The 142,587-nt window shown below is 38.9% G+C and overlaps 1 protein-coding gene across 3 annotated transcripts; it reads left to right on the plus strand.

Annotated features, from left to right (window-relative positions):
- Positions 1–49,386: 49,386 nt before the first annotated feature.
- Positions 49,387–121,419, plus strand: LOC106082655 (uncharacterized). Of its 3 annotated transcripts, none has more exons than XM_013245301.2 (16): positions 49,387–50,842; positions 68,618–69,868; positions 77,074–77,432; positions 80,698–81,279; positions 87,093–87,230; positions 93,254–93,391; positions 93,601–93,729; positions 93,814–93,988; positions 94,114–94,229; positions 96,930–97,038; positions 102,307–102,398; positions 104,465–104,685; positions 104,785–104,884; positions 105,004–105,146; positions 114,548–114,784; positions 120,831–121,419. In XM_013245301.2, the coding sequence occupies exons 2-16, from the start codon at positions 68,823–68,825 to the stop codon at positions 120,912–120,914; spliced, it is 3,669 nt and encodes a 1,222-aa protein (XP_013100755.2). In that variant the 5' UTR covers positions 49,387–50,842; positions 68,618–68,822; the 3' UTR covers positions 120,915–121,419. The 3 variants fall into 3 exon arrangements, with proteins under 3 accessions (XP_013100755.2, XP_013100758.2, XP_013100754.2); XM_013245304.2 differs by having other exon boundaries at positions 49,396–49,441; XM_013245300.2 differs by lacking the exon at positions 49,387–50,842 and having other exon boundaries at positions 68,589–69,868.
- Positions 121,420–142,587: the final 21,168 nt, after the last annotated feature.

Consider the following 142,587-nt stretch of genomic DNA (forward strand, 5'->3'; position numbering starts at 1 on the left):
GACAAGCACTTTAAGCTTAGGGCCAAAATCCTTACAACATTTTTATAAAATAAATTTAATTGGACAGCATAACAAATATATAAGCGATATATTTTTTTAAGGATTTTTATAGGATTTTTTTCTTTATTATGGCGAGTTGAGAAAAAGAAAGTGGTTTCGAGCTGGTATTCAGAGTGCGACCGGAGCGAGTTCGAAGCTAAAGCGAAGCGGCCCAGGTTTTGCCGTAGAAGGAGTGAATGTTTTTTTAATGCTAGGCGGAATGGCTTGCAATGTCAATCCCCCTCCGGCCACTCCGCGCCCCATCACGCTCCAGCCATGCTTCGCTCCGGGCCGCTTTAAATCCCTGCTTTCTCATCCCATGAGTATACATTGATCGCAGGTGAGCCAGTAGGTTCTGTCCTTTCCCTTTCCCCCCTTCCATTTTTCTTATTTTCATTGACGATCTATTGGGTTAGACTTCGAATCCAGTCTACTCATTTGCCGATGACAATAGTCTGTGTCATTCATATTCATTCGACCATAGGTCCAGTCCAAGAAATTGTGGGCAGGATGTGAGTATGGATGAGACGCTCTACCAGGATTTGTTGGCCATTTCCGAGTGGGCTAAAATGAACAGAATAGACTTTAAGGCACAGAAGACGCAGTGATGTTTCTTGTCTCACAAGCGATTCACTGACTCACTACAATCGTCGATATCTATCGACGGTATAGATATTGAGCAGTCAGATGCTCTTGATGTTCTGGGCCGGAAGATACAATGTGATGTCTGTTGGTCAAAACACATATTCGAAGTGTCGAAAGAAGCATTCAAGTGTTTGGACTTTCTTAAGCGGTGCAGGAAATATCTTCTCAATATCTATTCTACCTTCATTAGGCCGAGGCTGGAATATAACTCTCTTATATGGGCTGGAGCTCCAATATCATCCTTGGAGCTACTTGATCGGGTTCAACGGAGAGTGATGGTGTTAACTGGGGACAGTATTGTATCCAACTCTATTGCTTCTCTTGAATATCGTCGGAATGTGGTTAGCATTGTATTGCTCTATCGTTATTTTCACGACGTGTGTTCCGGGGATATTCGTCTTCTTATCCCTGACGTCAGGATGTTCACGAGGAATACAAGACCTGCCAGTAACTCACACCCGTTTGTTATTGATTGACCAGTCGACCGAGTCATGCATTACCGAGAAAAGCAATTTTTCGCCCGAACCATTCGTATGTGGAATCGACTAAACACTACTCCATCTGTCCCCTCCATCCCTTAACCTTCGTACTTGCTAACGCAAAAACACTGCATATATAGGGAACATCCCCCTGGGTGTAAGTTACGTGAAAAAAAGTAAAAAGGCGTTAAGTTTGGCTGGACCGAACTTTGGATACCCACCACCTCGGGTATATATGTAAACCACATTTCGTCAAAATCCGGTGAAAAATGGACATCGGACAATAAATGCGCCTTTTATGGGCCTAAGACCCTAAATCGGCAGATCGGTCTATATGGCAGCTATAACCAAATCTGGGCCGATCTGCCTCATATTGAAGAAGGATGTTAAAGGGCCTAACGCAACTCACTGTGCCAAATTTCAGTAAAATCGGATAATAAATGTGACTTTTATGGGCACAAAACCTTAAATCCAGCGATCGGTCTATATGGCAGCTATATCCAAATTTGGACCGATCTGATCCAAATTAACGAAGGATATCGAAGGGCCTAAAACAACTCACTGTTCAAAATTTCAGCAAAATCGAATAATAAATGTGGCTTTTATGGGCCTAAGACCCTGAATCGGAGGATCGGTCTATATGGCCGCTATATCTAAATCTATACCGATCTGGGCCAAATTGTAGGAGGATTTCGAAATGCCCAAAACAATTTACAGTCCCAAATTTCGGCGCCATCGGACAATAAATGCGCCTTTTATGAACACAAAACCTTAAATCCAGGGATCGGTATATATGGCAGCTATATCCAAATTTAGACCAATCTGACCCAAATTGGCGAAGGATGTCGAAGGGCCGAACACAACTCACTGTCCCAAATTTCAGCAAAATCGGATAATAAATGTGGCTTTTATGGGCCTAAGACCCAACATCGAGAGATCGGTCTATATGGCAGCTATATCCAAATCTGGACCGATCAGGGCCCTATTGACGAGGGATGTCGAAGGGTCCAACACAACTCACTGTCCCAAATTTCAGCAAAATCGGATATTAAATGTGACTTTTATGGGCCTAAGACCCTGAATCGGAGGACCGGTCTATATGGCAGCTATAACCAAATCTAGACCGATCTTGGCCAAATTGAACAAGGGTGTCGAAGGGCCTAACACAACTCACTGTCCCACATTTCAGCGACATCGGACAATAAATGTGACTTTTATGGGCCCAAAACCTTAAATCCAGGGATCGGTAAATATGGCAGCTATATCCAAATTTGGACCAATCTGACCCAAATTGGCAAAGGATGTCGAAGGGCCGAACACAACTCACTGTCCCAAATTTCAACAAAATCGGGTAATAAATGTGACTTTTATTGGCCTAAGATCCTAAATCGGCGGATCGGTCTATATGGCAGCTGTATCCAAATCTGAACCGATTTGAGCCAAATTGACGAAGGATATCGCAGGGCCTAGGACAACTTACTGTCCCAAATTTAGGTGCCATCGAATAATAAATGTGACTTTTATGGGCCTAAGACCCTAAATCGGCGGATCGGTCTATATGGCAGCTATATCCGAATCTGGACCAATCTGGGGCAAATTGACGAAGGATGTCGAAGGGCCTAAAACAACTCACTGTCCCTAATTTCAGCAAAATCGGATATTAAATGTGGCTTTTATGGGTCTAAGACCCTAAATGGGAAGATCGGTCTATATGGCAGCTATATCCAAATCTTGACCGTTCTGATCCAAATTAACGAAGGATATCGAAGGGTCTAAAGCAACTCACTTTCCCAAATTTCGGCAAAATCGGACAATAAATGTGGCTTTTATGGGCCTAAGACCCTAAATCGGGGGATCGGTCTATATGGCAGCTATATCCAAATCTAGACCAATCTGGGCCAAATTGACGAAGGATGTCGAAGGACCTAACACAACTCCCTGTCCCATATTTAAGCTAAATCGGATAGTAAATGTGGCTTTTATGAGCCTAAGACCCTAAATCGGGGGATCTGTCTATATGGCAGCTATATCCGAATCTGAACCGATTTGAGCCAAATTGACGAAGGATGTCGAAGGGCCTAACACAACTTACTGTACCATATTTCAGTAAAATCGGATAATAAATGGGGTTTTCATGGGCCTAAGACCCTAAATCGGCGGATCGGTCTATATGGTAGCTATATCCAAATCTAGACCGATCTGGGCCAAAATGAAGAAGGATGTCGAAGGGCCTAACACAACTCACCGACTAAAATTTCAGCAAAATACGATAATAAATGGGGGTTTTTTGGGCCTAAGACCCCAAATCCGCGGATCGGTATATATGGGGGCTATATCAAGATATAGTCCGATATAGCCCATCTTCGAACCTAGCCTGCTTATGGACAAAAAAAGAATGTGCGCAAAATTTTAGTTCAATATCTCTATTTTTAATGAATGTAGCGGGATTTTAACAAACAGACTGGCGTTTTTGGCTATATAGGCTTAGATTTTTATGCTGATCAAGAATCTATATACTTTATAGGGTCGGAAATGGATATTTCGATGTGTTGCAAACGGAGTGACAAAATGAATATACCCCCATCCTTCGGTGGTGGGCATAAAAAGTTAAGTTGATTTTATTTTGATTTTTTTTTCTCCATGGTTATTTTACTTTGAAGCCCTTTTTATACCCACCACCGAAGGATGGGGGTATATTCATTTTGTCATTCCGTTTGCAACACATCGAAATATCCATTTCCGACCCTATAAAGTATATATATTCTTGATCAGCGTAAAAATCTAAGACGATCTAGCTATGTCCGTCCGTCTGTCCGTCTGTCTGTTGAAATCACGCTACAGTCTTTAAAAATTGAGATATTGAGCTGAAATTTTGCACAGATTCTTTTTTTGTCTATAAGCAGGTTAAGTTCGAAGATGGGCTATATCGGACTATATCTTGATATAGCCCCCATATAGACCGATCCGCCGATTTAGGGTCTTAGGCCCATAAAAGCCACATTTATTATCCGATTTTGTTGAAATTTGGGACAGTGAGTTGTGTTAGGCCCTTCGACATCCTTTGTCAATTTGGCTCAGATCGGTCCAGATTTGGATATAGCTGCCATATAGACCGATCCTCCGGTTTACGGTCTTAGGCCCACAAAAGCCACATTTATTATCCGATTTTGATGAAATTCGGGGCAGTGAATTGTGTAAGGCCTATCGACATCCTTCGTTAATTTGGCTCAGATCGGTCCAGACTTGGATATAGCTGCCATATAGATCGATCCTCCGATTTATGGTGTAAGGCCCATAATAGCCACATTCATTATCCGATATTGCTGAAATTTGGGACAGTGAGATGTGTTAAGCCCTTTGACATATTTCTTCAATTTGGTCCAGATCGGTTTAAATTTGGATATAGCTGCCATATAGACCGATTTCTTGATTTATGGTTTTGGGCCCATAAAATGCTCATTTATTGCCCGATGTCCCCGAAATTTGGAACAGTGAGTTAAGTTAAGCTCCTTGACATAATTTTGCAATATCGCACAGATCGGTCCAGATTTGGATATAGCTGCCATATAGACCGATATCTAGGTTTTAGTTTTTATGGCTATAAAAGACGCATTTATTGTCCGATGTCGCTGAAATTTGAGACAGAGAGTTTGGTTAGGCTCTTCGACGTCCTTCTTCAATTTTGCCCAGATCGGTCCAGATTTGAATATAGCATATAGACCGATCTCTGGATTTAAGGTTTAGGGCCCATAAAAGAGGCATTTATTGTCCGATTTCGCCGAAATTTGGGACAGTGCTTAGTGTTAGGCTCTTCGACATGTTTATGCAACTTGGCCCAAATCGGTCCAGATTTGGATATAGCTGCCATGTAGACCGATATCTCGATTTAAAGTCTTGGCCCCATAAAAGGCGCATTTATAATCCGATTTCACTGAAATTTGACACAGTGACTTATGTTCGGCTTTTCGACATCCGTGTCGTATATAGTTCAGATCGGTATGAGGTATATGAGTATAAGGTATGAAATTTTCACCGAATTTTGATGAAAGGTGGTTTACATATATACCCGAGGTGGTGGGTATCCAAAGTTCGGCCCGGCCGAACTTAACGCCTTTTTACTTGTTTCTTAGCAATTTTTTCATTAAATGTGGTATCCAGATGATTGACATAACCATTTTGCCAAAGTGAGTACTACCACTTATGCTTTTTCTTTCATTGAAGCTGGTTGACAGTTTTCATATTGCAGGTGTTGACTAAGCTTCAGTCTTTGCTGAATGACCACTCAGCAAATGATTGGCTGGGCTTTGAAAACTCGAACAGCATAGATGGTGTGACTATGAATGGCATTCACGTCCATTTTGGGGTACCTGCACTTGTCCCATAATCAGATTTTAGAGTTCGCTTCAGTTATCATCAATAGCAAAGTTTTGCAGCATTAGCATTGGGGACATGTATTGACATTGCATTAGCCATCACCGTTTGTTTGCTGCATTTTGGGGGAACCGTATTTCCACTTCCTCCATGTTGTGTACTCATCTTTGGTCACCAATCGTTTCCGTTTTGCCGGATGCGCAAAATTGACACCATTCGAATGAATGAATTTATGATTGCTTTGACGACATCCGTTGTTGAATGAAGTCGAGCAGTTGCACCAACTGAGGAGAGGTCAGGAAAGCAGATCCCCTTCAAAAATCAAGCAGACCACAACTCATTCGCTTCCCCTTCCCCTAGATCAACACCAAAAGTCATTGTACAAACACATGTGCATCAATTTTCCCCAGTCATAACATTTGCATAAATGTTTGCCGGATGTGGGAGGAGCATAGTTGAGAATGCACATGAAAAAGGCGATGAAAAATATCCGCATGACGGTGGCGCAGCAGGGCTATTGGCCTATTGAATGTGTCCGCATGGTTGTGTGAGTATTGCACCGGATAGCAATGCAGCCGGAAGAGAGTATCTGTGTTAAATTGCTAAGTATGACAATGATTGACATTGAATATTTATCCAACCCCAACACCCTGAAAGAAGGTGCCAACCAAGATTTAGATTTTTTCTTGATTTTTTCCCCCTTTTTTCCTTAGTATGAGACATAAATGCCAGTTACTAACTGCATTACCAATGCCAAGGGATTTGACTTTTGTCTGTGTGTCACTTGAGGGCTGACTGGCTGCCTGCTGAGTGTAGAACTTAACTCAAGTGCACTTTTTGTGTCATTTCCTCTTAGTCTTGATAAGGCGAAAGCCCACACACACACAGGCAATTACATACTTTAGTTGTCAGTAATACGGCAAATTGGGTTTTAAGTTGGGTGTGTGTGTGTGGGGGTGTTTTTGTTTTCTTTCAACTTTTAAATGATTTTTAGTTTAAAGGTGACATAAGTCAATTTGAAATGTAAGTTTATGTGTGTGACACATAACAAGATAGTTGGAGTGTTTAAAGAGAAAAAGTCATTGAACTAAAGAGTTTGGAAATTTTCATGCTATCCTTGCTTCCATCCAACCGTTCATCCGTATCCTGACTATTTGCCTAATGCCCAACGCTTATAGGGCTCAACTATGGAGAGTATGATTATGTAAAATGCGAACATGAATTATTAAAACTAGAAATGGCCCCAAGGCCCAATAGAAATTCTGACCCATTTGAAACGGCACTTATTGCTATTGGGGATTATGAAGTTCCAATGATTGCTTTTATGCGTATTTTGGTTCGATGTTCATTACTTTTCGGTCGTTTCATCCTACATTTCATCAACTTTTTTTTCCAAGAAACCATATATTTTAGCATTTGTCTTTACTTCATTAAAACCTACCGTATTTCCCAAAATTTTTCTTGATGTTCATAAAATTGAGGCCTTTTTATACCCACCACCGAAGGATGGGGGTATATTCATTTTGTCACTCCGTTTGCAACACATCGAAATATCCATTTCCGACCTTATAAAGTATATATATTCTTGATCAGCGTAAAAATCTAAGACGATCTAGACATGTCCGTCCGTCTGTCCGACTGTCTGTTGAAATCACGCTACAGTCTTTAAAAATAGAGATATTGAGTTGAAATTTTGCACTGATTCTTTTTTTTGTCCATAAGCAGGTTAAGTTCGAAGATGGGCTATATCGGACTATATCTTGATATAGCCCCCATATAGACCGATCCTCCGATTAAGGGTCTTAGGCCCACAAAAGCCACATTTATTATCCGATTTTGATGAAATTTGGGGCAGTGAGTTGTGTTAGGCCCTTCGACATCCTTCGTCAATTTGGCTCAGATCGGTCCAGATTTGGATATAGCTGCCATATAGACCGATCCGCCGATTCAGGGTCTTAGGCCCATAAAAGCCACATTTATTATCCGATTTCGCTGAAATTTGGGACAGTGAGTTGTCTTAGGCCCTTCGACTTTCTTCGTTAAATTGGCCCAGATCGGTTCAGATTTGGATATAGCTGTCATATAGACCGATCCTACGATTAATGGTCTTAGGCCCACAAAAGCCACATTTATTATCCGATTTTGATGAAATTCGGGACAGTGAATTGTGTAAGGCCCATCGACATCCTTCGTTAATTTGGCTCAGATCGGTCCAGATTTGGATATAGATGCCATATAGATTGAACCTCCGATTTATGGTGTAAGGCCCATAAAAGCCACATTCATTATACGATTTTGCTGATATTTGGGACAGTGAGTTGTGTTAGGCCCTTTGACATATTTCTTCAATTTGGTCCAGATCGGTTCAGATGTGGATATAGCTGCCATATAGACCGATTTCTTGATTTATGGTTTTGGGCCCATAAAATGCTCATTCATTGTCCGATGTCGCCGAAATTTGGGACAGTGAGTTAAGTTAAGCCCCTTGACATACTTCTGAAATATCGCACAGATCGGTCCAGATTTGGAAATAGCTGCCATATAGACCGATATCTAGGTTTTAGGTTTTGGGGCCATAAAAGACGGATTTATTGTCCGATGTCGCTGAAATTTGAGACAGGGAGTTTGGTTAGGCTCTTCGACGTCCTTCTTCAATTTTGCCCAGATCGGTCCAGATTTGAATATTGCTGCCATATAGACCGATCTCACGATTTAAGGTTTAGGGCCCATAAAAGAGGCATTTATTGTCCGATTTCGCCGAAATTTGGGACAGTGCCCTCCTTCCCGCCCTCCTTACTGTTTGTTCTTCCATCCGACTTTCTCTTTGTCCGGAAAAGTTGTTGATAACCCGTCTTACAGTTTGATAATCGTTTCGTCTTTATACCCACCACCATAGGATGGGGTATACTAATGTAGTCATTCCGTTTGTAACACCTCGAAATATTGATTTAGGACCCCATAAAGAATATACATTCTTGATCGGATGACCTGGAATTGTTCCGTTATGACTTCCGGCAAATGTGCCAAGTACGGCTCAAATCGGTTAAGAACCTGCTATAGGTCCAATATAAACCGATCTCCTGTTTTGTCTTCTTGAGTCCCTAGAAGCCTCAATTTTCATTTGATTTCGCTGCAATTTTGCCCATAATGTTCTGCATATAAACCAATATCCAAATATGACTTTTTGAGCCCCTGAAGCCTAAATTTTTGTCGATTTGACTGAAATTTTGCACGTAGTGTTCTGTTATAACTTCCTTTAACCGTGCTAAGTATCGTTAAAATCGGTCATGAACCTGATAGATTTCACATATAAACCGATCTACGGAGTTGGCTTCTTGAGCTCCTGGAAACCACAAATGTTGTCCGATTGGGCTGACGTTCCGTCTTTGCGAAGTTCCGTCTTTGCGACGTTCCGTCTTTGCGACGTTCCGTCTTTGCGACGTTCCGTGTTTGCGACGTTCCGTCTTTGCGACGTTCCGTCTTTGCGACGTTCCGTCTTTGCGAGGTTCCGTCTTTGCGAGGTTCCGTCTTTGCGACGTTACGTTTTTTATAGTTTTAGAGCGCACAACAAGCCGATTACTGGCTTAGGTGTATGTCCATAGTGGGATGGGTTGGATTAATATCTGTACCCTATTTTCAACCTTACCCATTATTGTTAATTATTTCAGAAAAAAATAAAATTACCTCCCGATTTCATTGAAATTTTACAGGGTGACCCTAAACATCCGTGCTAAATATGATATGAATCGGTTCATATTTTGATATATTATTTATATGTGTGCTTGAGCCTTTAGAGGGCGTAATTTTTAACCGACTTGGATGAAATTTTTCACAGTAAGTGTCTCTATAATCTCTTACATACGTGCTTAATAAGGTTTGTATAAGACTTTACAAATACAATTCATGGTGGAGGGTATATAAGATTAAGCCCGGCCGAACGTAGCACGCTTTTACTTGCTATGAGCTTTTTTCTCAATTTTTTAATAATTTTATTTAAATTTAAAATTTCTTTGCTATTGATTAAAACAAATGACATTTAACTAAATACGTTGAGGTGTATTAAATTGAATTCTTAATTAAGTTAGCAGTGGTTTTTCTTTTATCCATCCGTCGGCCACATCATCGCTATCATCGATACAATAACATCACATTGCCACATTTTACACACTTTTAAACTGGCAATCTGTGAAAAGAGGAAAGTAGAGAGAGAGAGAGAGAGGTAGCGGCTGAATAGGACAGGTATACCGAAGCAATGGGATATGAAGAGTTTCACGCAGGCAAAATCATTAAGGATTATCGTGTTAAAACGATACATTAAAGCCAAATTAAGTTATTAAAGTGGTCCTTGTGAATGGCTAACCAGAGCTGCCATTCAATTTGAACTTCAGCGCTTTTGCAGTCGCTCATCTCAGGATATCACTGCTGTGGCTTGTACGGTCTCGTTTATGTGTTTGTGGCCATGGTCGTGGCTATGGTTATATATGCTTGGCTTTCTTTAATTGATTTTCATGTGTGTGAGAGAATTTTTCATGTTTTCCTGTGTTCTTTTATCTGTCGATGTTTTCACAATAATTACCATAAACAACATAAAAAAACCTTGAGCTCACACTTGCTGGTATTCGGCAATGTAAAGTGTTGATTTCTTTGCTTTTGCATGACATTGAGGTTGCCTTTTTGGTCATAATTATAATAAATTGTGTTTGTATACAGTTATTTAAATGAATTGTTTTTCAGTTATATCAAGGGAGCACAGAGTGCAAAGAATTTTAAGGATTTGTTTTTGCTTTAAACAAAGGATGAATGGGAAACTTTAAAATAAGTATACGCTGATCCAATATCAATAAACTTATCATGGTCAAGTCAAAATTTTTTCTAAAAGTAGCACTACTGTTGTGCAGCCTACTGCTGCACATCGACGCATTTGTCAAGGAACAAATTGAAGATCAAGCGCTTTGGTTGATGGTTTGGGAAGAACTCCTCTTATTTCTAATTTCATCTTAACTCTAAACTTTAATTTATGTGTACAAATAAATTAAACACGCACACAGGCAGCGAGAACGCAATATTCAATAATTTTTCGACGTTACGTCTTTTCGACGTTACGACTTTTCGACTTTACGTCTTTTCAACGTTACGTTTTTTCGACGTTACGTTTTTCGACGTTACGTCTTTTCGAAGTTACGTCTTTTCGAAGTTACGTCTTTTCGACATTACGTCCTTTCGACGTTACGTCCTTTCGACGTACCGTCCTTTCGACGGTACGTCTTTTCGACGTTATGTCTTTTCAGCGTTACGTCTTTTCGAAGTTACGTCTTTTCGAAGTTACGTCTTTTCGACGTTACGTCTTTTCGACGTTATGTCTTTTCGACGTTACGTCTTTTCGACGTTACGTCTTTTCAACGTTACGTCTTTTCGACGTTACGTTTTTTCGACGCTACGTCTTTTTGACGTTACGTCTTTTCGACGTTACCACTTTTCGACGTTACGTCTTTTCGACGTTACGTCTTTTCGACGTTACGTCTTTTCGACGTTACTTCTTTTCGACGTTACGTCTTTTCGACGTTACGTCTTTTCGACGTTACGTCTTTTCGACGTTACGTCTTTTCGTCGTTACGTCTTTTCGTCGTTACGTTTGCCCCAGTTCCTTAGTGGAATGTTCATGGGCAAAATTTGCAAAAGAGCGTTCTAAGTACGGCCGGGCCGAATCTTATATACCTTCTACCATGGATCGCATTTGTCGAGTTCTTTGCGCGGTATCTCTGTTTTTAGGCAAACAAAGAATAATGGATAAATATAAATTGTTATGCTATTCGATTCGAACCATAAGTGAATTGAATGTTGAAGACCATAGCAGAAGTCATTGGGTATTATTTCGGTCCATTCGATTAAGAATTGCGCCTTGTAGGGGCTCAAAAAGCATAATGGAGAGATCAGTTTATATGGGAGCAGTATCAGGCTATAGATCGATTAAGACCATATCGGACACGTATGTTGAGGGACATGGGAGAAGCCGTTGTACAAAATGTCAGCAAAATCGGATAAAGATTGCGCCCTCTAGAGGCTTAAGAAGTCAAGATCCCAGATCGGAATATGTGGCAGCTATATCAGGTTATGAACCGATTTAAGTCATATGTAGCACAGTCATTGAGAGTCATAACAAAACTCTTTATGAAAAATTTCAGCCAAATCGGATAAGAATTGCGCCCTCTAGAGGCTCACGAAGTCAAGATCGAAAATTGGTATATGTGGCAGCTATATCAGGTTATGGACAGATTTGCACTATATTCGGCACAGTTGTTGGGAGTCATAACAAAACTCTTCGTGATAAATTTCATGCAAATCGGATGAGAATTGTGTCCTCTATAGGCTCACGAAGTCATGATCCAAGATCGGTATATGTGGCAGCTATATCAGGTTATGAACCGATTTAAGCCATATTTAGAACAGTTATTGCCAAATCGGATACGATTTGCGCCCTCTAGTGGCTCAATAAGTTAAGACCCAAGATCGGTTTATATGGCAGCTATATCAGGTTAAGGACCGATTTGAACCATACTGAGAACAGTTATTGGAAGTCATAACAAACAACTTCCTGCAAAATTTCAGCCAAATGGGATTACAATTGCGCCCTCTGGTGATTCGATAAGGCAACACTCAAGATCGGTTTATATGTCAGCTATATCAGGTTATGAACCCATTTAAACCATACATAGCACGGTTGTTGGAAGTGATACCAAAACACTGTATGCAAAATTTCAGCCGAATGGGATAAGAGTTGCGACTTCTACATGCTCAAGAAGTCAAGACCCAAGATCGGTTTATGAGGCAGCTATATCAAAACATGGGCCGATAAGGCCCATTTACAATCCCAACCGACCTACACTAATAAAAAGAATTTGTTCAAAATTTCGAAACTTTGCTTGCTTTCGACAAACGGACGGGCGGACAGACGTAAGGACGGACAGATTGACGGACGGACATGGATGGATGAACTTAAAATGTCATGACATTTAAGAATATATATACTTTACGTGGTCTTCGATGCATATTTCGAGGTGTTACAAACGGAATGACGAAATTATTATACCTCCCCTCCTATGGTGGAGGGTATAAAAAAAAAATAAAATTTTTGAATTTTTTTTTTTTTTTATTTTTATACCCACCACCGAAGGATGGGGGTATATTTATTTTGTCATTCCATTTGCAACACATCGAGATTTACATTTACGACCCTACAAAGTATATATGTTCTTGATCAGCGTAAAAATTTTAAGACGATCTAGACATGTCCGTCCGTCTGTCCGTCTGTCTGTTGAAATCACGCTACAGTCTTCAAAAATAGAGATATTGAGCTGAAACTTCGCACAGATTCTTTTTTTGTTCATAAGCAGGTTAAGTTCGAAGATGGGCCATATCGGACTATATCTTGATATAGCCCCCATATAGACCGATCCGCCGATGTAGGGTCGTATGCATATAAAAGCCACATTTATCATCCGATTTTGCTAAAATTTGGGACAGAGAGTTGTGTTAGGCTCTTTAATATCCTTCTTCAATTTGGCCCAGACTAGTCCAGATTTGGATATATATAGATCGGTCTAGATTTGGATATAGCTGCCATATAGGCCGATCTATCGATTTAGGATCTTAGGCCTACAAAAGCCACATTTATTGTTCGCTGAAATTGTAAACAGTGAGTTGTTTTAGGCCCTTCGATATATTTCTGTAATTTGGCCCAGATCGGTCCAGATTTGGTAATAGCTGCCATATAGACTGATCTCTTGATTTAAGGTTTTGGGGCCATAAAAGGCGCATTTATTGTCTTATGTCGCTGAAATTAGGGACTGTGAGTTGTGGTGGGTCCTTTGATATCCTACGTCAATTTGGCTCAGATCGGTCCATATTTGGATATAGCTGCCATACGGACCGATGTATCGATTTAAGGTTTTGTACCCATAAAACTCGCATTTATTGTCCGATGTCGCCAAAATTTGGGACAGTGAGTTAAGTCACTTTTTTGGATTTTGACGAAAGGTGGTTTAGATATATACTCGAGGTGGTGGGTATTCAAAGTTCCGCCCGGCCGAACTTAACGCCTTTTTACTTGTTTGGGTGTTTCTGTTCCCATTCGACGTTAATGGGTTAATTTGTATTGGTCTTGAAAGACTTTTGTTTTGCTGCCCAGTAGAATATTCGAAAATTCGTAGCATCTTTACATTATTGACTCATAGCGTAATACAATATAGGCCTTTGTTGAACTTTTCCCTTATTAAAAATTCATTTCACAACGGTCATAGTGAATTTTTTCGACCTTGGATTTCTTTTATGAACAACTTTAAGAATTTTTAATTACAATTTTTAACTTTATGAATTAATAAAATAATTTTCGATTTTCATTGCCTTTAAAGATCAAACTTTATCTCATTCTACTCTTTTTTGTGGCAAAAAAATGCATATAAATTTTTTGCCAATGGCGTATAAACACATTTTTTATCCACTATCTCATTTCAGATATATTTTTTACCATGAATGCTTTGATGCAAAATATAAATAACTAATTAAATCCATTTATAATATTCACTTGAAAAAAAAAATGTTTTAAACCTTTCCTATGTACATAAAAGCATAATTGCTTTCATGCTCAATGTAGACAGTAATAAATGAATGGCAAAAAAGGCTATCTGTTTACAAACAACTTTTGCTGCCATTGGAAAAAAAAACAAAACACCAGACTGCAAAATCACATCATTTGAGTGCATTTTATTTATTTACTCCATTTATGATGAAAAAAAGGCATTCAGGTAGCTGGAGCTTTTTTTCTTACTGTCATGAAAAGTTTAAAAAATAAAACGAAGTGAAATTTCCGCTCTGATATATGAAACAAAAAGCCTTTTTTTAGTTGCTTGAAAATATGTACAATGCCACGACTCCATAAAAAATAATGGTGCATAGCTGCAAAATAAAAGTCTATTTAAAAATTTATGAACAAAAAACAAATTTCCGGACGAAGGAGTTTCTGGCAATTTCAATTAAAGTTGAAAATTTAAAGGATTTAAGCATTTGCATTTCAGACCAAGAGAGAACTTGTTGTGAAGTTATCAAAAAACATGTAAAAGCGTGGTAAGTTCGGCCGGGCCGAATCTTGGCCATGAATTCTGCTAAAAATTTATACTAAATAAATTTAGTTGATTTCAGATTTTCAGATGTTCGCGCCGGGAGTTGAACCCAGGCGCTTGGTTCAAACTGCAAGTTTAAATTCTCCCAAAATCGTAAATTTAAAATTCGATATCTCATATCTCCGTGTGAAATACCCCAGCTCCGCCTTCCTTTGTACTTATTGCACTTTTCGGAATTTTTTTTTAGTGATCGAAAAATTTTTGCTCCCAAGATCTGTCTATATGGCAGCTTTATCCAGATATGAACCAATGGAGAACACACTCGCAATCATGTTTAGAGGTCTTATATAAGTCCCATGATGGCCATTGAAGCATTTTACCAACCGCAGCTAAGTTTCTTGTGACAACGATGAACACCACACATTTCGTAGCTCCAAGTTCCAGCCTGTGTGATGCTCATAGTTATCCCATGCCGTGTTATTCCTGTTGCAAATTCCAGCGAAATCAGATAATGAGCACACCTTTTATGGGTTAAAGAAATATAATCAGTAGATATTGGATCGATTTTTGTTGCATGCTTGTTTTGAATATTCAAAGTAAACCTTTGCACCACAACCATCAGAGCGTATGAGTATTATGTTAACATCACATTATATTCATCATACGCTCCATTGGCATATGTTTTTTATGCCCACCACCAAAGGATGGGGGTATATTCATTTTGTCATTCCGCTTGCAACACATCGAAATATCCATTTCAGACCCCATGAAGTATATATATTCTTGATCAGCGTAAAAATCTAAGACGATCTAGACATGTCCGTAAGTCTGTCTGTTGAAATCACGCTACAGTCTTCAAAAATAGAGATATAAAGCTGAAACTTTGCACAGATTCTTTTTTTGTCCATAAGCAGGTTAGGTTCGAAGATGGGCCATATCGGACTATATCTTGATATAGCCCCCATATAGACCGATCCGCCGATTTAAGGTCTTAGGCCCATAAAAGCCACATTTATTATCCGATTTTGCTAAAATTTGGGACAGTGAGTCGTGTTAGGCCCTTTAATATCATTCTTCAATTTGGCCAAGACCGGTCCAGATTTGGACCGATTTTTCGATTTAAGGTTTTGGGTCCATTAAAGAAGCATTTATTGTCCGATGTCGCCGAAATTTGGGACATTGAGTTGTGTTAGGCTCTTCGACATCCTTCTTCAATTGGGCTCCGATCGGTCCAGATTTGGATATAGCCCCCATATAGAATCATCCGCCGATTTAGGGTCTTAGGCTCATAAAAGCCACATTTATTATCCGATTTTGCTGAAATTTGGGACAGTGAGTTATATTAGGCCCTTCGATATCCTTCGTCAATTTGGCTCAGATCAGTTCAGATTTGGATATAGCTGCCATATAGACCGATCCTCCGATTTAGGGTCTTAAGCCCGTAAAAGGCGCATTTATTGTCCAATGTTGCCGAAATTTGGGACAGTTAGTTGTGTTAAGCCCTTCAACTTCCCTCGACAATTTGGCTCAGGTCGGTTCAGATTTGGATATAGCTGTCATATAGACTGATCCTCCGATTTATTTTCTTAGGCCCATAAAAGCCACATTTATTATTTGATTTTGCTGAAATTTGGGACAGGTAGATAAGTGAAGCCTTTCGACATCCTTCGTCAATTTGGCTCAGATCGGTTCAGATTTGGATATAGCTGCCATATAGACCGATCTTTTGATTTAAGGTTTTGTGCCCATAAAAGGCGCATATATTGTCTGATGTCGCCGAAATTTGGGACAGTGAGTTAAATTAAGCCCCTTAACATACTTCTGCAATATCGCACAAATCAATCCAGATTTGGATATAACTGCCATATAGACCGATCTCTCGGTTTTAGGTTTTGGGGCCATAAAAGGCGCTTTTATGAAATTTGGGACAGTGAGTTGTGTTAGGCCCTTCGACATCCTTGTGCAATTTGGCTCAGTTCGGTCCAGATTTGAATATAGCTGCCATATAGACCGATCTCTCGATTTAAGGTTTTGGCCCTTAAAAAGCGCATTTCTACTCCGATGTCACCTAAATTTGGGACAGTGAGTTAAATTAAGCCCCTCGATATACTTCTGTAGTATGGCACAGATCGGTCCAGATTTGGATATGGCTGCCATATAGACCGATCCTCCGATTTAGGGTCTTAGGCCCATAAAAGCCACATTTATTATCCGATTTTGCTGAAATTTGGTACAGTGAGTTGTCGTAGGACGTTCGACATTTTTCTTCAATTTGGCCCAGATCGATTAAGATTTGGATATAGCTGCCATATAGACCGATCTTCCAATTTAGGGTCTTAGGCCCATAAAAGGCGCTTTTATTGTCCGATTCTGCTGAAATTTAGGTCAGTGAGTTGTGATAGGCCCTTCGACATCCTACCTTAATTTGGCCCAAATCGGTCCAAATTTGGTTATAGCTGCCATATAGACCGATCTCTCGATTTAAGGTTTTGTGGCCATAAAAAGCGCATTTATTGTCCGATGCCGCCGAAATTTGGGACAGTGTGTTGTGATAGGTCCTTCGACATACTTCTTCAATTTGGTCCAGATCGATCAAGATTGGGATATAGCTGCCATATAGACCGATATCTCTATTTAAAGTCTTGGCCCCATAAAAGGCGCATTTAGAATCCGTTTTAACTGAAATTTAACACATTGACTTATGTTAGGCTTTTCGACATCCCTATTGTATATGGTTCAGATCGTACACCACTACTGTGGTACAGGGTATTATGACTTAGTGAATTAGTTTGTAACACTCAAAAAGGGAGAGAGATAGACCCATTGATAAGTATACCGATCGATTCAGAATCACTTTCTGATTCGATTTAGCTATGGTTGTCTGTCTGTCTGTCCGTCCGTCTGTCTGTCCGTCTGTCCATGTTAATTTGTGTACAAACTACAGGTCGCAATTTTCATCCGATCGTCTTCAAATTTGGTACAGGCATGTTTTTCGAGCTAGAGACGAAACCTATTGAAATTGGAAAAAATCGGAAAGCTGGAAAAAATTGGAAAGCTCAGATTTGGATATAGCTCCCATATATATGTTCGACCGATTTGCAAAAATAATGCAATAAAAAGGTCATTTGTTAACCGATTTTCTCGAAATTTGGTAGGATAGATTTTTTTATGACTCTCGACATTATGTTTGAATTTAATTGAAATCGGTTCAGATTTCGATATAGCTCTCACATATATATAGCCCGATTTTCACTTCTAGAGCCATTGCAATCTCATTTATTGACCAATCTTCCCAAAATTTTGTAAAACACCTTCTTCGACGACTACCACAATATCTGAGAAGTTTGCTTGAAATCGGTTCAGATTTGGATATAGCTCCCATATATATGTTCGTCCGATTTGCAGAAATAATGCAATAAATTGGTCTCTGGTTAACCCATTCCCTCGAAATTTGGTAGGATAGATTTTTTTATGACTCTCGACATTATGGTTGAATTTAATTGAAATCGGTTCAGATTTAGATATAGCTCTTGTATATATATATAGCCAGATTTTCACTCAAAGAGCCATTGCAAGCGCATTTATTGACCAGTTTTCCCAAAAATTTTTACAACGCTTTACCCAACGACTACCACAATATATAAGAAGTTTGCTTGAAATCGGTTCAGATTTGGACATATTTCCCATATATATGTTCATCCGATTTGCAGAAATAATGCAATGAAATGGTCGCTTGTTAACCTATTCCCTTGAAATTTGGTAGGACGGATTTTCTTGTGATTCTCGACATTGCTGGTGAATTTCATAGAAATCGGTTCAGATTTCGATATAGCTCTCACATATATATATAGCCCGATTTTCAATTCTAGAGCCATTGCAATCTCATTTATTGACCAATCTTCCCAAAATTTTGTAAAACACCTTCTTCGACGACTACCACAATATCTGAGAAGTTTGCTTGAAATCGGTTCAGATTTGGATATAGCTCCCATATATATGTTCGTCCGATTTGCAGAAATAATGCAATAAATTGGTCTCTGGTTAATCCATTCCCTCGAAATTTGGCGTACGGATTTTCTTATGACTCTCGACATTACTGGTGAATTTCATAGAAATCGGCTCAGATTTAGATATAGCTCTTGTATATATATATCTCCCGATTTTCACTCAAAGAGCCATTGCAAGCGCATTTATTGACCAGTTTTCCCAAAAATTTTTACAACGCTTTACCCAACGACTACCACAATATATAAGAAGTTTGCTTGAAATCGGTTCAGATTTGGACATATTTCCCATATATATGTTCGTCCGATTTGCAGAAATAATGCAATTAAATGTTCCTTTGTTAACCCATTCTCTCGAAATTTGGCAGGAAGGATTTTTTTATGACTCTCGACATTACTGGTGAATTTCATAGAAATCGTTTCAGATTTAGATATAGCTCTTGTATATATATATCGTCCGATTTTCACTCCTAGAACCATTGCAATCGCCTTGATTAACCAATTTTCCAAAACTTTGTACAACGCCTTGCTCGACGACTTCCACATTATCTAAGAAGTTTGCTCGAAATCGGTTCAGAATTAGATATAGCTTCTATATATGTGTTGGTAAAATTTTGGACAATTTCCTATAATGTTGTCATTTGTCAACCGTAGTTATTACGGTTTGAACTTATTTGCTCGCCGAGATCGATCAAAATTGGTTCAGAATCGGATATACAATAGTTCCCACATTGTACTTATAGGGAAGGTTTAGGGTATTATACAGTCGGCACCGCCCGACTTTAGCCCTTACTTACTTGTTTTAAGATATAGCTACTAAAAAGACCAATACTTTGTTATACACAATTGAACAATGACTTGTGCTTATCAGTATTTGGTCGAAATCGTATCATATTTCGATATATTGGGTTGCCCAAAAAGTAATTGCGGATTTTTTAAAAGAAAGTAAATGCATTTTTAATAAAACTTAGAATGAACTTTAATCAAATATACTTTTTTACACTTTTTTTACACTTTTTTTCTAAAGCAAGCTAAAAGTAACAGCTGATAACTGACAGAAGAAAGAATGCAATTACAGAGTCACAAGCTGTGAAAAAATTTGTCAACGCCGACTATATGAAAAATCCGCAATTACTTTTTGGGCAACCCAATAGTTCCCACATTGTACTTATAGGGAAGGTTTAGGGTATTATACAGTCAGCACCGCCCAATGTTAGCCCTTCCTTACTGGTTTTTAGATATAGCTACTAAAAAGGCCAATACTTTGTTATACTCAATTGAACAATGTTTTGTACTTGTTAGTATTTGGGAAAAAAAGGTATGCACTTTTCACCGGATTTTTGATGAAAGATGGCTTACATATATACCCTAGGAGGTGGGTATCCAAAGTTCGGCCCGGCCGAACTTAACGCCATATTAAAGTTTTCAACTTTCAATTTTTAAGTAAGCAGCAAAAGAAAAAATCCTTTCCTTGCCTTAAATCTCATAATTATTTATGGATTTTCCACCAGTTAACTAACCACACTCCCCATGGTTGATTGCGATTAAGCTTTTGCCTCTTCAAAGAGAAGCTTTTAATTTGCATGCCACACTTTAACACCTTAACATTCCTTTAAGCTGAAAAATAACCTGCCGACATTGTTGGCATGCCTTTGTGAAGAATTCCTTTTGGTGCAGTTATCCCATCAGTGTTAATAACCTCAGACCTTTGCTTTTAACGACGTGCATATTTTACCGCTCCTTCTCTTCCTTTGCTATCTTTGCGCCCCTTTATTTGGAAGGAAAAATGCACGTCTTTCTCACACGTTTACATTCAAATTGGCATGTATAAACTGAGCAGAGCCAACAAGTTGCTGACTACCACATTATGATGTGCTTTGCTGGTGCATACTTTCTCCCTGTAGAAATATTTTCTCCCTTATGGCGGATCATGCAAAATTTTTTTTTTTTGCTTTTGGTTTTGTTTTTACGGGTTATTACTCTGCGTGACACCGCTAACCACAGTAGAAATACCTGCTATGGCATAAACTTTGTTGAAAGATTTTCAAAATAGAAGATCTAAAAGAAAGAAGAAACTCTGAGGGCAAACTCACATGCAAACAGTCACAATAAACTAAACACCAATTTTTCAAATAATTTTTTTGTTGATTGAAAGTATGGATCCCCTCTTTACTATGAGATTGCAGATTGGATAGGATAACCCTATTATTGTAGTTTCAGTTAGTCCAGGTATACGCTTAGGCAACCAAAATGCCGTTTTAGTTGCCTAAAAATGAGGACGTCGAGTATGAAGGTCTTTACGGACAGTAAACTTGCCATCAAGGCTATAACAACCAGGACTGTAAGGTCTTGGTGGTGTAAAAAGGAGATCAACGCCTTCTGTGAGGATGGCACGATCCTCATCGTTTGGTTGCCGGGCTATAGCGGAGAAAGGGAGAATGAAAGAGCAGATGCATTTGACAGTGAAAGACAGAGGACTTAGCAGTCAATAAAATTAGCTCACCCGAAGTCTTTCGGGGCGACGCAGTCCGAGTTAAGGGCGTGGGCGACGATCGTGCATGTAACACTGTGGAGGCAAGTAATAGCATGTGTTGGGCATGTGGAGAAGATAATGAGACGTTGGAGCATTTCCTAAGTCATTGTCCGGTTTTCGGGGCCAACAGACACCGGCATTTAGACGGGGACACAATACCGAACATGAAACAATTATGGATTTTGTAAGTAACACGGAATTCTTGACTTAGATTTTCTTTTTGGTGTTTAGAGTTCACAACAAGCCATAGCGGGATGGGATGGATTTACATCCGTTTCCTCTTTTCAACCTAACCCCACCTAAGCTACTCAAAATGATTTGGCCCAGAAGACAATTTACTGCCACCTTGAGGCCATTGCTGATATGGGGTGATTTTTTATGCCCACCACCTTAGGATGGGGGCATATTAATCTAATCATGCCGTTTCTAACACCTTGAAATATTGATCTGCGGCCCCATCTTATATATAAAATTGAATTTGTGTTTGTTTGTCGGTTTGCTTGTTTGTTCCGTATAGACTCAAAAACGGCTGAACCGATTACCTGGAAATTTTCACAGATTGTGTAGATTGGTCTGGAAGGAAACATAGCCAGTATAATTTTTTGATATCTAAAGGGGGAGGGCGGACCCTCCCCTTACCCCAAAAGTACTACCCAAAATAAAAGTGGAGCGATCGGGACAATATGGGACTCAAATGAATGGTATTCAGGAGTAGAGTACGAATTCCATATTAAAAATTGGGTCCAAGTACTTTGGAGACCACCCCGAACCCATAAAGCCCCTAAAATAGGTTTTTTGGGCGATTATGACAAAATGGGAATTGAATGAAAGGTATTCGGGAGTAGATTACGAATATGGTCCAGAAGGAGCAATAGGCTATATAAGTTTTTGATATCGCCAGGGGGGCGGACCCCCCCCTTTACCCCAAAAGTACTACCCAAAAATAAAAGTGGAGCGATCGGGACAATATGGGACTCAAATGAATGGTATTCAGGAGAAGATAATGAATTTCATATTAAAAATTGGGTCCAAGTAACTGGGGGTCCGCCCCAACCCAAAAACCCCCTAAAATGGGTTTTTTTGGACGATCATGACAAAATGGGAATCGAATGAAAGGTATTCGGAAGTAGATTGCGAATATGGTCAGGAAGGAGAAATAGGCTTTATAGTTGGTTGATTTGGGAAGGGGGACGGACCCTCCCCTTTACCCCAAAAGTACTACCCAAAAATAAAAATGGACCGATCGGGACAATATGGGACTCAAATGAATAGTATTCAGGAGAAGATAATGAATTTCATATTAAAAATTGGGTCCAAGTAATTGGGGGCCGCCCCAACCCAAAAACCCCCTAAAATAGATTTTTTTGGACGATCATGACAATATGGGACTCAAATTAAAGGTTTTCGGGAGTAGATTACAAATATGGTCAGGAAGGAGAAATAGGCTTTATAGTTTGTTGATTTGGGAAGGGGGACGGATCCTCCCCTTTACCCCAAAAGTACTACCCAAAAATAAAAGTGGAGCGATCGGGACAATATGGGAGTCCAATGAATGGTATTCAGGAGTAGAGAACGAATTTCATATTAAAATTGGGTCCAAGTAACTGGGGGCCCGCCCCAACCCCAAAACCCCCTAGAATAGGGTTTTTGGACGATCATGACAATATAGGACTCAAATTAAAGGTTTTCGGGAGTAGATTGCGAATATGGTCAAGAAGGGGAAATAGGCTTTATAGTTTGTTGATTTCAGAAGGGGGACGGACCCTCCCCTTTACCCCAAAAGTACTACCCAAACATAAAAGTGGAGCGATCGGGACAATATGGGAGTCCAATGAATGGTATTCAGGAGAAGATAATGAATTTCATATTAAAAATTGGGTCCAAGTAATTGGGGGCCCACCCCAACCCAAAAACCCCCTAAAATAGGTTTATTGGACGATTATGACAATATGGGACTCAAATTAAAGGTTTTCGGGAGTAGATTACGAATATGGTCAGGAAAGAGAAATAGGCTTTATAGTTTGTTGATTTCGGAAGGGGAACGGACCCTCCCCCTTTACCCAAAAACACCAGCCAAAATCAAATCGGGACAATATGGGTATCAAATGAAAGGTATTGGAAAGTAGAATACGAATAAGGTATTAAAATTTGAATCTAAGTACCCATCGGGATTCAAGCCCCAACCCTAAAATTCGCCCATACATACATATTGGGCTTTCATGTCAATATGGGTCTCAAATGAAAGGTATTCGGGAGTAGATTACGAATCTGCCATACAAAATCAAATCGAAGTATAGCGGGTACGCCTTCCTTCCAAAACCTCTTTAAATGGGCATATGACCCATCATGACCATATGGGATTCGGTTTTTTTTTGTTTGTTCCGTAGAATTAAAAACGGCTGAACCGATTTTCTTCAAATCTTCACAGATTGTGTAAGTTTGTCTGAAAGGAAACATTGGCTATATAATTTTAAGATATCGGATGGAGGCGGTCCCTCCCCCTTACCCCAAACAATGCCATCCAAAACCAAAAAGTAGACCGATAGGCACAATATGGGTATCATATGAAAGGTATTGGAGACTAGAAAGCGAATATCCTACCCAGCGGGCCTTCCCAATCCAAAAATTCCTCTAAACTGATATATTCGTCGTTCTTGTCAATATGGGCCTCAAATGAGAGGTATTTGACAGTAGATTACGAATAGGGCATAAAAAATTAGGTCCAAGCCCTTAACTTTCATCCGATTTGGATAAAATTTGGAATGAGAACTTGAGTTATGACTTTCAACATCGACGCCTAGTATGATTTCAATCGGTCCATAAGCGAGTATAGCCCCCATATGAACCGATCCCCGGACTTGACTTCTTGAGCCCTTAGAAGCCTCAATTTTCATCGTATGTGGCTGAAATTTGGAACAGTTATAGCTCCCATTTAAATGAATATCTGGATTTGACTTCTTGAGCCCTTAGAAGACTTTATTTTCATCAGGTTTGGCTGAAATTTGAAACAAAGACATAATTTATGACTTCCAACATCCACGCCTGGGTATAATTCCAACCATTCCAAGCAGATATAACTCTCATATAAACCGCTCCCACGATTTGACTTCTTGAGCCATAGGAAGCCTCAATTTTCATGCGACTTCGCTGAAATTTGGAACAGAGACTTGTGTTATGATTTATAACATCCATGTCGAGTATAAACTGTATCGGTCTATAAACAGATATAGCCCCCATATAAACCGATTCATGGATTTGACTTCTTGAGCTCTTAGAAGCCTCAATTTTTAATCGATTTAGCTAAAATTTAGCATAAAAACTTGAGTTATGACATCCAACACCCATGCCAAGTATGATGTGAATCGGTCTATAAACAGATATAGCCCCATATAAACCGATCCACGGATTTTACTTCTTCGAACTTTAGAAGCCTAAATTTTCAGCTGATTCGGCTGAAATTTGGTCCAAAAACCGATATAGCCCCCATATAAACCGATTCACGAATTTGACTTCTTCAGACTTTAGAAGCCTAAATTTTCAGCGGATTCGGCTGAAATTTGGCCCAAAACCCCATTGTATTATTTACAACATCTGTGCCAAGTTTTATCCAAATCGGTCGGCATGGTGCTATAGGCCCCCCCTAGGACCGATATCCCGATATGACTTCTTGAGACCAAAATAATTCCAATACAAAGCGTAAATTTTTAGCAGAATCCTTGGTTGTGGGCACCCAAGATTCGGCCCGGCCGATTATAGCGCGTTTACTTGTTCTCCCTAAAAGATTACTTTTTCCATAGCGATTTTCTGCCAACATGTAAACATTTCCGTCATTTTATTCCCTTGCAACTTTCACATGAATTTCTGAAAACGTCAATAAATAAACCCCCAGGGGAATTAAAAGTACTTTTCGTTTTAATAACAGCAACACCGATGCACTTATAATTCAGAAATTGTCAATGTGGCAGCTTAAATGCCCTCGAAGCATAGCGTGTGGGACTCTTTTTTTATGGAAACACATACGAATGACAATTGAAGTGCCACTTATAATGTTCATATTTACAATTTTAATATAGTTTCCCCGTTCTTTGTGGAAAAAATATCATGAAAATTCATTCATTTCAAGTAGGCTTTGTGAATTTTGCTGTCTGCTGGCGTTTTACTGTACCATTTGCATTTGGCAATAAAATGCCTCTACAGTAAAAATGTCATATTTATGCTTTGATTTCCAATGCACAGAAATGAAGTAAGGGGGTGACACTCTATTAAATTCGGATAGGGTTAGTGAGAGATTTTTATACTCATCACCACCATAGGATGGGGGTATACTCATCTAGTCATTGTGTTTGTAACACCTCAAATCGATCATGCGATTTAGGTTTTTGTTTTTGTAGCCATATTTTCATGTCGAGGAGGCGATCGTCGTCTAGCTTGTTCCGATCTAAGCTCGTTCCGGTTCAAAGGACCGATCGCCGAGGGAAAAGGATTTCCATTGGTTATTTAAAATCATCAATAACTCGCCTTGTCATATCGAGCATCATAGGCACTCAGTATTGGGGCAAGAGCGCGGTGCCGCCGGACCTCTCACGGAGACTCTCCACTTGATTCCGCTGATTGTCCGCGAATGCTGATGCAGCTACTGCGTATGGAGCATTTCACTTTGAGCTACTGTGCACGCGCACGGTAGCTCAAAGCTTAGCTTCTCGTGACAGTAATGAACCCCACACATATCGGATCTCAATGTTCCAGCCTGTGTGGTGCTCACGGGTATCCTCTGCCGGGAGATTATTAAATGAGTCTTGAATAAAATATATTGCCAGATATTTTACAGACAAATCTGAACATAGAAACACATAATCGAGTGGCGATGATTTTTCCTACATAAGAACAAACGGTGTGATGTGAATGGTAGGCGAGTCAGATGGACGGATATGATCCACTAAGGTATTGAAGATGATTAACTAACCAATAATCGAAACGCGTCTACCAGTGGTGTTGGTTTTTTCAGACAAATCAGGACATAGATTCACATAATCGTATGACAATAATCTTACCTACATAACAACAAACGATGTGATGTGAACGGTCGGCGAGTCAGATGGACGGATATGATTCACGATGGTATTGAAAATGATTATCTAACCAATAATCGAAACGCGTTCACCTGTGATTTTGGTATCTATGCCCTGATTTCTGTCTCGGGCCCAGTTTCCAAACCGAAATATATGTCAGGTTTCCTATTATCGCCTCGCTGCCATCCTCTATCCATTTTCCCATCGCCTAGGGTCGCTTAACTGCAGTGGCCGCCTCACACTTAATCGGTGTGTCTATGAGTCAGATATTTAGAATAGTCTCCAGTGCCCTCATCGAACCGCCTATGACCAGGCTAACTGTTGTATTAACCATATCCTTACGTTGCACCTTTTCTCCATCGCAGTCCACCAGACTACTGAGACGTAAGTAGGTATTGGTAAAATCACGCTCCTATAGAGCCAGTGGATTATCCTCTTCTACATAGTGCCCAACATCTATAAGCATTCTCGGCACCCTACTAAATGTCACATTTCCAGTTCAGTTTCATATTCAAGATCACTCCTAAGTATAATCGAATAACATATCTGTCTTTTTTCTTATTTTTATACCCACCACCGAAGGATGGGGGTGTATTCATTTTGTCATTCCGTTTGCAACACATCGAGATATCCATTTCCGACCCTATAAAGAATATATATTCTTGATCAGCGTAACATTATAAGATGATCTAGCCATGTGCGTCCGTCCGACTGCCCGTCTGTCCGTCCGTCTGCCCGTCTGTCCATCCGTCCATCTGTCCGTCTGTCCATCTGTCTGTCCATCCGTCTGTCCATCCGTCTGTCCGTCCGTCTGTCCGTTCGTCTGTCCGTCTGTCCGTCCGTCCGTCTGTTCGTCCGTCTGTCCGTCCGTCCATCTGTTCGTCCGTCCGCCCGTCCCTCTGTCCCACCATCTGTCCGTCTGTCCGATTGAGCTGAAACTTTGCACAAATTCTTTTTTTTCCATAAGCCGGTTAAGTTCGAAGATGAACTATATCGGACAATATCTTGATATCCGTTTGTCCATAAGCAGGTTAAGTTCGAAGATGGACTATATCGGACAATATCTTGATATAGCACCCCATGCACATCGAGATATTTTCGACCCTATAAGGCATATATATTCTTGATCAGCGTAAAAATATAAGATGATTTAGCCATGTCCGCCCGTCTGTCCTTCCGTTTGTCCGTCCGTCCGTCTGTCCGTCTGTCCGTCCGTCCGTCTGTCCGTCCGTCCATCCGTCTGTCCATCCGTCTGTCCATCCGTCCGGCCGTCTGTCTGTCCATCCGTCTGTCCATCCGTCTGTCCGTCCGTTTGTCTGACCGTTCGTCTGTCCGTCCGTTTGTCCGTCCGTCTGCCCGTCCGTCTGTCCATCCGTCCGGCCGTCTGTCTGTCCATCCGTCTGTCCGTCCGTTTGTCTGTCCGTTCGTCTGTCCGTTCGTCCGTCTGTTCATCCGTCCGTCAGTCCGTCCATCCGTCTGTCTGTTGAAAACACGCTACAGTCTTTTAAAATAGAGATATTGAGCTGAAACTTTTCACAATTTTTTTTTTTGTCCATAAGCAGGTTAAGTTCGAAGATGGGCTATATCGGACAATATCTTGATATAGCACCCCATATAGAGCGATTCGCCACATGTATTATCCGATTTTGCTGAAATGTGTTTGCCCAATGAGTTGTATTTTGCCCTTCAACTTCCTTCTTCAATTGGGCCCAGATCGGTCCAGATTTGGATATAGCTGTCATATAGACCGATCCGCCCATAAAACCCACATTTATTATCCGATTTTGCTGAATAATGGGACAGTGAGTTGTGATAGACATGATTCTTCAATTTTGCCTAGATCGGTCTAGATTTGGATATAGCTGTCATATAGACCGATCCGCCGATGTAGGGTCTTAGTCTCATAAAAGCCATATTTATTATCCGATTTTGCTGAATAATAGGACAGTGAGTTGTGTTAGACCCCCTTCGACATCCTTCTTCAATTTGGTCCAGATCGGCCCAGATTTGGATATAGCTGCCATATAGACCGATCTCTCGATTTATGGCTTTAGGCCCATAAAAGGTGCATTTATTGACCGATGACGCCGAAATTTGGGACAGTGAGTTAAGTTAATCTCCTCGATATATTTCTGCAAGATTTGCATATAGCTGCCATATAGACCGATCTCTTGATTTAATGTTTTGGGCCAATAAAATGCGCAAATGTTGTCCGATGGCTGAAATTTGGGACAGTGAGTTGTGTTGGGCCCTTCGACGTCCTTCTTTAATTTGGCCCAAATCGATCCAGATTTTTATATAGCTGCCATATAGACCAATCTCTTGATTTAAAGTCTTGGCCCCATAAAAGGCGCATTTTTAATCCGATTTCACTGAAATTTGACACAGTGACCTATGTTAGGCTTTTCGACATCCGTTTCGTATGTGGCTCAGATCGGTTTATTTTTAGATATAGCCAAAAAGTCCAATATTTTGTTGTACACAATTGAACAATGACTTGTTTTTATCAGTATTTGGTCCAGATCGGAACATATTTCGATACAGCTGCTATGGGGCATAAGGTATGCATTTTTCACTGGATTTTGACGAAAGGTGGTTTACATATATAACCGATGTGGTGGGTATTCAAAGTTCGGCCCGACCGAACTATCGTATCTAACTTTTTAAAATTTTCAAGTTTGCTTATAGGCAAACTCTACCAATCTGCACTAGCTTAATAAATATGTCCACACTTGTGTCACAACTAACATTTAACTCAAAATGATGCCCACAGCTGCTTGCTGGTTAGAATACAGGATTCTTCCATTTGCAATTTGTTTGTTCTTTGAACTACACAGCACTGCATGAGGTTTCTTTTGTCTTTGGCAATGCATTGTAGTCAGCTCGTAACTTTTCTAATAACTAGCAGTATACTGTGAATTGCACCATTGCGTGAAGTAGGTACCCGGGCAAAGGGGGGAAGTGCTATGAACTACAAATTGAACATGCACCATACAACATAAATATTCACAAGTGCATTCGTTTTAATTACAGCGAATAAGCGAGGCCATAACCGAGCTCTGGAGACTGTACAAATGAACACAACACCTGTGCAAGGGTAATGTCGCTGTTGGTTCTCAGTATGTGGCGACATTTTTGTGACTGTGTGTGTGTGTGTGTATGAAGCCAAGTGTGGTGGGTTAGATTGCAATGGGTGTGAGCATTGTTTAGACTTTATGCACTGCATATTTTCTGTGCCATAAAAATGTGCGTGGCAAAACTTCCAACGCACATAAACACACACATACACACACAATCATTCAGTTACATTACTTCACACCAACATAAATGTAATCTCTCTCTCTCTCTCTCTCTCCTGCTCTCCCTATCCACTTCTCATATGACCAAATGAACAATACAGGGCTATGTTGTTGTATAAAACCATTGCTTCACTTGAGTACTTCGCGAATATTTGCCAACAAACACTTACACACCAAGAGTTGAGCACATGTGTTAACGACACGTGTATATTACTAGTTCTAAAATAGAAACAGGGACGGTTCATGTATATGAGAAAAAAAAGTGCATAAATCATTTTGGCTAAACTAGTTGAAACAGTTGGCCAAGAACTCTGGAAGAGATTTTTTTTTGTGATAACTTCTTAATGACTGGCAATTTTAGTTTAATGTTGCACATATTTAATGGTGGGCTTAAAGCGAAGTTGCATAAATTGAAATGAAAGGAAATAAATTGCAATGTGGCATATGAGTACAGTGGGAATTGTGCCGAGCAGAGAGCCAAGAATTAACTCAAGTGGGGAACACGCTATTTAGGTGATATTGGGGAAGACCCTACGTCGTCTCGACGTTCTGAGTCGATCTGTCCGATGTCCGTCTGTCCGTCCGTCTGTCGAAATCACGATAGAGGTCGAACGCGTAAAGCTAGCCGCTTGAAAATTTCTACAGATACTAAATATTGATGTAGATCATTGGGAATTGCAAATGGGCTATATCGGTTAAAATTTCGATATGCCTCCCATATAAAACCGCCACCCGATTTGACTTTTTGAGCCCCTAGAAGCCGCAATTTTGGTCCGATTTGGCTGAAAATTTGAACGTAAAGTTTCGTAGCGACTTCCAACAACTCTGTTGAATACAGTTCAAATCGCTCTATAACCTGATATAGCGCCCATTTAAACCGATCTCCCGATTTGACTTCTTGAGCCCCTAGAAGCCGCAATTTTTGTCCGACTTGGCAAAAATTTTGCCTGTGGTGTTCAGTTATGATTTCCACCAACTGTGTCTAGTACGGTCTAATTCGGTCTATAACCTGCTGTAGCACCCATATAAATCTATCTCCCGATTTGACTTCTTGAGTGGTTGCAATCCGCAATTTTTGTCTGATTTGGCCAAAAATTTGTGCAAGTGCCGTTTTGTTATGACTTTCAACAACTGTGCCAAGTACGGTCCACATCGGTCTATAACCTGGTGTATCTCCCTTATAATCCGATCTCCCGATTTAACTTCTTAATCCCTTACAAGCCGCAATTTTTGTCCGATTTCGCTGAAATTTTGCATGTGGTGTTGAGTTATGGCTTCCAGCAACCTGCCAAATACTGTTTAACCCGTTCTATAACCTGATATAGCTCCCATTTAAACCGGACTCCCGATTTGACTTCTTGAGTCCGATTTGGCTGAAATTTTGCATGTGGTGTTCTCTTACAACATCCAACAACTGTGTTAATTACGGTTCAAATCGGTCAAGAACCTCATATAGCTCCCATATAAACCGATCTCCCGATATGAATTCTTGAGCCCGCGAAATCAGGCAAGAAATCCGCTTTTTATGGGATTAAGACCCAAAATTAAAGAAGACCAGTCTATATGACATCTATATCTGCATAGTTCGATCCGATTCATATTTGGGTCAGATGTCGGGAGGCATAAAACCACGCACTGTTCAAATTACAGTGAAATCGGGTTATAAACAAAGCTTTAATGGCCTTCAGGTGCTTTATCGGCAGATCGGTCTATATGACAGTTATATACAAATCTGGACCGATCTGGACCATATTGACGAGGGATGTCGAAGGGCTCAACACAACTCACTGTGCCACTGTGTTCAACGAAATCGGATAACAAATGTGCCTTTTATGGGCCTAAGACCCTAAATCGACGGATCGGTCTATATGGCAGCTATACCCAAATCTGGACCGATATGGGCCATTTGAACCCTATTTGAGTCGGTTATCGGGAGGTTTTAATTAACTCACTGTTTCAATTCCGAAATATATAGACCTTGTAGGGTCGCAAATGGAAATTTCGATGTATTGCGAACGGAATGACTAAATTCTAGTCCGATTTTATTGAAATTTTACAGGTAGTGTTTTGGTATTACTTCCAACAACTGCTTTAAGTATGGCTCAAATCGGTCCATGTTTTGATATAGCTGCCATATAAGCCGATCTTAGGTCTTGACTTCTTGAACCTCTAGAGGGCGCAATTCTTATCCGATTTTATTGAAATTTTGCACGTGGTGTTTTGGTATAACTTCCAACAACTACGCTAAGCATGGTTTAAATCGGTCCATGTTTTGATATAGCTGCCATATAAACCGATCTTGGGTCTTGACTTCTTCAGCCTCTAGAGGGCGCAATTCTCATCCGTTTTTATTGAAATTTTGCAGGTAGAGTTTTTCTATCGCTTCCAACAACTGTGCTAAGTATGGTTTAAATCGGTCCATGTTTTGATATAGCTGCCATCTAAACCGATCTTGGGTCTTGACTTCTTCAGCCTCTAGAGGGCGCAATTCTCATCCGATTTTATTGAAATTTTGCAGGTAGAGTTTTGCTATCACTTCCAACAACTGTGCTAAGTATGGTTTAAATCGGTACATCTTTTGATATAGCTGCTATATAAACCGATCTTGGGTCTTGACTTTTTGGGCCAATAGAGCTCGCAATTCTCATCCGATTTTATTGAAATTTTGCACGAGGTATTTTGGTAGAACTTCCAACAACTACGCTAAGTATGGTTTAAATCGGTCCATGTTTTGATATAGCTGCAATATAAACCGATCATGGGTCTTGACTTCTTGAGCCTCTAGAGGGCGCAAATCTTAACCGATTTTATTAAAATTTTGCACGTAGTGTTTTGGTATCACTTCCAACAACTACGCTAAGTATGGTTTAAATCGGTCTATGTTTTTATATAGCTGCCATACAAACCGATCTTGGGTCTTGACTTCTTGAGCCTCTAGAGGGCGCAATTCTCATCCGATTTTATTGAAATTTTGCACGAGGTGTTTTGGTAGAATTTCCAACAACTACGCTAAGTATGGTTTAAATCGGTCTATGTTTTGATATAGCTGTCATATAAACCAATCTTGGGTCTTGACTTCCTGAGCCTCTAGAGGGCGCAATTCTCGTCCGATTTGGCTGAAATTTTGCATGAGGTGTTTTGTTATGACTTCCAATAACTGTGCTAAGTATGGTGTAAATCGGTTCAGAACCTGAAATAGCTGCCATATAAACCGATCTGGGATCTTGACTTCCTGAGCCTCTAGAGGGCGCAATTCTTATCCGATTTGGCTGAAATTTTGTACAACGGCTTCTCTCATGACCTTCAACATACATGTCTAATATGGTCTAAATCGATCAATAGCTTCATACAGCTCCCATATAAACCTATCTCCCGATTTTGCTTCTTGTTCCTATTTAAGATTTTCACAGAAAACTTCATGGCAACGGCAACCTTAGCAAAAGAGAGCATTAAATGTTCGGAAACCCCTTACATTTTAGCTGGCAGCGTTTTGCAAACACCAAAACCATAGAAAGTGTTGTTAAAGTTCCCTAGTTTTGCCAACTTAATGGCAAAATTAATGTCATTTGCATGGCATGTCTGATGTCAAAGAGATTGCACATGCAAAAACTTTGTTCATATTCACTGTGTGAGTTATGAATTAAAACATACTTGAGACATTCTCGAGTGTGCATAAAATTTAAAAGCAAAAGAAAAGGAAGGACGTGACAAATGTGACTGCTGTGATTTTTTTTAACTTTTAATGCCAGTTACATGTTGGCAACTTTATATATTTTGTACGCCCTAATGGAAGTTATATTGGTTTCGTCATTTTGTTTGTAACAAAAAAATTTTTTTTTTTAATTGGCTATTCTACACAATAGTTGTGTTAGATTCGGCGTATTTTTTTTTTTTTTTTTTTTTTTTTTTTTTTTTTTTTTTTATTTTATTTATTCATTTATTAATTCATTATAACTGACGCCTCAGCGCCTAATTGGCATTATTGAGGCAATTGGCAACATTTTTAACTCATACAATACTATATATGAACATAGCGATATAAATTAGAAATTTTAATGTATACAGTTATATAACAATTGTTTTTGGAAAAACTGAGATTACAATAATAGCTAAGCATTTATATCAAAAGTGTCTCCTTAATAGAATATAAATATTTTTTGCAAGCACGTTTGAAATTTGAAATTGTCTGTTGAGATTTAAGTTCAATCGGCAATTCATTAAATTGCTTAGTGCCATTATAATCAATTCTCTGTTTAGTTTTTTCAAGCCTACATCTTGCCACTCTAAGATTGGCCTGATTTCTAGTACAAATAGTGTTCTGATTCTGAGATATAGCTATTGTCTGATGACCAATATTTCTGATATTCTTAAAAACGTAAATAAGAGCTTGATATATATGTTGTCCGTGAATTGGTAGTACTGTTGTCGCATAATCATTAAACAGTGACACAGTGGGGTATCTTAGTGGCAAATTGTAAATAATTTTCAAGGCCTTATTCTGCATGCATTGCAGAGATTTTAAAGAACTATTGTGCTTGTTGTACGCATATGTAACTGCCATGTAATTCAAATGAGACTGAATAAGTGACTCAAAAATTAAGAGTTTAGTTCTTAAGTTCAACTTCTTATGTATTTTATACAAAATACCAATCGCAGGAGATATTTTACTCCTAACCTGTTCGATATGCATATCCCAGCATAGATTACTTTGTAGTGTAACCCCCAAGTACTTCGCAGATAGTGCCTCTGAAACTAGCTCTCCATTTACATTGATGCTAAACGGATTAATTTCAGATGCAGACAACCGAGGACGAAATCGGACTATTTTTGTTTTATTAGGATTAATTAGTAATCTATTTAAACGTGCAAATTCTACAATTAACGCTGCATCATGTTCCATACGAACTTTTAACTCTATATCATACTTATATGGATAAAGTAAACATATATCGTCAGCAAACATTACTAATTTACCGAAAAGATTCAAGTGCTCTATATCATTCAAATAAATTGAAAATAATTTCTCTATTCATTCCCAGTATTTATTTAATTGGCGCAAATATTTTCCACAACAGTTATTAATCAACAGTCAGGCATTGATTTTCTAAATAAAAATATCACTCGAACTCATAGTTCAAGCAATTGAATAGTCAAATACACTACAAACCACAAAAAGTGTCCTTGTTATTTTCCTCCCATTGAGGAAAAACGATTTCGAGGAAAATATTGGTTGCAGTTTATTTTCAGCATTCTATATGTCACACACATTGGGTGCATGTGTTTGCATCAATACCACGTCGTGTATGAGTGTATGTGTGCAGTCATACAACCATGGTGGCGGTGCAAATACTGCATTCAGTGACTTTAGACGCTTGAGTGGCATTATCGAATATTTGGCACTATCCGAGATATCTTTTGAAAAAGTTCTAATGATGATGATGATGGTGGAGGTGGTGGTATTGACACGAGCTTTGGTGCGTGCTACTATTGCATGGCAAGGCATGACTTGAAATGGCATTGTTAAATTTGCTAGAAACATGAGGTTTTTTTGAGAATATGCTCTAGAGAGTGAACGAGAAGATTAGAAATAACAAGTAAAAGTGTGCTAAGTTCGGCCGGGTCGAATCTTATATACCCTCCACCTTGGATCGCATTTGTGGAGTTCTTTGAGGGGCAAACAAAAAAACAATGAAAAAGATTTTTAATGCTATTGGAGATATATCAAGTTATAGTCCGATTCGGACCATAAGTAAAATGAATGCTGAAGACCATAGTAGAGGTCATTGGCAAATATTTCAGTGCATTCGAATAAGAATTGCGTTTTGTAGGGGCTCAAGAAAAATATTCGGGAGATCGGTTTATATGGGAGCTGCATCAGGCTATAGATTGATTAAGACCATATTGGACACGTATGTTGAAGGCCGGATAAGAATTGCGCCATCAAGATCCCAGAACGGTTTATATGGCAGCAATATCGGGTTATGTGTCGATTCGAACCATTTTCATCGCAGTTGTTGGAAGTCGTAACGAACCACTTCATGCTAAATTTCAGCCAAATCGGATGAGAATTGCGTCCTCTATTGGCTCAAGAAGTCAAGATCCATGATCGGTATATATGGCAGCTATATCAAGATGTGAACAGAATTTCAACCATACTTGGCACAGTTGTTAGAAGTCATAACAAAACATTTTGTGCCAAATTTCAGCCAAATCGGATGAGAGTTACGCCCTCTATAGGCTCAAGAAGTCAAGATCCAAGATCGGTATACATGGCCGCTGTATCAAGTTTTGGACCGATTTCAACCATACTCAGTACAGTTGTTAGAAGTCATAACAAAACACTTCATGCAAAATTTCGGCCAAATCGGATGAGAATTGCCCCCCCTATTTCAGCCAAATCGGATGAGAGTTGCGCCCTCGGTATATATGGCAGCTGTATGAAGTTATGAACCGCTTTCAACCATACTTGGCACAGTTGTTAGAAGTCATAACAAAACATTTTGTGCCATATTTCAGCCAAATTGGATGAGCATTGCGCCCTCTATAGGCTCAAGAGGTCAAGATCCAAGATCGGTATATATGGCCGCTGTATCAAGTTTTGAACCGATTTCAACCATACTCAGCACAGTTGTTAGAAGTCATAACAAAACACTTCATGTAAAATTTCGGCCAAATCGGATAAGAATTGCTCCCCCTATTTCAGCCAAATCGGATGAGAGTTACGCCCTCTATCGGCTCAGGAAGTCAAGACCCAAGATCGGTATATATGGCAGCTGTATAAAGTTATGAACCGATTTTAACCATACTTAGCACAGATATTAGAAATCTTAACAAAATACATCGTGCAAAATTTCAGCCAAATTGGATGATAGGCTCAAGAAGTCAAGACCCAATATCGGTATATATGGCAGCTGTATGAAGTTATGAACCGATTTCAACCATACTTAGCGCAGTTATTAGAAGTCATAACAAAACATTTTGTGCCAAATTTCAGCCAAATCGGATGAGAGTTGCGCCCTCTATAGGCTCAAGAAGTCAAGATCCAAGATCGGTATATATGGCAGCTGTATCAAGCTATGAACCGATTTCAACCATACTTGGCACAGTTGTTAGAAGTCATAACAAAACATTTTGTGCAAAATTTCAGCCAAAACGGATGAGAGTTGCGCCCTCTATAGGCTCAAGAAGTCAAGATCCAAGATCGGTATATATGGCCGCTGTATCAAGTTATGGACCGATTTCAACCATACTCAGCACAGTTGTTAGAAGTCATAACAAAACATTTTGTGCCATATTTCAGCCAAATTGGATGAGAATTGCACCCTCTATAGGCTCAAGAAGTCAAGATCCAAGATCGGTATATATGGCAGCTGTATGAAGTTATGAACCGATTTCATCCATACTTAGCGCAGTTGTTAGAAGTCATAACAAAACACTTCATGCAAAATTTCGGCCAAATCGGATAAGAATTGCCCCCCCTATTTCAGCCAAATCGGATGAGTGTTGCGCCCTCTATCGGCTCAGGAAGTCAAGACCCAAGATCGGTATATATGGCAGCTGTATAAAGTTGTGAACCGATTTGGCCCATTTACAATCCCAACCGAGCTTCACTAAAAAGAAGTATTTGGGCAAAATTTCAAGCGGCTAGCTTTACCCCTTCGAAAGTTTGGGTGCTTTCGACAGACAGACGGACGGACAGACAGACGGACGGACAGACAGACAGATGGGGTCTTAGATGCATATTTCGAGGTGTTACAAACGGAATGACGAAATTAGTATACAACCCATCCTATGGTGTAGGGTATAAAAATTGCTAAATTACTATGAAAAGCTGGGATACTAAATATAACAAAAAATTTATGAAATTGCAGTGAATAAACAAGGACAAGGACCAGTAGTAGTATCACTTTATTTCTTCTTAATAATTGGTACAATTCAAAATTTTCTTAAATATAAATGTAATTTTAATTACAATTGGGCAAAACAAAAAATAAAGTGGATTCACGACTATGACATTATGTCGTCAGTCGGTAAAAATATGTACATTTACTTATATGTTAAAGATAGCATATATTCTTGTTTCTTGTTTGTTTGGCTTTTTCGTTATGTTTTGTTTTAATTGTATTCATTAAGTATAAGTTTTCGATATCTAAGCGCCGATATAAGATAAGACACTAATTTTTTCCAATCAGCCCCATCATGTCCATCTAGTATTGATACGATTTCGTGTTGTTGAAGGTGGGGTTTACCAAATATTTGTATTCTAATTTCTCTGAGAATTGGACAGTTACCGAGAAAGTGCTGAAGTGTTTCCTTTTCATTTATATTGCAAATAGTACAGTTGTTGTTTTCATCTGTGCCTGATATATAACGATTTCCACTAAGACAAATTAGGTCGCACCTTGCTTTAAAAATCCAGGAGATTTCTTGTCTGTTGAAATTACCATTGAAATAACATGTGCCTCGTGTTAGATCTAAGTGTTTATAGATACGTGAGTTACTTTGCCGTGCTCTACGCAAATCCTTTGTTCTGTTATTGGTTGCTACACGTTCTATAAGAGCCGCTTCCATAAATTTCCAGACATTTGGTGAAATATTTTCCTCTATTGTCTGCATATCCATTTCGGTTAATAAATCATTTAAGGATCTAACCCAAAATAGCTGTTTCCGAATTATTATTTTACTTAATTGACACGGTAACCTTTCTTGGTTATATTGAAACAATGTCCTCCAAATATAATTTAAGTGCAGTTTAAGTGTATAAATGTGGCCAGCATCAAGACCTGTTTCAATTGAAATAGCGTAGTTTGGTGTTGATTCCGGTAATCTCAGAACACGTTTTAGAAAAAATCGTTGTAGTTTATCTACTTCGTCAAAATGTAAATGGCCCCACACTTGCGCAGCATATGATTGGATTGCCCTGCACACAGCTTGATACATGTTCCACTTTTGGGCCAAGGGCACCCCATCTTTATTTATAAAATTCTTCCATGTGACGCTTATGGCACTCTTCGATTGGCTATTTCGATTTTGTATATGTTTTAAAAAGGACATTTGTGGCGTTACAATTACTCCAAGGTAGTTATATTGTGAAACTATCTCAATTTGTTCTCCTTTAAAAACCCATTTTTCTTGTTCGGCTAATCTGCCTCCTTTTCGAAATACAATTATCTTCGACTTTGCCATGTTGACCGTTAAATTCCATTTAGAGCAATACTTTTCTAAATTCGTTATCATAAGTTGAAGTATCTGTTTATCCTCAGCCAAAATAACGATATCGTCGGCGTATAGCAATAATCTTATATTCAAGCCCTCTATATACAAGCCACCTTTTAAAAAATCATGGAGGTCATTGAGATATAACGCGAAAAGCAGCGGGGATAACAGACAGCCTTGTTTCACGCCCGATAATGTATCAAAATATTCAGATATTTCCTCACCTGCCCAAACTGCTGATTTTGTGTTTTTATAAATGCTTTCTACCATTTTAACAAATTTATAGGAAATACCAAGTTCATGTAGTTTATAAATTAGTAGACTTCGACTGACATTATCAAATGCAGCCTTGAAGTCAACGAAGAAGGCATATACTTTCTTTTTTTCTGCCATCTTGATATTAACTATTGCAGCAAGGTTATAAATGTTGTCTGCGGCTGAATAATTTCTGCGAAATCCAGCCTGATATTCCAGCAGTAACTTTCGTGTTTCAATCCAGGTAATAAGCCTTTCATTGAGGATTCCCATGAAGATTTTAGCAACGCAGTTCATAAAGGAGATTCCTCTATAATTCGAAACATCACTAAGACAACCTTTTTTGTGGATCGGGAATATTATGGTCTTTATAAATGTATCTTCCACATCTGCATTTTCATACACTTTGTTGTATCCACGAGCTAATTCCGATAGAAACCCTTCAGTGGCGTGTATGAAAAATTCATACGGAATTCTGTCCTCCCCTGGCGCTTTGTGCAGTTTAACATTTTGTAGCATATCTTTAACTTCGTCCACTGTAATTTCCATATCCAACAAGTGGTCTGTTGCTAGCATTGGGGCATATAGTATTGGTAATGAAGTCTGCTCAGGATTCAAAAGCCGTATGAAGTAGTCTTTTAACATGTCGACTGAGATTTTATGACTTATTTTAAGCTCTTGATTATTTATTTCTTTTACTAGCTTCCACCATTCTTTGCCATTTTTAATATTGTTAATTTTTTCATTAATGAGACAAAAGTACCTACGTTTGCTCATCTCACATACTTCTTTGTACTTCTTTTTTGCGCTTAAGTATTTTTGCTTTTGTATTTCATTGTTATTTTTTCTAAATTTGCGCAAGTTTTCAAAAACCTTTCGTCTGGCCCAATGACATGTTTCATTAAACCATTTCATCTTTGGTGTGAATTTTGACGTGATTGTCGCTTCTGATGATGCTGTTATAACTCCAGTCAAATCTTTTAGACATATTCTTTCATTGTTTTCCAGAATAGTTTGCAAATTTCTATTAAGCTTGCTCTGGTAAATATATTTATCTGCATCCTTCCAGTGCAATTTAGGTAATAATTTCAACTTTTTTTCAGCATTATTCGGCGAGTTTAATTCCAATGTTAGAACTATTGGTAGATGGTCAGACCATATTTTTTCATCAACATGAAAGCCTTCCACATATTTCAACAAAGATTGAGATACTGAACAGATATCATTCACAGATTCCCCAACAGTACTAATAAACGTAAGATTCCCATTTTCATCACCTCTGGTTTGCCCATTTAGAATCATCAGATTATTTTCGTTGCAGAATTCCAAATATGTTCGGCCCTTTGCATTTATTTCCTCATCTTTGGATTTTCTTATTGCTTTTCCAGCAGGAAATAGCTCTCTATATAGTGGAGCAATATCTTGCTGTAAATTGCCTATACGTATATTTAAGTCTCCGATTAGAATGTAATTATCGCAATCTGACTGTTCCACGAAATTCTTAACAATCGAGTAATCATTAGACCAGTTTGCGCTTCTCAGATATAATGGTATTATTCGCAGCGTGGAGTAGGCAGTTTTGATATGCAAGCATTGTACTTCATTGGTGCTATGAAAGTGGTAGCTGATGTTATATTTTGTTAATGACCTTTTTACACCTATCATAACTCCACCAATTGCCCTTCCAAATCGGCTTAATCTTGTAGCATTTATCCAGTTTATACAATGATCGGGAAAGTATTTTTCTGCCTGTCTTGTATTTTCCATGATAAGATGGGTTTCCAATAGAATAATAATATCGAATTCATTTAAATACGTAAAAAAAAGTGGATACAAATATTTATTAGACAATCCATTGATGTTATAGGAGATTATCTTAAGTTTAAAGCTGTTTTTATTATCATGGGGAATTTTTATTTTATCTTTAGCGCGCCTTGTTTTTAGTTTTTTGAATTAATTTTCTCAAAAATGTTGTTAAAGCAAGTTGTACGTATATCTTCTCCGTACAATGACTTGAGAACGGATTCGGCTTTTTCACGTCCACACATTAGATTACTACGACTGTCCCAGGTGAACCATTTGGTATTGATCTTCATTCTGTCCTCTCTTACAATAAGGACAAGGACCATTATTATACAAAAGCTAAAACTCATGGAATCAAAAATTTTAGTTCTTGTACAATAATGGACCTTGTCCTGGTTTATTCCATAGATTTTCATAAAATTTTGTTGGCTACAACTTATTATGGAATATGGAAGATATTTTGGCTATATCTCTTTTGCAGTGCATCATTTCAAATGTCAACTAAAATTTGTAACTCTCCAAGTAACAGATACGCATATTCCTGAAGCCTTACACTCAACGTTTGCATTCGTTAGCCTATCGAGCTGCTAGCCAAGTGTATACAATTTGATTATTTTCAATAATGGTGGCGTGATTTTTCACCAACATTTCATTTCATTTCCATCCCTTGCATCGTAAGTTTGATGTTAAAAAAATTTATTTGCAGCAAATTGAGGTTTTCAAAGAAAAAAAGTTTTCTCCTGGAAGAAGCAATTTGTGGCTGAGAGCGACATTTTGCCTGCTCTTGCTGTTGCTGCTCTTGACGTAAGTGTTGTGCAAAGAAAAAAAAAAAAAATCTCACTCAAAGGCAAATTGATGGAAATTTTCTCCATTTCATGGAACATACAATGCACGAGTATGTTAATAAATAATAAAGAAAAGAAAATTCTTTTCACTGAAGATGAGAGAAATCAATATCACAAAATAGCAGCAAGAAAAATGTACATACATGCCAGTTCGATCTCTTTGTGTATTAGGTTTTCCATTGAAGTATTCCAAGAATGCATTTTATATGGCATTTCCAATTGAAATGAATTCGTTGTGGAAATTTTAAATAATTTTAATATGAATTTCAGATGATATACATATGTACTTCTATTGTTAATGGCATGGAATAAAACCATTATGTTAGGAGGAGTAAAAGTGCCAAACTTTGGATACCCACCAGCATGGAAATGTATTTTATTCAACTTTTTTATGGGGTCCCAGGCCTTTGAGGCTCAACCCAAGGCCTCTTATGTCAACCTTCCTCAGGCTTCATGCTTTGGACCCCGTTTCCACGGATGAGGAACTGGTGACCTAACAATGGGCAGAATAAACTGTCCAAACAACACCATGTTGTGGAAGGAATGACCAGCGCAGCTGGGCGGCATGTTTAGAGCCCACCAAGTCACAACACCACGAAAAACAGCAGCCCTATCACCAAACTAGGCAACTCTAAGCCAATCACCTGATGAAGCCGAAATTATTCGACTCCAACAATAAGGAACACAAGAAGAACAATCCAAATGAATATCCTGACAACGAACCCCGTCCGCTCCCCCCATAACGGATAGCAACATGGAACGTCAATACACTTTTCTAAATCGCAAAACTGGCAGAATTGTCAGCAGACTTATCATCAGACAGACAGACAGCCACTGCGGCTATGAGACTTAAGACGATAGGAGAATGGATTGAGGGTGGGAGCAGCTCCTACCATCGGGAGAAAAGAAGAGAGGAGAAACGTCTATTCCGCAGAAGGAAAGGAAATGGAAAGACGTGAGTGTGAGCGAATTGAGGTGTACAGGAGTCAGAATGAATTCCGGAAATTCTATCAAAGAATTAAACATCAAACCGATGGCTTTGATGCAGGCACATCCTCCTGCAGAGACAAAAGAGGAAATCTGGTAACTGACTTACTGTTGGGTATTTAGACTCAAATTTAAATACCATTGTCGTATTCTACTCTCCAATACCTTTCATTTGATGCCTAAATTGTCCCGATCGGTTCACTTTTGATTTTGGGTTGTATTTTTGGCATAAGGGGGAGGGTCCGTCCCCCTTCCGATATTGAAAAATTATATAGCCTATGTTTCCTTCCAGACCAACCTACACAATATGCGAACATTTAGAGAAAATCGGTCTTGCCGTTTTATCAGTCTATACGGAACAAACAAACCGAGACCCATATATCTGTGATTGACTAATGTGCCCATTTCGGGCGTTTTTGTGGGGGTGGGGTGATACCCTATGCTTCGACATGAATTTGTATGCCAGATTCGTTATCTACTCCCGCATACTTTTCATTTGACACCCATATTGTCCTTATCGGTCCACTTTTGATTTTGGGTGGTGTCTTTGGGGTAACGCTGGAGTGTCCCTTCCACCCCCTTCCGTTAACAATAAATTATAATGCCTATTCCTACTTCCGGACCATATTCGTAATCTGCTCCCGAATACCTTTCATTTGAGTCCCATATTGTCAGGATCGTGAAATAACCCTATTTTAAGGGGTTTTGGGGTCGGGGCGGTCTCCCAGTTACTTGAACCCAATTTTTATTATGAAATTCGTACTCTACTCTTGAATACCTTTCATTTGAATCCCATATTGTCCCCATCGGGCCACTTTTATTTTTGGGTTGTATTTTTGGAGTAAGAGGGAGGGGAGTCCGCCCCCCTCCCGATATCAAAAAATTATATAGCCCATGTTTCCTTCCAGACCAACCTTCACAATCTTTGAAAATTTCAAGGTAATCGGTTCAGCCGTTTGTGAGTCTATATGTAACAAACCGACAAACAAACAAACTCAAATTGATTGCATACTTTTAGGTTCATTGAAAGCTGCGCTGCAGCAATGAGCAAATACCAACACACTTCTGCACATTACTGCGTACATAGGCATGAATACGCCATGAATGAGCCAATAGGCACGACAATAATGTGTGCATGTGATTGTGTGAACATCGTTTAATAAAATTCAACTTTAATTTACCTTTCTCATCAAGCCAACTCTCAAAAGCATTCTTTGCCTGTCATAACCAGATAAATCATTAACATATATGTATAATAGATAATTAACCATAAATATTTGTTAATTTTCTTAAATACACATACATACATATGTACATCTTTTCACTGTTGAGAGTATGAAGGAAAATTTAATTAACAACAAACATTGTCATGACATTTATTGACCTTAGCAATTTAAATGTATTCTGTATAAATATTAAAATGTCACTGTCAACAGCAGCAATATTACATTCCTTTGTAGTAGTTTCTCCCTCTCTCTCTCACTTCGTCTCTACCAGAGCCAGGGGCGAAAAAGGTCCATTTACATTGCAAATCAAACAAAAACAAAAGCAAAAATATTATACCAACAGGCTTACTATTACTGCTGTTGTCGTCATCATCACCATACTCATCATCAACGCCGTTGTCGGAGACAGTCAGACAGACAGACACATGTTGACAATGAATGGCAGTTGCTTAACGGTGACACAGTGTCTAAGGTCTCATATACTCTCAGTATGTGTCAGACACTCGTATACAAAGTCCCAGCAATGCACAATAAAATGTCCTGTTGCTTTTTGTTTATAGACCAAGTCATACACACACATCCCTACGCTTAGAACGCTGTCTCTCTCGTCCACACTATACCACAAAGCACAAAAGAAAACGAAACACAGACACAATTAAACCAAAAAATGCTGTAGTGTTTGCTACAAAAAAAAAAAAAAAACTCACTAAAGCTTGTCCTACAAACCATTTTGGAGTGTGTTAGCATTGCTACCCATTAGCATGGCAATGAAGACGACTGGAGTGGAGGGGCCAGGGCCACCAACAGCAGCAGCAGTAGCCATGTTAAGCCAAGGCAAAGCGAATCCACGTGTTTCTTTTGTTTTGGTTTTTAAATCGTTTGTTTTGATTACATCTTTACACATACCCCTTGGCCTAAAGAGACCAACCCCATGAGACCAAAGATTTAACATTTAATAATGAAAGCTCAGAGAACATAAGAGAGAGGGGAAGATAATGCGCATGCTTGAGAAGGGAATATTCTCACGAATTGAAAATGTTAAATAGGAGAGAATTTTTAAGAAAAGAGCTTATCTCTTTGAAAAATTGTTTGGAAGAGAGTTCTTTAATAATCATGTGGATGAAAGAGCCATTGGTTTTTAAAATTAAAAAAAATATAGAATAAATAAATTGTAGAATTAATTAAATAAAATAAAACCAAGTAAAAAGGCATTAAGTTCGGCCGGGCCACCTTTTGTCAAAATCTGAAAAATTCATACATTATGTCCCATAGCAGCTATATCGAAATATGTTCCGATTTGGACCAAATACTAATAAGTACAAGTCAATGTTCAATTGTGTATAACAAAATATTGGTGTTTTTAGTAATATACGACACGGATGTCGAAAAGCCTAACAAAATCGAATTAAAATTGCGCCTTTTATGGGGTCAAGATCTTAAATCGAGATATCGGTCTATATCTTAGCTATATCCAAATCTGGACCGATTTGGGCCAAGTTGCAGAAAACTGTCAAAGGGCTTAGCGCAACTCATTGTCCCAAATTGCGCCTTTTATGGACCCAAAACCTTAAATCGGGCCCAAGATGGTTCTATATAGAAGCTATATAGAAATCTCGACTGATTTGGGCCAAGTTGCAGAAAAATGTCAAAGGGCTTAACGCAACTCCTTGTCCCAAATTTGGGCAAAATCGGACAATAAATGCAATAAATGGACACAAGACCTTAAATCGAGAAATCGGTCTATATGGCAGCTATATCCAAATCTGGACCGATCTGAGCCAAATTGAAGAAGAATGTCGAAGGGCCTATAACAAGTGATTGTCCCAAATTTCGGTGACATCGGACAATATATGCGCCTTTTATGGGCCCAAGACCCTAAATCGAGAGATCGGTCAATATGGCAGCTATATCCAAATCTGGACCGATCTAAGCCAAAGTGAAGAAGGCGTCGAAGGGCCTATCGCAACTCACTGTCCCAAATTTCGGCAAAATCGGACAACAAATCCGCCTTTTATGGGCCTAAGACCCTAAATCTACGGATCGGCCTATATGACAGCTATATCCAAATCTGGACCGATCTGGGCTTAATTTAGGAAGGATGTCGAAGGGCCTAACACAACTCACTGCCTAAAATTTCGGCGATATCGGACAATAAATGCGCCTTTCATGGACCTAAGACCCTAAATCGACGGATCGGTATATATGGCAGCTATATCCAAATCTGGACCGATCTGGGCCAAATTGAAGAAATATGTCGAGGGGCTTAACTTTACTCACTGCCTCAAATTTCGGCGACATCGCACAATATATGCGCCTTTTATGGGCCAAGACCCTTAATCGGCGGATCTTTCTATATGGGGGCTATGTCAAGATAAAGTCCAATATAGCCCATCTTCTAACTTAACCTGTTTAGGGATTAAAAAACAACCTGTGGAAAGTTTCAGCTCAATATCTTTTTTTTTTCTAAGACTGTAGCGTGATTTCAACAGACAGATGAACAGAAGACAGACCCTAAATCTACGGATCGGTCTATATGGCAGCTATATCGAAATCTGGACCGATCTGGGCTAAATTTAAGAAGGATGTCGAAGGGCCTAACACAACTCACTGCCTAAAATTTCGCCGACATCGGACAATAAATGTGCCTTTTATGGGCCTAAGACCCTAAATCGGTGGATCAGTCTAAATGGTAGCTATATCCAAATCTGAACCGATCTGGGCTTAATTTAAGAAGGATGTCGAAGGGCCTAACCCAACTCACTGCCTCAAATTTCGGCGACATCGGACAATAAATGCGCCTTTTATGGGCCTAAGACCCTAAATCGACGGATCGGTCTATATGGCAGCTATACCCAAATTTGAACCGATCTGGGCCAAATTAAAGAAGGATGTCGAAGGGCCTAACACAACTAACTGTCTCAAATTTGACCAAAATCTGATAATTATTGTGGCTTTTATGGGCCTAAGACCCTAAATCGCCGGATCGGTCTATATGGGGGCAATATCAAGATATAGTCCGATATAGCCCATCTTCGAACTTAACCAGATTAGGGATTAAACAACAACCTTTGGAAAGTTTCAGCTCAATATCTCTATTTTTTAAGACTGTAGCGTGATTTCAACAAACGGATGGACAGACGGACGGACATGGCTAGATCATCTTAGATTTTTACGCTGATCAAAAACCAAGTTTTTGTGGGCTTTAGACCCTTTATCAGGAGGTCGGTTTATAGGGCAGCTATATCTATATATAGTCCGATCTAAATCATATTTGGGTCAGATGTCGGGAGGCCTAAAATTACTCGCTGTTCAAAATTTCACCGAAATCGGATAAAAAGTAAAGCATTTATGGTCATTAGACCCTTTATCGGGAGATCGGTTTATATGGCAGCTATATCTATTGATAGTCCGAACCATATTTGGGTGGGATGTCAATAGGCTCAAAATAACTCACTGTTTCAAATTTCAGCGAAATCCGATAATAAATAAAACTTTAATGAGCATCAGACCCTTTATCGGCAGATCGGTCTATATGGCAGCTATATCTAAATCTAGCCCGATCCGAAACATATTTGGGTCAGATGTCGGGAAGCCATAAACTATTCACTGTTCCAAATTTCAGCAAAATCGGATAAAAAATAAGGGATTTATTGGCTTTAGACCCCTTATTGGCAGATGGGTCTATATAGCAGCTATATCCAAATATGGTCCAATTTTGCCCGTTTAAGAACTTATTCAGCGTGCATCAGAAAGACTTATCTGTGCCAAATTTCAGCTCAAAGAAAAGAATTGCTGTAATATTGGAGCCATACCAAGTTATGGTCCGATTCGTACCATAATTGAATTGAATATTGAAGACCATAGAATGTCATTGTGTAAAATGTCAACCAATTCGAGTATGAATTGCTCCCCTTAGGGGCTCACGAAGTAAAATAGAGAGATCGGTTTATATGGGAGCTGTATCAGGCTTTAGATCGATTTGGACCATATTTGATAGGTACGTTGAAGGTCATGGGAAAAGCCGTTGTATGAAGATTCAGCCAAATCGGATAAGAATTGCGCCCTCTGTAGGCTCAAGAAGTCAAGACCCAAGATCGGTTTATATGGCAGCTATATCAGGTTATAGACCGATTTGAACTTAACTTAGCACAGTTGTTGAAAGTCATAGCGAAACACTTCATGCAAAATTTCATTCCAATCGGATAAAAATAGCGCCCTCTAGAGGCTCAAGAAGTCAAGACTCAAGATCGGTTTATATGGCAGCTATATCAGGTTATGGACATTTTACATGAACATTTTCAGCCAAATCTGACAAAAATTGGGGTTTGTATGGGCTCTAGAAGTCAAATCGGAAGATCGGTTTATATGGGAGCTATATCTAAATCTGAACCGATGTGGCCCATTTGCAATCCCCAATGGCCTGCATCATTATTAAGTATCTGTGTAAAATTTCAAGCGGCTAGCTTTAAGCGTTCGACCGCTATCGTGATTTCGACAGACGGACGGACGGACATGGCTATATCGACTCAGAACGTCGGGACGATCAGGAATATATATACTTTATGGGGCCTTAGACGAATATTTTGAAGTGTTATAAAAGGAATGACTAAATTAGTATACCCCCATCCCATGGTGGTGGGTATAATAAAATATGGTTGCCCAAAAAGTAATTGCGGATTTTTTAAAAGAAAGTAAAAGTGTTCAGTTTGCTTTACACTTTTTGCCTGGCATTTACTTAACCAACCGTAATCGAATATTTTCGCATTACATTTTCCCAAGCATTTGTGACTAAGTACCTTTAAGCCTTTTGTTCATCATAAACATGGTCATTAGTTTTTCAAAGAATAAAATGTTGAAGAGGAATAAACAAAGTTATAAAGGTTTTAATTATTTTTGTTTTTTCTCAGTTCTTCTCAGCTCGCTTTGCTTTGTCCGCAAGGATAAAAAGGATTTTATTGCAATGTGCTGTTTTTTTTTTCATTAAAAATACAATGCAAGAGGCAGGATACAAATATTGTGGAAAGTTTTTAAGCCAGATCAAAGTCAAGGCAGGAAAAACGGTTTGCAAAAAGGAAATTAAATATCCTTTGAGAACTTCCGGTCTATGGAGGGAAAATGGAAAAAAAATCAAAAACAAAAGATGAGATTAAACGTTTGTTTTGTGTGTGCTTGTGAGAATAAAACAACGGCAAAAAGTTAAGAGCAAAATAAAAAGCCGGCTAAATTTATTTAAACGGGGTTAAGCATAAGGATTTTCCATTATATTTACCTTATATGAAGATAAATACAAATTTAGACCGTTAACCAAAGAGACCAAAAACTATGAAAATTCTAACATTTTGTAAGAGAGAGTTAAGAGATTTTTAGCAAAAGAGTGTGAACTCTTTTATTTGTATGCCAGCGCTGTTATCTGAAAATGTTATAAATACCCTAGACAAGGGAACATTTTCAGTCAGTTGAAATTTTGCTATCGTGCGGTTAATACAGCCCCCCCCCCCCCTTGCGGCTGTTTCGAAGTGTTTGTTTAACATCGGCAACGAAAACGTAAAATACCGTAATTTTATCACACCCAGAAATATTTACAAAGCTTACTAATCAGAGAAATGAAACAAATTTATAAAAAAGTAATATCTAAACACATTACTAACCCACTAACTTAGTTTATTATAAGAAATGAAGAAAATCAAATACAAAAGAAAATGATAAGGTTTTGTGTATGAAAAAAAAAAAAACCCCAATGAAAAAGTCTTTAAAATCGAAACCTTTTTTCTATTGAAAAATATCATGTGATTTGTAATGGGCCTCAGATATTCTCATAAAATGTTTAAAATAAAGTAGCCTATGTGAGAAAAGAAAATTAAAGTGATTTTTTTTTGATAGTTTAACATGAGTTTTATTTGAAAGAAATAAAAGCAAACACACAATTTAAACCCCTTAACACCCAACCATTTCGATATCTACAACGCCTGAGCCTAGCATTATGTGTTTGTATATGAATGTGCCACACTGGATAAATGTCGAACGTCTGACAGCAGCCATCTCTGCTACGGCCACACATTTCTTTGATTTCTCTGTTGTGGTGTTTTTATTGAATTGTAAATCATCAACAGCAGCAGCGCCCATGCTGCCGGCGTCGTCGTCGTCGTCATCGTCATCGTCGTCACTGGCTTTAACTCGTGAATGTAAACAAATGCAACAGCATCATTACGAACAGGAAGAAGAGGAAGACAAACAAAAACAACAACCATTAAGTGTAATTGTATCAACTAAAGCATCAATCGACGCTGAGGGGCTTAGGGCAAACAATTAAAAAATAACAACAACAACAACAACGAAAACAGAACTCGCGTAATTTTATGCCAACAAAAACAAGTGAACAAGTGCCGGTATTCTAAACAAAACATATACTCACACGCACACACCTCCCCCCAAACACCCCAGCACCCATCGTCTTATTGAAATATTATGGAGCTCATTAAGAAATGTAAGACCTACTGAGAGAGCCGCAGTGAGAGAGCTAAAGCAATGGGTGGGAGTTATTGAATTAATGTGAAAAATTAAAAATAAACTCCTCCCTCCCCCCACAGAGTATTATTAAATTGAATGCAAAGAAAAGCAAAGGAAATTTTTGGAATATGGAATATATATAAGGTGTGAAGTGATAAAGTGAAGTGTAGTGAAAAACAAAATACAAACAATGCCCTCCCCCGCTGTCTATGAATAATCTTTTAACCTTAACGCATCACAGTGGGAGATAAAAAAGAATTTCAACAACTAAATTAAACCAAATTGAGAGCAAAATAAATAAGAAAACCAAATAAGTTACTGAAAAAAATAGAGATTTATTTAAATGCCTCATTAACAAAGCAATAACCAAGAAAATAACAGCAGCTATTAAATAATTTTTCACATATCCATAGCAAAGAAATTCAAAAGAGTGAAATAAACCAGCAAGGTATACAACTTGAGAACGATAATTTCCGTCTGTTTGTTAAACATTTAATTAGAGCCTTCATTTAATTTCGTGCTTACGCCATGCCCCATGATGATTGTGATACACAGTTACCCACATCTTGATTTAAATAATTTATTTATTTTTTTCATTTTATGGGCCATGTTGATATTTTGTCTTAACACCATAGTGTCAGAGAGTGTTAAATGCAGAAGTGAGCCGGTAAAAAACAAAAAGAAAGAAACCAAATATTGGGCAATAAGTTCCCTATTTACAAGTAAATATTTACACATAATTTTTATTCTGCAAGAAAAAAATTTTGAAAAAATGTTTTCTTAGGCAAAGAAATGGTCTAAAGGCCAATTGTGATGTTAACTTTAGTGGCCACGTGCATATATTGACATATAAACTTTTGATGAATTTGATTTTCCGAAGAAGGGAACAAAAAGAAAACTTACTGTTAGCCTTGGGTGTAGTAACTGCAAGCTCAAATGTTGATTGTAGTTTTGAATTGTGATGTGTATCGCACCACCAAGTTTTACATAGCCTTAGATCAGTCAAGTCAAATGCTATTGGTCTTGAGAACATTCACCCAAGATTCATTAGAATATTAGTTCCTTACCTTAACATTATTTTACTCATTATAACCTACACCACCACTGTGGTACAGGGTATTATAAGTTTGTGAATTTGTTTGCAACGCTGTGGAGGAGAAGAGCTAGACCCATTGATTCGATTAAGCCATGCCCGTCTGTCCAGGTGTATTTTTTGTCCAATCATCACGAAGTTATGCACATCAGGGACGTAGTCAGAGGGGGATAGCCGTAGTAGCAACAATTTTCAACCGGTCTGCACAAAATTTGACACGAATTGTTTTTTTTACTGATCTTACCATATGTGCAAGATTTCATCAAAATCGATTCAGATTAAGATACAGCTCCCATCAGGGACGTAGTCAGAGGGGGCTAGCCGTAGTAGCAACAATTTTCAACCGATCTGCACAAAATTTGGCACGAATTGTTTTTTTACTGATCTTAACATATGTGCAAGATTTCATCAAAATCGGTTCCGGTTAAGATACAGCTCCCATCAGGGACGTAGTCAGGGGGGGCTAGCCGTAGTAGCAACAATTTTCAACCGGTCTGCATAAAATTTGGCACGAATTGTTTTGTTACTGATCTTAACATGTGTGCAAGATTTCATCAAAATCGATTCAGATTAAGATACAGCTCCCATCAGGGACGTAGTCAGAGGGGGATAGCCGTAGTAGCAACAATTTTCAACCGGTCTGCATAAAATTTGGCACGAATTGTTTTGTTACTGATCTTAACATATGTGCAAGATTTCATCAAAATCGATTCAGATTAAGATACAGCTCCCATCAGGGGCGTAGCCATGGGTGGGCCCAAGCTCCCCCCACCCAAAATGATTTTGTCTGAAGAAAAAATTTTAATTAAATTTGCTCTATACAAAATAATTTCAGAAACATTTTTATACCCACCACCATAGGATAGGGGGTATATTCATTTAGTCATTCCGTTTGCAACACATCGAAATATCAATTTCCGACCTTACAAAGTATATATATTTCGGATTGTCGTAAAATTCTAAGACGATTTAACGATGTCTGTGTGTGTGTCCGTCTGCCCGTCCATCTATTGTAATCACACTAGAGCCTTCAACAATTGAGATACTGAGCTGAAATTTGGCATAGATACATCTTTTTGATGCACGATGGTTAAGTTCTTGAACGGGCCAAATCGGACCATATTTGAATGTAGCTGCTATATAGACCGATTTGCTGATAAATGGTCTAATGCCCATAAAACTTTATTTTTAATCCGATTTTGCTGAAATTTGAAACAGTGAGTAGTCTTAGGCCTCCCGACATCTGACCCAAATATGGTTCAGATCGGACTATATTTAGATATAGCTACCATATAGATCGATCTGTCGATTGGAACCCAGGCGTTCAGCGTCGTAGGCGGACATGCTAATCTCTGCGCTACGGTGGCCCGTCCCAAATAATAATTGCGCCTTTTATGGGCCGAAAACCTTAAATCGGGAGATTGGTCTTTATGGCAGCTTTATCCAAATCTGGACCGATTTAGGCCAAAAGGACGGAGGATATCCAAGGGCCTAACACAACTCACTGTCCCAAATTTAGTTGAAATCGGACAATAAATGCGCCTTTATGGGCCCAAAACCTTGAATCAAGAGATCGGTCTATATGGCAGCTACATCCAAATCTGGACCGATCTGGGCCAAATTGAAGAAGGATGTCGAGGGAACTAACATTGCTTTTGTTTCAAGTTTCGGCGACATCGGATAATAAATGCGCCTTTTATGAGCCCAAAACCTTAAATCAAGAGATCGGTCTATATGCACATCTGGACCGATCTGGGCCAAATTGAATAAGGATGTCGAAGGGCCTAACACAACTCACTGTCCCAAATTTCGGCGACATGGGACACTAAATGCACCTTTTATGGGCCCAAAACCTGGAATCGAGAGATCAGTCTATATGACGTTTATGTCCAAATCTGGACCGATCTGTGCCATATTGCTGAAGTATGTCGAGGGGCTTAACTTAACTGACTGTCCCAAATTTCGGCGACATCGAACAATAAATTCGCCATTTAGGGGCCCGAAACCTTAATCGAGAGATCGGTCTATATGGCAGCTATATCCAAATCTGAACCGATATAACCTAAATTGAAGAAGGAAGTCGAAGAGCCTAACACAACTCACTGTCCCAAATTTCGGTGACATCGAACAATAAATGCGCCATTTAGGGGCCCAAAACCTTAATCGAGAGATCGGTCTATATGGCAGCTATATCTAAATCTGGGCCGATCTGAGCTAAATTGAAGAAGGATGTTGAAGTTCCTAACACAACTCTCTGTCACAAATTTCGGCGACATTAAACAATAAATGCGCCTTTTATGGGCCTGTCGGCGGATCGGTCTATATGACAGCTATATCCAAATCTGCACCGATCTGGGCCAAATTGAAGAGATATGACGAGTGGCTTTACACAACTCACTGCCCCAAATTTCACCAAAAACCGGATAATAAATGTGGCTTTTATGGGTCTAAGACCCTAAATCGGCCGATCGGTCTGTATGGGGGCTATATCAAGATATGGTCCGATATAGCCCATCTTCGATCTTAACCTGCTTATGGACAAAAGAAGAATCTGTGCAAAGTTTCAGCTGAATATCTCTATTTTTTGCGTGATTTCAACAGACAGATGGACAGACAGACGGAAATGGCTACATCGTTTTCGATTTTTACGCTGATCAAGAATATATACACTTTATGGGGTCGGAAATTGATATATTGATGTATTGCAAACGGAAACGACAAAACGAAAATACCCCCATCCTTCGGTGGTGGGTATAAAAACACATTTTAAGGTATCATGGTTCGATTTCAACTATTATAAGTCGAAAACTAGTCTTGGGATTGTTATTTTTATACCCACCACCATAGTATAGGGGTTATATTTTGTTAGGCATTCCGAAATATTCATTTCTGACCCTACATCGGAATATCCATGTCTGACCCTACAACGTATATATATTGGGTTGCCCAAAAAGTAATTGCGGATTTTTTTAAAAGAAACTAAATGCATTTTTAATAAAACTTAGAATGAACTTTAATCAAATATACTTTTTTTACACTTTTTTTCTAAAGCAAGCTAAAAGTAACAGCTAACTGTAACTGACAGAAGAAAGAATGCAATTACAGAGTCACAAGCTGTGAAAAAATTTGTCAACGCCGACTATATAAAAAATCCGCAATTACTTTTTGGGCAACCCAATATATCGAATCGTAGTAAAATTCTAAGTCGATTTATCAATGTACCTGTGTCTGTCCGTCCATCTGTAATTACAGAGTCACAAGCTGTGAAAAAATTTGTCAACGCCGACTATATAAAAAATCCGCAATTACTTTTTGGGCAACCCAATATATCGGATCGTAGTAAAATTCTAAGTCGATTTATCAATGTACCTGTGTCTGTCCGTCCGTCTGTTGTTATCACTCTGCAGCATTCAAAAATTGAGATATTGGACTGAAATTTAGCACATATACGTGTTTTTGCTGCAAGCAGGTCAAGCTTTTAAACGGGTCCAAATGGACCATATTTGGATATAGCTCTTATATAGACCGATCTGTCGATGAAGGATCTAGAGCTTATAAAAGCTGTATTTATTATCCGATTTGCAGACATCCGACCCAAATATGGTTCAGATGAGATAATTTTTATACAATATATGGCCGTCATATAGAGCGATCTGCCGATTTGACTTTTGAGCCCCTTTAAGTCTCAAGTTTTATTCGATTTGGCTGAAGTTATGTACGCATGCTGGTGCTTATGTCTGTCTACACTCGCACCATAGCCCATCAAGATAGATAGATATATTGGGTTGCCCAAAAAGTAATTGCGGATTTTTCATACAGTTCGCGTTGACAAATTTTTTCACAGCTTGTGACTCTGTAATTGCATTCTTTCTTCTGTCAGTTATCAGCTGTTACTTTTAGCTTGCTTTAGAAAAAAAGTGTAAAAAAAGTATACTTGATTAAAGTTCATTCTAAGTTTTATTAAAAATGCATTTACTTTCTTTTAAAAAATCCGCAATTACTTTTTGGGCAACCCAATAAATCTCCAATACAAATCGATCTCCGGATTTTACTTCTCGAGCTCATGGAAGGCACTTAGTCCCCCTAATCTCTATCTCTCTCTCTCTCTCTCTCATACCAAATATCACCCAGATAGGTCAATAAATTGCTATATCCGTCACATAAATCCATCCCTAGAGAATTGTAGCTCAATTCAGAGAGCTTATAGAAAAATATGTCAATTAAAATTCATGGGGGTTAGGCCCCAATGATATTTCTGTTATCTTTCTGATAATTGTGTGTCTTAATTTGAGCTGATGAAGGGTTATGAAAGCTAACCCAGCTTGTCCTACCTTCAGTTTCAGTTGTTTGGTAGTTTATGTGTAAAAAAAACAGACTTGAGTTGTTCAGCACCCTTCACATTAAGATGGACAACAATTAATGTGCTCAAGCTCGGCTATGGCAATAGGTTAAACATTAATCATTACCTCATCATATTCGGATCATTAGCTATAACGATATACTAAGCATTGCTTCTACTGTGTTGCAAAAGTAAAAACATCAAAAGCATAAATTGTTGTTGTCAAGAAACCAATTTTTGCTATTGCAACTTACATCTTTGCAATGGAAATACCCCTTTCAAAGTCGTATTCCATAACACTCATATCTCATTAAGTTCATTTTGTTCACCAACAAAATATTTTTTTCATTCCAAGGATAAACCCAAATATCTATAGATCTCATAATCAATCATTTCGAAACTCAATTTGCCCCATTTCTCATTGCATATTCTCTACATAATTCTATGAAGGGCCAATTATGAATGAGTATGGAAAATGATTAGCATTAACTGGAATGGTAGTGGAAGGAACATAGAAATTTTGCCATTCACTCTGGCACAAACTCATGATTGTTTATTTTCAATTTTCCATAATGAAGCACAGCCACATAAATCACTAAATATTGGCAACCGACCCAGACTCAGACTGATAGACTTACACACACACACACATACACTGCACTCCAGCAGAAGGCCACACACACAGACTCCACGGGCACAGGCCACTGAGCGTGTTTTATTGAACTTTGTGTGAGTGTGAGTGTGTCTGTGTATTTGGAAATTTTTATCCATCCTTATGAATATTAATCAAAGAACTGTGAAAAAGAAAAACTGACCCACCAACTAAGGCATACCAAAACGCCCAGCATCAAGCTGAGCTTCCCTTTTGGTGTCATTGACGCTGCTATGCTATGCTGCAACATTGTATGCATTCAAAACAAAAAAAAAAACAACAACAAAAACTAACTAAAAAATGAAACAAAACTTAAGCGAAAAGCAGAAAGCAAACATTTCGCAAATCTATGGCACTTGTGGGCTATAAATTTTTGGTATAGTGCGAGAGGTTTTTGCCAGGCTGGCAAAAGGGACAGCAAAAAAAAACAAAACATTGGCCCAGAGAGGACATTTTACCAAAAAATGCGCAAAAAAATATTGTGTATGCCATCTGAGTGACCAAGGTAGTCACTCATTTCATAAAATTATGAGGTTTTGCATCAACTGCGTATAAAATTTCAGAAATATATCCCCTTCTGTAAAAAAAAGGTACCAAATAGAAACAAGAATAACAATGCGTCGGAAAACTCATTAAGCCGCCCAATATATATTGTCAAGGTATGAATGAATGCCAATATTGAGCGCTTTAGCTCAATTAGTAAATAAAGTACCTAAATATACGATTGAAAAACAAGTAAAATGGCGTGAAGTTGGTCCGGGTCGAACTTTGGATACACAACACCTCGGGTATATATATAAACCAAAATCCGGTGAAAAATGCATAACTTATGCCCCATAGCAGCTATATCGAAATATTGGGTTGCCCAAAAAGTAATTGCGGATTTTTTAAAAGAAAGTAAATGCATTTTTAATAAAACTTAGAATGAACTTTAATCAAGTATACTTTTTTTACACTTTTTTTCTAAAGCAAGCTAAAAGTAACAGCTGATAACTGACAGAACAAAGAATGCAATTACAGAGTCACAAGCTGTGAAAAAATTTGTCAACGCCGACTATATGAAAAATCCGCAATTACTTTTTGGGCAACCCAATATATTCCGATTTGGACCAAGTTCTAAAAAGCCCAAGTCATTGTTCAATTGTTGGTCTTTTTGGCAGCTATATCCAAACACCAAACCGATCTGATCCATATATGACACTGATGTCGAAAAGCCTAACATAAGTCACAGTGTCAAATTTCAGTGAAATCGGATTATAAATGCGCCTTTTATGGGACCAAGACTTTAAATCGAGATATCGGTCTATATGGCAGCTATATCCAAATCTGGACCGATTTGGTTCAAGTAGCAGAAAAAATGTCGAAGGGCCTAACACAACCCACTGTCCCAACATAAAAGCCTCATTTTATCCGATTTTGCTGAAATTTGGGAAAGTGAGTTTTGTCCCATAGATTTTTCCCTTCAATCTGGCAAAGATCGGTCCAGATTTGCATATTGCTGTCATATAGACCGATCCGCCGATTTAGGGTCTTAGTCCCATAAAAACCGCATTTATTACCCGATTTTGCTGAAATTTGGGACAGTAAGTTGTGTTAGGTCCTTCGACATCTTTCTTCAATTTGGCCCAGATCGGTCCAGATTTGGATACAGCTGCCACATAGACCGATCTCTCGATTGAAGGTCTTGGGCCCTTAAAATGCGTATTTATTATTCTATTTTGCCAAAATTTGTGACAGTGAGTTGTGTTAGGCCCGTCGACATATATCTGCAATTTGGCCCAGTTCTGCCCAGATTTGCATATTGCTGCCATATAGACCGATCCGCCGATTTAGGGTCTTAGTCCCATAAAAACCGCATTTATTACCCGATTTTGCTGAAATTTGGGACAGTAAGTTGTGTTAGGTCCTTCGACATCTTTCTTCAATTTGGCCCAGATCGGTCCAGATTTGGATACAGCTGCCACATAGACCGATCTCTTGATTTAAAGTCTTGCCCCAATAAAAGGGGCATATTAATCCGATTTCACTGAAATTTGACACAGTGACTAATGTAAGGCTTTTCGACATCCGTGTCGTATATGGTTCTTCTTTGATAATACCTGTGAAATTTGGATCAGGGAGTTCATGGAGTCAATAAAAACGGTTTGTATTTGGATGTTGCTCTCATACGGCCTTTGATTACTTTGATTAATCCATCCAAATATCCAAGTTTTGCTTTAAAATTCTTCTTGAATGGTATTCACAGTATTAAATCTGTTGCATTATTTGTAGTGATGCGTAAAAAATTTACACTTTGTTGTTATTTTGCTCATTCATTTATTTGCCAATAACTTATTTAAATGAAGCAACAAATGTGAGTTAAACAAAAAATTCGAAATAAATTCATTTGGACAAAAATCTACAAAATTGATATTGACTTCAGTGGACTGTGCTGATTTGCAGTACATCAAGTTGTATTTGCTTTAAATAAATTTGTTTTTTTATTCCCCCTCTCATAAAGCTCATGGGAAAAACATTGGAAAGTGGTTGTGTTGCTCATTGTAAAAAATACCCATGGGTTGTTGATTTTGCGTTGGTGTTATGATTTATTTTTATGCCGTTTTTTTTGTATCAATGGGAGAGTTTCTTTCGAATATTAATAATGATTTTTTTTTGTAATTTTTTATTTAAAGTTTATATCTTCTATATATCATGGCCTCTCTTGCTTTATCATACAATTCATTGAGAGGTGAAAAGCCCTGGCTAGATTTGCTTGTGATTGAGAACATAGATGGCTGCTGCTGGGGCATAAATTTAACAGAAAAATTAAAAAAAAAAAAAAACAATTTATGAAACGCCAGTTTTTGACTTTGCTCGCATTTATCATGCGGCAGAAGCACATTCATAGCTAAGATAAAATAATATCTGATATTGAAAATGCTCAAATATATTGTGCTACGTCATAAATTAGAAAATTAAATTATGAAGTTGCCATAGTCTCAGAAGAGATGGAAAATGACAGATGTTGGCTAAAAAAATTAAATAAATGATTTTGAAATTTATTGTAATTTAATGCAGTTTAAAACAAAATCGTTAAGCGCCAGCAGTAGGTTTCTTGTTGAAATTTTATATTTCCAGAAAATTTTGTCAAAATTGTCCATCCATAAAAGATTTGGCCAAAATAATTTAGATTGTCCAAGCACTATACTAGTGGAGTCTTTCGAAGACAGTTGTCCTCTTCGAGAAAGATAATCAGTCCAATCAGCCCGAGAAATGTAATCAGCCCTGTATGAATGGACAGATTCGCAATATTGGGAAAGAGGTCCGCTGACTTTATAACAGAGTATGTCGTACAAAAGCGGAAGTGTATTGAAATGTATACAACACATGACTCAAAGACTATCAGAGCAGCAAAAGGTGTCTTCTGAAAGCTGTTCCCTACCAAAATTTCAAAAAAAAAACAATTTTGAATACCCCCGTAACCAGTCGAAATTTTGTATACCTTAAGCAGACTTTTTTGTTGGAATTTTTAAGAACTATCCAGCAAAAAAAAGTTTTGAAAATCGAACCACAAATAAAAATTAGGCAGCACGAACAATTTTTGGAAATCCCAAGGTGACAACCTTTAGTGCTATGTTAAGAAGAGACACCCAAAACACCTAGGGCCTTAAAATTTTGCACAGGATTTTGGTAAGACCTCAGCTTCAATCATTTCATATATCAAAGAGTTACCGCTATCAATTTTCATATGACATATTTTTTATACCCACCACCATAAGATGGGGGTATACTAATCTAGTCATTTCGTTTGTAACACCTCGAAATATTGACCTAAAACCCTATAAACTATATATATTCTTGATCGTCTCGACATTCTAAGTTGATCTAGCCATGTCCGTCCCTCCATCCGTCCCTCCGTCTGTCGAAATCACAATAGCAGTCGAACGCGTAAAGCTAGCCGCTTGAAATTTTGCACAGATATTTAATATTGATGTAGGTCATTGGGTATTACAAATGGGCCATATCGGATGAGATTTAGATATATTGGGTTGCCCAAAAAGTAATTGCGGATTTTTCATATAGTCGGCGTTGACAAATTTTTTCACAGCTTGTGACTCTGTAATTGCATTCTTTCTTCTGTCAGTTATCAGCTGTAACTTTTAGCTTGCTTTAGAAAAAAGTATAAAGAAAGTGTATTTGATTAAAGTTCACTCTAAGTTTTATTAAAAATGCATTTACTTTCTTTTAAAAAACCCGCAATTACTTTTTGGGCAACCCAATAGCTCAAATATTAACCGATTTCCCGATTTGACTTCTTAAGCCCCTGGAAGCCGCCTTTTTTCCAATTTGGCTCAAATTTTTACATGGTGTTGCATTATGACTTCTAATAACTGTGTTTACTACCGTCCAAATCGGTCTTAAACCTGATATAGCGCCCATATAAACTGATCTCACGATTTTACTTCCTGAGCCCCTGGAAGCCGCAATTTTTGTGCAATTTGGCTAAAACTTTGCTTTCACTGTTCTGTTATTATTTTCAACAACTGTGCCAAGTACGGTTCAAATCGGTCTATAACCTGATATAGCTCCCGTATAAACCGACCTTCCGATTTGACTTCTTGAACCCCTACAAGCCGTAATTTAATTTCAATTTCTTTTATGACTTCCAACAATTGCTCGAAATACGGCCTAAATCAGTTTAAAGCCTGATATAGCTCTCATGTAAACCGGTCTCTCGATCATCATTGTTCGGTTCCTAGATGCTTTAACTTTTGCTGGTTGTCGGACATCGGACAATAAATAGGCCTTTTATGAGCCCAAAACCTTTAATCGAGAAATCAGTCTATATGGCAGTCATATTCAAATCTAAACCGAACTGAGGTAAATTGCAAAAATATGTCGAGGAGCTTAAAACAACTCACTGTTCCAAATTTCGGCGACATCGGACAATAAATGCGGCTTTTATGGGCCCGAAATCTTAAATCGAGAGATTTTTCTATATGGCGGCTATATGCAAATCTTGATCGATCTAAGCCAAATTGAAGAAGGATATCGAAGGGCAAAACGTAACTCACTGTCCGAAATTTCAGCAAACTCGGACAATAAATGCGCTTTTTATGGGCCCAAACCCTTAAATCGAGAGATCGGTCTATATGGCAGCTATATTCAAATCTGAACCGATCTGGGCCAAATTGAAGAAAGTTGTTGATGGACCTAACGCTACTCATTGTCCCAAATTTCAGCAAATTTGGATTATAAATGTGGCTTTTTAGGCCTAAGACCTTAAATCGGAGGATCGGTGTATATGACAGTAATATCCAAATCTGGACAGATCTGGACTAAATTGAAGAAGGATGTCGAAGGCCCCAACTCGACTCACTGACCCAAATTTCGGCGAAATCGAATAATAACTGCGGCTTTTATTGGCCTAAGACCCTAAATCGGAGGATCAGTGTATATGGCAGCTATATCCAAATCTGTACCGATCTGGGCCATATTGAAGAAAAGTGTCGAAGGACCTATTACAACTCACTGTCCCTAGTTTTAGCAAAATCGGATAACAAATGTGGCTTTTATGGGCTTAAGACCCTAAATCGGCGGATCGGTCCATATGGCAGCTATATCCAAATCTCGATCGATCTAGAAAAAATTGCAGAAATATGTCGAAGAGACTAACGCAACTCACTGTTCCAAATTTCAGTGACTTCGGGCAATAAATGCGACTTTTGTGTGCCTTAAACCTTAAATCGAGAAATCGGTCCATATGGTAACTATATCCAAATCCGGACCGATCTGGGGCAAATTAAAGAAGGATGTTGAATGGTCTAACAAAACTCATTGTCTCAAGTTTCAGCAAAATCGGATAATAAATGTGGCTTTTATGGGCCCAAGACCCTAAGTCGGCGGATCGGTCTATATGGCTGCTATATCCATATCTGAACCGATCTGGGCCATATTGTAGAAAGGGGTCGAAGGGCCCATCACAACTCACTGTCCCAAATTTCAGCAAACTCGGAACAGCCCGAACAGTTTTTCGAAATGCTGATGTGCCCAACTTTTGGGGTGTGTCAAGAGACACCCCTACCATGGCCGATAGCACCTCAGCTTTAACCATTTAAAATTTCAAAGAGTTGCCTCTATCCGTTTGCAAATGGCATATTTTTTGCTAGTTTTATTTTTTCAATTCTATCCCACTGTGCGACGTTTGCACATTTAACCCCAGTCTAAAATAGAAGCTACACTACTAACCATTACTCATCCCTTGCATTCAAATTCAGAAGAATAATCCACATTTGATATTTTTCTACAATATTTTTAATAAATGTCAAACACACGTACATACACCCCTGCTTGCCGCCATTGTCCACATATGAATATTTGACACGCACATATGTATGCATGTAGATGGGTATTTATTTTATGACCATTCATAACTAATGGCCAATTTAGATGGCCGCATTGATGGTTGATGTGTGTGTGTGTGCTGATGTTAGGGGCTGCGGCCATTAATTAAGGTTTTGACAAAAACCACATTGTCACAGAATTTATATGCGTTATGTGCCACCGTCGGTGACCAAGTGATCCACCAATCACTCTCTCTCTCTCTCTCTCTCTACTTTGCTCTCCCCTTTGTTATATAAATTCGAAATATTTCAAAACATTATAGTGACACATTCCCTCAATCAAGCGTTGAGTTGGTGAAATTCAATTACCCTAAATTGCAGCGGCAGGCGTCTACAATAAAACGCAATCATCACATTTTTCCACAAAAGTACCTAAACGGGACGTTGACGACCAACGTCAACCATGTTTTGGATTGACTTCATAAATTGTGAAAGCAGTGAATAGAAATCATTTTGTGGTAATGGTAAAAATTTCCATCCATGAGGCAAACAATTAAAATGCTGTTAGCATGGTGAGTCAACAGTGACGCAAATGCTTTCTGGAACACCCAGGCGTATGGGTGGTTTTATTACTCATACACTTAGGGGTGCACCCAATCCTGGCGATTTATTTGTGAGTGTGTGCTACCACAAACCATTAACCATGGTTCTATTATTTCACGCCAGGTTTTTACTGCGAAAAACTCACTTACTTGTTGCTTGTGGCAATCGTTTGTTTTAGCTTTCCCTTTCGCTTAACATTCCTCCTTTGAGGCCCAAGACCCAAATAACACGCTACGAGAGTTTTATTTAAATTTGTGGTTTTATTCCTGGAAATCTTTTCCTGCAGCCACAAAATCTTGGTTCATTTCATGGTTGATGGTGGCCTTGCATTGAGCGGTAGAGCAAAAACCAAAATGGAAGTAGAAACGTAGCATATGTACGTGGCTGGGGCCTTGGAAATTTTGGTATTCCCTTGTCTTTCGTAGTTCTATTTTCCGAATTTACAAGAAAGCTTTTCCGTTTTCCTGTCTTTGGTGAAATGGGGATTTTTACTTTATTATGGTACACACTGTGGGCTATGGAGGAATATTTTTATCCCCTCACCTTTTTGTTTGTTGCATTCCTTGTCAAGTATGTTTGTCTCGTTCGGAGAAATAGATAATGCAATTTTAAGACTTTCACTAAAGAACAGCTTGACACACTATTTTCAAATATGGGGTATTGGAATTAGGGATAATGCAATTTTAGGAAAGGGAATTCCTATTGAATTTACAAGCAATCAGTAAGGAAGGGCAAAAGTTGGGCGTTGCCGACTGTATAATACCCTACTTCTACCCTATAAATACAATGTGGGACCTATATCGAATTCTGAAACAATTTTGATGAACTTCGGCGGATGTTTCCAGATGGGTTATTAAACAATCCCTATCAAATTTCGAGCGAATATGTTCAAACTGTAATAACTACGGTTGACAAATGGCAACATTTTTGCAAATTACTATAAATCTGACGAACATATATATGGGAGCTATATTTAAATCTGAACCGAATTCAAGCAAACTTCTCAGATATGGTGGTAGTCGTCGAGAAAAGCGTTGTGCAAAATTTTGGCAAGATTAGTTAAAAAGTGCGATTGCTGTGGCTCTTGGATTGAAAATCGGGCGAGATACATATATGACAGCTATATCTAAATCTGGACCGATTTCTATGAAATGTCGAGATTCAAAAGGAAATCTTTCCAGCCAAATTTCGGTTAACAAATGGGCACTTTATTGGAATATTTCTCAAAATCTGACGAACATTTATATGGGAGCTATATTCAAATCTAAACCGTTTTCGAGCAAACTTCTCCGAGATGGTGGTAGTCGTCGTAGTGTGCAAAATTTTGGCAATTCTGGTAAATAAATGCGCTTGCAGTGGCTCTAGAAGTGTAAATCGGGCGATATACATATATGACAGCTATATCTAAATCTGGGCCGATTTCTACGAAATTCACCAGTAATGTCGAGAGTCATAAGAAAAGCCTTCCTCTCAAATTTCAAGAAAATCGTTTAAGAAATGACCATTTAATTGCATTATTACTGCAAATCGGACGAACATATATATGGGAGCTTTATCCAAATCTGAACCTATTTTTTCCAATTCCTATAGGCTTCGTCTCTAGGCCGAAAAATATATCCGTACCAAATTTGAAGACGATCGGATGAAAACTGTGACCTGTAGTTTGTACACAAATTAACATGGACAGACGGACAGACAGACAGACAGACTGACGGACAGACAGGCGGACAGACAGACAAACGGATAGACAGACGAATAGACAGACGGATTGACAGACAGACAGACGGATAGACAGACGGACAGACAGACGGACAGACAGATGGACAGACAGACGGACAGACAGATGGACAGACAGACAGACGGACAGACAGACAGACAGACGGACTGACAGACGGACAGACAGACAGACGGACAGACAGACAGACAGATGGACAGACAGACGGACAGACAGACGGACAGACAGACAGATGGACAGACAGACGGACAGACAGACGGACAGACAGACGGACAGACAGACAGACGAACAGATAGACGAACAGACAGACGGACAGACAGACAGACGAACAGATAGACGAACAGACAGACGGACAGACAGACAGACAGATGGACAGACAGACGGACAGACAGACGGACAGACAGACAGATGGACAGACAGACGGACAGACAGACGGACAGACAGACAGACGGACAGACAGACGAACAGACAGACGAGCAGACAGACGGACATAGCTTAATCGAATCAGAAAGTGATTCAGAGTCCAGAGTCTACATTACCATTTTACGCCACCCACCGAAGGATGGTGGTATATTCGTTTTGCTTTTTCGTTTGCATCACATCGAAATATCCATTTCCGACCCAATAATGTATATATATTCTTGATCAGAGTAAAAATCTAAGACAATCTAGCCATGTCCGTCCGTCTGTCTGTTGAAATCACGCTACAGTCTTTAAAAATTGAGATATTGAACTGAAACTTTGTACAGATTCTTTTTTTGTCCATAAAGAGGTTAAGTTCGCAGATGGGCTATATCGGACTTTATCTTGATATAGCCCCCATATAGACCGATACGCCGATTTAGGGTCTTAGGCCTATAAAAGCCATTTTTTGGCATCCGATTTTGGTGAAATTCGGGACAGTGAGTTGCGTTAGGCCCCCCCACATCCTTCTTCAATTTGGTCCAGATCGGTCCAGATTTGGATATAGCTGTTATATAGACCGATCCGCCTAATAAGATCTTAGGCCCATAAAAGCCACATTTGTTATCCGATTTTGCTGAAATTTGGGACGGTGAGTTGTCTAAGGCCTTTCGAAATCCCTATTCAATTTGGCCCAGATTTGGACATGGCTGCCATATAGACCGATCTCTCGATTTAAGGTTTTGGACCGATAAAAGGCGCAATTATTGTCCGATGTCGCCGAATTTTTGACAGTGAGTCATGTTCTTCTTCAATTTGGCCCAGATCGGTTCAGATTTGTATATAGCTGCCATATAGACCAATATCTCGATTTAGGGTCTTGGGCCCATAAAAGGTGCATTTATAGTCCGATGTAGCCAAAATTTGGAACAGCGAGTTAATTTAGGGCCTTCGACATCCTTCTTCAATTTGGCCCAGATCGGTTCAGATTTGAATATAGCTGCTATTTAGAACGATATCTCGATTTAAGGCTTTGGGCCCATAAAAAGCGCATTTATTTTCTGATGTCGCCGAAATTTGAGACAGTGAGTTATGTTAAGCCCCTCGATATACTTATGCAATTCGGTCTAGATCGATGAACATTTGGTTATAGCTGCCATATAGACCGATCTCTTGATTTAAGTCTTTGGGTCCATAAAAGGTGCAATTATTGTCCTAATCGGAACATATTTCGATATAGCTGCTATGGGGCATAAGGTATGAATTTTTCGCTGGAGTTTGACGAAATGTGGTTTACATATATTCCCGAGGTGGTGGGTATCCAAAGTTCGGCCCGGCCGAACTTAACGCCTTTTTACTTCTTTAGGTATATCTGCCATATAAGCCGATATCTCTTGGCTGATTGGCTTGGCTGACAATTTGGCTGAGTTTTTGCACCAAGTGTTTCATTTTGATCATCAACACTTGTGTCAAGTATGGTCTAAATAGGTTCATAACTTGATATACGTCCTACATAAACCGACCTTGAATTTGGACTTCCTGAGCCTCTAGAGGGCGCAATTGTTAACTGAATTGGCTGAAATTTTGCATTAATTGGTTTGTTTTGACTTCCAAAAACTGTGTTCAGTATGGTTTAAATCGGTGTATAACCTGATATAGCTCCTTCATAAACCCATCTCGAATCTTGAATTCTTGAGGCTCTAGGGGGCGCAATTCTCATCTGATTTGGCCTAAATTTTGAACGAGGTATTTAGATTTGACCATCAGCAACTAAGGGGCGCAATTCTCATTTGATTTGGCTTAAATTTTGAACGAGGTATTTGGATTTGATCATCAACAACTTTGTTAGGTATGGTTCAAATCCGTTCACAACCTGATATAGTTCCCTTAGAAGTCGATCTCAGATCTTCGCTTCTTAAGACGCTAGAGGGCGCACTTCTCATACTATTTAGCTGAATTTTTGCATCAATTGTTTTATTTTGACTATCAACAACTGTTAAAAGTATGGTCCATATTGGTTCATAACTTGATGTAGTTTTCTTATAAATCGATGTGGGATCTTGACTTCATGAGTCTTTAGAGGGCGCAATTATCATCGAAGTTGGCTGAAATTTTGCACCAGGTGTTTTATTTCGACCATCAACACTTGTGTCAAGTATGGTCTAAATCAGTTCATAACCTTATATACATCCTATATAAACCGATCTTGGGTATAGACTTCCTGAGCCTCTAGAGGGCGCAATTATCATGCAATTTGGCTGAAATTTTGCACCAAGTGTTTTATTTCGACCATCAACACTTGTGTCAAGTATGGTCTAAATCAGTTCATAACCTGATATACATCCTATATAAACCGATCGTGGATCTGGACTTCCTGAGCCTCTAGAGGGCGCAATTATCATACAATTTGGCTGAATTTTTGCTTCATGTGTTTTATTTCGACCATCAACACTTGTGTCAAGTATGGTCTAAATCGGTTCATAACCTGATATACATCCTATATAAACCGATCTTGGGTATAGACTTCCTGAGCCTCTAGAGGGCGCTATTGTTAACAGAATTGGTTGACATTTTGCAGGAATTGATTTGTTTTGAATTTCAACAGCTGTGCCAAGTATGTTTAAAATTTGTTCATAATCCGATATAGCTCCCATATGAACCAACTCCCGGTTATATTTCTTGCAATTGGACTTTTGCCTCCAAAAGCCAAACCAAGAGATATCGGTCAAAACACTTGACAAAAGCGATCCATGGTGGAGGGTATATAAGATTCGATCGGTCCGAACTTGGCACGCTTTTTCTTATTGTCAATTTTTAATTTTCTTATTACTTTTAAATTTCATGAATTTCTTTGTATTTTATACCAAACAATTTATCACAACCATTCAATTTGTTCAATAGCCCAACTCTAACAATCAATAATCCAACACTAACGTTTACAAATTATATAGTCATTTAATAAAGTGATTGTGTTGTCTTCTTTCTATTTTCTATCTTCCTTATATGTTTTTGTTTCACTTCTATGGAAAATATAAAATTTCAAAAAAAACCCCAATTGATTGCTTCATTGGCAAAGGAGGAATGAAACAAAGGAAACAACTTTCATACTAATGTGTTGATTACAAAAGCCTGAACAAAGAAAGCGCTCTTGCCTCCAACGCACACACACTGACACAGACACCTCAGCAAGCATTTAGGTACCCACACCTGCGTGTAATCGGAAATAAAGAGCAAACAAAGAGGGAAAAACTCAAACACCAAGCATAAACTAAGGAGAAAAGATGTTTGTGGGCATAAATCAAATGAGACAAAGCGGTAAAAAACGCAAAAAAACTGAGGATACCGGAACTCGGCAAAGGACAGCTAACGATGAAGAAGAAGACACTGTGCATAGCGAGGAAGAGGATGAGGAAGACGCCGAAGCAGAGGAGGGTTATAGTCGTTTCAGGCCAACAGATATGCATGCCAATGCCAAGGAGATGGGTGTGCAGGCTCAGGCTCAGGGACAGATATCGGCTGCGATAGAGGCACCTTTGCTCAAGTTCGAAGTTGCCAATGGCAAGACTAGGTTGCCAACAACACCGCAAACAACAACGACGACAAAAGCTGCTGAATATTCAACACAAACGAGAAACTTAGCCAGAATAAATGATCCTGCAGATATTGTGCCAACATGTAAATGCAAAAATTGCCAATGCAATTTACCCAGAAACGTTGCTCCAAAAGAAAACAAAAGCCAGCAACACGACTCCCTGCAACAACCCCACCAGCACCATAAACTCCCGCACCTGCCGCCACAAACTAGGTCCAGCGAAAAACTTGCTTCGTCTGGCTCTGCCACAACATCTCTGAGTTCGGTTTACATTTGCCTTGGTATATTGACTTTAGCTTTGGCTACCTTATCTGTGTTATTTTATTCGCATGTAACCTCCTGCAATGCCTTTGACTCCTCTGCCTCATCCACCTCCTCGCCGTCCTGTTACAGAAATTGCCAAAACTCCACATCAGCTGAAAGCCATAACCGTGGCACAGGAGCACCCCAGAAACGTGATGTGCCGGGTGGCAAATTCCCTCATGATTTTTCATCGACATCATCATCACCGCTGTTGTTTCGTGAACGTTTTCAACAGGAACTACTTGCCTCCGAACATATGCTGTACTCCATGGTGGAAAGGATACTGCAACAACAAAAGCAACAACAACCAACAGTGCATGACTCTGAGCAATGGCAGGAATACAATCAACAATATCTGCAAGACCATCCACAGCCACAGCCACAGCTAACTCAGAAGCATCTTCCTTTGGGGAATATCCTGGACGATCAAAGGTAAGTGCAACAGCTAGAGAGCGTAGCATCTCATATTCAACTGCAGATAAAAGGTGCATGGTATGCCAAGGCACCAAAACAGATATAGAAATTAGCAATTAGATTCCGAGAAGGGAGTTTAAAGAGTTGGATAAGTTGAATTGGCCAAAGCTTTTGTGAGATACAAATGGGGTGGCCTGGAGACGTTTTACTAAAAAATTTCGCATAATTTTGAATATGATAGAAGGTTTTTGGCAATAATTATACCTACCACCACAGGATGGGGGTATATTCATTTTGTCATTTCATTTGCAACACATCGAAATATTCATTTCCGCCGCTATAAAGTATATATATTCTTGATCAGCGTAAAAATCTAAGACGATCTTGCCATGTCCGTCCGTCTGTCTGTTGAAATCACGCTACAGATAGAGATATTGAGGTGAAACTTTGCACAGATTCTTTTTTTTGCCCATAAGCAGGTTAAATGCAAAGATGGGCTGTATCGGACGATATCTTGATATAGCCCTAATCAGGGACGTAGCCCGGATTTTATTGGGGGGGGGGGGGGGGCTACCCCACATTTTTTCATAATCGAAAATACCTCTTTTTTTAATATTGTCGTAGCTGTTTGGTGCAGGAACTGACACATCAGTGGTGACATTTGGTCATAAAGTCAGAGCTTAATTTTTCAATGATTGCCAACACAGTGCGGGTTAAACCAATTTAATTTATTTTTCTCGTCATGTTTTGGGGGAAAATTGAAATAAAATTTTTCAAATCCAAAATATTTGAAAAGATTGCAACGTCAATATAAATTCTCCAAATTATGAATATACTAGCATATGCCCGGTCGCTTCGTTGCCCCCGATGGTACACCCAATATCAAGATGTAACTGTATCGTAATTTTACTTGCCTTAGCCCTATTCGTAAAAAAAGAACATTTTGAAAATTTTATTGCCTAAATGTACGAATTAAAAAAAAAAAAAAAAAAACTCTAGTTGGTCGATAAAAACTGTCAGGGTGTAACTGTACGCAATTTTGAGGTCTTTAGCTTCATCCGTAAATAAAGTACCATTTTGTACGTTTTAGTACCTAAATGTACAAAATTTCAAAACAATCCTTCAGTCATCCGTTACATACTGCCAATATGTACCTGTATCCCTTATTTCATAGATGTAACTCACTCTGTAAATAAAGTACCACTTTGTACGATTTAGTACCAAAATATGCGAATATCAACAAACTCTTCTAGTCGTCCGGGACATACTGTCAAATACCGTACTAAACGTAAGTTTCTTTCGTTTTCATTATATTCTTCTTATTTTTTCTATCTACCCTCTTTATTTCGCAACAAAAATTATTTAAGCCAAATTTCAAAGTTCTAGCTCTACCCGTTCGCTCAATGCAAAGTTCACCTATTTCGTACTATTTTTGGTACTTTTTTGTTTCTAAATGTCCAAAAACACTGTTTTGGCATCCGAATTTATGTTAAAAAAGTGTACCTAAATTGCAAAATTTAAAGCTCTAGCTCAACTAATAAACAAGGTACCAAAAAGTACCAATTGCGGTACTAAACGTAAAATTTTTCAAACTTCCGGTACTATTTTGGGAAATTTTTTCACCAAATCTTATTTTTTTTGAGACGCTCTTTAATTTGAGCCCAAATTCATAATTCTAACCCATCCGTTCGCGCTGAGAGTCACCATTTCGCATTTTTTAAGTACCTAAACGTACGAATATCACAAAACCCCGTCATTTCGCGCGCCTACGATCCAAGACCCACATTCGTGCCAAATTTCATGACTCTAGCTTTAGCCGTTTGGGCTGGGAATGGATCAGTCAGTTAGCCAATCAGTCAATCACGGGTTTTTTTTATAAAGAGATAAAATTTCATCAAAATCGGACAACTAAATCGAGGGTCTTTTGAAAAAATACAAACTATTAGGACTATGTCCCTGGCCCTATAATAGACCGATCCGCCGATTTAGGGTCTTAGGCCCATAAAAGTCACATTTGTTATCCGATTTTGCTGAAATTTGGGACCGTGAGTTGCATTAAGCCCTTCGACATTTTTCGTCAATTTGGCCCTGATCGGTCCGGATTTGGATATAGCTGCCATATAGACCGACCTTTCGATTTAAGGTTTTGGGCCCATAAAAGGCACATTTATTGTCCGATTACGCCGAAATTTGGGACAGTGAGTTAGCTTAAGCCCTTCAACATATTTCTACAAATTGGTTCAGATCGGTCAAGATTTAGATATACCTGCCATATAGTCCGATCTCTCGATTTAAGGTTTTGGGCCCATAAAATGCGCATTTATTGTCCGATTTTGCCAAAATTTAAAACAGTGAGTTGTGTTAAGAACTTTGACATTTTTCTTTAATTTGGCTTAAATCGGTCCAGATTTGGATATAGCTGCCATATAGACCGATCTCTCGATTTAAGGTTTTTGGCCCATAAAAGGCGCATTTATTGTCCGTTGTCGCCGAAATTTGGAACAGTATATTAAGTTGAGATCTTCGACATACCTCTGCAATTTGCTCCATATCGGTCCAGATGTGGATATAGCTGCCATATAGACCGATCTCTCGATTTAAGGCCTTGGGCCCATAAAATGCGGATTTATTGTCCGATTTCGGCGAAAATTGGGACAGTGAGTTGTCTAAGACACTTCAAAATCCCCTTTCAATTTGGACCAGATCAGTTCAGATATAACCGATCTCTCGGTTTTAGATTTTGGGGCCATAAAAGGCCCATTTATTGTCCGATGTCGCCGAAATTTGGGACAGTGAGTTAAGTTAAGCCCCTTCACATATTTGAGCAATTTGATGTAGATCGATCAAGATTTGCATATAGCTGCCATATACACCGATATCCCATAAAAGGCGCATGTATAATCCGATTTCGAAGAAATTTGTTACAGTGACTTATGTTAGGCTCTTCTACATCCTTGTCGTATATGGTTCAGATCGGTCTATATTTGGATATAGCTAGTAAACAGACCACTATTTTGTCTACAAATTGAACAATGACTTGTAGTTATTAGGCCACCCAAAGTCCGTGCCGAATTTGGTCCAAATCCGAACATATTTCGATATAGCTGTTGTTGTTGTATTTTTTATGAATTTTTCACCGATTCAATTAGCATGGTAATTTTTTTTCCTTTATCGTTTGTTTGTCTATCCATGGTGGAGTGTATATAAGATTCGGCCCGGCCAAACTTAACGCCTTTTTACTTGTCCTTTCTCGTCTCATTCAAGTTACATAACACAAGAGAAATTCTACCCATTACACTTGTCCTTCGTCATACATGTGCAAGTGTTTATTTATCACACATTTCTTGTACTGCTAATAGAAATGTCCTTCGCCACTTCCCACCTCCCCATTACTAAGAACCTTTTTTGTTCATTTTGCCATTTTGATGAAATATGAGTGAATGAAAGCTTTCACTTTGCCAGAGAGTATGAGTGAGCCAAACAAATTGAACTTCATCGATTACCGAAAAAGGCCAACGTCCTTCGCCCCATGTCATGGGAGAGCCTAAAGGCATTTGGAAATTTGTCAACATCACCTAGCCAATTTATCATACATCAATTTGCCGCAGACCTTGGTTCTCCTTTCTAATGGCCATAATTTGTCAAAAAATTATAACGGAAAAAAGGAAAGTGGGAGGAAACTTCAGCACCAGCCATTTTTTGAGGGGCCAAAACATGTGGTCATGAACATAGGCCAACATCATGGCCATGTGGTTGTGTTGTGGTTGTTCGCCACTCAGGGACATGATGCCTCTATCAGGTTAATGGGCCAATTGCTAAAGTTCATGTGGGCCGAGTGAACCGAACGACGACCCAACAGACAGCAGCCAATCTCTGAATACTTCAACCTGTAGAGTAGCCCACTGAGCGGGGCCATGACAGTTGAGACATTTGAGAGGATGGGGGTAAATGTATTCACCTTCTTCCTGCACTTAGTTTACCAAGAACTGCAATTGCAATAAATTGCACTTTTCTTTCCATTTTCTTTTCCTTATGCAGGAGAAAAAATGAAAAAACGAACGAACAGAAGAGAAGAGAAGGAAAAGTGCTTATGTGGAGGGGTAATAAAAAGAAATCATAAAGTAAAACTTGGAATGCAAAGTAAGCAGACATTCATGAAAGTTATGGTTTAAAGTTTTGCAGCAAGCGAGGGTTGTTCAAGAAGTCAGTGGGAAGGGGAATTGTAATTGCAAGACAAAATTGTCCTGTTTGTAGGTCAGACTGCAAAATGCAAATTTGTCTATGAACCTTCCATTAAGGAACAGCGGGGAACTTCTCTCATATCGATGAGTGCTGTCCGTTTTCAGTTAAAGTTCAATGGTATGACCTTATGTTGCTGGCTGAATTCAAAAGTTGGCCATGCAAAATGAGAACACTAGCTGGACTGGGCCAGCTAATCTCAAATACCTTTCATTTGAGCCACATATTGGCATGGTCAAAAATGTTTACCATTTGGGGGGTGTTTCGTATTCTACTCCCAAATACCTTTATTTGAGCCTCATATTGCAATGGTCAGCAAATACTTTCTATGTAGGTGGTGTTATGGGGGTGGATTGGCCCCATAGACACTTTTCTCGAACATTGACATCAGATTCGTGCTTTACTTCCAAAGACCTATCATTTAAGCCCCATATTGCTATGTTCGTGAATTTGGCTTCTTTGGGGGATGTTCGCAGGGATGGGCGGACCCTCAAACACTTGGTCCCACATTTGGATATCAGATTCGTGTTTTACACTCAAATACCTTTTATTTAAGCCCCATATTGTCATGGTCTGTAAATAAGTCCTGTTTGGGGAAGGGGTGGACCCCCAGAAACTTTGTCCCACATATCGATATCAGATTCGTATTTTATTCGCAAATACCTTTCATTTGAGTCCCATATTGCCATGGTCGGTAAATATTGGGTTGCCCAAAAAGTAATTGCGGATTTTTCATATAGTCGGCGTTGACAAATTTTTTCACTGCTTGTGACTCTGTCATTGCATTCTTTCTTCTGTCAGTTATCAGCTGTTACTTTTAGCTTGCTTTAGAAAAAAAGTGTAAAAAAAGTATATTTGATTAAAGTTCATTCTAAGTTTTATTAAAAATGCATTTACTTTCTTTTAAAAAATCCGCAATTATTTTTTGGGCAACCCAACATGTCCGATTTAGGGGTGTTTTGGGGGTTGGGGTGGTCGCCCAAACACTTGGTCCGACAAGAGGATATCAGATACGTTTTCTAATCTTAAATACCTTTCATTTGAGTGCCATATTGTCGTGATTGGTGTATATATATATATTTGGTAGGTTTTGGGGTGGGGCGCCCTCCCCAGGTACCCCATCCGAAATTTGGATACCAAATTTTTTTTTTTTTGTAGATTACTATAAGAGAGCTCACAAAATGTCGCTTACATCGCACCACACATCTCCGAGATCTGGCGTTTCTGAAAATTAGGGTAAGGGGGAGGGTCCGCTCCCCCTTCAGATACCAAAAAACGTAGTACCCTATTTTCACTCACAAACAACTCACAAACAAACACAAATTGATTTTTATACCCTACACCACTACTGTGGTACAGGGTATTATAACTTTGTGAATTAGTTTGTAACACCCAAAAGGAAGAGAAATGATAAGTAAACCGATCGCTTCAGAATCACTTTCTGATTCGATTTAGCTATGTCCATCTGTCTCTCTGTCCGTCTGTCTGTCCATGTTAATTTGTGTGCAAACTACAGGTCGCAATTTTCATCCGATCGTCTTCAAATTTGGTATGTGTATGTCTATCGGCCTAGAGACGAAGCCTATTGAAATTGGTAAAAATCGGTTCAGATCTGGATATAGCTCCCATATATATGTTTGTCCGATTTGCAGTAATAATGCAATAAAAAGTTCATTTGTTAACCGATTCTCTCGAAATTTGGCAGGACGGATTTTTTTATGGCTCTCGACATTACTGGTGAATTTCATAGAATCGGTTCAGATTTAGATATAGCTCTTGTATATATATATATATAGGCCGATTTTCACTCAAAGAGCCATTGCAAGCTTAGTTTTTGACCAATCTTCCCAAAGTTTTGTACAACACCTTGCTCGACGACTTCTGAGAAGTTTGCTTGAAATCGGTTCAGATTTAGATATATCTCCCATATATATGTTCCTCCGATTTGCAGTAATAATGCAATAAATTTGTCGTTTGTTAACGCATTCCCTCGAAATTTGGCAGGACGGATTTTCATATGACTCTGGACATCACTGGTGAATTTCATAGAAATCGGTTCAGATTTGGATATAGCTCTTGTATATATATACAGCCCGATTTTCACTCAAAGAGCCATTGCAAGAGCATTTATTGACCAATCTTCCCAAAATTTTGTACAACACCTTCCTCGACGACTACCCCAATATCTGAGAAATTTGCTTGAAATCGGTTCAGATTTGGATATAGCTCCCATATTTATGTTCATCCGATTTGCAGAAATAATGCAATAAAATGGTCATTTGTTAACCGATTCTATCGAAATTTGGCAGGAAGTATTTTTTAATGATTCTCGACATTACTGGTGAATTCAATGGAAATCGGTTCAGATTTAGATATAGCTTTTGTATACATATATAGCCCGATTATCACTCCTACAGCCATTGCAGGGGCATTTATTGACCAATCTTTCCAAATTTTTCTACAATGCCCTGCTCGACGACTTCCACCTTATCTGAGAAGTTTGCTCGAAATCGGTTCAAATTTAGATATAGCTCCTATATATATGTCTGTCCGATTTTGGGCAATTTCCAAGAATGTTGTCATTTGCCAAGCTTTGTTGCTCAAACCCGAAATTTTCTAGTTCTGAGCTTTCCACTAACTCATCAAAGTTTTCATCAATACCAACAAGAAATTCTTAAGGACCCTCGTAGAGAACCAATTCCCTGCCGAAGCAAGTTTCTTGCAATTTCTTCTATATTTATGTATGAATGAAAATGAATAAATATGAACATTTTCTCCATAAATAAATTTTCATACTTTGTGCATAATTTAAGTGTTCATAACATTACTTTTGATTAAAGTTTTTACGGGAACAGGGCAACAAAAAAAAAAAAAAAAAAAAACAAATAGAGGATGAGCTAAAAGGAGCAAGAGTAAATGTATATTTCAATTTTATTTCCATTTTGTATTAAATTTTTTTTTCTCTCATTTTGTTACCTCTATAGTTTCTCAACAATTCCCACAACGATGGCGACTAAGAAGATGATGAAGACGTCCAACACTGAAGGAGGAACTTTTGCAAATAACCATAACGAGGCCGTCGATGGCACCACTTCAAGATCCACACCGCCAACAATGGTCCCAGAAGCTACTGGTGTTAGTGGTGGTGGTAGTAGAAGTAGTAGTAGTACCTCCTTTGTGCATAGTGATGATATTGGCAGCGGGGTGCCATCACCCCAAAGAAGTATGGAAAGAAAGTACAGTGGCAACACTGCAAGGGAACCACAAACAATGGAGGAGTTGGTGCACTACCACAAAAGAATGCGGCGGGATATTTCTTCATCGCCTGCAACATCAATGCATGGTGAGTACTTTAAGGGCGAAAACTTCGTGAGACTAGACTTCAACACAGAATGCACTTATGACCAATGGGAAAGGGAGAGAGAGGAAATGAGTGAAAATGTTTTAGTGTAATTTAAAAATATGAACAGGGTTGCCCTTTAGCTATTTTCAACGCATAACACACAATAATCCTCAGACATTAATAAAACAAAATATAGAAGAAATAAAATGAGAAAAAAATTAATATACAATAAAAAACATGTAAAAAGACATTAAGTTCGGACGGGACGAACTTTGGATACCCACCACCTCTGCTATATATGTAAACAACCTTTAATCAAAATCCGGTGAAAAATGCAAACCTTATGCCCCATACCAGCTATATCGAAATATGTTCCGATTTGGACCAAATACTAATAAGTACAAGTCATTGCTCAATTGTGCATAAGAAAATATTGGTCTTTTTGGTAGTTATATCTAAAAATAAACCGATCTGAACTATATACGACACGCATATCGAAAATCATAACATAAGTCAGTGTTTCAAATTTCAGTGAAATCGGATTAAAAATTCGCCTTTTATAGGCACAAAACATTAAATCGAGAGATTGGTCAATATGGCAGCTATATCCAAATCTGGACCGATCTGAGTGAAATCGAAGAAGAATGTCGAAGGACCTAACGCAACTCACTGCCCCAAATTTCGGCGAAATCGAACAATAAATGCACCTGTTATGGGCTTAAACCTTAAATCAAGAGATCGGTCTATATGGCAGCTATACTCAAATCTGGAACGATCTGGGCCAAATTAAAAAAGGACATTGAAGAGCCCAACATAACTCACTATCCCGAATTTCGTCGACATCGGACAATAAATGCGCCTTTTATGGCCCCAAAACCTAAAACCGAGAGATCGGCCAATTTGGCAGCTATATCCAAATCCGGACCGATCTGAGTGAAATCGAAGAAAAATGTCGAAGGGCCTAACACAACTTACTGTCTCAAATTTCAGCGACATCGGACAATAAATACGCCTTTTATGGGCCTAAAACCTTAAATAGAGAGATCGGTCAATTTGGCAGCTATATCCAAATCCGGACCGATCTGAGTGAAATCGAAGAAAAATGTCGAAGGGCCTAACACAACTTACTGTCTCAAATTTCAGCGACATCGGACAATAAATACGCCTTTTATGGCCCCAAAACCTAAAACCAAGAGATCGGTCTATATGACAGCTATATCCAAATCTATACCAATCTATGCCATATTGCAAAAGTAAGTCAAGGCGCTTAACACGACTCACTGTCTCAAAATTCAGGGACATTGGGCAATAAATGCGTCTTTTATAGCGCCAAAATCTAAAACCGAGAGATCGGTCTATATGGCAGCTATATCCAAATCTGACCCGATATGGGCCATATTGGCAAAGGATGTCGAAGAGCCTACACACCTGACTGTCTCCAATCTCAGCAAAATCGGATAATAAATATGTCTTTTTTGGGCCTAAGACCCTAAATCGGAGGATCGGTTTATATGGCAGATATATCCATATCTGGACGGATCTGAGCCAAATTTACGAATTAAATCGAAGGGCTTGACACAACTCACTGTCCCAAATTTTATTAAAATCGGATAATAAATGTGGCTTTTATGGGCCTAAGACCCTAAATCGGAGGATCGGTCTATATGGCAGCTATATCCAAATCTGAACCGATCAGTGCCAAATTGAAAAAGTATGTTGAGTGGCTTAACAAAACTCACTGTCCCAAATTTCAGTAAAATCGGATAATAAATATGTCTTTTTTTGGGCCTAAGACCCTAAATCGGAGGATCGGTCTATATGGCAGCTATATCCAAATCTGAACCGATCTGTGCCAAATTGAAAAAGTATGTTAAGTGGCTTAACAAAACTCACTGTCCCAAATTTCAGTAAAATCGGATAATAAATATGTCTTTTTTTGGGCCTAAGACCTTAAATCGGAGGATCGGTCTATATGGCAGCTATATCCAAATCTGGACGGATCTGGGCCAAATTGACAAAGGATGTCGAAGAGCCCAACACAACTCACTGTCCCAAATTTTAGAAAAATCGGATATTATATGTGGCTTTTATGGGCCTAAGGTCCTAAATCGGAGGATCAGTCTATATGGCAGCTATATCCAAATCTTGACCGATCTGAGCCAAATTGACGAAGGATGTCGAAGAGTCTAACACAACTCGCTCTCCCATATTTCAGCAAAATCGGATAATAAATGTGACTTTTAAGGGCCTAAGACCCTAAATCAGCCGATCAGCCGATTTCCTTGAAATTTGAGGCAGTGACTTATGTTAGACTTTTCGACATCCGTGTCCTTTATGGTTCAGATCGATTTAAATTTGGATATAGCTGCTAAATGACCAATATTTTGTTCTACAATATTAAACAGTGACTCATATTTATTGGACCACTCAATGTCCGTGCCGAATTTGGGTGCATAAGTTATCCAATATTCATCGGATTGTGACGAAAGGGGGTTTACATATATACCCAAAGTGGGGGGTATCCAAAGTTCGGCCCGGCCGAACTTGATGCCTTTTTACTTGTTTTTTTTTTCGATTTTCTCCCACTGTGCGGTGAAGGGTATATAAAGAAAACTCGTTAAAAGACTTTAGCCTTATAAAATGTTCTTCGTTAATTTTTCAACAATTATTTGCCTTCTGGCAACTCTGTTAGTAATAGGGTTCTTCATTTATTTTTCAACAATTTTATTTTCGTTATGGCAACTCTGGTAGTAAGTGGTGTTTCTTGTTAATGTATTTGGGTATGCGGTGTTGTGTGCATGGGTTTTAGATAAAAGATTTGCGCTTGGAAATGCTTAAGAAAATATGAATGGAGGATAATTTGAAATTCTAATGATGATGGTGTTGCTCGACCAAAAGACAAAGCCAAGAAAGCAAAGCCAAGGAAATGCCATTAAGGCAACAATACAACAGGGTGATGAGTACAAAGAAAACCATGGAAGAGCAGACAACTGAACTGAAGTACAGCAAACAAAAGCTGGTCAAAGGCAGCTGCCGCTTAGCCAAATGCATGGGAAATTAGATGTAGGACAATGTTGGAACTACATCTCAATGAATGCTTTTGTGGTTTTTCGATTATGTGCTGATGTAGTAATCACTAGGTCTCAATGCTTCTATGTGCTGCCAATTCATGCATATAGGTGTCCATTAATATTTCATGAGACATCCTTCGCCCTTCGTTCGTCTTGCTAAATAGTTGATTAATTTCTTATTTTTTGTTTTGCAGATCCCTTCATAGAATTCTTTGCACCCAATCATCGTAAAGTGTTGGAGGAACAGGATAAGGAAATACGCAAAAGGACTGGTTTGAAGGGTGCTGCCCCTGGCGGTGATGACTGGGTGTATTTGAATACTTATTGTCGTGTGCCGGAGAAAATGATAACTGGATTTTGTCAAGGCACCCAGGAATATTGTCCTCCTAGTCCGCCAGGCCCTGAGGGACCACAGGGACCCAAGGGCCCCACAGGACCACCTGGTCTACCCGGTATCCCTGGCAACAAGGGCAATCGTGGTGATGTTGGCTTGCCTGGTCAACCTGGTGCTGCGGGAGCTGTTGGTCCCGTGGGTCCAAGAGGGCCCAAAGGCGACATAGGCATACCTGGTCGTCCTGGCCTCGATGGTCGTGATGGCGTGCCTGGTGAACCTGGTTTGGATGGTGTGCCAGGACGTGCAGGCGCCGATGGCATACCTGGCAAAAATGGTGATCCTGGTCGTGATGGCAAAGATGGCACAAATGGCAAAGATGGTCGTGATGGTTTGTCTGGACCCAAAGGTTCACAAGGGCCTCCGGGTGAAAGAGGCCTTAAAGGTAAGTAGCAACATCTGCCTGGAGATTAGGCCAGAAACAAAAGAAACTATCTGTAAAGGTTCTTTGTGTGCCCTAGCTAACTGGGTTTTGAATCTTCCTTTCTGTTTTAATTATTTGCATTTTCCTTGCTGTTTTTCCTGTTACGCCTTGTTTGTTTTGCGTCCTTTATTTTCTGTTTTTTTGTTCTTTTCAATTCCCTTAACTAATGACCTCAACCTCGACATCACTTAAATGTTGAGTGACGTTTTTCCCCCCCAAAGAGATTTATGGTCTCTAGCTTTAGACTATGGTGTACAGTGGCTAAAAAAACAAAAAGTTAAAAAAAAGAAAATTAGAACAAAATTGCAAATTTTGCCCATGAACATTCCCCTAAGGAACAGAGGCAAACTTCTCACATATCAATGAGTGCAGTCCGATTCAAGTTTTAAGTTCAATGATAAGGGGCCTCTTTTTTACAGCCGAGTCCGAACGGCGTGTCGCAGTGCGACACCTCTTTGGAGAGTAGTTTTTCATGCTATATTACCTCTCTAATGTTGCCATCATTAGGAGGGGAAAACCACCGCTGAAATTTTTTTTCTGATGTTCTCGCCAGGATTCGAACCCAAGCGTTCAGCGTCATAGGCGGACATGCTAACCTCTGCGCTACGGTGGCCTCCATAGACTCAAAAACAGCTGAACCAATTTTCATGAAATTTTAACAGATGGTAGAATTTTGGCCGCAGCTGAAAATAGGGTACTACATTTTTCGATAACCGAAGGGGAACGGACCCTCCCCCCTACCCCAATTTTCAAAAACGTCACAACTCGGAGATGGGTGCACCAATTTAAGCGAAATGCTATCTTATGGAACCCCATCAACACGAAATTGGTATAAAATTTTCGGGTCAAATAACCTGGGGGGACGCCCCATCCCAAAACCCACCCGGACGGACATGTTTATCGATTGGTACAATATGGGTATCAAATGAAAGGTATTAAAGAGTAGAATACGAAATTTTGCCCAAAGTGTTCAGGGGGGTCCCCCACCCCCAAAAAACCCCCCAACAGGACTCTTTCACCGCTTTGGGCAATATGGTTATCAAAAGAACGGTGCCTGAGGGGCCTCGCCACCCCCCAAACCCCCCCCGGTACCTGCATCCAATTCTGAACTAATTTTGACGGATCTCAGCGTTTTGCAACATTTTGCCAAGATGGGTCAATAAATGCGCTTGCTGTGACTGTATAAGTTGAAATCGGGCGATATATATATATATATATATATATATATCTGAGAGGTATATCGAACTCTGAACCGATTTCCATGAAATTCACCAGTAATGTCGAAAGTCATTAGAAAATTCTTCCTGCCAAATTTCCAAATAATCGGTTAACAAATGACCATTTTATTGCATTTTATTTCGCACGGAGTGTTTTGTTGTGTCTTCCAATGCCCGAGTCTTTAACATGATATAGCTTCCATATAGGCCGATCTCCATATTTGAGGTTTTGTTTGATATCGGTTTGTTTGGTTGTTCCGTATAGACCCAAAAACGGCTGAACCAATTACCTTGAAATTTTCACAGATTATGTAGGTTAGTCTGGAAGCAAACATAGCATATATAATTTTTTGATATCGGAACAGGGGGCGGACCCTCCCCCTTTCCCAAAAGTGCTACCCAAAAATAAAAGTGTACCGATCAGAACAATATGGGATTCAAATGAAAGGTATTCAGAAGTAGAGTACGAATTTCATATTAAAAATTGGATCCAATAAACGGGGAGCCCGACCCAACCACAAAACACCCTAAAATGGGTTTATTGGACGAGCATGACAATATGCGGCTCAAATGAAAGGTATTTGGGAGTAGATTACGAATATGGTCCGGAAGAAGAAATATGCTTTATAGTTTGCTGGTATCGGAAGGGGGCGGACACTTCACCGTTACCCCAAAAACATCACCCAAAATCAAAAGTAAGCCGTAAAAAACAATAAAGTAGAATAGGAATATGGTTTTAAAATGGGGTCTTAGTGCCCTAACCGCAAAACTTCTAAAATCAGACAAATTGAACGTCCATACCAATATGGGGCTTAAATGAAAGGTATCCGGGAGATTTGTAATCTGTCATACAAAATCAAATCAAATTGTAGGGGGTCACCCCACCCCCCAAAAACGACGCAAATGAGCACATGACACATCATGACTATATGGGACTTGGTTTGGTTTGTTTGTTGCGTTGTATCGAAAACGGCCGAACCGTTTGTATATGTTTTTTGTGAAAGGAAACATAGGTTATATAATTTTTAGATATCGGAGGGGGCGGTCCCTCCCCCTTATCCTAAAAACCCCACCCAAAACCAAAAGTGGGCTAATGGGCACAATATGGGTATCGAATGAAAGCTGTTGTTGACTAGAAAACGAATATGGTATTAAATTTTTTTTTGTCAAAGTACCCAGAGGGCCCCCCAACCCCAAAACTCCTCTAAACAGATAAATTCGACGTTCCCATTAATATGAAAAGTATTCGGTAGTCGATTACATATATGGCATAAAAAATTAGATACAAGTAATGGGAGCTCGCCCCACCCCCAAATATCTCCAAATGGGAATATCAGCCGACCATGGCTTTATGGGATTCAAATGAAAGATATTTAAGAGTAGATTAAGAATGTGATATTAAATTTCCTCCTAAAGGTGGCGCTATTCCTCCTTTAGGAGGAAGTAAAACTTGTTTGTGTGTTTTTCTCCTAAAGGTGGCGCTTTTCCTCCTAAAGGTGGCGCTTTTTCTCCTAAAGGTGGCGCTTTTTCCTCTTAAAGGCGGCGCTTTTCCTTCTAAAAATACGTTAATTAGATTAATTGATCCATTATGACACTATGGGACCCAAATGGAAGGTATTTGAGAGTAGAAAACTAAATTGATATCCAATTTTGGAGCCAAGTGTGTGTGTGGGGGGGGGGGTATGTACATTCTAAATCACCTCCTAAACTGAACATCATTTCCGACTATAGCATGTGGAGCTCGAATCAACGGTATTTGGTAGTAAAGAATGAATTTTATATCTATATTCAAGGCAAAGTCCCGGGTGGCCGCCCCAGTCCCAAAAACACCCACTAAACGGTTCATACTTACCGACTATGACAATATGGGGCTCCAATTAAAGGGATTTGGGAGTGCAGCAAGAATTTGATATCCATATTTGAGTGGAAATATCTTCTCTAAAAATCACTTCATATTACCGTAATTTTCAAAAATACCAGATCTCAGAGATTTTTTTTTGCACTCTCACACAGTCACCAAAACCAAAAACTATTGTTGGGGTTGGGTGCCGCGGGGGCTGCCCAAAACCAGCCAAAATTTATAGACCATGTGTTTCGGGAGCCGCCCAACCCCTATTTAAATGGACATTTCGGGGTTGGTCACTTGGCCATTTAAGTAAAAATAAAATTCATGCTCTATTTTCAGAAACATTTCATTTGAGCCCCATAATGGCATGATCGGAAAATAAGTTGTGTTTGAGGGTGGGTTGGACCCCAGGGTCTTGTCCCGAAAATGAATATCAATTTCCCCGAAAATCAATCAAATTCCACCCCAATTATACAAAAGCTATTTAGGGTGGAATTTGATTGATTTTCGGGAAATTGATATTCATTTTCGGGACAAGACCCTGGGGTCCATCCCACCAGCAAACACAACTTATTTACCGATCATGCCATTATGGGGCTCAAATGAAATGTTTCTGAAATTAGAGCACGAATCTTATATTTACTTAAATGGCCATGTGACCAACCCCGAAATACCCCCATAACCGGAAATATTCACCGGTAAAATAGGCATTTGGGAGTAGAGTAAAAATTTGCCCAGGAGCCGAGCAGGGGCAAACTTCTCACACATCAATGAGTGCTTTCCTTTTCAAGTTGAGTTTATCAATGATGAGGGACCTTTTTCTATAGCCGAGTCCGTACGGCATGCCGCAGTGCGACACCTCTTTGGGGGAGGATTTCTTACATGACCATGCATGGCATGGTTCTTCGCAAATGTCGCCAGCATTAAGAGGGGGTAACCACCGCTCGGAGGCCACCGTAGCGCAAAGGTTAGCATGTCCGCCTATTATGCTGAATGCCTGGGTTCGAATCCTGGCGGCACCATGAGAAAAAATTTTCAGCGTTGGTTTTCCCCTCCAAATGCTGGCAACATTTGTGAGGTACTATGCCATGAAAAACTTCTCTCCAAAGTGGTGTCGCATTGCGGCAAGCCTTTCGGACATGGCGATAGAAAGGAGGCCCCTTATCATTGAACTTAAGACTTGAATCGGTCTGCACTCATTAATATGTGAGAAATTTGCCCCTGTTCCTTGGTGGAGTGTTCATGGGCAAAATTTGCATTTGCAACCACCGCTCTAAATTTTGTCCGATGTTCAATTCTCGCCAGGATTCGAAAGCAGGCATTAAGAGTCTTAGGTGGACATAGGCTACAGTGGCACGAATTCGATATCCACATTCAGGGCGAAGAATCCCCACCCTATAAAGATATTAAAGAGCTTAAGAAGTTGGACCTGGTTCGGCTAGCATTCAAATATGAACCGATATGACCCATTTGCATTTCACTAAGATTTTTCTCTCCCGAATTTAAAGTGGCTAGATTAACGCGTTCGCCGGCTGTCGTGATTTCCACAGACCGAAATCACTGTATTCTACCTTATACTCTAGCCCAGGTTTCCCATTCCCTGCAGTTAATGGTGGTTCGTTTCGGCAACATGTTTTCTTTCCTGCAAAGTTAAAAAAAAAGCCATTTGCAACAAAGAATTTTTTATGTATTTCCTCTTTCACAAAGGAGGGGGAAATTTTAAAGGCTTCCTTAGCTTACTTGTCGGCAACACCGCAACATGATGTGGGTCCCTCTGTGGTGATTGGTGGCTTGCTACCGCTGAGCAAAAATAGAAAAAAAGAAAACATTTCAATAATGTGAAAAAATATCAATTGGTTCAAGGACTAAGTTCTCGATTATTTGCATTTACAGCTTTCGAAGGCATAAATTGGCCCGCAACACTCACAGTCACCACAGCACACCCAAACAGCCCATACTCACGTCTCTCTCTCAACAGGCACCCCAAATAATGTTTGGGAAGTAAATATTGTGCCACACAGGAAGTGAAAATAGTTGGTATGCTGCTGCTGCTGCTGCTGCAGTGCTATACAGTCCGAGAAACTGTTGTTGCTCTTTGCAGCGACCCATGGCAAGGCATACACAATCAGTGGGAGTCGCTGCCATTTGACAAAGGATAACTGAAAGAAAAACAAAATGATTCGGTTTTTTTTTGTTTTTCTTTCTTTCAGTTGAATAACAATTTAGATTGTTATTCCTTTTCCTTGTTTCGTTGGTTGCCACTGCTGTGGTCGCTACTGCGATAACGGTTCTCTTGCTCTCACTGTAGGACCTCTGCCATGTTAATACAGTGCAGGGTGTGTCTTGGTGTTAGTAGCTGATGGATCGTGATTAATAGTGGTATGATTAATGGCAAAAGCCAATGTGGTTGCCATTATAAATGAATTTCTGTAACAGTTATGGTCCTTTAATGGACCTGAATGGCTGGCCCCATGCAAACAAGAGGTTCTATGTAGTTCACAAAGGCAATCGAAATGAAAAGGGAAGGCAAACAAAGGCTGCAAAAGAGACAGCAAAATAAACAGAAAACTTGGCACTAAACACAAAGCTGATTAACAAACAAAATTGCAGAAAAAAAAGCAAAACAAAATAAATAACTTTTCAAAGTTTGTAATAATTTTTCATTTGTGTTTCTCTTTTGTTCATTTTTTTCACTTTTTTTTATTGAACAGGCATTGCTGGCCCCCGTGGACGACCTGGAAAACCAGGCACCAATGGCACACCGGGCATACCAGGAGTGAATGCATACAAGGTGCAACTGAAAAATGGTACATTTTTGAGTGATTTATTGATACCGCCATCAATTGCAGGTAAGTTCACTTCTTTAATTTAAGGCAGAAAGAACTATGAATAGCTAAGAAAATAATGGGAAATGGGCAGCTGGGCAAAAAAACAGCATACAGAAATGAACTTCAGCTATTTACTCGATCATTTGATGATGCCTGTGCCGGAAAGTCTCCTTAGCTTAGCAGAATTGATGAGATCAAAGATGCATCGAAAGGAAATTAAGTCTGAAATCATTCATTTTTATACCCACCACCGTAGGATAGGGGGTATATTCATTTAGTCATTCCGTTTGAAACACATCGAAATATCAATTTCCGACCCTACAAGGTATATATTGGGTTGCCCAAAAAGTAATTGCGGATTTTTCATATAGTCGGCGTTGACAAATTTTTTCACAGCTTGTGACTCTGTAATTGCATTCTTTCTTCTGTCAGTTATCAGCTGTTACTTTTAGCTTGCTTTAAAAAAAAAAGTGTAAAAAAAGTATATTTTTTTATTAAAAATGCATTTACTTTCTTTTAAAAAATCCGCAATTACTTTTTGGGCAACCCAATATATTTCGGATCATCGTAAAATTCTAAGACGATTTAGCGATGTCCGTGTGTTTGTCCGTCTGTCCGTCCGTCTATTGTAATCACTCTAGAGCCTTCAAAAATTGAGATATTGAGCTGAAATGGTATAGACCGATTTTCCGATAAAGGGTGTAAGGCCTATAAAAACTTTTGACCTAAATATAGATTAGATCGGTCCGTAAATAGCCATAAAAGCTTTATTTTTTACCTGATTTCGCTGAAATATTAAACAATGGGTTATTTTAAACCTCCCGACATCTGACCTAAATATGGATTAGAGCGGTCCATATTTAGATATAGCTGCCATATAGACCGATCTCCCGATAAAGGGTCTGAAAGCCATAAAAGCTTTAATTTTTATCCGATTTCGCTGAAATTTGCAACAGCGGGTCATTTTAAGCCTCCAGACATCTGACGTAAATATGGATTAAATCGGTTCATATTTAGATATAGCTACCATATAGACCGATCTCCCGATAAAGGGTCTGAAGGCCATAAAAGCTTTAATTTTTATTCGATTTCGCTGAAATGTTAAACAATGGGTTATTTTGAGCCTCCCGACATCTCATCTATATATGGATCAGATCGGTCCATATTTAGATATAGCTGCCATATATACCGATCTCCCGATAAAGGGTATGAAGGCCATAAAAGCTTTAATTTTTATTCGATTTCGCTGAAATTTAAAACAGCGAGTAGTTTAAAGACTTTCGACATCTGATTTAAATATGGTTCAGATCGGACTATATTTAAATATAGCTACCATATAGACCGATCTCCCGATAAAGGGTCTGAAGGCCATAAAAGCTTTAATTTTTATCCGATTTCGCTGAAATTAAAAACAATGGGTTATTTTAAGCCTCCCGACATCTGACCTAAATATGGATTAGAGCGGTCCATATTTAGATATAGCTGCCATATAGACCGATCTCCCGATAAAGGGTCTGAAAGCGATAAAAGCTTTAATTTTTATCCGATTTCGCTGAAATTAAAAACAGTGGATTATTTTAAGCCTCCCGATATCTGACTTAAATATGGTACTGATCAGACTTCATTTAGTTATAGCTGCCATATACACCGATCTGCCGATAAAGGGTCTGAAGCCCATAAAAATTTTATATTTAAACCGATTTCCCTAAAATTTGAAACAGTGAGTTATTTTTAGCTTCCTGATACCCGACCTAAATATGGTTCTGATCGGACTTTATTTAGTCATAGCTGCCATATAAACCGATCTGCCGATAAAGGGTCTCACGATCTGGATCCCCCCATAGGATTTTTGCCTTCCTACCGACCGTTTCGCTGTTCCACAATGTTGCATGCGCATTCGTCGCCTACTCCCTAAACTCGGTCTGCATCGAACCGAGACGCTTCGGGTTAACTAAGTTTATTGACGGCAGTCCTCTGGCCTTCACCGTCAAATCGTTTGCCCTCTCATTCCCCTTACTACGCTATGGCCCGGCACCCAAACGATGCGGAATTTGCCATCCTCAGAGAAGGCGTTAATCTCCTTTTTACACTGCAAGACTGTTCCGGACCTTTGCGTCCTGGTTGTTATTGCCCTCATGGCAATTTTACTGTCGGTAAAGATGTTCACACTCGACGTCCTCGCGTTAGCAATACACCACTTTACGCATTTTGTGATCGCTCGGATCTCCTCCTGCAGGACCGTATTATAGTCAGGCAGTCTAAAACAAATCTCAGTCCCTGGGTTCTCAATATAGACCCCCAGGCCCACTCTATGCTCTACCTTGGATCCATCCGTGTAACATGATCTTCCAGATGGCAATACTAGGGTTCCGTCAATCCAAAACTATGCCGATGGCAGCAGTGCCTCGCAAGATTCATCTCAGGTATCCGATCGGAAACCTCTTCCCTTCCTTCCAGGTTCCCTTTCGTCACCTCGACTATACCGCGATGGTATGAGCTGCTCCCACCCTCAATCCATTCTACCATCGCCTTAATTCTCTTAGCCATAGTGGCTGCCTCACACATAATCTATATGTCAATCGGTCGGATATCTAGAATAGTCTCCAGTGCCCTAGTGGGCGTGGTCCTCATCGCTCCGACTATTCCAAGACAACATGTTCTCCAAACCTATTGTATGGTCCTTATGTTGAACTTTTTCTGCATAGCAGTCCACCAAAACAACTGAGGTGTAAGTAAGTATTGGTCTAATCACACTGCTGTAGAGCCAGTGGACCATCCTCGGCTTCAGGCCCCATTTCGAGCCTACGGCCCGTCTACATAGTGCCCAACATCTGTGAGCCTTTTCAGTACGCTCCTGAATGTGACACTTCCAATTCTGTTTCCTGTCCAAGATCACACCTAAATATTTGACCTTCTGAGATATCGAAATCGTCTTATTGAGGAAACGTGATGCGTTAAATTGGTCCACCTTCGTTTTCCTCGTGAACATGCATATTTCAGTCTTCTCTGGGTTAACATTGAGACCTCTGGGTCTAGCCTAGTCATATGCCATATGCAGGACCCTTTCGGCCCTTCTGCATAGCTCGTTCGGATCCTTACCCCTTAGATGTATTATAACATCGTCTGCGTAGTAGATGGGTTCAAATCCCTCCTTAGTCAGCATCCGTTATAGGTCATTTATGGTGGTCACCCATAGGAGTAGCGATAAAATGCCCCCCTGAGGCGTACCCTGTGCCACTTTCTCCCTTATATTTATGCCGTGGGACACACAATTTATCCACCTGTTCTTTAGCCTATGGTTTATCTATTCTCTAAGGATCAGATCCACCCGGTACTGATCTAAGGATTGGATCAGTGTATCAGCCCGCACATTGTTAAAAGCCCCCTCGATGTCAATGCATTCCGCCAGGTTGAACGTTTTGGCATCGAAGGATTCGTCTATTTTATGCACAACATCGTGCAGGGTAGTCTCCATCGACCTTCTCTTGACATAGGCATGCTGTTTATATTTGAGCAGTTCGCTGGATGTCCTACTCTTTATCATGTTGTTCCCAATATGTTCAACGGTTTTGAGTAGAAAGGATGTAAGGCTTATGGGTCTGTAGGCCTCGGGTGTCGCATAACTTGCCTTGCCGGGCTGGGGTATACACACCACGCTTGCCTGCTGTCAGGCTTTCGGAGTAACTGCTAGTTCTGTGAAAATATTGGCCAGATGAGGCGCCAGATAGTCTGCCTCTTTCTGTAGTATGGCCGGAAATATTCCATCAGGTCCTGGTGACTTAAATGGTTTGAAGCTCCTTAAGGATTCGTTCACCATAAACATTTACAGGTGTTCTATTTTTATACCCTACACCACAACTGTGGTGTAGGGTATTATAACTTAGTGCATTTGTTTGTAACACCCAAAAAGAAGAGAGATAGACCCATTGATAAGTATACTGATGGACTCAGAATCACTTTCTGATTCGATTTAGCTATGTCCGTCTGTCTGTCCGTCCGTCTGTCTGTCTGTCCGTCTGTCCATGTTAAATTGTGTACAAACTACAGGTCGCAATTTTCATGCGATTGTCTTCAAATTTGTTATGGGCATTTTTTTCGACCTAGAGACGAAGCCCATTGAAATTGGAAAAAATCGGTTCAGATTTCGATATAGCTCTCATATATATGTTCGTCCGATGTGCAGTAATAATGCAATAAAATAGTCATTTGGTAACCGATTCTCTCAAAATTTGGCGGGAAAGAATTTCTTTGGACTCTCGATATTACCGGTAAATTTCGTAGAAATCGGTACAGATTTGGATATAGCTCCCATATATATATTGGTCCGATTTCCAGTAATACAGCAATAAAATGGTCGTTTGTAAACCGATGCTCTCAAAATTTGGCAGGAGGAAATTTCTTTGGACTCTCGATATTACTGGTAAATTTCATAGAAATCGGTTCAGATTTGGATATAGCTCCCATATATATTTTGGTCCGATTTCCAGTAATACACCAATAAAATGGTCATTTGTTAACCGATTCTCTCGAAATTGGGCAGAAAGGATTTTCTTATGACTCTCGATATTACTGGTAAATTTCGTAGAAATCGGTTCAGATTTGGATATAGCTTCCATGTATATGTTCGTCCAATTTGCAGTAATACAGCAATAAAATGGTCACTTGTTAACCGATTCTCTCGAAATTTGGCAGGAAGTATTTTCTTACGACTCTCGATATTACCGGTAAATTTCGTAGAAATCGGTTCAGATTTGGATATAGCTCCCATATATATTTTGGTCCGATTTCCAGGAATACACCAATAAAATGGTCATTTGATAACCGATTCTCTCGAAGTTTGGCAGAAAGGATTTTCTTATGACTCTCGATATTACTAGTAAATTTCATAGAAATCGGTTCAGATTTGGATATAGCTCCCATATATATGTTCCTCCGATTTGCAGTAAAACAGCAATAAAATGGTCATTTGTTAACCGATTCTCTCGAAATTTGGCAGGAAGTATTTTCTTATGACTCTCGATATTAATGGTGAATTTCATAGAAATCTGCTCAGATATATATATATCGTCCGATTTTCACTCCTATACCCACTGCAAGCGCATTTATTGACCAATCTTCCCAAAATTGTTTACATCAGTTTCCTCGACGATTTCTACAATATCCAAAAAGTTTGGTCGAAATCGGTTCAGATTTAGATATAGCTCGGCCCGGTCGATCTAAATTCGTTTTTATTTGTTTGAGTTTTTTTCTACCTATTCGTATAGACATGTGTCTAGACATCTACAGTAGGTTTAAAATCCACTTTACCGATCTTCCATTTATATTGGGTTGCCCAAAAAGTAATTGCGGATTTTTCATATAGTCGGCGTTGACAAATTTTTTCACAGCTTATGACTCTGTATTTGCATTCTCTCTTCTGTCAGTTATCAGCTGTTACTTTTAGCTTGCTTTAGAAAAAAAGTGTAAAAAAAGTATATTTAATTAAAGTTCATTCTAATTTTTATTAAAAATGTGTTTACTTTCTTTTCAAAAATCCGCAATTACTTTTTGGGCAACCCAATATCAATGCAAGGAGTTTAAATACAATCGTCACAAATTATCAACCATATTTTGCACTGCATGGAGTGTGGAAGCACGCTGGCAAGTCAATGTGAGTTAATGGCATAAGAACCACAAACCATAGTTAGTCCACCAACTATAACAGCCGTATTCACTATAATGGCCATATTCAAAAATCTTAACGAAATTCTAAAACAGGTTTATTTGACAGTTCTATAAAGGAAATCAAACAAAGCACTTTCAAATCTAGATTAAGTTTTGTGAATACCGACTTAAGCGTAATCAGTTATAAATAATTATTTCGAAATGCCTTTCTTGGCGTTGCCTCTTTTGCTGAAAAAAATTTTTTTCACTTTGATAAACATTTTTCTCCAATTATCCAAAAATCTCAGCTTCCATTCAAGTGTCATGGTGACATTCATATGCAGTTTTCGATATCCTTTAACATTCGTTCGTCTTTTTTGTGTTTGTCAACCTCTTTGCAGATGTACATGTGCCGCGTTCCATAGCCGTGGAAGAAGGAAAGACATTAAACGTAAGCTGTGCCGCTAGCGGCAATCCGATGCCTCATGTTGAATGGCGACGAGATGACGGTCGAACGATTAATGTGCATGGAATTGAGAGTAAGGATATTCACATATACAACCCCACTTCCGCCTTATCACCATAGTACAAAATATATGGCATAAAGGATTTATAATCGACGATATTGTCTCCCCTTTGCATTTCCGTTTTCTTTTATGGTTCCGCTTGGTTTATTCCTTTCAACTGCTTGTCTGCCTGCCTGCCTGTCTGTATATCTGTCTGGCTTTCTGCAATTGTCTGCCTGCAGTGTCATCCATAAGCGGACCATATCTGAAGTTTGCGAATATAACGCGCCACCAAATGGCAGCCTATACCTGCTATGCTGACAACGGTTTAGCGCCTGTGGCCAATGCAACATTTTTAATAGAAGTTCAATGTAAGTAAGGGAATGGAGGGGGGAGGGGGCGGAAAACTGTAAATGTGCACTTCATGGATATATTTCCTGCTCTCTCTTTGGCAGTTCCTCCCATGATATCGGTGTATCGTCAAATGATTTATGCCGAATATGGACGCACAGCTACTTTGGAATGCATTGTCGAGGCCTTTCCCGAAGCCATACTCTATTGGGAGCGTGCCTATGATGGCAGTATCTTGGATCGTGGCGACAAATATCGCATTGAAACTAATCCCGATGGGTAAATGGCATTTGAGTGATGTCACTCGGACGTTGTGCGTTGTGTTCATCCATTATCCATTTAACAAATTGTTTTTTTTTTTTTTTTTGTTTTGCCTTTTCTCTACTCTTCTTTTGTGCTTGCAGCTATAGGACCACAATGCGTCTGACGATAACCTCATTGCGTAAAGATGATTTTGGCTATTACCATTGTGTGGCAAGAAATGCTCTCAACACGACTATGGTTAATTTTGAAATTGCTGGTAAGTCTATGCTAATGGTATGGGGTACTCCATGGGGCAAAGGGTAAAAAGAAGAAAAAAAAAAATTCGGCCGGGCCGAATCTTATATACCCTCCACCATGGATCGCATTTGTCCAGTTCTTGGCAAATAAGAGTCCAATTCGGACCATAAATGAATTGAATGTTGAAGACCATAGCAGAAGTCATGGGGTAATATTTCAGTCCATTCGGATAAAAATTGAGACTTGTAGGGGCTCAGGAAGCATAATCGGGAGATCGTTTTATATGGGACCTGTTTCAGGCTATATAGATCGATTCAGACCATATTAGACTGGAATGTTGGAGGTCATGGAAGAAGCCGTTGTACAAAATTTCAGCCCAATCGGATAAGAATTGCGCCCTCTAGAGGCCGAAAATGTCAAGAACCTAGATTGGTTTTTACCCTTTGGGGGGTGTTTTGGGGTAGGGGTGATGCCTAAAATACATGGTCCTACATTTGGTTGTCAAATTCGTATTCTACTCCCAAATACCTTTATTTGAGCCCCATATTGCGATGGTCAGTAAGAAATTGCTGTTTGTGGGTTATTTTGGGAAAGGGGTAGACCACCAGAAAATTGGTCCCGAAAGTGGGTATCAATTCTTGCTCTATCCCCCAATTCTTTTCATTAAAGCTCCACATTGACATGGTCGGTAAATATGGCCGATTTGGTGGTGTTTTGGGGAGTGGGGTGGTCCCCCAATCACTAAGCCCGGAAAATATATCAGCAACGTGCTCTATTCTCATATATTTGAACCCCATATTGCCATCGGCCTCAAAATTGGATTTCAAATTCGTTTTCTAATCTCAAAAACCATTCACTTAAACCCCTTATTGAAAAAGCCAGCAAATATGTCCGATTTGGGGTATGGACCCTAAAAACTATGAATATCGTGCTCCACTGGCTTGGAAACCCAAATTGTCTTGGTGAGCAAATACGTCCTACTTGGGTGTTGTTATGGAGGAAGGACGTCCCCTAGACAGTTGTTCCCGAAAGTTGATGTCCGATTCATGGCCCACTCCCAAATACCCTTCATTTGAGCTAAATTTTTCCATAGTCGGCAAACATGACCGGTTTGGGGGGTGTTTTATGAGATGGGGCGGCCACTCAGTGACTTGGCTTTGAAAATATATATCAGATTCATGTTCTACTCTAAAAAACCTCTTATTTGAGTCTCATATTGCAATGGTCAGCAAATACTTCCGAATTGGGTGGTGTTATGGGGGTGGGTGACCTCATAAACACTTTTTCCCGAATATTGGGATCAGATTCGTGCTTTACTCCCAAAGATCTTTCATTTGGGCCCCATATTGCTATGGTCGTAAATTTGTTCCCTTTGGGGGAGTTTTTCGGGGAGAGGCGGCCCACCAGCCACCAGCCAGGCGCAGGCGGTTCCATATTTGGATATCAGATTCGTATTCTACACTCAAATAACTTTTCTTTAAGTCCCATATTCCCATGGTCAGAAAATAATAACTGTGTGGGGGTGTTATAGGGAAAGAGTCGACCATCAGAAATGTGGTCCTACATTTGGATATTAGATTCATGTTCTACTCGCAAATACCTTTCATTTGAGTCCCATGGTCAGAAAATGATTCCTGTGTGGTGGTGTTTTGGGGAAGGGGTGGACCCCCAGAAACTTTGTTCCAAATTTGGATATTAGATTCGTATTCTACTCGCAAATACCTTTCATTTAAGTCCCATATTGTTATGGTCGGTAAATATGTCCGATTTAGGGGTGTTTTATGGGTTGGGGTGGTGCCCCTAACACTTGGGGCACCACAGTTGGATATCAGATACGTTTTCTTATCCTAAATACCTTTCATTTGAGTCCCATATTATGATTATATATACGTGATTGGTGTAAATATATGTTTGGTAGGTTTTAGGTGGGCGCCCACCCTAGGTACCCATCCGAAATTTGGATACCAAATTTGTATTTTTAAGGTACTATATGAGAGCACACAAATTTTCGCTTAAATCGCATCACCCATCTTCAAGATCTGCCGTTTCTGAAAATTTGGGTAAGGGGAAGGGTCCGCCCCCCTTTGGAGATCAAAAAATTTAGTGCCCTGTTTTCACCAAGGGATCATTATGCACCATCTGTGTAAATTTCAAGAAAATCGTTTTTGGCGCAAACAAACAAACAAACAAACAGTACTATTGTCTTTTTTTCGTGAGCTGCACTTAACGTACAAGTTATTGGAATTTCGATATACTTTCCGTGTTTTTGAAACCAACCATGACGTAAATCAAGGTATTACTGTATACGGCGGCCAAATCAAATAATAAACCAATTTATACAAAGCTGACCGTGGTTATTGTATGTCATATTACTAATGCATAGTTTCTTACATCTATGTTTTTTGTCCACCATGTCATGGAGGGCCCCATATATGCGTATGTCTATATCCTTGTTATCAAGTGAACGTGCTTTTTTCTAATGATGATTGATTTGAAAGTGATTGCTCTAAATGTCTTAAATGAATGAGATGAGTAGTCGAACGAATGGATGTCATGTCTCAAATGAATGACTATGGACAATATGTCAACTCGATTGATGACAAGCAAATTTCCAGCAAAAAAAAAAAAAAAAAGAGTTAATAAAACGAACCTCTAACGAATGTTTAAGCATTGACAAGATGACAAATCACGAATTCTCTTTTTCTTCTGAAATTTTTAGCTCAAGATCCGAATAGTGAAACGCCTTATGTGGGCAAGGAGATGAAGACATATGGCCAGAGACCACCAGAGCAGGAATGTCCAGTTTGTGACCAGTGCCCCGAACAAAGGTAAGATTGGAATTTAATTATAAAGTAATGGACAAAAAAAATTAAAGTGGATTTTAAATTGATATTGATGGCTTGGGTGGGTGGGGTTCCTCAATTCCATTTGCATATGTATTAATAACAATTTTTAAAAAATTAAAGAGGAGAAGGGTAACCAGCAGTGGCTTGAATAACACATTTTGGAAGACAACCAATAAAGAAAATTTTTTTAACTTGTTCTGTAAGACTTGTGGCATAACTCAACCGTCAATATTTTAAACCATAGATGGGCAGCATACACTTGCGTACATAATTTCTTGTGACAGCGGGCATAGGAAAAACGAGCAGAAGCACACGTTCAGTGTAAACAACTAGCGTGGTTCGTTCTGCCATCTCCATTTCAAAGCTAATTCATTTAGTTAATGTTTGATAATACTCACACTAACACAGTTTTGTCTTTTCATTTGTCGTAGTGTGCCCATCACTGTTTTAAACGAATCATTTCTTTCTTATAAAGCTCTGCCATAAACATGTTTGATGGCTATTCAATATTTGTTTGTGGCCATACTACAAATGCGGTACCACATTGCGTATACGTGTTGTTCAGTAACACTCATACGCAACAATGGACACATACTGGGTTGCGTATTTTAAAAAGCAAATGCAATGCTTTACCTAATGCAATGCTTTAACAAATCTTAAAATCATTTTTCATCAGTCTGACTGGCTGACTGACATACTGAGACGTTAATAAGAATATTTTTTGGTCCACAAACCAACATCAAATGGAAATATTCCATAATAAATGTATTTCTAGTAGGAAGTTCTTAATTCTGTAAAAAAAATCAACATTTTTTACAGAACATGTATTTTAAGACAAGTAAAAACACAACTCACCGATATCCTTCTACAATTTGGCTCAGATCGGTTCAGATTTGGATATAACTGCCATATAGACCGATCTCTCGATTTAAGGTTTTGGACCCTAAAAGGCGCATTTATTGTCCGATTTCGTTGAAATTTGGAACGGTGAGTTTTGTTAGGCCCTTCGACATCCTTCTTTAATTTTGGACCCATAAAAGGCGCATTTATTGTCCGATGTCGCCGAAATTTGGGACAGTGAATTGAGTTAGGACATTCGACATCCTTCTTCGATTTGGCACAGATCGGTCCAGATTTGGATATAGCTGCCATATAGACCGATCCGCCGATTTAGGGTCTTAGGCCCATAAAAGCCAGATTTATTGTCCGATGTCTCCGAAATTTCGGAAAGTGAGTTAAGCTAAGGCCCTTGACATACTTCTGCAATATGGCTCAGATCGGACCAGATTTGGATATAGCTGCCATATAGACCGATCTATCGATTTAAGGCTTTGGGCCCATAAAAGGCGCATTTATTGTCCGAGTTCGCCGAAAGTTGGGACAGTGAGTTGTGTTAGGCTCTTCGACATTTTACTGCAACCTGGCCCAAATCCGTCCAGATTTGGATATAGCTGTCATATAGAATTATCTCTCGATTTAAGGTTTTGGACCCATAAAAGGCGCATTTATTGTCCGATTTCGTTGAAATTTGGAACGGTGAGTTGTGTTAGGCCCTTCAACATCCTTTTTTAATTTGGCTCATATCGGCCCAGGTTTGGATATAGCTGCCATATAGACCGATCTCTCGATTTAAGATTTTGGACTCATAAAAGGCGCATTTATTGTCCGATGTCGCCGAAATTTGGAACGGTGAGTTGTGTTATGACCTTCGATATCCTTCTACAATTTGGCTCAGATCGGTTCAGATTTGGATATAACTGCCATATAGACCGATCTCCCGATTTAAGGTTTTGGACCCATAAAAGGCGCATTTATTGTCCGATTTCGTTGAAATTTGGAACGGTGGGCTGTGTTAGGCCCTTCTTCATCCTTCTTTAAATCGGCTCAGATCGGTCCAGATTTGGATATAGCTGCCATATAGACCGATCTCTCGATTTAAGGTTTTGGACCCATCAAAGGCACATTATTGTCCGATGTCGTTGAAATTTGGAACAGTGAGTTCTGTTAGGCCCATCGACATCCTTCTTTAATTTGGTCCAGATCGGTCCAAATTGGAATATAGCTGCCATATAGACCGATCCGCCGATTTAGGGTATTTGGCCCATAAAAGCCACATTTGTTGTCCGATTTTGCCAAAGTTTGGAACAGTGAGCTGTGTTAGGCCCTTCGTCATCCTTCTACAATTTGGCCCAGATCGATCAAATTTGGATATATCTGCCATATAGACCGATCTCTCGATTTAAGGTCGTGCGCCCATAAAAAACGCATGTATTATCCGTGTCGTGTATGGTTCAGATCGGTTTTTGTTTGGATATAGCTGCGAAAAAGACCAATATTTTGTTCTACAAAATTGAACAATGACTTGTACTTATTAGACAACTCATTGTCCGTACCGAATTCGGTCCAAATCGAACCATATGGGGGTATATATATTATGTATTTTTCACCGGATTATGACGAAAGGTGGTTTACGTATCTACCCAAGGTGGTGGGTATCCAAAGTTAACGCCTTTTTACTTGTTTTTACAAAAGTTTTCTTTTTTTTTTCTTCAAAGCGAAGTCGAGCTTAAGGACCATGAGAATAATGTTAAGCAGAAGGACTTGATTATTGAGAAGTAACTGAAAAGAAATGGCCTGCCCAACAAAACCTTGGACATAGACATAGCAGCCACTGGTATGTGTCACGTTTCGAAAGGTGGCTAGAATTTCTTTTTCACTACCATCGCTTTACTCATATCCTTCATGACTGCAGCCGCAATCCTCAATTTTCTTTTTATACCCTACACCAATACTGTGGTACAGGGTATTATAAATTGGTGCATTTGTTTGTAACACCGAGAAAGACCCAGTGATAAGTATATTCATCGACTCAGAATCACTTTCTGATTCGATTTAGCTATGTCCGTCTGTCTGTCCGTCCGTTTGTCTGTCTCTCCGTCTGTCTGTCCTTCTGTCTGTCCGTCTGTCTGTCCGTCTGTCTGTCCGTCTGTCTGTCCGTCTGTCTGTCCGTCTGTCTGTCCGTCTGTCTGTCTGTCCGTCTGTCTGTCCGTCTGTCTGTCCGTCTGTCTGTCCGTCTGTCTGTCCGTCTGTCTGTCCGTCTGTCTGTCCGTCTGTCTGTCCGTCCGTTCGTCTGTCTGTCTGACCGTTTGTCTGTCCGTCCGTTCGTCTGTCTGTCTGACCGTTTGTCTGTCCGTCTGTCTGTCTCTCAGTCCGTCTGACCGTCATTCTGTCTGTCCGTCTGACCGTCTGTCTGTCCGTCTGTCTGTCCGTCTGTCTATCCGTCTGTCTGTCCGTCTGTCTGTCCGCCTGTCTGTCCGTCTGTCTGTCTGTCCGTCTGTCTGTCCGTCTGTCTGTCCGTCTGTCTGTCCGTCTATCTGTCCGTCTGTCTGTCCGTCTGTCTGTCCGTCTGTCTGTCCGTCTGTCTGTCCGTCTGTCTGTCCGTCTGTCTGTCCGTCTGTCTGTCTGTCCGTCTGTCTGTCTGTCTGTTCGTCTGTCCGTCTGTCTGTCCGTCTGTCTGTCTGTCCGTCTGTCTGTCCGTGTAACTATCAAAACTAGCGGAGCTTGGATTACCAGTACAGGGGTCGTGGGTTCGAATTCCGCATCATAATGGACATAAAATTGTCTAAGTGATTCTGTAAAGGACTGCCACCTAACCTAACCTAACTATGCTATAGTCGTCATACAACTGATAATATATGCGACGCCCATATTCTCCGGGATACTCAATAGTTGAATCAAATCTTTCTGCTTAACATAATTCTGATGGTCATTAAGCTCGACACGACTTTGGGGACAAAACCGCATGATTAATCTTATAGACATGAGCGGCCAGTAATTGGCTTACATAAATGATAAAAAAATGTTGTATTTTTTTCTTTCATCCAACCATCAAATTGAAAAGAAATGGAGGGCTACGTTTCCCTATTTGCCAAAAAAAAATCTCTTTTATAGCGTGGGACCGTCTATTCGGCAGGACGAATGTGGTCTATTCGGCAGGGCGACTGTGGTCTATTCGGCAGGGCGAATGTGGTCCGTTCGGCAGGGCAAATGTGGTCCATTCGGCAGGGCGCATTTCAAGATTGCTTGGAGGCCATTGTGCGCAGATATAAGAATATCCTCTAAACGCCTGGGTTCAAACTCTGGCGAGAATATCAGCAATTTTTTAGAGCTGGTTATCATGGTGGCATTCATAATACACTTAAATTCCTTTATTCCTATTGAGGTACCAAATTTTTATAGCCCACATAAAATTTAACCTCCTTTTGTCTATGTCCCCTTTACAATCGTAACTTATTAAGGTTTCATTCAATTAAATAGTGCTCATACGCGGCCCTTTAAATGGGTTTCACTTTAATTAATTATACCTTATACGCTCGTCAAACTCTCTCCACTCACATACTTTAATCATTTTAATACGACTGCCATTTTCATTAATCTAGTACAACGAAAATATAATTAATATTTGTTTTAATTGAGATAGAGGAACCGCCAAAAAGAATCCCTAAACTTTTAATGAATTTAGTTCCAAGAAATGTTTCAGCAAACATTCGTGCTTGAGCAAAAACTTGCCTACTCGTAGAATATCCTAATTACCAGCAATTTAAAGTGGCCATAATTCTTGGCTCTGCTGGCAATGGCCTTTTTGAGTTGCGCGGCGTTTAACTTAACTTTGAAGGCTGCTGCGTAAAGTGGCTTAAATTTGAATAAAGATTAAGAAAATGCCATTTGTAATATAAGCCTTGTCATCTTTAATTAAATGCTTCATCATTCTAAAATTTGATATGCCACACAACTCACAACTGAACTAGTGGGGGCGGGGGGTGGTTGAGGTAAAGGACCTTTTCCCATAGTCCCACAAAGCTGCGTGGGATGAAACACATTAATTCAATTAATACTTCTGACACTTTTTCGTTTGCCATGTAATTTGATTATTATTGCGGCCAGAAATGTTATGTGTAATGGTTTCCCTTTTTGTGCTTCGTCCCCCCCCCCCCTCCTCCCTCCAAACCCGCATACAAACAAAAACTTTGGCAATCAATGACAGGGCAACAATGACTGTTTGAATGGTAGATGGCTGCTTCGTCATATCCTTTTATCGTTGCCAAAACAAAAAAACAGATTTTCTTAACATCCGGCCATGCCTTCAATGCCATGCCATGAATTGTGCAAGAATAATCAATTTTTGTGGGTGTATATGTGTGTGTGTGTTTCATTTTTTCATGCTCCTTTTGTTTTTTGTTTTCTTTGCAGTTTATATCAATGTAAGGATTCGATTAATTCCAATTTCGAAATTCAACCAGTTGGAAACTATAGTTATCCTGGCTTACCCAAACGCAAGAAGAGTGAGTATTGCCACAACAACAACAATAACAAAAAATCACAACTACTCTTACAAATTCTAAAGGCTGACAGACAATGCCAAACAACAACAACAACAACAACCAAATATCCCTAACATCAAAAATGAAAAGTTTAATAAGGAACTGTGTATAATTGTATAAATACAAGGCAGTGTGTAAGTGTGTTGGTTTGTGGGTGTGTGTGTGTGTGTGTGTAAATTGCTGGTTTATGATGTCATAAAACACAGAAAACTTTTAATTGAATTCTAAGCCTATCGACAAAAGGCCTGCCTGGCAATTGCTGATATAGATGAACACAGCACACACACACACAGTTACCCATATTCTATACACACTCAGCCATACACCCTCAGCCAAAACTCATGAATTCATATTCGTATGCTAGCTTAGCCAACGAAGTACACAAACAGAGAACCCACCACATACATGTTTGGGCTTAGCGTTGCTCTAATTAGGTTTACAGATTCTAATAAACTGCAGTCTTTGTCTCTGTGACAATGAGTTTATGTGAGAGGGTGCGTGTGTAGAAAATGACTATGGGTATCAATCTTCATATGAGGCTATCCATGTGAAGTAACGTTAAGACATCCTGGAAATTTGATGTTCAGGAAAAATATTTAACTATGAAGTCATTGAGTCCAAATTGTTTTCAGTTTGGTTTTTAAACGCTACACCACTACTGTGGTACAGGGTATTATAACTTAGTGAATTAGTTTGTAACACCCAAAAGGAAGAGAAATAGACCCATTGATAAGTATACCGATCGATTCAGAATCACTTTCTGATTCGATTTAGCTATGTCTGTCTGTCTATCCGTCTGTCTGTCCATGATAATTTGTGTACAAACTACAGTTCGCAAATTTTATCCGATAGTCTTCAAATTTGGTATAGGAATGTTTTTCGGCTTAGAGACGAAGCCTATTGAAATTGGAAAAAAATCGGTTCAGTTTTGGATATAGCTCCCATATATATGTTCGTCCGATTTGCAGAAATAATGCAATAAAATGGTAATTTGTTAACCGATTCTCTCGTAATTTGGCGGGACGGATTTTCTTATGACTCTCGACATTACTGTTGAATTTCATAGAAATCGGTGCAGATTTAGATATAGCTCTCATATATATTTATCGCCCGATTTTCACTCCTAGAGCCATTGCAAGCTCAGTTATTGACCAATCTTCCCAAAACTTTGTACAGCACCTTACCCAATGACTGCTACAATATCTGAGAAGTTTGCTTGAAATCGGTTCAGATTTAGATATAGCTCCCATGTATATGTTCGTCCGATTTGCAGAAATAATGCAATAAAATGGTCATTTGTTAACCGATTCTCTCGAAATTTGGCAGGAAGTATTTTTTTATGACTCTCGATATTACTGGTGAATTCCATAGAAATCGGTTCAGATTTAGATATAGTTCTCATATATATTTATAGCCCGATTTTCACTCCTACAACCATTGCAATCGCATTTATTAACCAATTTTCCCAAAACTTTGTACAACGCCTTGCTCGACAACTTCCACATTATCTGAAAAGTTTGCTCGAAATCGGTTCAGATTTAGAAAAATCTCCTATATATATGTTTGTCAGATTTTGGGCAATTTCCAATAATGTTGTCATTTGTCAACCGTAGTTATTACGGTTTGAACATATTTGCTCGCCGAGGTGGACCAAAATTGGTTCATAAGTACAATGTAGTGCTCGCTAAGACGCTACTTATGGGGTAGGTGTAGGGTATTATACAGTCGGCACCGCCCGACGTTTGCCCTTCCTTACTGGTTTGGGTATTAACAATTTTGCAGATATCTTGGGTATAAAAAATTTTTCCAAACAATTTTTGATGATTTCTTGTTCTTTATCGAATGAAAAAATGCTTCTTTTATGGGCTCAATACCGTATATCGGGAGGTCGGTCTATATGGTCTATATCCAAATATGGTCCGATCTGAACAGTATTCAACAAAAAGATTGATGATGATGTGGCAAATTTCCGTTTTCATCCTAAATGCCTCATATCCTTATGTCCTCCTTTGTTCTTTGCTAATTAGGTTGTCTGCTGTATGCCGTGGGCAAGCCAGTATTCCACAAAAGTGTAAACGAATCTCATGGATCATGGCTCAAGGATCCAGCAGCCGGTGAAATCGAACGCGAGAAAACATTTGTGACCAACGAAAAGGACAATTTCAAACTCTTTGAGTACACAACGAAGAGGACGTATCGTTTGCAATCTGTGGCATCCAGATCACATGACGTACCCTATGGGTTCATGGTAAGTTCTCAAATCACCCGACCAACCAAACAAAAATGCATTAGACTATGGGGAGTGTTTAAATGCCTTGACTAATAAAATGAATTTTGCAAATTTCAGGGAAGTGCAAATGTCGTGTTCAATGGCACATTCTATTATCACAAGCTGAATTCGAGCGAGGTGGCCAAATTTACTCTGGGCACAAAAACTGATTATAGATGTAAGTACTTCAAGTTTTGGTGGGTGTAGGGGGGAGTTGATGCCGTGCCTCATGGCATTTTGAGATTTATTAAGGCTGAAGCTTTTGATAAGCCTTTGTTTCTTACCATTTAATTGCAGCACAAGCATTGCCTGGCGCAGGATACGAACCTGGCAATAAATTGTACTCGACGGGCTACAACTACATGGATTTTAATGTGGATGAGGTTGGTTTATGGGTTATTTACAGTGGCAAGGATTCCAGCAATACCCTTGTGGCCAAGGTAAGCGCATGCACATTCATTCTCTTAACACAGAAATGCTGAGAGGCTTTAATTCCCACACACACACGCACAAAACATGCACACAAATTACAGCTTACATGAATTGCTACATTGTAATGCCCACTTAAAGTGTAGTGAGTAAATAAACTCATGCATGTATGTGAACTCATACACACATATTTAAGCATATGAGACCCTCTTATGTTGTTTTTTGAAATCGGTCCAACTGTTTACTGTAAGGATTGTTAAGTAGCAAAAAAATTATAACGAAATGCATTTGTATTGGAGTTTTGTAAGAAAAGCAACAGAAAGTGAAAATAAATGAATGTTAAATATAGTAAAATAATATAAAATAATAAAAAATAAAAAATAAAAAAATAAAATAAAATAAAATAAAATAAAATGAAATAAAATAAAATAAAATAAAATAAAATAAAATAAAATAAAATAAAATAAAATAAAATAAAATAAAATAAAATAAAATAAAATAAAATAAAATAAAATAAAATAAAATAAAATAAAATAAAATAAAATAAAATAAAATAAAATAAAATAAAATAAAATAAAATAAAATAAAATAAAATAAAATAAAATAAAATAAAATAAAATAAAATAAAATAAAATAAAATAAAATAAAATAAAATGAAATGGAATGGAATGAATTGAAATGAATTGAAATGAAACAGAATGAAATAGAATGAAATGGAATGAAATGGAATAAAATGGAATGAAATGAAATAGAATGAAATGGAATGAAATGGGATGGAATGAAATGGGATGGAATGAAATGGAATGAAATAGGATGAAATTGAATGAAATTGAATGAAATGAAATGAAATGGAACGAAATGGAATGAAATGAAATGAAATGAAAAGAAAAGAAATGAAATGAAATGAAATAAAATGAAATGAAATGAAATGGAACGAAAAGAAATGAAATGGAATAAAATGGAATGAAATAAAATGGAATAAAATGGAAGGAAATGGAATGAAATGGAATGGAATGAAATGGAATGAAATAGAATGAAATCGAATGAATTGAAATGAAATGGAATGAAATGAAATATAATGAAATGGAATGCAATGAAATGGAATGAAATAAAATGGAATGGAATGAAATGGAATGGAATGAAATATTATAAAATAAACAAAAATAAAATGATAATATCAAAATAAAAAATAAAAAAAAAGTTAAAGCGTGCTAACTTCTGACTGTACTCGGCATAGTTTTGTAGGTTCTTAACAGAACATTACGTGCAAAACTTTAGAAAAATCGGACAAAAATTGCGGCTTGTGAGGGCTCAAAAAGTCAAATCGGGAGATCGGTTTATATGGGAGGTATATAAGGTTATGAACCGATTTGGACCAAGCACAATTCTAGGAAATCATACCGTAACACCGCATGTAAAGTTTTAGCCAAATCGAAACATATTGCGGCATGTAAGTGCTCAAGAAGTCAAATCGGGAGATCGATTGATATGGGAGCTATATCAGGTTATAGACCGATATCGACCGTACTTGGCACAGTTATTGCATATCATAACAGAACAGTATTTGCAAAATTTCAGCCAAATCGGATGAAAATCGCGGCTTGTGAGGGCTCAAGAAGTCATATCGGGGGATCGGTTTATATGGTAGCTATATCAGGTTATAGACCTATTTGAACCGATCTTGGCTCAGTTGTTGAGAGTCGTAACTGAACTCTATATGCAAAATTCCAGCCAAATCGGATAAAAATCGCGGCTTGTGAGGGCTCAAGAAGTCCAATCGGGAGATCGGTTTATTAAAGGGGACTATATCTTGTTATAGACCGATTCGGACCATACTTGGCATTGTTGTTATGGATCTTAACAGAACATAACGTGCAAAATTTTAGCAAAATCGGACTCAAATTGTGGCTTGTGAGGACTCAAGAAATCCTATCGGGAGATCGGTTTATATGGTAGCTATATCAGGTTATAGACCTATTTGAACCGATCTTGGCTCAGTTGTTGAGAGTCGTAACTGAACTCTATATGCAAAATTTCAGCCAAATCGGATAAAAATCGCGGCTTGTGAGGGCTCAAGAAGTCAAATCGAGAGATCGATTTATTAAAGGGGGCTATATCTTGTTATAGACCGATTCTGACCGTACTTGGCACTGTAGTTATGGATCTTAACAGAACATTACCTGCAAAATTTTAGCAAAATCTGGACAAAAATTGCGGCGTGCAAGGGCTCAAGAAGACAAATCCGGGATCGGTTTTTATAGGAGCTATATCAGGTTATAGGTTGATTTGGACCGTACTAGGCACAGTTGTTGAAAGTCGTAACTGAACTCTATATGCAAAATTTCAGCCAAATCGGATAAAAATCGCGGCTTGTAAGGGTTCAAGAAATCAAATCGGGTAGCTATATCAGGTTGTAGGCCGATTTGAACCATACTAGGCACAGTTGTTGGAAGTCACAACAGAGCCCCATGTGCAAAATTTCAGGCAAATCGATTTGAAAATTGAGGCTTCCATGGGGTCGAGAAGTCAAATCGGGAGATCAGTTTATATGGGAGCTTTATCAGATTCTTGACCGATTTGGACTGTATTTGGCACAATTATTGGAAGTCATAACAGAACTCTATGAGCAAAATTTCATTTAAATCGAACAATATTGCGGCTTCCAGGGGCTCAAGAAGTCAAATTTGGAGATCGGATCGCAGCTCTATCCAAATTTGAACCGATATGGCCCATTTTCAAGGGGCGATTCTATCGAGATTTCGACAGACGGACGGACATGGCTAGTTCGACTCAGAATGTCAGTTAAATCGAACAATATTTCGGTTTCCAGGGGCTCAATAAGTCAAATTGGGATATTGGTTTATATGGGAGCTCTATCCAAATCTGATCCGATATGGCCCATTTGCAATGGGCCATTCTATCGAGATTTCGACAGACGGACGGACTGACATGACTAGTTGGACTCAGAATTTCGAGACGATCAAGAATATTTATACTTTATGATGTCCTAGATCAATATTTCAAAGTGGTGGGTATAAAAAAAAAATTAACGAAAATTAAATAAAATAAAGTTAGTAAATGGAATTCAATGATGGGTATAAAATTGTTGTTCCATCCCACCCAGCTTGTAGAGAAAAACCATTACCTTTACTTTTATCGAGTTTGTTTTCTATTATCCTGCATTAGTCCTTTTCGCATGCATCGTCATTTATTATTTGCAATCTATTCAAGGACACAAATCAATGAAATAAAATGTTGCCTTTATAAACTCAGGCGCGCATTTGAATGAGTTCTATGCCTCCTTCTTCCTTTTCGTAGTGTACATTTCAATGGCTAGCTCATGCATGTATTCAGGTCACTCACTCACCATTACATTCATACTAATCAGATTTGGATTTCCTATTCGAAATTGTTTATAATGCTGACTTTACCGAAATATGTGCAGCTTTTGAATTCACAATCGGTTTAGCACTACAAAGTCATGGTGTAGCCATAGACAAAAGCCACGTCAAGACTAAGGAGGGGCTGAATGACATTTGAATTCCATGTTGTCATTGATGTTAGTCCCAGTGTCGTCTTTGATGTTACTGCTACGATTATTTTCCGCCCTACACCTACACACATACACAACACAAAGCTATTGGCTCACATTATGCTTCATGTTCTCCAACTCCTGAATGCATGCAATTCACAATGATGTGGAAATACACTGGGGTGGGTCAGAGCAATACAAAACGTTGTTGTGGAAGTGATTAGTAACAGCTAATAGTGTTTAACGTTTAGTTGTGTTTTCAGTTCTAAGAGTTTCACTAATGCGGCTGCTCAAAACTATAGGGGCCACCCTAATGTACTTGGGATACATTATGTTGTGTAAAATTAAGCAAATTGCATTACCATGAAATGACATATTGTGCACTTATGCAACATTGTATATACACACACACACACATGCTAGCACAAGCTCACTCATACACACAATCAAATCCATTAAAATCAGCAAACATATTCATGTACATATAATGAAATTGCATCCATAGATGCCAATACCCATACACATGTACTATCTTCAATACTACATGGATTAAATTTGAAGTCAGCATTATTTAAAGTAGAGTATGTTGCCTGTGGAATTATCCTCTCTTACCACAACAATGTAAGTATTAGGATGAGTTGGGGGGGGGGGGGGGGGGGGGGGGGAGTAGGCAGCTGTAAGGCCAATGTGAAATTAATGGTATATGTGTAGGGTTACTACCTGAAATAAGAGATGTGACTTCTTGCTTCATTAGATGTCTATGGATTGCCTTTTGAACGTTTCCTCTTTGATTTATTTCAATGGACGAAATCAAAAGCCCACAATTAGAGGTTAAATAATAGTAAACATGTAATACAATTTCTTCAGAAGAGGATAAAAATTACACTCTACCATAAAATCGAACGATTCTGATCACACTTTGCATAAAAATCTATACAAAATGTCAGCCAAATTTGATAAGTATATCGTCCCAGTTAAGACGGGAATCATACCCTGCTTCAATACTGCGGCAGTGTATGGCTCAACTACGAAATCCTTCCTGCTTCGGCTTAGCCCTGTCCTTGTTTCCTTTACGTACCGTTTATACCTCTGCCCTTGTTTTTGTGTAATTAAGTTAGAGATCACATTTGCTATACAATCATCACGAAAATTTTAACGTAGAACACTAAGCCAAACGCGAACGGCCGGACTGAGGGACGACCACAGCTAGATCGACTAAAAATGCCATGAAGATCAAGAATATATTTACCCTATAGTGTCCCAAACCAATATTTCTAAGGTGGCTGGTATAAAAAGTTACAACCCAAGCATCTTTCGTATGAGCCCTATATTGTCGTGATTGGTTTTGGGTGGCCCCCGAAATTTCGAATGGGTCGTATTACCAATTTCCGAGATTTGTTTTTTTTTTTTCCAAAATTTGGATAATGAGAAGGGCTTTTTGGGGAAGCCTTGGCACCTCAGATACTTCAACTCAAATATCGATATTAAATTTGTGCTTCACTCAAAAATTTCTTTAATGTGAGTCCCATATTGCCATGTGAACCGTTTCGAGGGTGTTTTGGGGATGGGCAGACCGGCACATTGCACTAAAAATAAATATAAAATTCGTTCTTTACTCCCATATGCCATTGATTTGAGCTCCATATTGCCATAGTCGGAAAAGAAGTTCAGTTTAAGGGGTGCTTTAGGGCGTATCCCCAAACACTTGACTTCAAAATTGGATATCGGATTAGGTTTCTTCTCTCAACTACCTTTCATTTTAGTCCCATATTGTTATGATGGGTCAATAAACCTATTCGACGTAATTTAAGGAGAAAAAGCTCCAACTAGACCTGAACAAATATTTTAATCTCATATTCGTAGTCTACTCCTAAATACCTTTCATTTGAGTCCCATATAGCCATGTCGGCTAATGTGCCCATTTGGGGGTGGGGCGACCTCCTCTTTGTTGGACCTAATTTTATATGCCATATTTGTAATCTACTGTCAATTACTTTTTATTTTAGTACGATGTTGACATGAACTTCGAATATAACTGTTTAGATGAGTTTTGGGGTTGGGGAGGCCCGCTGGGTACTTGGACCCAAAATTTTAATACGATATTCGTTTTTTAGTCTCTAATATCATTTGATACCCATATTGTGCCTATCGGCCGACTTTTGATTTTGGGCGGTGTTTTTGTGGTATGGGGGAGGGTCCGTCCCCATCCGATATCTAAAAATGATGAAACCTATGTTTCCTTCCACACTACACAATCTACACAATCCGTGAAAAATAACAAACAAGCAAACCATGTCTCATAGAGTCATGATGTGTCATGTGCCCATTTGCGGCGTTTTTTTGTTTGTGGGATGACCCCCTACACTTTGATTTGGTTTTGTGTGCCAGATTCGTAATATACTCCCGAATACCTTTCATTTGAGCCCCATATTCTTATGGACGTTCAATGTATATGCTTTTATAAGTTTTGGGGATAGGGTATATCCTGGGTACTTGGACCAAATTTTTAATGCGATATTCTCGTTTTATTCTTCAGTACCTTTCATTTGATACCCATATTGTCTTTAACGGTTCACTTTTGATTTTGGGTGGTGGTTTCGAAGTAACGGGGAGCGTTTCGCCCCGTTCCGATATCAACAAATTATAAAGCCTATTCATTTTCCTGACTACATTCGTAATCTACTCCCGAATACCTTTCATTTGGGTCCCATATTGTCATGTTCGACCAATAAACCTATTTTAGGGTGTTTTGGATTTGGGCCCCCCCAGTTACTTGGACCCAATTTTTAATATGAAAATCCCACTCCACTGAATACCTTAAGTCCCATATTGTCCTGATCGGTACACTTTTATTTTTGGGTGGTACTTTTTGGATAAGGGGGAAGGTCCGCGCCCCGTCCGACATCAAAAATTATATAGCCTATGTTTCCTTCCAGACCAACTAAAACAATCTGTAAAAATTTCAAGGAAATCGGTTGTCCCAAGCGGTGAACATGTCCGTGCGGTGGGGGATTTGGAGGGTGGGGTCTTGCTACTCAGACATCAAGGAATAAATTTTTATATCAGATTTGTACTCTACTTTTAAACACCTCTTATTTGATACCCATATTGCCCAAAGCGGTGAAAGAGTCCCGTAAAGGGGATTTTTGGGTATGGGGGACCTCTCTGAACAATTTGGACGAAATTTGTATACTAAGTTCGTACTCTTCTCTTAAATACCTTTCATTTGATACCCATATTGTTCTAATCGTTAAACAAATCCGTGCGGGTGGGTTTTGAGATGGGGCGTCCCCCCAGTTTATTTGACCCAAAAATTGTATACCAATTTCGGGTTTTTGAGGTTCCCTAAGATAGCATACAAAATTTCGCTTAAATCGGTGCATCCATCTCCGAGATCTGGCGTTTTTGGAAATTGGGGTAGGGGGGAGGGTCTGCCCCCCTTCGGATGTCGAAAAATATAGTACCCTATTTTCACATGTGAAAAAATTTCATGAAAATTGGTTTAGCCGTTTTTGAGTCTATACGGAACAGGCAAACAAATCAACAAACCAACAAACAAACAACAACCAAAAACAAACAAAGCAACAATTTAATTTATACACACCATCGATAGATGGGGTTATATTCATTTTGTCATTCCTTTTGCAACACATCGAAATATCCTTTTCCGATACTATAAAGTACATATATTCTTGATCAGCATAAAAATCTAAGACGATCTAGCCATGTCCGTCCGTCTGTCCGTCTGTCTGTCGAAATCACGCTACAGTCTTTAAAAATAGAGATATTAAGCTGAAACTTTGCACAGATTCTTTTTTTGTCCATAAGCAGGTTAAGTTCGAAGATGGGCTATATCGGGCTATATCTTGATATAGCCCCCCATATAGACCGATCCGCCGATTTAGGATCTTAGGCCCATAAAAGCCCCATTTATTATCTGATTTTGCTGAAATTTGGGACAGTGAGTTATGTAAGGCCCTTCGACATCCTTCTTCAATTTGGTCCAGATCGGTCCAGATTTGGATATAGCTGCCATATAGACCGATCTCTCGATTTAAGGTTTTGGGACCATAATTGGCGCATTTATTGTCCAATGTCGCAGAAATTTGGCACAGTGAGTTGTGTTAGGCCCTTAGACATCCTTCTTTAATTTGACACAGATCGGTCCAGATTTGAACATAGCTGCCATATAGACCAATCTCTCGATTTAGAGTTTTGGGGCCATAAAAGGCGCCTTTATTGTCCGATGTCGCCGAAATTTGGAACAGTGAGTTATGTTGGGCCCTTCGACATCTTTCTTCAATTTGGCCTAGAACGGTCCAGATTTGGGTATAGCTGCTATATAGACCGATCTCTCGATTTAAAGTTTTGGGGCCATAAAAAGCGCATTTATTGTCCGATGTCGCCAAAATTTGGGACAGTGAGTTAAGTTAAGACCCTCGACATATATCTTCAATTTGGCTTAGATCGGTCCAGATTTGGATATAGCTGCCATATAGACCGATCTCTCTATTTGAGGTTTTTGGCCCATAAATTGCGCATTTATTGTCCAATGTCGCAGAAATTTGGGACAGTGAGTTGTGTTAGGCCCTTAGACATCCTTCTTTAATTTGACACAGATCGGTCCAGATTTGAATAAAGCTGCCATATAGACCGATCTCTCTATTTAGAGTTTTGGGGCCATAAAAGTCGCATTTATTGTCCGATGTCGCCGAAATTGGGGACAGTGAGTTATGTTGTGCTCTTCGACATACTTCTGCAATATGGCACAGATCGGTCCAGATTTGAATATAGCTGCCACATAGAACGATTTCGCGATTTAAGGTTTTGGGGCCTTAAAAGGCGCATTTATTGTCGAATTTCGCCGAAATTCGGAACAGAGAGTTAAGTTAAGCCCCTCCACATATATCTGCAATTTGGTCTAGATCGGTCGAAATTTGCATATAAATGTCATATAGATCTATATCTCGAATTTAAAACTTGGCCCCGATTTAACTGAAATTTGACACAATGACTTATGTTAGGCTTTTCAATATCCATGTTTTTTATGGTTCAGATCGGTTTATTTTTAGATATAGCTACTAAAAATATCACTATTTTGTTATGTACAATTAAATGACCTGTACTTTTTAGTATTTGGTCCAAATCGGAACATATTTCGATATAACTGCTATGGGACATAAGGTATGAAATTTTCATCGGATTTTGATGACAGGTGGTTAACATATATACCCGAGGGGGTGGGTATCCAAAGTTCGGCCCTGCCGAACTTGACGCCTTTTTACTTGTTTGACAGAATCGATCCATCTATGTAAGTATGCGTTTCGTTGTTTATCCAATCGACAGTTATTTCGTGGAAAGTCGTACATCTTCTATACCGATTGTCTTCTGTCTTTCCACCATTATGTACGCAGCTTCAATATAATCACATTTCTTCATAGATTTATAGAATGCATATAAGTTAAACTTTTCTAATATCAACCTCTTGCAATTACCTATCCTAGAGTTATGCCTTCTCTTTTAGCCTTTTACAAAAACGTTTTGATATTTCCAACTCTAGTCATTTTAATAAAAATATTGGGTTGCCCAAAAAGTAATTGCGGATTTTTCATATAGTCGGCGTTGACAAATTTTTTCACAGCTTGTGACTCTGTAATTGCATTCTTTCTTCTGTCAGATATCAGCTGTTACTTTTAGCTTGCTCTAGAAAAAAAGTGTAAAAAAAGTATATTTGATTAAAGTTCATTCTAAGTTTTATAATAAATGCATTTACTTTCTTTTAAAATATCCGCAATTACTTTTTGGGCAACGCCTAATTACAACATTTAACTCCATTTACTTACTCACGAATTGACTTTCTTTACTTAAATTTTATTGCAGTTGGATGCTACAACTCTGGAAATTAAATACAATTTCAACATTACACTGGATCATCGCAAGTTTGGTGAAATGTTCATCGTTTGCGGCCACTTGTATGCCATTGACTCTTGTTCGGCCAAGAATACGCAGATACGCTATGCCATTAACCTCTACCAGAACAAACTGTTGAATGTGAATTTGCCATTCACGAATCCCTTTGGTAATACCGAGACTGTTGGCTATAATCCTCAGACTGTGGTAAGTATAAAAAACTTGTTTGCCAATCCACGTCCGTCTGTCATTTGGTGGGCTGCAAGGCGCAGCGAAGTAGGGCGGCGGGACTAGCTGTTGTTCTAAGTTTCTCATTGCCTTGTTATGGTTACTGAAGTGAGATTAGAAATTGTTGTTCTATGCAGGCCAATGAGCCTGAAGTTTGCTTTAGTTTTCGTAATGAATTGGTGAGGCAGCAATGTTTACCATGAAAAGCGAATTTTGTAAATAAATCACGGCAGGAGATTTATTTTATGAAATGCAAGTTGAGGAATGGACTTCAAAGTAATACACTTTTCTTAAAAACAACTAAGCCAAGTTCGCGACAGATAAATGAAACACAGGAATAATCGGAATATTTATTTTAAAAAAAGTTGAGGATTTGAGATTATAGTCGAGAGTAGAATGTAACTCAATATGCTAATTGAATTTTTGCAAAAATTGCTAATTTTGCCCATGAACATTCTACACATATCTATGAGTGCAGTCCGATTCAAGTTAAAGCTCAATGATAAGGTCCCTCCATTTTATAACCGAGTCCAAACCGCGTGCCGCAGTGCGACACCTCTTTGGAGAGAAGTTTTAACAAGGCATAGTACCTCACAAATGTTGCCAGCATTAGGAGGGGAAAACCACCGCTGAAAATTTTTTCTGATGGTCTCGCCAGGATTCGAACCCAGGCGTTCAGCGTCGTAAGCAGAAATGCTAACCTTTGCGCTACGGTGGCCTTGAATTGAATTTTCTAGGAGCTTAAAAATTTCAAAAGGAGACACCGTTTTATAGGCCTTATCACTGGTTTAATGTAAAAAGGACCCAACTCGATTTTTTGGTACTTTAAAGGAGAAAGAAAAAACTTGCTTTAGTTTTTTTTGACATCGTCATAAATTTTTTTATATGCAATTTAACAACTATACCTTAGCTGCTATTTGGCTGTAGATTTGTGAATAATCAGAGACTGAAACACCTTGTCTCCAGCTTTACTCCGGTGGTTGAGAGGCTAGCCACAATCCGCATAAAAGCCAAATTCTTCAACATCAGCCTTTTTTGTGCCCATGCCCCGACGGATACACAAGGACCGAACAGACCAAGGATATTTTCTACGAGCACCTAGAGAGAGAATATGACCGCTGCCCCGCCCATGATATTAAAATCGTTCTGAGAGATTTTAATGCGAAAATAGGGAAGGAAGACATTTATGGTCCAACAGTCGGAAAGTTTAGCCTCCACGAGATAACGTCCAGTAATGGGTTGAGGCTGATAGATTTTGCCGCGGCAAAAAACATGGTAGTTAGTAGCACCAGTTTTCAACATAAAAATATTCACAAAGCCACATGGCTGTCACCCAATCAAAACACGAGAAACCAAATTGCAAACGTTGTGATAAATGGAAGGCATTCATTTGGCGTGTTAGATGTACGATAGATCCGAAGAGCGAATACAGATTCGGATCATTACCTTGTTGCAGCAAAGGTTCGCACCCGTTTGAACATGGCGAGGAAAGTTCGAACTGACACTGCACGGAAGCTGGAGATCGAAAAAGCTGCAAACACAACAAATGGCAGAGGCATATGCCACTCGACTGACCCAACTGATCGATGAAAGCACTCCTTGTTGCCCACTCCATGGAAAATGCAGCGAAATCCTTACTTGGGTAGCGGAAGCCTCCTCCAAGAAACCCATGGTAAGACCAAGAGTGTCGAGACGCTACTGAAGCCAAGAATGCGACAGACAAAGAACAACCCTGCAATCAATAGCATGAAGGAGAGGTATCGAGAGAAAAGGAGGGAGGAGAAGCGTCTATTCCGCAGAAATAAAAAGGAAATGGAAAGACGTGAGTGTGAGCGAAGTGAGATGTACAGGAGTCAGAATGAAGTCCGGAAAATCTACCAAAGAATTAAACATCAAACCGATGGCTTTGGTGCAGGCACATCCACCTGCAGAGACAAAGAAGGAAATCTGGTAACTTACACAAATAGCATGCTGAGGATATGGAAAGAACATTTTACCCAACTGCTAGTGTCCGATGTTGGCGGCGATGAGGATACCACAGAACCAATCCCTGATGATGGTAAAGAACGTTTACCTCCTAGTCAGAATGTGGTCCATGTAGCGGTGACCCGAATAAAGAACAACAAGGCAGCAGGAGACGACGGGTTACCCGCTGAACTATATAATACCTGAGGTGCCACGCTGAAAAGGCGTATGCATCAGCTTATCTTCGCAATCTGTCTAGAAGAACGCATACCCGATGATTGAAACCTCAGCATACTATGTCCCGTACACAAGAAAGGAGACAAGACGGACTGTGCCAACTACAGAGGAATAAGTCTCCTCCCCATCGCATACAAGATACTCTCGAGCGTACTGTGTGAAAGATTAAAACCTAAAGTCAATGAGATAATTGGGCCCTATCAATGCGGTCCTTTGGACCTGGTAAATCCACCCTGGACCAGATACTCACACTGCGCCAAATCCTGGAAAAGACCCGAGAAGAACAAATCAACACCTACCATCTTTTTGCTGACTACAAAGCCGCCTTCGATACTCCTTTAAGTTCAAAGGTATTTCAAGCCATGTCTGAGTTTGGTATCCCAGCAAAATTAATAAGACTCTGCAGGATGACACTTGCTGATACGCGTTCCTCAGTAAGAATAGGAAATAATCTCTCCAAACCATTTAATACCAAACGAGATTTCAGACAAGAAGACAGCCTATCGTGTGATCTCTTTAATATCCTGCTGGAGAAGATTATACGAGATGCAGATGTGAATAGATATGGCACACTAATCACAAGAGAACACATGCTACTCTACTATGCCGCCGACATCGATATCATAGGTGGGTCACCAGAAGTAGTAACTGCAGCCTTTGAAAGAATCGAAAGAGAGTCAGTGAAAATAGGTCTGGAAGTATATGGAGATAAGACGAAATGGATGGTTTCAACTCCCAAAAAGCCCTGCACAAACGAGCAGATAAAGAAAATGAAAAAAGTTGGAAACCACAACTTTGAGACAGTCTGTACCTCGGCACCGCCATAGCCGAAACGAATGCCATCAGTTTTGAGATAAAGCGAAGAATAATACTGGCAAACAGATGCCACTTTGGATTAAGTAGGCAGTTTTGAAACAAGGCCACCTCTCGACAGACGAAGATTACACTATACAAGACACTGATGCTACCCATGCTGTTATATGGTTGTGAAGCATGGGTACTTATGAAAGCAGATGAGGCAGTACTTGGAGTATTTGAGAGAAAGATTCTTCGTATAATATATAGACCAGTTAATGGAGAATATAGGCGACGTATGAACCAGCAAAGAAGTTTTTTGAAGGCAAACATGGTGGTACACGCAATCCGGGACGACCAAAAACCCCATGGAAAGACCAAGCGGTGGAAGACACCTCGAAACTTGGTATCAGATCGATCGATTTTGACCATATTAGATACGTATGTTGAAGGTCATGAGAGAAGCCGTTGTACCAAATTTCTTCCAAATCGGATATGAATTGCGCCCTCTAGAGGCTTAAGAAGTCAAGATCCCAGATCGGTTTATATGGCAGCTATATCCGGTTATGTACCGATTTGCGTCATACTTAGCACAGTTTTTGGAATTCATAACGAAACACTTCGTACAAAATTTCAGTCAAATCGGATGAGAATTGCGTCCTCTAGAGGCTCAATAAGTCAAGACCCAATAAGGGTTTATATGACAGCTATACCAGATTTTAACCGATTTGAATCATACTTCGCACAACTATTGGAAGTGATACCAAAACACCACGTGACAAATTTCAGGCAAATCGGACGAGATTTTCGCCCTTTAGAGGCTCACGAAGTCAAGACCCAAGATCGGTTTATATGGTAGCTATTATCAAAACATAGACTGATTTGGCCCTTTTACAATCCTAACTGACCTACTCTAATATGAAGTGCTTGTGCAAAATTTTTAGCGGCTAGCTTTACTCCTTCGAAAGTTAGCGTGCTTTCGAAAGACAGACGGACGGACATACAGACGGGCGGATGGACAGACGGATGGACAGACGGACGGACTGATGGATGGACGGACAGACGGACGAACAGAGGGACAGATGGACGGACAGACAGACGGACGGACGGACAGATGGATGGACGGACAGACGGACGGACAGAGGGACAGATGGACGGACGGACAGACGGACGGACGGACAGACAGACGGACATGGCTAGATCGACTTTAAATGATATGACGATCAGGAATATATATACTTTATGGGGTCGCAAACGCATATTTCGAGGTGTTACAAACAGAATGACGAAATTATTGGGTTGCCTAAAAAGTAATTGGGGATTTTTTAAAAGAAAGTAAATGCATTTTTAATAAAACTTAGAATGAACTTTAATCAAATATATAATTGCCATTTTGTTCGATAACTTTTTGCCATCTTTCTGGCAAATTTAGTATTCCACGCTCATAGAACTTCTGGCCTTTATCGGCAAAAAACTGAACCAAGTGCGATTTTATAGCCTCATCATTGCCAAAAGTTTTACCATTTAAGGAGTTCTGCAAAGATCGAAATAAATGGTAGTCTGATGGTGCAAGGTCAGGGCTATATGGTGGATGCATCAGATGCAAAAGTTCCCAGCCAAGCTCACTCAGTTTTTGGCGAGTGACCAAAGATGTGTGGGGTCTAGCGTTGTCCTGGTAGAATATGACACCTTTACGATTGACCAATTCTGGTCGCTTCTCCTTGATGGCTGTATTCAATTTGTCCCATTGTTGACAGTAAACATCCGAATTAATCGTTTGGTTCCTTGGAAGCAGCTCAAAATATACCACATCCTTCCAATACCACCAAACAGACAGCATAACCTTCTTTTGGTGGATATCAGCCTTTGAAGTGGTTTTAGCTGGTTCACCAAGCTTGGACCATGATCGTTGTAAACAATCCATTTTTCATCTCCAGTTATGATTCGTTTTAAAAACGGATCGAATTCATTGCATTTAAGGTGCATAAGATGCACAAGCGTTGATTCGGTTTGTTAAATGAATTTCTTTCAAAACATGTGGTACCCGTATTAAAATTGACATCGGACAATAAATAAGCATTTTATGGGCCCAAAACCATAAATCAAGAAATCGCAGCTATATCCAAATCTGAACCGATCTGGACCAAATTGAAGAAAGATGACGAAGGGGCTAACACAACTCATTGTCCCAAATTTCAGCAAAATCGGATAATAAATGTGGGTTTTATGGGCCTAACACCATAAATTGGAGGATCGGTCTATATGGCAGCTATATCCAAATCTGGACCGATCTGAGCCAAATTGACGGAGGATGTCGATGGATCTTACACAATTCACTGTCCCGAATTTCATCAAAATCGGATAATAAATGTGGCTTTTGTGGGCCTAAGACCCCAAATCGGAGGATCGGTCTATATGGCAGCTTTATCCAAATCTGAACCGATCTAGGTCAAATTAACGGAGGAAGTCGAAGGGCCTAACACAACTCACTGTCACAAATTTCATCAAAATCGGTTAATAAATGTGGCTTTTATTGGCCTAAGACCCTAAATCGGCGGATCGGTCTATATGGGGGCTATATCAAGATATAGTCCGATATAGCCCATCTTCGAACTTAACCTGCTTATGGACAAAAAAAGAATCTATGCAAAATTTCAGCTCAATATCTCTATTTTTAAAGACTGTAGCGTGATTTTAACAGACAGACGGACGGACATGTCTAGATCGTCTTAGATTTTTACGCTGATCAAGAACATGTATACTTTATAGGGTCGGAAATGGATATTTCGATGTGTTGCAAACGGAATGACAAAATGAATATACCCCCATCCTTCGGTGGTGGGTATAAAAATCTAAATGCTGTTGAAGTTGTAATGTATAGCTGGCTCCCAATAGATATATGAAAAGTCCTAGATATTTATTTTTTCAAGATTCAAAATGTTTCCCTTGTTTTTCTTTCTACCTTTTACAAATACTAATTTTATGTTTTTTTTTCCTGTTTCTTTTCTTAACTTTTGCCAACCAACAGGAACTTTACTCATGGGACAAAGGCAACTCTCTGACATATCCCATACGATACAATGAAGAAATAATACGAAATGATCCTACATAAATTACTCTTGCTTAGTACCACTACCTCTAGAGAACAGCAACAGCAGCGCAACAACAACAACAACAATTGTAGAAGTAACAACAACAATGGACGCAAGTGAACAATGGCCATACAAGCCAATGAAAGTTGAAGTTAAAATATTCATATAACGCCGTGTAAATAAACTCTCATATTCATGTTTAAGGGGAGTACTGAAAATGCTTTAAGGAATGCACATCCTTAAGAACAATTTTTGTATCAACCATATGTTGGAGCAATTAATGATGTGTAACTTCTTTTGATTCAATTTTGTTGTTTTATGTTATGTGAATTAGATTTTTGTATGTTAACGTCATTATTTATGAAACTTAAGGAAGCCTTAAAAAGGGTTTGCTTGACATTTCTACAAAAGAAAAGTGTCAAAGAAACCTTTTTCAGAACTACATTAAGTTTTGTGAATAGCGGTGTAGATGTGTAACCGAAATATTTTGTACGATTAAAATGCTCAATGTTGTTTTTTGAAATATGTGAATTTTGTTTTTATTTTTTGAAGTATGTGGGATAAAGAGTTTTTAATGAGCCAGATGAGTTGGAACAAGTAAAAGCGTGCTAAGTTCGGCCGGGCTGAATCTTATATACCCTCCACCATAGATCGCATTTGATGAGTTTTTTTTTCGCGATATCTCTTTTTAGGCAAACAAAGGATAAAAGAGAAGAATTGCTATAATATTGTAGCTATATCAAGTTATGTTAGGGGCCATAATTGAATTGATTGTTGGAGACCATAATAGAAGTCATTGTGTAAAATTCCAAACAATTCGAGTAAGAATTGCGCCCTATAGGGCTCAAGAAGTAAGATAGAGAGATCGGTTTATATGGGAGCTGTATCAGGCTATAGACTGATACTCGGATCATATTTGATACAAATGTTGAAGGTCATGGAGGAGGCCGTTGTACAAAATTTCAGCCAAATATTGGGTTGCCCAAAAAGTAATTGCGGATTTTTCATACAGTCGGCGTTGACAAATTTTTTCACAGCTTGTGACTCTGTAATTGCATTCTTTCTTCTGTCAGTTACCAGCTTTTACTTTTAGCTTGCTTTAGAAAAAAAGTGTAAAAAATGTATATTTGGTTAAAGTTCATTCTAAGTTTTATTAAAAATGCATTTACTTTATTTAAAAAATCCGCAATTACTTTTTGGGCACCCAATAGGATGATAGTTACGCCCTATGTAAGCTCAAGAAGTCAAGATCCCAGATCAGTTTATATGGCAGCTACTCAGGTTATGCACCGATTTGAACCATATTTAGCACAGTTGTTAGAAGTCATAACAAAACACCTCATGCAAAATTTCAATAAAATCCGATAAGAATTGCGCCCTCTAGCGGCTCAAGAAGTCAAGACACAAGATCAGATTATATGGCAGCTAAATTGCCAATTATGGCTCGATTTGAGCCATAATTGGCACTGTTGTTAGAAGTCGTAACAAAACACCTCATGCAAAATTTCAGTAAAATCCGATAAGAATTGCGCCATCTAGAGGCTCAAGAAGTCAAGATTCAAGATCGGTTAATGAGGCTGCTACCTAGAGTTATAGACCATACTTAGCACAGTTGTTGGAAGTCATAATAAAACACATCATGTGAAATTTCAGCCAAATCGGATAACAATTGCGCCCTCTAGAGGCTCAAGAAGTCAAGACCCAAGATCTATTTATATGGCAGCTATATCAAAACATGAACCGATATAACCCATTTACAATCTTAACCGACCTACACTAATAAAAAGTATTTGTGCAAAATTTCAAGCGGGTAGCTTTACTCCTTCGAAAGTTAGCGTGCTTTCGACAGACAGACGAACGGACAGACCGATTGGCATCGCTGGATAGACTTAAAATGTCATGACGATCAGGAATATTTATACTTTACTAGCTGGACAGGGCCCGCTCCGCTGCGCCTTCTTTTACTTTATATTTGAGTGAGTGAAATACCATGCTACGAAAATGGTGTGTGTATATAGCTTGAGAAACAGTATAACAACATAAATGCCTTTATCTGAATTCCATATGATCTTTATTTTAAGCTTGGATGTTAAAGACTTATTTTAGCTTAAAAGTCTTTATTGGAGCCCGATATTCTCATATGGATTTTGGTAGTGGAAAGTGCCCCAGGTTGGTGGTTGGTGGGTTAAGGAGGTGGTGTGGACCCCCAGAAACTTGATCCCGTTAGTGTGTATGAACTTGATGTGATCGCCCAAACACTTAGCCCTGGAAATATATCAGCATCTTGCTCAACTCTCAAACATTATTTATTTGATCCCCATATTGCCTCAAAATTGGATATCAAATACGTTTGCTAATCTCAAATATCTTTTATACAAACACCCTACTGCAAAAGTCAGCAAATATGTCAGGTTTGGGGTATGGGCCCTAAAAACTATCAATATCGAGCTCCACTCTTTAAGACCCCAATTGTCATTGTGAGCAAATACGTCCTACTTGAGGGTTGGGCGTCGTTAAGACAGTTGGTCCCGAATGTTGATATCGCATTACCTTTCATTTGAGCCCCATATCTCCATAGTCGAGAAACATGACCGTTTTTCGGGCTGTTTTGAGGGATGGGCTGGCCACTCAGTGACTTGGCCCTGAAAATATATACCAGATTCTTGTTCTACTCTAAGATACCTTTTATTTGAGCCCCATATTGCAATGGTCAGCAAATACGACCTATTTGGGTGGTTTTATGCGGTTGGGGTGGCCCATAAACACTTTCTCCCGAATATTGATATCAGATTCGTGCATTACTCCCAAAGACTTTTCATATGAGCCCCATATTGCCAAGGTCGTAAATTTGACCCCTTTGGGGGTGTTTTGCGGATGGGGTGTACCGCCAGAAATTTGGTCCCACATTTGGATACCACATTCGTATTCTACTCGCAAATATCTCTCATTTAAGTCCCATATTGCCAAGGTCGGTATATATGACCGATTTAGGGGTGTTTTGGGGGTTGGGGTGATCCCTCAAAATACTTAGTCCGACAATTGGATGGCAGATACGTTTTCTACTCTTAAATATCTTTCATTTGAATCCCATATTGTCATGATTGGTCTATGTATATATTCGGTAGGTTTTGGGGGTGGGGCTGCCCCCCTAGATACCCCATCCCAAATTTGGACACAAAATTTTTATTTTTAGTTTACTCTAAGAGAGCACACAAAATTTCGCTTAAATCGCACCACCCATCACCGAGATCAGGCGTTTCCTATAATTAGGGTAAGGGGGAGGGTCCGCCCCCTCCTATCGGCGATCAAAAAATGTTTTACCCTATTTTCACCACCGGTTCATTATGCACCATCTGTGAAAATTTCAAGAAAATCGGTTCAACCGTATTTGAGTCTATAAGGAACACACAAACAAATCGACAAACAAACAAAAATTGATTTTTATGCCCTGCACCACCACTGTGGTACAGGGTATTATAGATTTGTGCATTTGTTTGCAACGCTAAGAAGGAAAAGAGCTAGACCCATCGATAAGTATACGGATCGGCTTTGAATCACTTTCTAAGTCGTTTTAGATATGTCCGTCCGTCCGTCTGTCCCTCTGTCGCATTGGTTCCCGATTTTCAGACAATTTTGCATAAGTGTCTTTTTCGATCCAAGGACGAACGCTATTGATTTTGAAAAAAATCGGTTCAGATTTAGATATAGCACCCAAATATATATCTTTCATCCGATATGCCCATTTAAAGCTGTAAAAGCTGCAATTTTGGTCCGATCCTTAAAAAATTAGGCACGAAGTGCTTTTTTTAACGACCCAAAACGCTTGCAAGAATTTATTGAAATCGGTCTAGATTTAGATATAGCTCCCATATATATCGTTCATCCGATATGCCCTTTTAAAGCTGTAGGATCCGCAATTTTGGTGCGAGCTCTACCAAATTTGACACGAAATGTTTCGTGTGACGTCCCAATATGTGTGCAAAATTTTATTGAAATGGGTTCAGATTTAGATATAGCTCCCATATATAACTTTCGTCCGATTTGACCTATAATGGCAGTGGAAGGTAAAATTTTGGTCCGATCCTTACAAAATTTGGCACGAAGTGCTTTTTGTGACAACCCAATATGTGTGCAAGATTTCATCATAATCGGATCAGATTTATATATAGCTCCCATGTATATCTTTCACCCGATATGCCCTTTTAACGCTGTATTAGCCACAATTTTGGTCCCATCCTTACAAAATTTGGCATGGGCCGTTTTATTCAACGTCCTCATATGTGTGCAAAGTTTCATAAAAATCGGTCCAGACTTAGATATAGCTCCCATATATATTTTTCATCCGATATGGCTTTTTAAGGCTGTAGAAGCCACAATTTTCGTACCATCGTAAGAAAATCGTATAGGGTTCTTTTCGATATTTCAATAGGTATGCAAAATTAGAGTCAGACAAAATTTTGATGTAAAGTGTTACGTATACTTGGTGGGGTAGGGTATTATATAGTCGGCTCCGTTCGACTTTTGCCTTTACTTACCAGCTTTTTTAATTTTTGCAGAAGTTGGTCGCTTAAATTGTTGTGAAAACATTTCCTAAATTTAATTACCAATTGTGATGTTCTGAGATATCACGCATTTTCCGTACACCCTTATTTATGTATATATACACCCACACATATATAACTTTAAACTACATACTGAGCAGTATGAACACACCCATACACACATACATACTTAGCAAAACAAACTCTAGACACAATTCATGCTGAATGACATGACACTCTCGTTTACAGAAACAAACAAACAAAGATGGGACAAAAAACGTTTTTTTTATGTATTTGTTAAGAAAAATCAAACAGAAAAATTTGTGTAAAATAAATAAAAGCAACAAAAATCAAACTGGACTGGATGAAAGGAAACTCTTGAAAACTTTTTAAATTTGCTTGTAATGCTAAATAAGAGGGATTAGAAAGAAAAATGCAGACAGACACATGTATGTACTTAGAGGCCAGTAAGCAATTTATAAAATTTTACAAATTAATCGGCTTAATACATTTTTAATGGAAATCATTTTAATAAAAATATTTAAAATCATTAGGATTAGGGCGGCATCATGAAAGTAGAGCAAAATTTTATACATTATTAATTAGAGTAAATTATAGAAATTTGTTAAATGCATAATTATGCAGAGATAAGGACATGATAATAATAAAGGTAAACACACACACCCACACACACACACACATGGCCCTGGCAATATATATGCCTTCATTTCCGTTTCCCATACTTCGCTACAAGGGCTTTGAGTGTGCCATTTATCGTCATAACTCCCACCCATACATGTACTCCCTAGTTTTGCCATATTTAATTACTGTACATAATTAAAATCATAATTATGCAAAAACTATAAAAACCATTTTAAGCGGAATAAGCGAATGTAAAAGCATGCCATGGCTATTTAATAACGATCATGAAACTCCATGGAGCGCTTATGGACAAAGACCACAAAAAAAAAAATTAAAATTCAAAATATTCGTTAGAGATAATTTGGTTTCGCAAATCAAAAACCAAAAGAGTGCTGTTTTATTGTTTGAAATTGTTAATATCGCCATGTAATTAAATGTCAGTTTTGTACGGAAATATCGAATAAAGGAAGCATTAAACGATTTGTGTAAACATTTTTTTTTGTTGGTGTTTTTAAATTGAATTTACTTACCATAAGGGAGGTAGAAATGGGTAAAATATATTGGGTTGCCCAAAAAGTAATTGCGAATTTTTTAAAAGAAAGTAAATGCATTTTTAATAAAACTTAGAATGAACTTTAATCAAATATACTTTTTTTACACTTTTTTTCTAAAGCAAGCTAAAAGTAACAGCTGAAAACTGAAAGAAGAAAGAATGCAATTACAGAGTCACAAGCTGTGAAAAAATTTGTCAACGCCGACTATATGAAAAATCCGCAATTACTTTTTGGGCAACCCAATATGTTCCGATTTGGACCAAATACTAATAAGTACAAGTCATTGTTCAATTGTGTATAACAAAATATTGGTCTTTTTAGAAGCTAATAATCTAAAAACAAACCAATCTGAACCATAAAGCCTAACACAACTCACTGTGTCAAAGTCTAACACAAGTCACTGTGCCAAATTTCAGAGAAATCGCATTATAAACGCGCTTTTTATGGGGCCAAGACTTCAAATCATGATATAGGTCTATATGGCAACTATATCCAAATTTGGGCCAACTTTCAAAAAAAAAATGTTGAAGATCCGAAAACAACTCACCGTCCTCAATTTCAGCGAAATCGGACAATAAATGCGCCTTTTAAGGCCCCAAGACCTTAAATCAAGAGATCGGTCTATATATCAAAATCTGGACCGATCTAAGTCAAATTGGAGAATAATGTCGAAGGGGCTAACACAACTCACTGTCGCAAATTTCGGCGACATCGGACAATAAAAGCGCCTTTTATGGGCCCAAAACCTTACAGCGAGAGATCGGTCTATATATCAACTAAATCCAAATCTGAACCGATCTGAGCCAAATTGAAAAAGAATATCGAAAGGATTAACTCAACTCACTGTCCCAAATTTCGGCGAAATCGGACAATAAACGCACCTTTTATGGGCCAAAACCTTAAATCGAGAGTTCGGTCTATATGGAAGTTATATCCAAATCTGGACCGATCTAAGCCAAATTAGGGAGGGATTTTGGAGGCCCTAATACAACTCACTGACCCAATTTGCGGCAACATCGGATAATAAATGCGCCTTTTATGTGCCCAAGACCTTATATCGAGAGATCGGTCTATATATCAGCTATATCCAAATCTGGACCGATTTGAGCCAAATTGAAGAAGGATATCATAGGGCTTAACACAAGTGACTGTTCCAAATTTCGGCGAAATGAAACAATAAATGCGCCTTTTTTTGCGACCAAAACTTTAAATCGAGAGATCGTACGGCTTAACACAACTCACTGTCCCAAATTTCGTCGAAATCGTGCAATAAATACGGCTTCTATGGGCCCAAAACCTTAAATCGAGAGATCGGTCTATAGGGCAGCTATATCCAAATCTGGACCCATCTGGGCCAAATTGCAGAATGTTTCAAATTTCCGCGAAATCGGACAATAAATGCGCTTTTTAAGGCCCAAAAGCTAATGCAACTCACAGCTTCAAATCAGTCCATGTTTTGATATAGCTGCCATATACACCGATCTTGGATCTTTACTTCTTAAGCCTCTAGAGAGCGCAATTCTCGTCCAATTTGACTGAAATTCTGAACGTGGTGTTTTGGTATCACTTATATAAACTGATGTTGGGTTTTGACTTCTTGAGCCTCTAGAGGGCGCAATTCTCGTCCAATTTGACTGAAATTTTGAACATGGTGTTTTGGTATCACTTCCAACTGCGCTAAGTATGATTTAAATCGGTCTATGTTTTGATATAGCTGCCTATAAACCGATCTTGGGTCTTGACTTATTTTGCCTCTAGAGGGCGCGATTGGCGACCGATTTTACTGAAATTTCGCACGTAGTATTTTGATATCACTTCCAACAACTGTGGTAAGTATGATTCAAATCGGATCATAATCTAGCATAGCTGTCATATAAACCGGTCTTGGGTCTTGACTTCTTGAGCCAATAGAGCGCGCAATTCTCATCCGATTTGGCTGAAATTTTGCATGAGTTGTTTTGTTTTGACTTCCAACAATTGTGTTAAGTATGGTTCCAATCGGTCTATAACCTGATCTAGATGCCATATAAACCGATCTTGGATCTTGACTTCTTGAGCCTCTAAAGGGCGCAATTCTCATCCGATTTGGCTGAAATTTTGCACGAGGAGTTTTGTTATGACTTTCAATAACTGTGCTAAGTATGACGCAAATCGGTACATAAACTGATGTATCTGCCATATAAACCGATCTTGGGTCTTGACTTCTTGAGCCTCTAGAGATCGCAATTCTCATCCGATTTGGTACATATTTTGTACAACCGCTCCTCCCATGGCCTTCAACATACGTGTGAAATATGGTCAGAATCCATCTATAGCTTGATACAGCTCCCATATAAAATCTCCCGATTTTGCTTCTTGAGCCCCTACAAGGCGCAATTCTTATTCGAATGAAATGAAATATTACACCATGACTTCTAAAAGGTGATTTTTTTGAGGTTAGGATTTTCATGCATTAGTATTTGACAGATCACGTGGGATTTCAGACATGGTGTCAAAGAGAAAGATGCTCAGTATGCTTTGACATTTCATCATGAATAGACTTACTAACGAGCAACGCTTGCAAATCATTGAATTTTATTACCAAAATCAGTGTTCGGTTCGAAATGTGTTCATTCACCGTAACGTTGCGTCCAACAGCATCTTTGAAAAAATACGGTCCAATGATTCCACCAGCGTACAAACCACACCAAACAGTGCATTTTTCGGAATGCATGGGCAGTTCTTGAACGGCTTCTGGTTGCTCTTCACTCCAAATGCGGCAATTTTGCTTATTTACGTAGCCATTCAACCAGAAATGAGCCTCATCGCTGAACAAAATTTGTCAAAATTTGAACACATTTCGAACCGAACACTGATTTTGGTAACATTTCGAACCGAACACTGATTTTGGTAATAAAATTCAATGATTTGCAAGCGTTGCTCGTTAGTAAGTCTATTCATGATGAAATGTCAAAGCATACTGAGCATCTTTCTCTTTGACACCATGTCTGAAATCCCACGTGATCTGTCAAATACTAATGCATGAAAATCCTAACCTCAAAAAAATCACCCTTTACAATGTTCAGCATTCATTTATGGTCCGAATCGGACTATAACTTGATATAGCTCCAATAGCATAACAGTTCATATTGAATATTCTTTGTTTTTCTCAAAAGAGATACCTCGCCTAGAATTCGACAAATGCGATTCATGGTGGAGGGTATATTAGATTCGGCCCTGCCGAACTTAGACGCTCTTACTTTTTTAAATATACCCGAGGTGGTGGGTATCAAAAATTTAACGTCTTTTTCTTGTTTTTTTTTCAATCAAGTCATTCTTTTGGTACCCTCCACCCTAGAATGGGAAATACTGATTGCATCATTCCCTTTGTAACACATCGAAAAATTGATCTGAGTCCCAACGAAGAATGTATTTTAAATCGCCTTGACATTCTAATTTAGTCATGTCTGTCGAAATCGCTCTACCTTACGAAGGAATAAAGCTAGGTGTATACTTCCTATTAGTGTAGGTCACTTGGGTTTGTAAATGGGCCAAAACGGTCCATGTTTTGTTATAGCTGCCATTCAAGCCCATCTCCTGATTTGAACTCTTGGGCCTCTAGAGGGCGCAATTCTTATCCGATTTGGCTAACATTTTGTTTGAGATGTTTTTTTTTATAATTTCCAATAAAAGTGACAAAAATGGTTTATGTGGGTTCATAACATGATATAGCTGCCATATAAACCGATCTCGAATCTTGACTTCTTAAGCCTCTAGAGTGCGCAATTTTTATCCGATTTGGCTGAAATTTTCCACAACGATTTCTCCTTGGCTCTGAAAGTGGTAGGAATCGGCCCACAATCTGCTATAGGTCCCATATAAACCGATCTCCTGGTTATACTTCTTGAGCCTTTTTAGCGCTTAACTGAAATTTTGGAAAATGACTTCTATTGGGTTGCCCAAAAAGTAATTGCGGATTTTTCTAAAGCAAGCTAAAAGTAACAGCTGATAACTGACAGAAGAAAGAATGCAATTACAGAGTCACAAGCTGTGAAAAAATTTGTCAACGCCGACTATATGAAAAATCCGCATTTACTTTTTGGGCAACCCAATACTATGGAGGATCTTGAGCCCAGGAAAGACCCGTTTTTCATTCGTTTGCGTATACATTTTTAACAGTTGATATTTTGGATACCTCGACTTCCTTGCCTGTTATGCTCCCCACAAATCTTTATGAGATTTTTCTATGATATATCCTTGGTGGCTTTGGATACTATTCGTCCTTTCATTTTTCTGTAGCGATAACAAGTGTTCCAATTAAAGCAAAAATTTCATATTTTGATGTTGTTTCTTTCATCATTTTACCAACACAACATCCATTGAAAAGCCCTACTATGCTCTGCCCTCAGAATAAACAGCATAATTATCCTTAACAAACACTGGACGGATGCTACTGCAAACTCTTGGTACAAAAATAAACAAATCAAAAAACTTTGACTGGCTGAATAGTTGCTCCCTGTGATTAGGACAAAGCAACACGCTTAGTAAACATGGAAAAACTTTGAGTTGGACAACTCAAATAAAAGTCGTTATTTAAAAAAAAAAAAAAAAACACAAAAACAAATGCTCATCCTTTTCCGATTATATGACAGAAGAAGGATGCCAAAGGATTCGCAATGAAATTCAATAATATGGAATACCAAAGCGAACAAAAACAAAAGTATTGATGTTTTTTCTGTGTAATTCTATAGAATACATGGGAAATCCTTCATTATAGTAAAATGTTTTCATGCAGTAGAGTGGGTGGAAATCTAAAGCATAAAAAGGGGATAAACGTTTTGATAATTCAGGAGACTCATTTCAGAATGGGTTTAAAAAAAAAAAAAAAATAAAAAAAATACCCATTTGCCATTGCATATGGGGGCCAAAGGATCAAGAAAGGAGAGTAAGCGTTCTTCTAGCAGTCACTTTTCTTGCTTTGTGGCGTGCTATAGTAGTCCAAAGTAAAAATCAAATATCGGCTGGTTTTTGTGAATATTTCCCTATAACCGGAATTCAACCACTTCTTTGTTGCACAACCTCGATTATATTCTTCCACCCCACCCTAATGTTTTTTTACATTACAATAAACTACCATTCAAGCTATGGATCATTTTTGACATACAGAGATATACTTTTCTCACTCAACCATCCTTGGATGTGTGCTAAGCTAAAGCGATGGATGCATTATAGTGTATCCCTGAAAATAGACAATGGGAACAAAGAAAACAAAAAACACGATATGGATGAATGGCACTCCATGTACTTTACCCATGCTCATGCATAAAACATTTTAGTGAAACATCAATAACAAATAAAACACAGAATAGAACGAAAACAAAAAAAAAAACAAAAACAATGGAAACTATAAATGTTTTATGGCAATGCATACCCATAAAGGGTTTGCAAAATAATGCCCTCTTAAAGAAAATGCACCTAGACTAAATGAAATCATTGAGTCTTAAATTCTTTATGTAAAACTGTTGTTGAAAAAACAAAAACCCAAAAACACTTGAAGCACATTTCAAATCGAATACTGCCAAGGACATTGGTAGAAAAAATTTTTTTTCAAAAATCCGAAAATGTTGAAAATTAGTATACCCTACACCACAACTGTGGTACAGGGTATTATAAATTAGTGAATAAGTTTGTAACACCCAAAAACGAAAAGAGATAGACCCATTGATAAGTATAGCGACCGATTCAGAATCACTTTCTGATTCGATTTACGGACATAGCCGTCTGTCCGTCCATCCGTCTGTCTGTCCGTCTGTCCATGGTTATTTGTGTACAAACTACAGGTCGCAATTTTCATCCGATTGTCTTCAAATTTTGTACAGGCATGTTTTTCGGCCTAGAGACAAAGCCTATTGAAATTGGAAAAAATCGGTTCGGATTTGGATATAACTCCCATATATATGTTCGTCCGATTTGCAGTAATAATGCAATAAGAAGGTTATTTAGTAACCGATTCTCTCGAAATTTGGCAGGGAGGATTTTTTTATGTCTCTCGATATTATTGGTGAATTTCATAGAAATCGGTTCAGATTTAGATATAGCTCTCACACATATATATCGCCCGATTTTCACTCCTAGAGCCATTGCAAGCGCATTTATTGACCAATCTTTCCCAAAACTTTATACAACGCCTTGCTCGACGACTACAACAATATCTTAAAAGTTTGCTTGAAATCGGTTCAGATTTGGATATAGCTCCCATATATATGTTCGTCCGATTTGCAAAAATAATGCAATAAAATGGTTATTTATTAACCATTTCTCGAAATTTGGCAGAAAAGATTTTCTTATGTCTCTCGACATTACTGGTGAATTTCATAGAAATCGGTTCAGATTTAGATATAGCTCTCACACATATATATCACCCGATTTTCACTCCTAGAGCCATTGCAAGCGCATTTATTGACCAATCTATCCAAAATTTTGTACAACACCTTCCTCGACGACTACAACAATATCTTAAAAGTTTGCTTGAAATCGGTTCAGATTTGGATATAGCTCCCATATATATGTTCATCCGATTTGCAGTAATAATGCAATAAAAAGGTAATTTTTTAACCGATTCTCTCGAAATTTGGCAGAAAGGATTTTTTTATGTCTCCCGACATTATTGGTGAATTTCACAGAAATCGGTTCAGATTTACATATAGCTCTCATATATATATATAGGCCGATTTTCACTCCTAGAGCCATTGCAAGCGCATTTATTGACCAATCTTCCCAAAATTCTTTACAACGCCTTACTCGACGACTACCACATTGTCTGAGAAGTTTGCTCGAAATCGATTCAGAATTAGATATAGCTCCCATATATATATTCGTCAGATTTTGAGCATTTTCCAATAATGTTGTCATTTGTCAACCGTAGTTATTACAGTTTGAACATATTTGCTCGCCGAGGTCCATCAAAATTGTTTCAGAATTACATATAGCTCCCACATTGTACCCACAGGGTAGGTGTAGGGTATTATACAGTCGGAACCCCCCGACTTTTGCCCCTTTCTTACTGGTTTTAATAATAAGTTAAAAGGCATTATGTAGGACCGATCCTAACTTTGGACACACAACATTTCGGATATAAACTCGTCGTCGAAGTTCGTTGAAAAATGCATAACTTATGATCCCATACCGGCTTTATATGCAATATAGGATCCCATTTGGATCAAACTGGGCACGGACGTCGAGGAAACAAAAAAACGTCTGTTCAAAATGGTAAAACAAAATATTGATCCATATGACCCAATATAGTCCGATGTCGTACATATTCAGGAGGGATATGAGAGGGTCTTTTACAACTCATTGTACCAAACTTCCCTGAGGACAGGCTACTAAAACTACCTCTTATATGTAAGCTATATTCAAATCTGGACCGATCTGAGCCAAATTGATGGAGGACGTCGGAGGGCCTAAGACAACGCATTGTGCCAAATTTCAGCAAAATCGGATAATAAACGTAGCTTTTATGGGCCTATGACCCGAAATCGGACGATCGGTTATATGGCAGCTATATCCAAATCTGAACCGATCTGTGCCATATTCACGAAGCATGTCGAAGGGCCTAAGACAACTCATTGTCCAAAATTTCAGCAAAAAGGGATAATAAATGGGGCCTTTATGGGCCTAAGAATCTAAATCGAAGGATCGGTCTACATGGCAGCTATATCCAAATCTGGATCGATCTGAGCCATATTCACGAAGGATGTCGAAGAGCCTAAGCCAACGCATTGTCCAAAATTTCCGCAAAATCGGATAATAAATGTGGCCGGATAATCGGATAATAAATCGGCGGATCAGTCTATATGGGGGCTATATCAAGATATAGTCCGATATAGCCCATCTACGAACTTAACTTGCCTATGGACAAAAAAAGAATCTGTGCAAAGTTTAAGCTCAATATCTCTATTTTTTGGGACTGTAGCGTGATTTCAACAGACAGACGGACGGACATGGCTAGATCGTCTTAGATTTTTACGCTGATCAAAAATATATATACTTTAAGGGATCGGAAATGGATGTTTCCATGTGTTGCAAACGGAATGACAATATGAATATACCCCCATCTGTCGGTGGTGGGTATAAAAAGGGTACAAAAACTACTTTAAGGAAAGTGTACTTCGGTTAGTTAGGTTAGGTTTTTAGTTTTTAATACCCACCACCATAGGGTGGGGGTACACTAATCTAGCCATTCCGTCTGTAACACCTCAAAATATTGATCTAGGAGCCCATAAAGAATATGTATACTATATCATCTCGACATCCTGAGTCGATCAATCCATGTCCGTCCGTCTATTTGTGCAAATCACGATAACGGTCAAAGGCGTAAAGCTAACCGCTTGAAATTTTGCACAGATACTTAAGATTGATGTAGGTCGTAGAGGATTGCAAATGGGCTCTATAGGTTCAGATTTGGATATAGCTCCCATATAAACCGATTTCCCGATTTGACTTCTTGAGACCCAGAAAGTCGCAATTTTTGCCCGATTTGGATGAAATTTTGCTTATGGGATTCTGTTATGATTTCCAACAACTGTGTTAAGTACGGTTTAAATCGGTCTATAATCTGATATAGCTATCATATAAACCGATCTCCCGATTTGATTTCTTGAGCGCCTGAAAGCCTCAATTATCATCCCAGTTGACTATAATTTTGCACATAGTGTTCTGTTATTTCTTCCAACAATTCTGCTTCCTTACGTCCAAATCGGTCTATATCCAGATATAGCTACCATAGTTTAGCAGAATCCATGGTGGTGGATTCCCAAGATTCGGCCCGGCCGAACTTAGTAGGCTTTTACTTGTTACTTGTTTTAAAATTAACTCAGAAGAAAATGCTTTTGTTGGCTTGCAAACAATTTAAATAGCTGTCTGTAAGACAAATACCATGTAGATGTCATTTCAAGTTGAACTTGAAAATTTTTTAGTTATTGCTCTATGGGGGGAGTACCTTTCCAAGTGGAGGAAAGCCAGAATGGCTTTTGTTCTCTTTTAGCATTTTTATACCCTTCACCATAGGATGGGGGTATACTCATTTCGTCATTCTGTTTGTTACACCTCGAAATATGCGTCTGAGCCTAGCGATCTAGACCGACGGATCTAGCCATGTACGTCTGTCCGACTGTCTGTCGAAAGCACGCTAACTTTCGAAGGAGTAAAGCTAGACACTTGAAAGTTTACATAAATGCTTTTTATTAGTGTAGGTCGGTTGGGATTGCACATGGGCCAAATCGGTCCATGTTTTAATATAGCTACCATATAAACCGATCTTGGGTCTTGATTTCTTGAGCCTCTAGAGGGCGCAGTTCTCATCCGATTTTACTGAAATTTTGCACATGGTGGTTTGGTACCACTTTCAACAACTGTGTTAAATATGATTCAAATTGGTTTATGTTTTGATGTAGCTGCCATACAAACCCATCTTGGGTCTTGACTTCTCGAGCCTCTAGAGGGCGCAATTCTCTTCCGATTTGACTGAAATTTTGCACGTGGTGTTTTGATATGACTTTCAACAACTGCACTTGGTGTTTTGGTATCATTTTCAACAACTGTGCTAGGTATAATTGAAATCGATTCATAATCTGGTATAGCTGCCATATAAACCGATCCTGGGTCTTGACTTCTTGAGTCTCTAGAGGGCGCAATTATCGTCCGATTTAGCTGAAATTTTGCCCGTGGTGTTCTGGTGCCACTTCCAAAAACTGTGTTAAGTATGGTTCAAATCGGTCTATGTTTTGGTATAGCTGCCATATAAACCGATCTGGGATCTTGACTTCTTGAGCCTCTAGAGGGCGCAATTTTCATCCAATTTGAAATTTTGCACGTGGTGTTTTGATATGACTTTCAACAACTGTGTTAAGTGTGGTTCAAATTGGTCTATGTTTAGATATAGCTGTCATACAAACCCATCTTGGGTCTTGACTTCTTGAGGCTCCAGAGGGCGCAATTTTCATCCAATTTTAATGAAATTTTGTACAACGGATTCTTTTATGACCTTCAACATAGGTGTTTAATTTGGCCTGAATTGATCAATAGCTTGATACAGCTCCTGTAGAAACCTTTATCACGATTTTGCTTCTTGAGCCCCCACAAGGCTCAATTCATATTCGAATGAACTGAAATACTACACAATGACTTCTACAATGTTCAGCATTCATTTATGGTCCGAATTGGACTATAACTGGATATAGCTCCAATAGCATAACAGTTTTTAATCAATATTCTTTGTTTGCCTAAAAAGAGATACCGCGCATAGAACTCGACAAATGCGATTCATGGTGCAGGGTATATAAGATTCGGCCGGGCCGAATTTAGCACGCTCTTTGTTGTTCCTATTACGTGCGCTGCCCATCTTGGATGAATATTAAATGTAAATAGAATTTTTAAATTTCTTTCTTATTAACAGAATTTTTAAATTTCTTTCTTTTTAGATATTTGCAAATTTTTGTCGTACACTTATCACATTTCTAAGAATTTTTACGCTTTTAAAACCTTTGAAGGACTTTCCCCAATCACTCTTCCGAATTCCCAGAAGCTTGTTTCAACTTCTGGGATAGTCTATTAATATCATCCTTGACTGTGATGGCTAAGGTTAGGTAATTTGTATCTTCTCTGACCTTTCCGGTTATTTTCTGCCACTAAAATTCTATTGGATTTTAAAATTAGAAATTCTTGGAAAACATTTTTTTTTTTAATTTTTGCTTCGGCTTTCTTTGTTCTGTACAATGACAAACATAGAGAAATATTTGCTTTAACTTGTTTTGCATTCATTAAGTTCTGTAGCAGCTGAATAGGAAAACAAATTCCATTTTATTATTGAAAACTTTAATTGCCTTGAATAAGGTTTGAAATCTGATTTTGCTATGTATTATTGTATCGTCCTTTGCCTGGAATTTCAATTGTTCTCCTCTTGTTGCCTTGGCATAATCTGGTTTTCAGTTTTCGTTTTCAATTTTAAACCGAAATTCAATAAAGTTTCTTTTTTCATTCCTTGGCTTTGGCCTTCTTGTGCCATTTGTGGAATCATTTGTTACGTTCTCTTACATTTGGAATAGTTTCAATTGAACATTTTGTATTGTTACAATTTGTCAATCAATTGAACAAAAATATTTCATTGTCCATTTCTATCAGTTCAAATAATCACAAACAAATTGCATATTTCTTCCGAAAGTGGGTGGGAATATGAGTTGTTTGGATATATTGAATTATTTTGAGGACAATAAGAGTACAGCGTATGGGATGTGGGCCACAACGCATATGGAACAGGCGCAAACTACTCACATATCAATGAGTGCAGTCAGATTCAAGTTTAGGCTCAATGATAAGGGGCCGCCATTTTATAGCCGATTACGAACGGCGTGCCGCAGTGCAACACCTCTTTGGAGAGAAAATTTACATGGCATAGTACCTCACAAACGTTGCCAGCATTAGGAGGGGAAAACCTCCGCTGAAAGATTTTCTAATGGTCTCGCCAGGATTCGAACCCAGGCGTTCAGAGTTATGGCCTCCAAAAACCCCGCTTTATCCATTTTAATATCGAAACTAGTAAAAAGGCGTTAAGTTTGGCCGGGCCGAACTTTGGATACCCACCACCTCGGGTATATATGTAAACCACCTTTCATCAAAATCCGGTGAAAATTGCATACCTTATGTCCCATAGCAGTTATATCGAAATATGTTCCCATGTGAACTAAATACTAATAAGTACAGTAGCTACATCTAAAAATAAACCGACCTGAACCATATACGACACGGATGTCGAAAAACCTAACATAAGTCACTGTGTCAAATTTCAGTGAAATCGGATTATAAATGAGCCTTTTATGGGGCCAAGACTTTAAATCAAGATATCGGCCTACATTGCAACTATATCCAAATCTGGACCTATTTGGGCCAAGTTGCAGAAAAATGTCGAAGAGCCTATCACAAAGCACGAAGGATGTCGAAAGGCCTAACACCACGCACTGTCCCAAATTTAAGCAAAATCTGATTATAAATGAGCCTTTTATGGGCCCAAAACCTTAAATCGGAGGATCGGTCTCTATGGCAACGATATCCAAATCTGGACCGATATGGACCGAATTAAGGAAGGATGTTGAGTGGCCTAACACAACTCACTGTCCCAAATTTCGGCGAAATCGGACAATAAATGTGGCTTTTATGGGCCTTAGACCCTAAATCGGCGAATCGGCCTATATGGCAGCTATATCCAAATCAGAACCGATCTGAGCCAAATTGACGAGGGATATCGAAGGGCCTAACACAACTCATTGTCCCAAATTTCATCAAAATCGGATAATAAATGCACCACTTATGGGCCTAAGACCCAAAATCGGAGGATCGGTCTATGTGGCAGCTATATCCAAATTTGGACCGATCTGTGCCATATTGCAGAAGGACGTCGAAGAGCCTAACTAAACTCACTGTCTCAAATTTCAGCGACATCGGATAATAAATGAGCCTTTTGTGGTCCCAAAACCTAAAACCGAGAGATCGGTCTATATGGCAGCTATATCCAAATCTGGACCGATCTGAGCCAAATTGACGAGGGATATCGAAGAGCCTAACTAAACTCACTGTCTCAAATTTCAGCGACATCGGATAATAAATGCACCACTTATGGGCGCAAAACCTAAAACCGAGAGATCGGTCTATATGGCAGCTATATCCAAATCTGGACCGATCTGTGCCATATTGCAGAAGGACGTCGAAGAGCCTAACTAAACTCACTGCCCAAAATTTCGGCGACATCGGATAATAAATGAGCCTTTTGTGGTCCCAAAACCTAAAACCGAGAGATCGGTCTATATGGCAGCTATATCTAAATCTGAACCGATCTGTGCCAAATTGATGAAGAATGTCTAGGAGCATTACATAACTCACAGTCCGAAATTTTGGCGACATCGGACAATAAATGCGCCTTTTATAGGCCCAAAACCTTAAATTAAGAAAGCGGTCTATATGACAGCTGTATCCAAATCTGGACCGATCTGGGCCAAATTGACGAAGAATGTCGAAGGGCCTAACACAACTCACTGTCCCAAATTTCAGCAAAATCGTATAATAAATGTGGCTTTTTAGGGGCCTAAGACCCTAAATCGGCGGATCGGTCTATATGGGGCCTATATCAATATATAGTCCGATTTAGCCCATCTTCGAACTTATGCTTATGTACAAAAAAAGAGTCTGTGCCAAGTTTCAGCTCAATATCTCTATTTTTGAAGACTGTAGCGTGATTTCAACAGACAGACGGACATATCTATTTGGGTTGCCCAAAAAGTAATTGCGGATTTTTCATATAGTCGGCGTTGACAAATTTTTTCACAGCTCGTGATTCTGTAATTGCATTCTTTCTTCTATCAGTTATCAGCTGTTACTTTTAGCTTGCTTTAGAAAAAAAGTGTAAAAAAAGTATATTTGATTCAAGTTCATTCTAAGTTTTATTAAAAATGCATTTACTTTCTTTTAAAAAATCCGCAATTACTTTTTGGGCAACCCTAGATCGTCTTAGATTTTTACGCTGATCAAGAATACACTTTATAGGTTAGGAAATGGATATTTCGATGTGTTGCAAACGGAATGACAAAATGAGTATACCCCCTATCCTACTGTGGTGGGTATAATATGTTCCCACCTTTCTCTGGTGAGTTTTCTAAAAACCTAGTCTTTACTCTAGTGGTCAACTTTGACAACCTGTATCTCACCTGCAATCGTTTGTCCTTCTCTGCGAATGTCTAGAACGTTTTGTACTCATTGTTGACAATTTTTTCACCGTTTGTACCACTGTGCAACGGTTACAACGGAGCAATCATGCTCGACAACGGTGTTGCCTTAACAAAATTATACTTTTGGTAAACAATTGTCTGATGAGGATATATGCCATTGTTGCTCTTGTTATTGATTTCCAATTGTGTGCCTGCCCACTTGGTAGTGGCTTATTTTCTTGAGAATGCACTGATGTTAGTAGGAGTGCAAGAAAAAAAAAGAAAACCCATTGCTTTTGATACTTCACTTCATTCTTACGGAAACTGTGGAATTTAGTCTGGCCAAACTCGTGTCTTGTAAACGAATATTTTCGTAGAATAAGAGACACTTGCTTTCATTGTTGTCATATATGTCCATAATTTGTTGTCAACTGCAACAAAGTCATATCAAACAGATGGAACCGAGGTGGAGGAAAAAAGAGGAATGAATCAACTTTTCAGTGGTTTCGGGTTATACAGCAACATCAACTGCCAGAGTTGTATATATTGTGTTTGGTGAATTTTTTCTTTAAAATTGATTCAATGCATGGTGTTTGCTCCTCCAGCAACTTCTGCTGCTGCCTCTCCGATAGATGAAACCTAGAAAAGGACATTTGGGAAACATTTTCAAAGACATCTTGCTTGCCTTGCCAAGGATTTCTGGCTATGCCTTGAACTGTCAGTAGTGTAAACGAATGAAGCTACAAAATTTCATTAAATCCTGACAATGACTATAACGCTGAAAGGATGCTTTCTTGCCTGCTGGGCAATGTGGGCTTTTTGTTTTAGTCTCTTTATAAACGGCAGGGCGCCTGATGAGGAGTAATATGAAAAATGTGGGAAGTAATATGAAAAAGGGTACCCTTCAGAAGAGGGGTAAGAAATTGATGTGAGAAGGAGAGAGATGTAACAACATTATCTGCAGTCTGGAAATACTTTTAAATTTCATGTGGCTACATTTCTTTAATTGTTTGAAAAAAAGCCATTTAAACAGGTCTAGCTTAAAAGGAGAAGAGCTAGAGCCATTGATAAGTATGCCGATTGGCTTACAATCATTTCCTGATCAATTTAGCTCTGTCCGTCTGTCTGTCAATTCACTTATTCTTGTGATCGAGCTACAGCCAAAAGTGTGGCTACTACCGCCTTAAAAGGCCATATCGGATGAAAGATATATATGGGAGCTATATCTAAATTTGAACCGATTTTTATGAAATTTTGCACACATATGTAGACGTCAAATAAAACATTTAGTGCCAAATTTGGTAAAGATTGGACTAAAAATGTGGCTGCTACTGCCTTAAAAGGCGATATCGGATGAAAGATATATATGGTAGCTATATGTAAATCTGAACCGATTTTGAAAACATTTTGCACACATATGTAGGCGTCAAATAAAACATTTAGTGCCAAATTCGGTAAAGATTGGACTAAAAATGTGGCTGCTACCGCCTTAAAAGGCCATATCGGATGAAAGATATATATGGGAGCTATATGTAAATCTGAACCGATTTTGACAAAATTTTGCACACTTATGTAGACGCCAAATAAAACATTTCGTGCCAAATTTGGTAAAGATTGGACTAAAATTGTGGCTGCTACCGCCTTAAAAGGTCATATCGGATGAAAGATATAAAGGGCAGCTATAAGTAAATCTGAACCGATTTTGACAAAATTTTGCACACATATGTTGACGTCAAATAAAACATTTCGTGCCAAATTTGGTAAAGATCGAACGAAAATTGTGGCTTCTACAGTCTTAAAATGTCATATCGGATGAAAGATATATATGGGAGTTATATGTAAATCTGAACCGATTTTTATGAAATTTTGTACACTTATGTAGACGCCAAACAAAACATCTCGTGCCAAATTTGGTAAAGATTGGACGAAAATTGTGGCTTCTACAGCCTTAAAAGGTCATATCGGATGAAAGATATAAAGGGCAGCTATAAGTAAATCTGAACCGATTTTGACAAAATTTTGCACACATATGTTGACGTCAAATGAAACATTTCGTGCCAAATTTGGTAAAGATCGGACGAAAATTGTGGCTTCTACAGTCTTAAAAGGTGATATCGGATGAAAGATATATATGGGAGCTATATCTAAATCTGAATCGATTTTCATGAAATTTTGTACTCATATTAGTACGCCAAATTAAACACCTCGTGCTAAATTTTGTAA

This window comes from Stomoxys calcitrans, chromosome 5 (genome assembly GCF_963082655.1).
Source record: "Stomoxys calcitrans chromosome 5, idStoCalc2.1, whole genome shotgun sequence".
NCBI classification, from domain to species: domain Eukaryota; kingdom Metazoa; phylum Arthropoda; class Insecta; order Diptera; family Muscidae; genus Stomoxys; species Stomoxys calcitrans.

What these genes read in the sequence shown, in the direction of transcription:
- LOC106082655 (XM_013245301.2), top strand. Translation starts at nt 68,823, where the DNA reads ATGTTTGTGGGCATAAATCAAATGAGACAAAGCGGTAAAAAACGCAAA. An exon ending in GGGTGAAAGAGGCCTTAAAG is followed by an intron (nt 81,280 to 87,092) that starts GTAAGTAGCAAC and finishes TTTATTGAACAG; the next exon opens with GCATTGCTGGCCCCCGTGGA. An exon ending in ACGTACCCTATGGGTTCATG is followed by an intron (nt 104,686 to 104,784) that starts GTAAGTTCTCAA and finishes TGCAAATTTCAG; the next exon opens with GGAAGTGCAAATGTCGTGTT.